We start from the raw sequence: 139,000 nt of genomic DNA, 5'->3' as shown, positions 1-139,000 counted from the left end.
ATTCTCATCATCCTCATGATGTTTTGAAATTTTAAAAACGAACCCAACGGTCTAGTGCTTTCAAATTCCTCAACCTGATCTACTATTTCAGTTTCTTTGTTCTCTCTGGAAAGTGGAATCCTCCCTCCAAAAATCACTAAGCGTTTTAGCAATGGAAGTTCAAAGCTGTTCAGTAAAAACACCCAAATCCCTTCAAACAAAACCCATGGACCCCAGCTGCACCTCTAAGGTTAGAGTAATTGTAAGGGTACGCCCCTTTCTCTCTCACGAAATTCCTGCAAAAAATGGCAACCCAACTTCCTGTATTTCTGTTCTTGATCCAGATCCTGACTCCAGAGATGAAGTCACTGTTCATCTTCAAGATCCTGACACCAGGTCAGTGCCTTTTCTTTTACTTTCTCTATGGGCTGCTGTTAATAATTTTGTGGGTTTTTTTAATTGTGGTTTCTTTTCTTTTCTCATTTTTTATGCGTAGCCGAAAGGAGTGCTATCAGTTGGACGCTTTTTTTGGTCAAGAGGATAACAATCTTAGATCCATTTTTGAGAGAGAAGTGAGCCCTTTAATTCCCGGGATGTTTAGGGGCCGTAATGCTACAGTTTTTGCTTATGGGGCTACTGGCAGTGGAAAGACCTACACTATGCAGGTATGCTCCCAAAAGAGACTCCCAGTTCCTTTTCTTTCCCGGACCAGTTCAACTCCTAAATTAGTACAGCTTGTTTGGCTGCTGACAAACCTAAGGAAAAAGAAAGAACAATTAAAGGGCTAACCTAACCTCATACTATTGGGTCCCCATCCTATCACAAATCCTCAATTACTCCTTCCATCTAAAATCCTTGTAAATTTTTTACTGAAAACGTTAAGTTCTTAAAAATTGCATCATTTTATTACAATAAATAGGTAATTAAATGGAAAACATTAGACGGTTTTGAATGGAGACCTAATTGAGAATTTTCTGGTACATTAGGGGTTATTGGTGTATAGGTTGGAGATTAATCTGAGGTGACTTGGAAGCTTTAAGCTGTTTTGCTGTTGGGAATAAAGTCTTTAGCAAATATAGTAGCATTGACGTTCAGTGTATATGCATTTTGTTACTTAAGATTTAGCAGCTAGTGAATTTTGAGTTTTTTCGCTGTTATAAGTGAGTCTAAGGCCACTGAGACATGGTTGATGCTGCAGGGTACCAACTTGTTGCCAGGGCTAATGCCACTGGCCATGTCCACTATCCTGTCTATGTGTCAGAGAACAGGAAGTAGGGCAGAGATTTCATATTATGAAGTGTATATTGAAAGGTGTTATGATCTATTAGAAGTTGGATCGAAAGAAATTGTTATTCAGGATGATAAAGATGGGATGGTGCACCTCAAGGGACTATCTCGAGTCCCAGTCAATTCAATTTCTGAATTTCAAGAGGTGTTTTCTCGTGGAATTCAGAGGCGTAAAACTGCAGGCACAGGTATCAATGATGTCTCTAGTAGGAGCCATGGAGTTCTTGTGGTAGCTGTCTCCACACCAGGTAGCGGTGATTCTGGGACTGTTGTGTCTGGGAAGCTTAACCTAATCGATTTGGCAGGTCATCTCTACACGATACCTACTCAAAATTGACCACGATTCGGTTAATCTAGACTCTGTTTTTCTTATTTGTATTTGTTATTTAATCAGGTAATGAAGATAACAGGAGGACTTGTAATGAAGGGATACGTCTACTAGAGAGTTCTAAAATCAACCAGTCATTGTTTGCATTATCTAATGTTATCCGTGCACTGAACAACAAAGAAACCCGAGTACCATATCGAGACAGCAAATTAACTCGTATTTTGCAGGACTCTCTTGGAGGAGCCAGTCATGCTTTGATGGTTGCTTGCCTTGTAAGTAGCATTCATTCATCCATCTTGTCATCAGATGCTCTTAACATTCTTGGACACGTGAATTTAATTGTGTTTGTCAATGGTAGAATCCAGGAGAGTACCAAGAATCTGTTCGAACAGTGAGCTTGGCTGCTAGGTCAAGGCACATTTCAAATTTTGTTCCGTCAACCTATAAACAAGATACTCCGAAGGTTAAAGTTGATATGGAGGAAAAACTGCGAACTTGGCTTGAATCTAGAGGGAAGACAAAGAGTGCACAAAGAATAGATGCATATGGTTCTCCATTCCCTCCAAGTTCTATCACGAAACCAAATTACAGCTCCGCAAAAGCTAAGGTCAACACCTACCGGAACACTTGTAATGCTAAAGAGAGGTATGGACTTAATTAAGCTGATGAAAATCTCCAATTAAATTGAAGCCTAGTTATTTGAAAGTATCGAATTAAATTGCGGCCTGATTATTTGAAAGTCTCAAAGCACAACTTGATCTTTTTTCTTTTTTCCTATTGCTGATTTATATGGTTAGATCCTAACCTGATTTATGTTGTTCACGATATGCTTAAATCTTACGCAGGGGATCGTCTGTACCATTCAGAAGTTTATTTAATGATGAAGGTTTAACTGATTCATGCTTGGAAGTGAGTTCTTAGCAACTTGTGTCATTTGCAGACTTGTTTCCTTCCACAGAAACAAATAGATGTTAAATTTTAGTATTTAACATATGAATCTAAATTCAATTTTCAGAGTACGACTTGTGCTGCCGAGGAAAATAGGGAAAAGATCGGTGCTGATTCTACTGAAATTTCCTTGGAATCATCAATACACTTACCCAGTATGTAGCCACTATCCGAAGACTTATTATTTTCTTGTTTCATGCATCTAAGGAATCCAATCAAATTTGAATTAATTTTAATTTGTTTTATGTTAGTCTATAAGAGGTTTCTTAAGGATTTAAAGGTGGAAACTTTGCAATTATGCAGTTGAGCCATTGGACAAGGAATATAAGATAACATCAACAAAGTCAAATAACTCAGTTGGAACATCACCCATTGCCGAAGTGAAGTGTACAGAGAGAAGTCCTTTAAGAAGAGTTCTCTCCCCCATCAATGCAAATGGAAACCAAATTCGCCACGAGGAAGTAGCCTGCAAGTGTCCAGTTCAGTTTGAGCCAAAAACACCTTCTACTGCAACCTGTGCAAAAGAAAAGTTTGTAACAATCAGCACCCCACTTGACAAATTTAATGCAATGAGTTCTAGTTTAAAGGTAAAATAGAAGAATTAACTTTGTAAAGGACACTAAAGTTTCTTCAAGTTGTAGATCTGATTTCTAGAAATTTGATGTGCAGAGCTCCCTTATGCAAGAATATGTTGACATCTTGAATACCGCTAGCAGGTAACTTCTGCTCAAATCTCTACGTTTGTTTTGATTTTAGAAGTTTTGTATTTGTCCTTGTTGTCCAAAGAAACTAAACTTGCAATTGGCTATTTCATTTACAGAGAGGAACTGTTGGAAATAAAGGTAACTTAAGCAGATTGAACAATCATGTGGCTTCTATGACTTTTCTGTTAATTCCTTACGACCATCTTGCTCATTATGCAGGGGATTGGAGTGAGATTAGCAGATTACATAGCTGAACTCCGGGAAACAAGCCCTTTAAAATCGGTAAGCACGACCTGTAAACCTTATCATGAACAGGTTTTTCATGTTCTTATATACTAGTTACTGTTAGTAATATAGTAACGATATATGGTTTTTCATGCTGCAGCTGAGTGATTTAGAGAAGATTGGTCTCTCGTCTAAGCAGGTTTACAACATGTTCAGCAAAGCTGCAAGAGGCATCTTTGATAAACAAGACGGTGCGCAGCTCAGAGAAGAGTTAATGTAACTGGTTCCTATGGATAATTCATCCATGGAAATAGGATCAAATTTGGTTAACTATAACAATGATGTAGAAATAGCAATGTATGTCCTTAATTTGCTTGTGTGAGAGTGAGACTAATTTGATGCAATATGCTTTACTGCTTTCATTTACAGAGAGCAGTCATTGAAGTAGATTATTACCTCAACACTAAAATAACTGTAGCGAACAGTGAAGTATTTTAATATATGTTTTTAATCATGTTTTAACATCATTTTTTTTGTGTAGCTAGTTTAAAGATCGTGGGTTCGAGATTTTTTTTTTTTTTTTTTTAACAAGGAACGAACAAGATGTTGTCCTTGCCTTTAAAAAAATTAAAATAAAGCAGTCAAGTGCGCGGGCTGACTTGCTACTGGTGGACCAAGTATTGGCCCGCCTTTATATTGTGATTGACAACCCTGTTTGGTTTTTTTTATATATAAAAAATAAAAGTAAATGATATGTGATCGACCAGTCATGCAGGCCTGACCTGTTGCTGGCGGCACACCTGTTACTGTCGGGCCTAACACTTACTATCTTTCCTCCTCCTCTTCTTCCCTTTATTTTTATTTTTTTTACATTCTGAAAAATTTTTAATTGTTTATTTACTTTTTATTTTTAACATGTTTTTTAAATATTATTAAAAGATTTTATTAAAATTTTAATAATTTTTTCAATTATTATGTATCTGTCATTGCGCACTAGTTATTACAGATCATCTATCTATCTTAAGTAATTGGCAAAGATTATCTATCTATCTTAAGTAATTGGCGAATTAAGTAATTGGCGAAGATTATCCATCTTAAGTAATTGGCAAAAAAATAATATCGGAGCTATTTACTCAAAATTATTTTTCTTTTAAAATTAATATTTCTAAATTGTTTTGATTTAAATTTTTAATCACAATCTCATAAACAAGCTATTTGTTATTTCATTTTAAAAATATTTTTTAAAAGATTTACAATTTTCTATTTTTTTTAAATTAAATCTTTTTATATTTTTAAAATATTCTAATATACTAATATTAAAAATAGTTTTTTTTTAAATAATTTATTTCAATATAAAGATATTTTCAAATAAAAAAACTTCAAAAATAATATCTAATCCAAATAAACAAGGACAACTGGACGGTCATCAGCAAGGCTAATCCAGAGCAGAAAGTCAATGGCCCAATTTCGCGATATTTCCTTTTCTTTCTCTCCACCATTCTTTTACTATTGACGTGGCATGCTCTAACGGGCTCTATCAATCGGTTTCCATGGCATGAACGAATGGTTCCAAAACTCAGTGGACCAAGACCAGCCTTTCGTTATCTCTGCAACCTCCCAAGATTCACATTCCTCAAGAAATCGCCTCTCCTAATAAACCCTTAAATAACCTATTAAAACCCACCAGTAGTTCATTTTCTTACATAGTAGCGATCGAACAAGTGAAAAATCTTCAGAATGGATGAATGAGTGTGTGAATTCAGCCAGTCAGTTTCATACATGCATGCATGTATGCCTGAAAAGGCAGAAGCAGTACATCCATCCCATCATACATACACACACAATCGATCATAAACAGCATATAATCATAGCAACACTACCATTTTAATTATACATGAAAGATAAACAGGACGACAAGCAGCTAACACGACTTGAGACTTGATACTTGATACTAGAGAGGAAGCCCCAGAGCTGCAAATCCAAGAAGATTTGCAGAAAACAAGCCATGAATATATACTAGCTACTTTATTGAAACTTGTTGAAGACAAGAGACAACCCTTATAAACGCCTAGTAGATGAAATATTATTTCTTGTCAATCCGTCGATGCGATGATCATTTCTTGAATCAACGCAGCCAGCGGATCGCTCTCATTTACAAGTGCAAGGATCGCAGGTACAGTTGGCTCCACACTTGCAGCCATTCTCGGCTCCCACGACCGTCTCAGCAGCTCCCGCAAAGTGACCCTTCTCTGGTGCCACACCAAGAACCAGAGTTTCGTTGGTGATCGTCTCTGAGGAGCTCATGTCAGGGTACATCTTGCATCTGCAAGTTAACAATATCATTTTTTAAAAAAAAAAGCATCAAAACTATCAAGAATTAGGGGAAAATATTGAATCAATCTTACCCTCCACAGCCGCTGCCGCACTTGCAGCCAGAGCCACACCCACAGTTTCCTCCACAGCAAGACATCTTCACGAAGAGAATAGGGGATATAAAAGCTGAATGACACTTATGTTTGAACGAGTCATTGGGGGATGTGCATACCCTCACTTTATAGGCAGGTGAGGAGAGAGACTTCGAGGATATCCACCGTCCATTTGTCATGATCTTACGTTATGCTTATCCCTGCATATCTGTCCAAATCTGTACCCGCTTTCTACACACGTTGCAGTTCTTGAACCCTCAAATCCCTCCTTCGTTGGCTATTCTGGTATTTTCAACACCATTTTGTTGACCTTGAGTTTAAACCCCGTCGGATTTGATTACATGGAGTTCAATCCAACGGTGTTCCGTTTGCAGTATGTCGTTTCGTGGGCCAGGACCGGCATTTGGCATCAAGATGGGTCTCACGTGTCCTTCATTGCATTAAAATTTCATGCAAGGAAACTGCGCGAAGTGCGGCTGCCAAAAGATAAGAGTTTTTTTTTTTATTTTATTCTAGTCCTCGTTAGTAATTTAAGAAATGGTAAGTACACCAATTCCTCCATAATATTGGATTTTTTTTATTTGTATGCAAACATGTAATTATTTGTTAGCATAAAAAAACGATAAATTAATTAATTCTTTTGGGATTTTCTAAAATAGCGTAAGAAATCGGTAAATTGACTTTTTTTCTGGACTTTTCTATAATAACTTGAAGAAACTAAATTTTTAGTAATTTTCATGTAAGTAATTAATATGATTATGTCAGGTATATATATTAGAATTTAAAAAAAAAAACTTGTTTACCGGAGAGCCAACATCTCAAAAACTTTTAAGAACTAAATATATTATTAAATCATATGAAAGGCATTTAAAGTGTAGATTACACATTTGTTTTAAATCAATAGACATTTATAATATTTTTTAAACATAATTATTATAGTATAAAAAACAATAGCAATAAAAGCTTTGTTATTGTTTTAATATTATTACATTTGAGTGAAGCTAAGACTATTTTAGCTTTTATTTCACACTTTAAAACCACTTCATTAGACACTAGACTATGACGAGTGTCTTGAATTAAAACAATATTACATACAGTAATTACTAGATTATTAATCCGATGTGGATCAGATTAATTTTTTTTATTTAAGAAAAATATTCAATATATTGCTAATGTGATTTTTTATAAAAAAAATTTGATTATAAATTCAAAATATGATGTATATTGGATTTTTTTTAAAAATATTGATACGGTGATATATTGGATGACACTTATTTTTAAATATTAAAATGATGATATATTGAATTAACTCGGATTAACCTTTCAAGATTTTGACCGTAATACCACTATACAAAACAAAACAAAACAAAATAATGAAAATAAATGCCTAATCAACTTTCTGCTGAATGACAAAATTGAAAAAAAAATATTAAATTAAAAAAAGAACAAAAAAACTACTTGAATTAATTTACCAAACAAGCAACTCGAGTCATGAAATTAAAATAAACTCCATAAAAAAAAACAAATTAAATTAATTAATTTTCAACCAATCTAATGTTTTTTTAATGATTTTTATTTATGATATCATTATTAGGGTATCACATGAAAGTTTTTTCTCAGTACGATTAGGCGACATTGACAACTTTAATAAAAGATGAATGGTTATATTTTGTTATAAGAGCTAAAGTCCTGTATTAAAATAGTATACAGATCAACTTTATACTATTTTTATTGGGATGACTTATGGTTTTATTAGCGCGATATTGATTGTGAGTCTAAGATATTTTATAGAAATCAAATAAAAAAGATTATAAAACTCAATTTCTAGCTAACGCAGTGTTAAATAGTGAAATTAAAAAAAATCAATTGAAATAATGGCATAAAAACATCTTGAGCCAACTTGGGTTAACCTGTTAAGCACTATTCCTGGATCATGATACTAAAATAACATAATAGAAAGTAAACAAAACTAATCATGAAATCTAATTTTCAATCAATCCAATATAAAATAATGAAATTAAAAAAAAACTTAAGTCAACAAGGTTAACCCACCAAAGTCATAATCTGTGTCATAATAGAATGATAACTCAATAGAAAATAAATTTAATATTAAATAATAAAATTTAAAAAAATATAAAAAAAAGAAAAAAAAAAGAAAAAAAACAAAGGACTATATCATCGCAAATATAATATTAAGTATGTGGTCCATCTTGGAAGAAAAGGGAAGGGTTACTCCAATACAAGCGAACCAAAGGGTGATCGCAACTACTTTAGAAGCGTGATTCACTTAATTTTTACAGTCCTGAAGGCTCAAGGAAGGTCGCAATTAATGATGTTGTTGTAGAGTACAAGTTTAACTAACAATCAATTGATTCCTCTCCATCAACAGATGCAATGAATGAAAGGCAAGTTTTTGGCAGGGAATATAGGAGCTCATTGCCACCGAACAACACTTTTACATTCCATGCAATTTTCTCTTCTTCAAGACGGTGGAAGATATGTCGTTTTCTATGGAGGGGGAAAAAAACAAAATTAACGCCCACCGTGGGGCTCGAACCCACGACCACAAGGTTAAGAGCCTTGCGCTCTACCAACTGAGCTAGACGGGCTACCTGACTCTGACTCTGGCTACTGCACATACATTAATACATACAGTTTAAACCCGACAAATTCTATCCCATCAGGAGCTTATACCGTACCGTCCACAATTTAATACCGATAAACCTTTTCTTTCTGAAGAATAATGTCACTAGTTGATTGTGGTGGTAAAAGTCTATGGTATAGAAGTTTGTGAAAAGAAGGGAGAGATCATTGGAAAATGACAAAGGGAGTATAGAAAAACAAAAAAAAAAAAGTGAATCAGATAAATATTTTTACGAGGGAAAAAAAACAATAAAAAAAAATATATATCAGAAGGTGAAGTGCACGCGCCTGACGAAGTAATTTTTTGTTCATTAAGGGGGTGGGGGGTTGTCTGTCCCTTATTTTTATTTAAAATAAAAAACACAAACGACAGATCGGTTGTGTTTGTTGTCAGGAAAATATCGCGCGCCGTCTTTTTATGCGGCCTCGGATTTGTCCAGCACGCTAATCACTTGAGCTAAAATATGAATTTAATTTAAAGTGACGAAAGAAATATATTAACTCATTTTTTTTTAGTTGTTAGTATAAAAAGTTTAATGATATATGAGATGTTAATAGATCCAGTCAGGATGGTTTTTTTTTTTTTTTAATATATCCATATTCATATATTTATTATTATCCTTTACCTTTTATTCGTATCCAATCAGATAGATGAGGTCAGGTGAAGATATTTTTTTTAATCTTCATTTATTGGATATCCAACCTGATCCAATTCAGAATTTTAATTTAAAAAATCTCTTTTTAATTTTTTTATAATATCCCACAAAAATATATACTAATACAAAGATCTAAGATATCTAATAGTCTTATTTTTCTAAATCATATTAAAATTTTAATATTAGATATTGTGATTTAAAAAACTAAAATTATATCGTTGTTAATTCCATGTTAATTAGTAGTAATTTGTTAATAACCAGTATAATTATTTACATGAATCATTCACGATCTCTTGTAGATTTAGAAGTTCAATTATGTATTTATTATTTGTTAAACAACTTGTTAACAATCAAATCCCTTTAAATAAATCAAATTTATTATTTAAATTAATAAAACTCAATGAAGGAAAAACATTAATTTAAATTGAAAATCTTGGAAAAATTCAAATCCCATTTAAACTCAAAACTAAGAAAATCTTAAAATTATAAGTTAAGAAAATAAAAAATCCAATGAAACTCAAAATTTAAAACTTAAATTTGTTTTTATTTTTTTAGGGTTTCAAATATTTTTACTATTGATTTTGTGTATTTCACTCCTTTTAAATTCTTCATTTAATAAATATTTAAAATTTAGAGTTGCAATATAGACATTAACATATTATATCAAGTACTGATTTGGAGGACGAGTGGACAAGAGGCATAATTGAAAACATTAGATAACGTTAAGGGTAAAATTAAGGGATACAATTACTAAAAAATAATATTGATAATGACCCCATAGATGAAAGTTATTTTTGTAGCTAACCCTATTAATATTTATATCAACAAAGAACAATTTTTATACTTTTTTTAATTAATAATTATTTTTAATATCATATATTTACAATTTTAAAGTAAAGTTATGAAACTTAGATTGATTTTGTAGGGTTTGCAATATTATATTTTAATAATAATTATATATATTAAAAAGAGTAAAAATATTGAATCTAGTGCAAGTTGGATGATGAAGCGGATAAACTCTCTAGTCACTTTCATATCTAATTTAGGTTTGTTTGGGAACGCTAATAAATTATATTTTCTTAAATTTTATTATTTTTTTTTGTAAGAAATTAATTTTTTTATAATTTCATATGGTTTTGATATGTTAATTCTTTAATCTTGCACACAATATGTTTTGGATTTTGAACACCTTCTAAGCCAAGTCGTCATTTTCCCCAGTCAAATATTAGTATTCTGAAAGCAGAATCACTTGTGCACCAACCTGACACAAATAGGATTTAAATCTTTTCAAGTGCCAAAAATTTGTTATCAAGGATTTAAATTATTGGCCTTTTCCACGGAAAAACGACTTGGCAGTGTGCTGTGTGCTTTGTATAATGGAAGAAAGCTGACCAGTTCGCTATGTATCTTTTGTTTTCTTATTCCATATGGTTAAGGGTCAACATCTGAAAAAAAAAAAAAAACACGAAAAACACAATTTGATATTTTTTTTTTTTGTTAATTGACATAAGTGGTTGGGCCAACTTGTATGTACCTCGACTAATCCTACGGGTCTTAAAGTTAACGACCATGTAAGTCTTCAGTGGTTCTAAAATTTGCGAGATTCGAATTGATAATTTCTATCGATCAAATTTAGAGCTTGATCAATTAAGTTATACCTTTTAGAATTAATAAAAAAAAATTGATACTGGATAAGCTCACTAAACGAGGAAGGGCAACAAAGACTTGACAATAATCAGCAGGAGGATGTATAGGTGTGTTTGAGAATATGACTGTGGTTATTTTTCAAAGTGTTTTTTACTTGGAAATGCATCAAAATAGTGGTTTTTTTTAAAAAATTATTTTTGACATCAACACATCAAATGATTTGAAAACACCAAAAAAATATTAATTTGAAGCAAAGAAAAAAATAAAAATTTTCAAATTTTTTTAAAAATACTTTTGAAATATAAAAACAAATAGGACTCTAGTAGTATAAAAAATAAATGTTGAGGAATTTTTTTTTTTTTAAAAAAAACTCATAATGCACTGAAATGCTTGGGTCCTGCCCAACATCCTTGAGATGCACTGTGATATAAATTTTGGACAACCTTCTTCTAAGCTTCCCAATGGTTTTTTTCTCATAATTTTTAATTAAATTTTATTTTGGTCCCTTTTTTTTTCTTCTTGTGTTTCTCCCACCAATCTTCTTTCTTAATTTAATTTTTTTTCTTAATTTTATGTTTTGACTTTTTTTTCTAAAAAGATATCAATTAGAGAAAAATAGTCAAAATTATAAAATAAGCCCGTAAATGAATGAAATGCGGCAAAAACATATTTTTTTAAAATTTCTTTCTGTTTTTTGAATTTTTTAAAGATACTTTGGAAATGGGGTATGACAAAAACAAAATGATTTTCTAGTATAATTCCTACTTTCCTCTTTGTTTTTCCATGAAGAAATACAACTCTTTTTTTCTATGTTCTTCATTCAATAAAAATAAAAAAGCCATTTGAACAAACATAAAAAAAAAATGGATATATGATTTTTTTCCAGGTAAGAAAGACATCTCCCGAGTCATAACTCTTTAATCTCATCATGTTCTCTATCGTTTGCCTGGCCTTTATTTGCTATAATATGCTGTTTTTTCTAGGTGCATGGCCCTACACCCCTGGCCCATAAAGAAGGCTCTGTTAGTTCCTTTTTTTTTTTTTTTAAAGTTAAGGGGTGAATTACATGTCGTTTATAACAGCAGACAATGTATCGTCTATAGCAACAGAAGATGCAATGTCTGCTAGTGTAGATTTCAACGATAAGAGAGGTCATCAGAAAGTCAGGCAGTACTCGTAATAATGTACAGTAAAAAGCCTCAATCATTTAGCTTTTACATATGACATTCACAATTATTCATGCCCTGGTCGATGCGATGAATTTCAAATGGGCCAGTTTTAATATTCAAACAAAGCCCAAACCAAAAGTAAAGTAAGAGAATACAGAATTAGTGGGCCTCTGGGTGGCCTAGGTGAAAAAAAGAAAAGGTACCCTTTCTCCCGAACTTGTTGAGGTTTCTGGGGTAAATAAAAAGAACGAACAAATTAACATATATATATATATAAGTAAAATAATACATTTTTAAAATGTTGTTCAAAATCGCAACATTTAAATTTTTGGGAGGTACCCATATAAATAATTATGTGAAAAGTCTAAAGATTCAAGGGATTTAAGGTTGGCGATTGAGTTAGAGACTACGCCAGAGAACGAGTCGGAATGCAGAGTCAAGGTTTGTAGGTGGATAAGCGAGGAGATGGAGGAGAGGATAAGGCCATAGAAGTTGTTGTCTACAGGGTTGAGGATAGTGAGGCTAGTGAGTTGGGAGATGAGTGGGGTGAGTTGGCCCGAGTGGCCATCTGGATCAAGGTGATGCACAGGGGCCGGTGGGGAAGTCCCATGAGGCTGGGAAAAAGACCATGGCTGGATTGAACTTGGCTTGACCGAGGCTTCGAGAGTAGAGATGTCGATTTTTGGTGTTGAAAGAATAGAGGAGGAGGAGGAGGAGCTGAGAGAGGCTGCAGGTTTTGAGAACACCATGGTTTTTGATTTTCTTCTTTAGTAAAGTTTGATGGGTCTTTAGACAAAAAAATGAGGTGAAGAATCAAACTAAGAGTTTGTTTGGTATTGCGGTAGCTGTTATGGTTGTGATTTGAAAAAAGTTATTTTATAAAATTTACTTTTAGTTGAGGTTGATTTGAAAAAATAGGTGTTTGGTTAAAACTGTGGTTGAAATTAAGGTTGAAGAAAAAATAGTTTAATGTGTTTGGTTAAAAGTGCTTTTGAAATTGAGGTTATAAAATAATTTTACAAAATATATATTAATATTGATGGTTTTTAATTTAAATATTATGGAGTTAACTATTGTTATTACATCGTGAAATAAATTATACTTTATATATATAAAAAAATTATTGTTTCATTAAACTATCTACAATTCCATTACGTATAAAATTCATCCGACAAAAACTACAAAATTAGGTAAAATATTATCAGAAATAAAATTGAGATTATAGTACAAGTAAATGTAATGCACCTTAAACTAATTTAAAAAAAAAACAAAAAAAAAATTGTTGTTCACGTTCAGTGCGAGTGAAATTAATTAACTGCACTGATTAAAAAAAAAAACTATTCAGTGAACAGTGGAGCCATGCATCCACTGTTCACTGAACAATGAAGCATGGTTCTTTTCTTGCAACGTGCAGGAAGCAGCTCCTAGCTGCTTCCTTTGTTCCTGCGTTTCAAACGCTATATTGCATGAGCCCCATGTATAGTAATAAGCAGTTGTTACTTAACCAAATAGCTTGCACAATTTAGCCACAGGAAACGTGAACGCCACCATGTAGCTAAACGGGTTCTAAGATAATAAAGGCAAGGTTTGAAGGAAAGAGAGAGGCGGCTTTTACTTATTATTTATTTACTAATTTAATTTAATTTATCATGCTTCTAAAACGCAAGCAATAATAATATTATTTTTTGAACAGCGGTCTAGTTACGATTAAAAATAATAATAAAGTAAAAATGTGTTATTTTATCAAATGTTTTTTTAAATTATATTATTCTGCCACATGTTTTAGATTATTGTGCTAATTGTTTTTTAAAAAAACTGGTTTTCGGTTGGTCCAAATATCAGACCTTCCAACAATAGAAAGATTTTTGCCCAAATAAAAAAGAAAAAAGACCAGCCTAAACAGGTCTAAGCTAGAAGTCTTGTAAAGCTGACTCGGTATAAAGGCGAATATCTATTAATGACATCATAATATATATTAATGGCATCATAATCATATAGACAAGTTACTAACTCGGTATTTTAGTTGTTGGTCCATTCCTAATTAGTCATTGGACTTGTGTATATATCAAATAATTTCCTCAAAATGACAATAAACAAAAGTAATTAATTAATTAGTCAATATATACGAATCATGAGAGAAACAATTCCCTCGGATGCACTTTGACATTGTTTGTCAATGGTAGTGCCTGAAACTTTTCAAGTTGTGCAAAGATATTATGGATATTGTATATACACTGCAAGTTGCTCTAATTAATATTCTAAAATGCCGAAGTTGACCCCCAATGAAATAAAAAAAATTCCCTCGTAAATTTTAAAGGTGGCTTTTCCTTTCAACGAATGGAGGAAGTAAGTTGAGGAATATTTTAAATATCAAATATTATAATTTGGGCATAGTATAATATACTAGCTATTTAACCTACGCTTCGTTGTGACAGGTTATAACATATTAATTATATTTTAAAAAACTCACAATTTAAAAAATAAATATAAATAAAACTAATTAAATAATCTCATACTATAAAAAATATTATGCAACGCTGAACACATCAACAATATAATTTAAAAGTTTAATTTAAAAAATAAACTTTATTTTTATATAAAAAATTATAAATGAATTAAAATAATACCTTGAAAAATAAAATATATCAAAACAACTAAAAAAAACTTATCTTTTAAAAAAAAGCATGTAAAATCGTGACCTAAATCATGAGACCGAGATAAACCCATATAAAAAAATTGAAGATAATTACAAAACCAATATTAAAAAAAAACTAATGCATAACAATAAGATTGTACAAAGCTGAATTTCCAAAAAATTAAATATCAAACTAGAAAAAAAATTAATTACACAAAATGATCAAAAAATAATTAATTAGAGAGATAAAAAAAATTTAATTGGAGGGTTTCAATGCATTGAAAATTAGCTCTAATAAAAGAAAAAAAAATAAAAGAATGAGAGTCAAACTAAAAAAAATAAAACAACAGAAAATTTGATTGAAAGATGAAATTAAAAGAGAAAAAAAAACTTCAACAAAAGTGTCAAGGACAAAATAAAAAATTTTAAAAAATGAGGACCGAAACGAAAAACCAAATATACAAAAAATTATAATTGAATGACTAAATTGAAAAGAATAAAAATTTCTATAAATGAAAAAGGAACAAAATAAGAAATTAATAGAATGAGGAATGAAATTGAAAGGTAAAAAACAAAGAGGACACTGATGTACATTACTTGTTAGGAGAGAGAAAAGAAGGGGAAAAAAACCAAACTACCACCGGCGACAATCCGACCACCGTAAATTGCCACGCCCCACTCCAAATGAAAGAGGACACGACAACGCATCTGCGAAGATAATGAAAGACTAGTTACGTCCATCAGGTGGCGAGACACGCGTCGCCTAAATGGCACGGACGCTACCCACATGTTGGGGGCGTGCCAAGCACGTTCTAGCAGCTTTAAGCATTAAAAACATCAGAAAAATGTCAAAAGCCCCCCCGACCTTGACAATTACACAAAATAATTATATAAAAGTACACAAATACCCAAAAATGTTAAGCTTATGTTTTGTCTCTTCCAAGGTTCAAGATGCAACTGCATTGTACGTGAAAATTTGAAAACCCCAAACACACTTATCGAGCAACACAATAATTTTTTGACTTTAGAGTTAAATATGTATTTTTAATGTTAATAAACTTATGCAAAGTTAAGAAAACCCTTGATCACTAGTTCTATATTTTGTTAACCTCAAGGATAAAAGAGTATTTTTACTGTACAAAAAGAAAAAGACATCAACACCTCCACCGAAAAAGCTTAATTTTTTTGGACTAAAAAACACAAAGGTAATTTTACTGCAGCCCAAGACACATTTTACTGTGAATTGAGCTACAGTAAAACACCAACGCCATTTAGTTTTTTAGGTAATGAAGGAAAAGCATGATCTCGCCTATTTGAAAGTGTGGTTGCGGTTGCGATTCAAAGTATTTTTTGCTTGGAAATTCATTGTAAAAATATTTTTTTATTTTTAAAATTTATTTTTAACATTAACACATTACATGAATTTAAAAACATAAAAAAATTAATTTACAACATAAAAAAATAAAAATTTCATGAAATGGTGGTTTGGCAGATAATCCTTGGCAGATCATAACTGTATATGAAATTAATATAATCGATCTCATGCTGGCCAACAGAAAAGGAAAGAAAGAAAGAAAAAGACATGGACAACACTTTCCAAAAACATGAAATGCAATCACACGACATGAAGTGTTGTTGTTTATGCATGAATTCCACTCTCAATTCTGAGTTTCATATGAGATCATAACTCACATGGGGTCGGAACGCATCATTTGTACCATTCTCAATAACAAACAATAATAAAGTCTCTATTGCAGACTAATTGATTGGGAACCATTTGCGTGTTATTTCCCAAAAAAAAAAAAAAAAAAGGTTTGACTTTTGATGATTCTTCCCACCTTTTATTCTATTACATAAAATACTAATAGTAGAAGGAGGAGTACCAAGCATCATTTTCTCCACGCGATTCCCATAGTCAAATTCTCCATTAACACTTGAAAAAAATAATTTCAAATAAACAACAACTAATAATTATTGTTAAACAAAACTAACCAGCAAAATGCCCTCAAAAGTCAACTGATCCCCCCCCCCCCCACTATCTATCTCCTTTTACAATTCCTATGGAATAGTAGTGTTCAATCCATTGCTGCTGTTGCTCTTCTCTCCTCTCTTCTTCCTCCTCTCCTGCAAAACCCAGTTTAGCTTGTTAGCTACCTGCTATGAACAATCAAATACAATCAACCATCAACTTCCAAGTTTATTGAGACGCAGTCACTAATTGTTTCGATTAATGGGCAACTGTGTCACAAAAGTGAGTCACTGTTTTGCCAGGGCAGGGGACATCTCAGCCCGGCACCATAATATCTCCATTGATAATTATGGCCGGGAGGGACTAGGTCACTCCTTCTGTTACATCCGACCACACATTCACCCAGCTTCCAGACTCTGCAGCAACAGCAGCAGCAGCAGCAGCAGCAGCAACAAAATCCACTCTGAGCTGGAAAAAACAACGTTTCGGTCCATCTCCGGAGCCTCTCTAAGCGCCAACACATCAACAACATCCTCAACCTCTCTTAATGATACTCTCTGCTCCAACAGCTCTGGTTTGGATCGAGCATCCACTTTTGAAAGCTCTGATTCTTTCGCTTCCCTCCCTCTTCAGCCTGTCCCTCGTGGCTCCGGTGTCCTCTCATCATCAGGTTATTCAGGTCCTATAGAACGTGGCTTTTTATCAGGTCCTATCGAGCGTGGATTTCTATCAGGTCCCATTGATCCTGCTAGTTTCTATTCAGGTCCGTTTGATAAAGAAAAAGACAAGGACATCAGTACTGTTAATTATAGTACCACTAATCAGTTGCAGAGTAGTAGTTTGTCTCATGCTGCCCTTATTACTAGTATTGATGAAGTTGAAGTTAAACCCAAGAAACAACAGGCCGGTTTAATAAAGACTTTAAAAAGAGCAATATCTAATACTATCTCACGAGGCCAAAAGCTTACGGTGGCACCCATAAGAGTTAAAGAATCAACAAGTACTAGATATGTCAAAGTGATTAATCAAGTTGTTGTTGTTGATGATGATACTGGTCATGAGGATTTGGCGAGTGAGTTCTCAATTGGGAGCCAGAATCTACAATGGGCACAAGGGAAAGCTGGTGAGGATAGAGTACATGTAGTGATATCAGAAGAACATGGGTGGATTTTTGTGGGGATATATGATGGTTTTAATGGACCTGATGCCCCTGATTATTTGCTTTCTTATCTTTATACCAACATCCATAAGGAGCTTAAAGAGTTGCTGTGGAATAATAATGACAACGTTGAATCCACAGCAACAAAAGCAGAGGGCGTTTTGCATTTAATTGATCAAGAAAATTCTCCGTTGGGAGGAAATTATTATGATGATCTGAAGAGAAAGCATGGAAAGAATTTGAAGCGTACAACTAAAGGTGGTGACACGAAGAGATGGGAAGAGAAGTTGAATTTGAAATTGAAAGAGAGAATGAACTGCTACTCTAACGGAGTTAACCATTATGATGTTTTGAGAGCGCTTTCGCAGGCATTGAGGAAGACAGAGGAAGCCTATTTTGAGAGTGCTGATAGAATGGCAACCGACAATCCAGAATTGGCTTTGATGGGTTCTTGTGTTCTGGTGATGCTGATGAAGGGAGAAGATGTTTACTTAATGAATGTTGGCGATAGTCGTGCGGTTCTGGCCCAGAAAGGCATAACCGTTCCTGGATTAAGGAAAGGAATCCAGGATTTGGAGATTATCAATGAGGAAAGCAAGCGTGATAGAATTGAAGATTTCGATGGTGACGAGCTTTGTAGGCTGCGTAACTTGAATTCAATTCAGCTGACTATGGATCACACCACATATGTAGATAAGGTGGTATTCGGTTTCATGCCTCTTGTTAAACCCATTTTGAGTTTTCTTTCTCTCTATTGACAAGGCAGACTAAAACGTGCGTTTTCTGAATATCAGGAAGTTGAGAGGATCAAGAAGGAACATCCTGAAGATGTTTCTGCAGTAATGAATGACAGGGTGAAAGGTTATTTGAAGGTTACTCGAGCCTTCGGGGTTGGCTTTCTCAAACAGGTATACAAGATTCTTTATATTCAAAATGCAACAAATTAGGCAAAAATCACTCCATTTTAGTCAGGAATCGGGATCGAGAATGTATAGATTCCATCTGTTTTGCTAATACCTTGTCTTATGTCATTGAATCCTCTGCCTCTGGTGTTATTTTGGCAGCCAAAGTGGAATGATATACTCTTGGAGATGTTCAGGATTGATTACATCGGAACCTCTCCATACGTTACATGTACTCCATCATTATACCACCACAGACTGAGTCCGAAGGACAGATTCTTAATATTGTCCTCCGATGGGCTCTATCAATACTTCACCAATCAAGAAGCTGTATTGGAGGTTGGCTCTTTTATTGCTGCATTTCCCGAGGGAGATCCAGCGCAGCATCTAATCGAAGAAGTTCTGTTTCGCGCAGCCAGGAATGCTGGTAAGTAAGAGTTACGACATTGTCGGCCTGAAATCCTATGAAGCAAATCAAAATCTCGTGTAAATGGCTTGATATTTTGCAGGCATGGACTTCCACGAGTTGCTTGAGATTCCACAAGGAGAGCGTCGCAGGTACCATGACGATGTTTCTGTTATCATTATTTCCTTGGAAGGTAGGATATGGCGTTCGTCTGTGTAAATACTCTAGAAAACAAGAGGGGGGACTGACCATTTTTCTTGAAATTCATCTCATTTTTGCCTGAATTATAGTGATTGTAAAATACCAATTAGGTTTTTGCCATGCTGTAATAAAAGTCAGCTCGCTATCAACTTTCCCATCAGTCTGTGAAGATCACCATTGAATTGGTAATTAACGCAAGTGTTGTTGCTTTTCTTTGCTTTTAATGATGAGGTTATCTTCAAACAGCCATCACATTTAAGATAAGAAGAAGTTGCTTGCATAACTTAATGCGCGTCACAAACACTTGAAGTAATAAGATATACGTGAGTGCGAGCATGGCGCAGGTCATCCTCTATCGAGAAGATACAGTACTCTTTCAACAGCCAATAAATATAAAAATGCATGCAAGGCATTGCAGTTGGGATGATGATGATGACGGTGATGATGGTGATAGTCAACGAGTTCCATGATTGATTTTGTCTTTAATCTGTAACGCGTTTTCCCTTGAATTACAACCCGCTCCATAACCTATTCTCTGTTCGAGAAACAACGGGCTCGGACTTTTTAGTTCTTTAAAAAAAATAAAAAAAAAAACAAAAAACAGTGGGATGATGACTTCAGGGCTGATATTAAAACTTTGCGTTTTTAGAAATATATTTCAGGTTATTTTTTTAAATATTTTTTTTTAATAATATATTAATATGATATTTTTTATTTTTAACATCAATGTATTAAAATAATATAAAAACATTAAAAAATATTAATTTGAAGTAAATAAAAAAATAAAAAAAATTTAATTTTTTTTAAAATATAAAAACAAACCATAACTAAATAAGAGAGAACAGCAAGAAGTAATGTCCATGGAGGCTTTGCTGGATGCAAAGGCTGGGCTTTAGCTCATACAAATAATTGGCTCGAATGCTGCAGTTAGGGTTAAAAATCTTTTAAACATAAAAATAAATATTTAAATATTTTTTTAAATGTTTTTCAAGAAGAAAAAAAATTATTTATCAATTAATAACTTTTAATACTAGATGAATTAATGGTCAACCTCTCTAACTAAATTTTTATTTATTAAGAGTTTCATATTAAACTGTCTGGATTCAATGAACCTTGTTAATTTAATGGATTGATATGTATTTTAAATTAATAGTAAAAATATAATTTAATTTAAAAAATCAAGATGATATTTTTTAAAATATTAAAACAATAACCTATTAAATTAATTCAGATCGACGTGTCAAACTCGTCATCTAATTTATTTTATCGTTTAATAATTTTATTTTTTTATCTCATTACATCATAACAAAAATGAGTGTTAGCAGTAAAACAACTTAATTAAATAGAAAAAAAAACAATTACGATGATTAGACAACAAAAACCTGTATACTTAGTCCAAGCTACAAAGAATATCTTTATTAGGTATTCGTTAACATCTGTCATTTTCACTCTCTATTTTTATTTTTTGTAGTGAAATTCTTTGGCCTTGGCGTGCGAGAGGCAGTCAACTACTCCTATTTAATGAGTCCGTTCTCTCTCTCTCTCTCGCTCTCTCTCCCCCTCCCCCTTCTATTCAAGATTCAAGATGTGAATAAAATTTGATCCTATCGTTTGAGATGACGTGAAGCATAATTAAAAGTTTTTTTAAAAGAATAATTTAAAAAAAAATTAATTTTATTTAATGTTTTTAGAATATTTTAATTTGTTGATGTTAAATATAATTTTTTTAAAATAAAAAAATTATTTTGACGCATTTTTAAGTAAAGGAACACTTTAAAAAGTAACTACAACTACACTCTTAAACACTTCCTAAGACTTCGTTTATAACTCTATTCCAAACGGTATTTCAATTAAATTTATTTATTTTTATATTTTTAAATTGTTTTGATATGCTGATGTCAAAAATAATTTTTAAAATAAAAAACATACTATTTTGATGTATTTTCAAATAAAAAATACCTTAAAAAAACCGCTATCACACTTTTAAATACCCTTAAAGGATAGTTTTAAATGACTTAATGGTCATCTGAGGTTTTTTTACTCTTTTCTTTTTATTTTTTTATGTAGGTCAGCCGAGTAAACTATAAACTAGTTCTAATTTAGTTAAACGAATTAAATAATTTATTAGGTTTTAAGAACTAATTAATAATTTATTTGATCATCGTTAACTGATTTAATATTGTTTTATTTCGAGAAACGTCTTTTTTTCTTAATGATTGTTGTCTGAATCATCTACATTTTCTTCTATTTTTCAAAATAAACAAAATTAAGAGATTATGAAATGCATGAAAAAGATTAAGTTACAAATAGATTTAAGAATTAGTTTTCGAAACTAAAGAAACTATTTACTTTATTTTATAAAACTAGAGGTCTAATTTATAATTCACTCAGATGAGAACGTTTGGGACTTCCCAAAAAATTTATTTGTTTTTATATATTTTGAATCATGTGTTAATTTTAAAAATAATTTTTTAAAAATAAAAAAATATTATTTTAATACAAAAAATTATTTAAAAATCAATCACAATAATACACATGTTCGCGCTGGAGTTTTGAAGCATGATGCACGAAGTTCTAAAAAAAACTTTATATTTTATTTCGGCAGCTGGCAGTGTGGTTTAGGTATCTGGTGACCTACTAATTAATATAAAAATGTGCGGACACAAGCACAATAATGGTATGGTGATGATCCTCTTTTTCTGATAAATAAAATGTTTTTTAATTTAAAATAATATTTTTAATATTAATATATTAAAATCAAAATAAAAAACATTTATTTAATATATTTTTAAATTAAAAAAACATTTTGAAAAACTCCTGAAAGATTTTTAATTTCTAAGACTGATTTGGCTCCAGTTTGATTATCATCCCAAATTCCAACCACCGATGGAAAATTCTTTTAATAAATCATGTAGGGGTAAGATATTTTCTTCAATTTCAATAAAAAAAAATGAACTAAAATATGAAGATAGACTAAAAGCAATTAAACTTGCAAGGAAATGTTGAAAACTAAACCTAAAATGTTGAGATAATTTCCCAAGATATAAATCAAAAGTCAACTGAGGGGGCATCATGACAATCCATTTTACTTGCTTCAAAGGTCAACTCAATATTTTATACCGAGAAATGAAAACTGAGATTTGTTTTTTCTTCAACGTGGGGAGTCGAATAAATAACAAGAAAAGCATCTCAACATATTATAACGAGGGAGAGATTGGATAGAGTGGGGTAACAGTACTTTTATCAATAATATACAAAGCCAATAGAGCAAAGTACACAAGCATGTGTTCTGATACCATTGACCATGGCTTCCTTGAAAACAATAGAGGGTACCTGGTTAGTGTGAACAAGTGCAAACTAAAAACCGTGCTGTCTTCTCCATAAACAATGAGAATCAAGTCATCAACTACATCAGTAGTTTTGCACGCCTTGTTTCCAATATTGCTGGCCGTGCTTAGGAGAAAAAGCACTTGAGAGTTGCCATTGAATTAAGTGGAGATATTGGAGATCAGAAGTTAAGAGTTACCCAAAGAAAAGCTTGATAGTGCACACTGCGGAGCTTCATCAAAATCAACTAAAATCCATGTTATAGCAAGTGGGGTTGCATGGATAAGGGCAGTCAATTTGCTTTACCATGTTACGGTTGAAGTACCAATCACCTACTGACTCTGCAATGGTCTGTTACAAGGGTTGCAAGGGTAATCAGCAGCATATTAAGAAAATGTAAAGATACAAATAAAAAGGGAACTAAAAGTGACTTGGAATGAAACTTCAGTTGCAACAGGCACCAATGGCAGCTCAAAACCACGGTGACACGGAATCATACAGAAGCATTTTGATTGTATGTAAACCAACCTAACATGTGAGATGATAAAATGTTCTCACCTTATCGTTGATTCTAGGAGATGTAGATGAATGCCATGTCTCAGCCATCCATGTTTGACAATGACTAAAGCAAGAATTTATGAACAGCCCCCCTTCCTTTTTTTGCTGGAAATCACTCAGTGCTTTCAGCATAGAACTACGGAAACCTGAACATGATAACAAGCAGGAGCAGGAAAGCGAGAAACAGAAACCACATCATCGACAAGAAAAGGCAAGGCAGTTCAGATGCCTAATAAATGTCACAGGCACAATGAGCAAGGAATTTCATGCTAGCTAGATTCCATTTTACTTGTTTTATCCACCCTGTACCTGAAAGACAGTTCTAATCTGAAGTTCTCAACATGTGTACAATAAACTAACAATCCAAACGTTAACCATTGCTTAAGGGCATACGGAGAAAAATACAAAGAACTGAACCGAACCAAACTCTTGGTATATATCAAGTCTGTGAAGGACTGCATGAAACATGAATTGTATGGGCACCCTATTTCATGATCTCACCGTGTCACCTTCTAAATTGATCCTAACAATACCAATATGGTTACATCTCAAATGACCTTAATCATTTATCACATCATTCCCACTTTTAAACACACCGGACATGTTCAAGATGAAAAAGTGTAGATATATTTTATGATCAGTGATCACAGACAAAAGAAAACTATGTTTGGATGGCCGTGTTCATTTGCTTTGACTAATTTTCAACTCCATAAATGCATGGCTTCAAATGCTCGCTCCCAACTTAGGCTACTTGGACAGCACATATTTTACATAACAACACATCTTTTCTTGTTCTTTTTTTCTTTTGTTTGATCTTTCATAGAATAATGATAGTTTTGAGATTCATGATGACAGGAATTATTTTGGACTTTAAAGCAAGAACTAATTACCTTGCAGTATTTCCATCTGGCTAGGATTACAATAGTGAAGGTTCATTCTGCATCTTTTCCAATAGCCTTGAGGATCTGATGCATCTGGTACCAAGATGTGTTGTATCTAAATTTATTTTATCCTATTAGCAAGGTTCAAGATGGAACATGAAAAAGTTGCAAATTATGACAAATTGAAGATACTTTTTGTGAATGAAATCACCTGCCAAAAATCATAAGCTGGGTTGACAAGGAAAATTGGGGTCCTTGTTTCTTTAATGATTTCTTGAGGAAAGAGACACTGGCATTAAAATTCACGAGCAACAAGCATGATTAAGGAGCAACAAGAACTTCATAACAATTTGACAAACAAAACCACATACCCAGAGAAAAGGGGAAAAGAACCTGCCTTATATGGGTCCATTCTTGTTATACAATTCTTCCGCAAACTTTTCACTACGCCCTGGCAGCAGGACAAGTAAACAAATTATGTGAGCCATGACGGCTTGTGAATTTGCTTCCTCCTCTTTTTTTACTTGTAATTTACAATGACAATTTACTAATTGTAATTGCCAATTTGCAGTAGCACCAAAAATATAAACATGCAACCCCCTAAAAGATCACAATTTGTAGCTACAACACTAGTTCAAGATGATAGAAGGCACTAAAGTACATATTCTAATTGAAGTTTTCAAAGTCAATGAAACCTATGAATTGACTTCAAACTCAAAATGGCAAAAAAATTGTCATTTTGAAGATATTTTTATCAAATTAATAAATGGTCAAATCTTTTTTACCATTGATATGACACTGACTTAGCTTCATCCATCACATAAGTCCAATACATCATGCATGTTAACCACCAACATAGAGAGAAATTGTGAAGAATAAGGCAGCAGTGATCCCATCTAGCTTAAAATTATGGAAGATGATAAGGGCATAACTAAAGAATGAGTAAAACCTGAAGCTGGGTAACATCTTGATAGAAAGATCCCATGGTGTTATTTCCAAGAACATCTTTCCTGCAATAAAGAAATTAAGAGGTTGGGTTTTTTGGTGTATTTAGTCACTTGGAACATATAAAGACTAGTAAAGAAGCATTATAGAAAAGTGGTAATTGCTAAACACAAAAGATGCAGGACTTTGCACATCCTCTGGTGCTGTATAGTTAATAGTTACATATACTAATTCTGGAGAAAATTTATAATTGCTAACCTCGTGTAGCAAAGAGTGGTTAAAGTAAGAGAGAAGAAGATGAGGAAAAAAGAGACGAAATGTTCAACACAACCCACAACGATACAAAAAACTGATCCAGGCATCAAACAAGTCACAGGTCATGCTAGCTAAAAGTATTGGTACAACAAACAGTAGTATGCATGCAAAAACATACTCATCAAGGAAAAAACCTGCATCAGCAAGACATTTGACAGTTGCATCCTTTGGCAGAAGTTCTCGAAAGTCATCACAGTGAATAAGAGTTGCCAATCCACCAGCAGAGCATCCTGAAAGAAGAGCCTGCAAATTTTTCAAAATTCATTAGCAAGAATGGAAAGTAGTCAGAAAAAAATGCTGGGCAGCAAGATTGTCTAATTCAAACATATAAAAACAGCACAAAGCAAGAAAAAAAAGGTGGGTGCAACAGAAATTCCCCCCTCTGGTAGTATTATAACTGGTGAAGAGACCACTGACAAGTGTCCAAAACAGGACATGTTTGCACACAACAATTTAAAGGATGGAGAAGCTACCTGTTTGGCATTGGATAAGCCGATTGATAACAGTTCATCCATAAGGGCTTCCCAGATGAGGTGGCCTCTGAATAGAAGCTTGGTACCATTCTGTAAGATTAAAAAAAAGTCATATGAAAACCAAAAAAAAAAAAAGAAGACAGGCTAGTTTCTTTATAGTAGGATGCGGGTGTTGATAATCTTTTCTTTACCTTAAACTCATATTGTGAATGGCCAGCAAAAGATGCGCCATCACAGTAACGTATCTTGACTTTATTCCAGTTAAAGAAATCTGAAGGGAACATGATGATTAAATAATATTAGTGATGAACTGGAGCTCTCTAGCTAGCTAATTACTAGAAATGGGAAAAGAAGTTGACCAGGATTTTGAGAGGATTGATGGCTTAATATCCCAGAAAAGGGGACTTGGTGGTCCATGTAGCTGGAGGATCCTAATGCCGTTGACTTCCGTTGCAAACATGATGCTATCGTATTGCACCACCCTCCGCCCTTGGGGGTGTTATCACTCAGTTATTGAAGAAGAGGTACAAAATAAACACACACAAAATTAATATTACTAATAATAATACCTCAATGTGAAGAATCCAACTGTTAGAGCCAGATCCAAATCCTTTACGGAAATGGTAGCCAGGCAAACTCCCATCTAAACAAACTGCAATCACAAAAGAATCAAATAAACAAATATCATTTGATTGGATCAGATCAGATCGAATCGAATCGAATCGAATAATAGAGATAGAAGAGAAAAGAAGAGAATACGGGCGCCTCTATCTCTGGCATTGTGTAGCAGGGTCAGGCCTACTAGATTGTCTGTTGTGGATGTGGTGGCCGCGGGATCTAAGGGTAAGGGCCGGGACAAGTAAGTGAGAATAAAGACGATGATGGAGAAACCGACGGCTGCAATTGCCCAGTCCTTCTTGCCCCACTTTCTCCACCATAAGAACAAACCTCGAAGCCTCAGATTAGGATTAACATTTGCCATCTCACTCGCCTTCCTCCTTCCCTTCAATTCAAAGTTCACTCCCTCTTAACTCTCAACTCAACTCACCAAAAGATACATGCTCCAACCATCTAGATAGTGGCGCGGTAATAAGAAATTGAGATTAAGAGGTTTGTTCCGGTCTCAGGTTTAAGCCCTGTGATTGCTTATATGATGGTCACTAGAAACTTACATGGTCGTTAAATTCAAGACCCGTAAGATCAGTTAAGATGCACATAAGCTGGCCGGACACCCACATTAAACTAAAAAACTAAAAAACTAAAAAAAAAAGACACATGCTCCACTATTGCCTAATGTATTAAGGTGGTAACATTTAAAATTTGGATAGTGCTTCCACTGTTTGATTAATGGGTTAGAACTTGTAACTCTGGAATTTTAGTTTATTTTTTTCTCTTTTTACGAAAGGTGAACTATGGAGTAATTATGATTCCCAAGCAACGACAGTTGGGTATAGCAGCAAGGGGTTAGTTTTTCATGTGAGGTGATCATAGTGTGAATCCTCGTCGGTAGTAAAATCCGTTTTAGGGTGATTGACGATGCCACGAAGGGGAAGCGACCGGAGAAATAACCTAGTACAATATATATATATATATATATATATATATATATAAAATTGCTCCCGAATTAATACTTTTAAAGTGTGTTCAGAAAAATATGTTTGGTTTGGTAGCCCAATATCTATATAGCTCATTTGCTAAGACAGAGAGTTTCCTAGGTTGATATCAAGTAGCTTAGATGGGCCTGAAAGGCTAACCTGTGTTTTTTTTAATTTATTTTTTTTATTTCTCTGATTTTTTTTTATATCAGATTATCGTAATCTTAAAAAGATATTTTGCTATTAAATTGATTCTTAATCTTACAAAAATCTGTTTGATTTTATTTTTTGGACAAAATTAAAAGTTAAGAGACCGTAGAGAAAAAAAAAATCAAGCATGTCATAAAAAAATTTGGTCCCCTCGCTTTTTTTCTAAATTTTGTCTTCGGGTTTCGTCAAAGTTCCTTTCTTGATTCTTTTAGTTTAGGTAAGTATTTTGGTCCAAAACTTTTTTTTTGTTTCCATCTTGGTTCCTGGTTTGAGAAAAATAAATGAATCACCAAAACATAATGAAGAGATAAATCTTTTGGTCAGTCAAGATTATAGCTACGAAAAAAATCATTCTTGGTGTTAGTGACTTTCATCAAAAAGAGTTCCATTGAAATATTTATTGACCTTCATCCTGCCTAAAAAATTAGATTGAGTCCACCAAAATATTGTCTAGGTAATATTTATATAAAAAAATTAAAATAATAGCACCTATAATTATTTTTAGTCAAACATGGTTTTGATCAAATTACTTATGTCTTATTACTTGAACTCCTATACAATTTAATTTTAAACTCAAACAAAGTAAGGAGTTAGTCAAACATGGTTTTGATCAAATTACTTATGTCTTATTACTTCAACTCCTATACAATTTAATTTTAAACTCAAGCAAAGTAAGGAACTAGGTCTAGCGACCTCCAAGTTGACTCACAAGATTTAACGAGATAAAAAGATTTTAACTAGTTAAACACATTTTCTTATTCTTATTTTAAAACGTCTACAATGTTTTTTGAAGTGTGTGGTGATTGCATTTGATATTTATTAAATGAAAAAGTATTTTTTTCATAGAGGTAATAAATATTAATGGGAGAAGGAGGGGTTATACTAGTAATTTGTTTTGTTTCAATCAAATTTAAATTAATGCTTTTCTTATATATAACAAATATTGCCATATGAACAAATAAAAAAAAAGTTGATGGATCCTTGCAGAACATGATAAGGTGTCTTGATCTATTAGAAAACGCGTTGACAATAATTATGCATATTTTGTGTGATTTTTTTTCATCTTAACTGTAGTGAAATGCAAGCCAGAAAACTAGCAGAAATAACTAAAATAGATGAGAGAATCACCATAGCACTTATCCACCTCAGGGCAAAACCAACGACATCACAAACCGCCTGGAACTACAACTAAGAGCAGCATTTATACCAAACAGGCAAACTGCCTTTCCATGATAGTTTACGAAACAGTTGGCATGTTTCAACAGCGATTTTGCCAGTCATGCAGTTTCATACATAACCTGGGGGAAACTACTGTATTGACTGCGGCCCGCGGACGACTTGTAAATTCATTGAATAAATTGAAACCATTAAAATCACAGTTGAAGCCATTTCCCTCTAATACCAAAAGTGGTCGCGGCGTCCACAGAATCACAGTCCAGGAACCAGGACAGGGACAGAGATAGAGGTCATTTCTATTCTCTTAACCAGTGAGCAAGTGATAAACATCGTATGTGAATTTATAATTTCTTTTCTCAATAACCTATCTACCAAATAAACCTCTGTTTCCCAGGCTCATGGCTCCAATTAAATGGCCTAAACAAGAACATAAACATTGTGAAAACATTGGTTACCACATATCCAAGTCCGATGAGGACCAAACTTTGAATGTCAACCGTATGGGAGTGAAGCATCAAGAAGTAGAATGGTATGGTATAGTATCTGAATTCAATAAGTGGAGCAGGAACTAGAACTGCAGCTGTAGCCAAGAAATATGCCAATACCCAAATTTTTGGTCTAGCTTTCCTTGCCAATAAATGACATAAAAAAGGAATCAGGGTAGCAAAACCAAATAAAATCTTAGATGACAATGGAAAAGGAAAAAAAAAAGATGAAGACAGCAAGTACTAACCCAATACTCTGAAGATGGAAAACCATGAATAGACATAAAGTGGGACCAGAAGGTACTTCGTTGACTGATGAGATTGGATGACCTTCCGCCAAAGATAAAAGGTATAGTGCCGATTGTCAGCGAGGAGATAGGCATGAGCTATGCTGCAACAGTAATCAACTAAATGATGAAACAGTGACAAAGAGTGGCAAGTAAGCATTGGGGGGTGGGGGGGGCAATGCATCAGAACACATATCTAGTTCAAGTCGCAGTGGAGAAGCCATGGGATCACTATTTTAATTTATTTGCCAAATAAGCTTGCCTAACTGAACTAACCTGTAAGAATGCACAGAGAGAAAGCCGGCAGTAAGAGCCACTATCCATTGACAAAAACCAAGGGGCCTTTTCTTCCAGAATGACCAAAACAGATGCACAGCTTGATCCAAAGAGAAATGCAGGGGAGCCAATGCCAGAGAAGAAACCAGACTAAAATACATTAACTGTGCAAAATGTGGAGAAACTGCATGAGCTTCTTTTGCACCTGTGACATTCAGAAAAAGAGTGAGAAACAAACTCTTGCTAATTACGATGGTAGGAAGATAGCATGAGCAGTACCAAGAACTACACTCCCATTCCAACGGACAAAAGCAACAAAGGCCACCAATACTATAAAGAAGGGGCTAAAGGAGAATAAAAGTTTTGACTTCATATTCCATGATGTCAAACAGATTGCCTTAATCTCATCAAGAAAACCTGCAATATAGTACTAGAATGGTGTAAAAAAAAGCGCATGTGCAGAAGAATTTAGCAAAACTTCATAAATCACTGACTCATTAAACTAAACAATAAGTGAAACAGAACCTGATGAATGGCTTGTTGAATAGGTGAGTGTACTCGTCATAGAACTTTTGCTGTTATCCACAGCACTATTGGGCTTTCGTCTTCTCATGTTTGAGCCAACTATGATGTGATTGTTTGGGACTGAATGGCCAGTTTTGTTGCCCGTGGTATTTAAGTTGTCTACTTTCACACTCTCTCTTTGATGGGTCAGAGTAATATCCATGACCCCAGTGCATGCAACAAAAAGCATCCAGACAATATTCGTCTGTCGGATGAAAACTGCATAGGCTCCAAGCTGCAAAAAACCAGAAAAATAAAATAAAAATGAGCATTTGTAAGAAATCAAAATGACAGCAGTGATCTTTACAATTTCATCACGGTTTCTTATAGTATGATTTTATTGCATCTCCAGAAACACAGTAGCACAAAAGTCTCTTGTCAATAATGAAAATCACCATTGAAATATCCAAGCAGCACACCATATTATTATTGTACCTTAGAAATTGCACTTTCCTACTTTCAACACACTTGGTGCATTGCTCCTCAATCAACTTGTCTACTTCAGGTTCTTGAAGTCTACAGTTCTTGGTCATTGAGGTAAATAAAGGAGAGACTAATTGCATGGAGCAGCTAATTGCATACTCTAATAGTTAAATTTGTGAAAACAAAACAGAAAATCAACCACTATGTTTAGCAACACCACGGCAATAATAAAATGTTTACTGGAAATTGCTTGAACTAGGGACTGCATAAGAATGCCAAGTAATCAACGAGGTTCTGATGCTAGAGAAAATATCAAGTGTATCCAAGAATTCTGGTAGATGAGCTAAACTTTAAGGAGCATCTGAGATTCTAATACTTCAAGTTCAGGTTCTCATTTGTTAAGAGTTTACTATATGAAACTAAACCTCCTGGTCAAATTCCTTCAAAGTTTCCCTCCTCCCTTGGAAAGTCCAAGCTGCCAGGGATGCTCCAGTATCAATCAAAAAATAAGAAAAAGAAGTCCACACTCTATAGGAAACATGTTAATGCTCCATGGATAAATAGTATACTAGATAATCATGCAAAAAGAGAACTGGAGCTAACTCCTTTACCAATGCACTTAAGTGGTATTTCTTCTTCAAGCATGCAAGATACATAGCAAGAACTGTAGTAAGTGATGCAACATCTGTATAATAAAGGAACGTGAAGAACCAGTGGAGCGGGTACAGCGCCAGAACCACCGCAAAAATTGTTGCTTTTCTTTCATCAATATTTGGTCTCAAGAGGGTGATGATCTCGTATACAATAACACTACATAATATTGCCAATACACCATTCACAGAGCGAAGAATTGGTGTGGAGCACAATTCAGAGAACAATGACACCCCACGTATGAAAAACATGCCTGGAAACAAAGAAGCAACATGGGCAAGTGAAAGATAGTACCTGCAAGAGTTTTTACATTGCAAACATATCAACTCCTCCAATAACATAACCATCCTAACACAATTATATAGAGCCCAAATACACACAGAGATTCAAGCAAACTTATCAAATTCAATCTCAAAACAAAAAATCACTATTTTACTAATTTGACAACTGGGGAAGCATAAATCAATCAGATTTTTTTTTCTTTTATCAAGCTAGAAATTAAAAGAAATGAGAGAGAGCGCAAATACAGGCCAGGTGGAGTAGTGATCATGGGATCCCAACTTGCAAAATTGCCTTTGCAATATTGTTGAGCCTGAGGAATATGGAAAATCTCGTCCTGCACAGGGTGTAATTCTTCTTTACAAATGTGTGATCAAACATGAAAATTAACAAAAAAAATCGACATGGGTTTTACCAATAATCTTACCATGTATGGTTCAGGTACAATTCGATTGACGAGGATTGATATGGGAATAACCCAAGAGCTCACTATCAATGCGACTGCTATTCTACCCATTCCAGATTTAAATAATTATGTAATTGATATCTCTTTGGACAAGGCCAGGTTTTCGGAGAGGAAGCGAGAAAAGCAACGAGGGAAAACTGAAAATTAGAAGGGAAAAATACGCCGGCGGCGAGACAGAATGCCACTGTGAAAGTGAAACCAGAAAGGCGAAGGGGCCAAAGTCTTTCAAATCAGCCCAGTTAAGTAATCTAAATTTGTTGGCCCATTTATATTGCACGAATCCAATTTGTTACTAATCATATAGGTTGATCCTCGTCAATCTAAATTCGATTGACGAGGATCAACCTATATGATTAGTAACAAATCAATCCCTAAACTTCAAACTTTTGCTGCCTTTTCCCATACTTTTCTTTCCTCAACGAATTCATCCCCCGTCAGTTTTCTTAGGAAAAAAAAAAGAATTTATTAATTTTTTATGAATAAAATGTAACGATATTATATTTTAAAGCATTTGACTTAGAAAAAAGGTGTAAATTAAACATTTTTACTTTTTAATTGACAAATAAGATGCACCTACTTTGTCTTTTTAAATCTGAACTTTTCTTCATATCTAAATACATTTTCGGACATGTAATCATAAATTTACTTTTAAATAAAATATATATTACATTTTTCGGACATGTAATCATAAATTTAATAAAACAAAATATAAAGTTTGTCACTCTAGCTAGCTCTAAAAAAAATCAATAAAAATTATATAATTATTTACTTGATTGCTGTTATTATTAAAAAGCTTTTATATTAAATATTACGAATTCGCTGCTGAATAAAAAAACACTGGCTCCCGACCTCTAAACCCAAAATCAAATTTTGTTGTAAGCAAAAACTGAGTTTTGATATTGAAGACCATCATCAGTCTTGTCTTCTCCATGTTAGACTCGCTATTCCAACTTGATGGCCTTGCCTGCTGAAGAACATCAACCCTGTCTTTGTCATTAGATTCATCAAACCATGAAAAAAATCCTTAATCCACTAGAAGTACTTTATCCCGCAACAAATCTCAATATGCAATTCGTGGAAAAAGACAGCAGAGACTATTTTTAACTCACTGTTTCAACAAACTTTGAAGGTGTTGATTAATTCAGAACCAGCGTCATCAACAAACGAAGCTGTTTTCTATTGCTTTTCCTTGTGTTTTTCGAATACAAAGGAAAATAAATATTACAATTATAATTTAGAAATAATTCTGCGATTAACAAAACAAAACAGAATTTATGCTTTATTTGTAGTCATATATAATTTTTCAAATATATATAATATTACAATATTATTTGTAGAAGTGGTTTTCTACAAAGTAAATCATATCCCAAGTCTTGCTGCCACTTCTTATGATTTCATGGTAATTTAAATTGATTTATGGATGAATACGTGAAAGAAAAGAAAGCCTGGGAGCTCATGTGATAGTGGGTATGTAATTAGACTAGAGGGGTTTAATGGCGGGTAGGTAATTCTGGAGGTTTACCAAATCTCAACGCCTTGAAGGAATCCGAAGCTTAGAAAAATCTAACGCAGGAGGGACTGTGTGATGCTTACACTACACCTTATACGATTTGGACATCTGCATATATAATGGGAGAGTTAATTATATGTACTGATATTAATTTATAATTAAGCAGGATATAATGAGATCGTGTAATTTTACATAAATAAGTAGGATAGGAGTTTTAAATCTATTTTTTTAAAAAAAAGAACTTGAAAGGTGTGAAAGAATTAACAATAAAATTAAATCATTTTGGAATCTTGGACGTATTTATTATTCAATTAATTATATATAACTATATCTATGTACGCCAGTACGCCTACAAAACCATTTAAATATTTCTAACTGCTAATAATTGATTGTTTCAGCGAGGTTCATTAGTGCACGGCTGGTTTTTGTCAAACATAATTGCTAACTTGACTTGTTAGTTTTGATGTTTAATAATTAGGGAAACAAGTCCGTGAATGTGGAGGGTGAAGCCTCCTTCCTTGGCGAAGGATCCTATGCAATCTGATCCTTCCCTCTTTAAGAGCTCACCTCAGCTATAAACCTGTCCCATCTCTCTCTCTTGAAGAAGAAGAATAGAGAGAAAAAACTGAAAATCTAGCTATCTGAGAGGAATCATGACTAAACAAACACAAAAATAGGGTAGTTTGACGATTATAGTCCAATCCATCTGGGATATTTGTAACAAAATCGCTCCATCCCTCCCTTTTTTTTTCTTTTTTTATACGTCTTATTTCTTCTCCCATGATCTGCATTAATATATGGTAGCTTATCCTCGTGTTCTCGAATTTGTTGTAAAAACCTCCTTCTCGATAAGTATGTCAAGTTCAGAGCTGTTTATTGTCAAAGAAAACAATGAAGAGAAAGAACTCAACTTCTTGAGTAAGAGACCCATGTTAGAATTTCAAAAAGAAAGTCATGCAACGACCTCACGAGATTCTGATCCTCCTCAACAGCTTCAAGAGCAAGAAGCCAAAAGCGAAGTACATCATGAGAGCCAAGAAGAATGCAACAATACTTTAGATCCCAACTCTATTGAAAAGCCGTCTTTAGAAGCAGTTCTGATGGAAACATATGTTGTTGGCGACGATGACGACGGATTCAAAACTCCAACATCTTTGGATCACAAGATTTCAATCACGAAATGCCCACCTGCACCGAGAAAACCCAACTCGTTCCTATCAAGGAAAAGAAAAGCATCGCCACCGAAGGCACGTACAATTCTACAGCTTGATCTATCACAAGAAATTGAGGCAGTATTTCCTAGTACCATTGTTGTTGATTTGCAAAAAAAGATCAAGAAATCTCCAAGTGACAACGACATAACCGGTGAATTTATACCTTCTCCAACTTGATTTTTAAGTTAATTATGTAGAAATTACACTAGTCAGATTATAAATACTGGCTGCAGTGATGAAGTAAACCTTCTTATTTTGTGTAGTAATTTTAGCGACGTTGGTTGAGGAATTTGATTGTGAAAATAACATGTATACCACGTACGTAGATTTTCTGTCTCTATTTTTTTTTTCTTTGAGAAGCATGCCCAGGATCTTGATAGCAAAGCCAAATGATGCATGTGAGGAAGGATGATTTTCATTTACAACAAAGATCGGGTCTTTCCATATATCAAAATGGTGTATGACAAAATCCCTGTTTATAGAATTTTCTTAGATTTGTATAATGTACGAAGTTTGGCTTTCCGAGAGAAGCAAACATCCTCCATGATGAGTGCTGTCAGCTGGAAATAACACTGAATAAACATTATCTATGGGAACGCCATTGAAGGGCCATAATTCGATGCAAGAGGCTATTCATTCCTACTGTATTTAAAATTTATTATTAATTCCAACATGTGAGTGACGGTGTTCAAGGGGACTCCCCGGCTGGTTTCCGCACAATTCACATCAACCTTAGAACATTCATGAACGAGAGTTTAATCCATAAAAAAGAAATTTGTTTATGATGTTTCACAGTGAAATGAGAAATGGCTTATAAAATATGTTTTGTTATGCAGTAATTATCCCTTAATATTGCAATTAAAAAGAAATTTTAAAAAAAATACAAGATTTGGCATGATTCAAGTGATTGATTTTTATTTTTACTATATCAAAATAGAGTTACATGATAAATCTTAAATCATTCAATGAATCTTAGTACGAGCATTAATAATATTTCTGGGATTTTCAAGATTTTCTTTGAGGTTAAGTAATTCATCTATCCTGCCTTGTATAATTATGAGTGCGTTCTTCCACACATTTTTTGCGAGAATCTTTCACCCTATATATGCGCTTACGTATTCATATTTTTCTTCTTTATTATGCCTTTTAGTTTGAATGAAAATGCATCTATAATCACAAAAAGAAAACTAAATCTTCAAAACCCAAAAAAGTGAAAATTTAATTTTGAAATATTTAAAAAGATTGAAAAGTTAAGAGAAAACCTAGAAATTACATAAATAAATTATGAAAACCTAGAAAAATAATAAGAAATCGGAAAAACTTCATTTTTTAAAAAAAAATAAAAAAAGAAAAAGAAAAAGAAAAAGAAAAGAACGATTTTCTTTTGAAGTTTTCTTATTTTTTTTTCTTTTCTTCTCAAGTTATATGCTTGTCAAGATGGCAGTCTTGTTTTTCTCGAGTAAGTGGCTTGATTCAACTGGTCGAGTTTATGAAGTTACAATGTGTGGAATCACACCTTACCATGCAAAGAGGTTAATAAGGAAAATAATGGTGACGTGTTTCCTTTGATGATTTGGACTTTGTCACAGCTGACGTATTCACGCTCCGCGCTAGGAATAAGTAAATAAAAGAAATTAAAAAATAGAAAAAAAATGTTTTAATTTGAAATAAGGAGTGAAAAAGTATCTCTTATCAAAACTCCATTTTCTTATTCATATGTTTTTATTTTTTCTCTTACAAGAAAAAACATGTTTTTTTAAGAATTATTTTTTACAATTAAAACTTATCATAAAAAAATTATAATAAAAAATAATTAAATAGATAGTTTATTTATATTAAATGTGCACCAAGTAAAGTTTTTAAAAATTAAGCATATTATATTCATAAATAATTATTAAAAAATAATCATTAGTTTATTATAAAAGCTATAACATTATTTGAAACCATTTCATAACCAAATAATTATTTAAATATCATTTAATTGTATTTATTTAATATTGAAAGAAAAGCTAAAATGTGTGGGAGTTTCACAGTAGCTCTACACACAGATTACTATGAATTACTACAGTGAAATTATCTTTTTATTCTTGAGTGGAGAAAATTTAAGCTAAAAATTGTGTTTTTTGGGGTTTAGTTGTGATATAAATTTAGTATGTTTCTATGATTAAAAAAAATAGGGTTTGGAAATGTGTTTTGTCTTTTTAAATGGTGGTGTATGAAATAAATCTTTAAAGTTCATTAGGTCTTAGTTATGCTTGAATTCAAATTTTGTATATTTTTTTTATTATAAATAAGAAAAGTTACGTACTACATGTATGTTGTTTCTTGCTTGGATGATGCATGAATGAAGAAAAACTTGAATTTTCCTTGTTTATGAGCTTAATTGGTTTTCGATTTGGAAAGAATTTAGCTTGGCCATAACTATCAGTTTGATTTTTGGTCTAATCTTAGGCTTTATCGAAAGATAATATGTTTTCATAAAATTTTTTTTGTTGAAATACAAAATATTTCATCCAAGTCCTAAATCGACAAAATATTTTATTTTTAGGGATCAATATCAAAATTTTCTATCCCAATCCAAAAACAATCAATGAAATATTTTATTTTTAGGAATTAACATCAATATCTTTTTTTTGTCTAAACCCAAAATCGAGGAAATCTTCTAGTTTTAGAGATTAATGTCAATTTTTTTTTAAAAAATCCAAAATCAATGAAATTTTCAATTTTTAGGGATTGATGCCCAATTTCATCAAAAACTTAAGATTTCCATTAAAATCTCATAATTGACAAAATCTTTTATTTTTAAGGATTAACGTCAAAATTCTTGTTAAAATCCCAAAACCATCAAAATATCCTATATTTAGAGATTAACGTCAAAATCTTTGTTAAAATTTACAAAATCAATGAAATTTTCTATTTTTAGAGATTAAGGTCATTTTTTTGTTAAATTTTCTTAATTGATGAAATCTCCTACTTTTAGAGATTAATATAAAAAAATATTTGTTATAATTCCCACATTGATGAAATCTTCTATTTTTAGATATTAACGTTAAATTTCTTAACAAGTTTTCTACATCTTTTTTTTTAAATATAAATATCATAAGATACATCATAAAAAAAATAGGTTAAAAAATGGAATTAGATGATTAACAACATGCGTAAAATAAACCTAAAAGAAAACATTTAACAAAGATAACTTTTCATTTGAAAAGATACGGTAAGAGTGACGATAATCTTCTTTTAAACATAATTAACTCGGTATCTGAATTTCTAATACTAGTGTTTATTTTAAGATTTATAATTTTATTTAACTACTAGGTGGTAACTTTATTATTTTTATTTCCTCTTTAGTTTTGGAGAGTCTTATATTGGTCACGGTGTGATAACTCTCATAAAAAAGATATTTTCATCAAAACAAAAAAGAATAAGGAAAGATAGTTTTGATTGAAGAGATGTAATTTTTCCCCCTCTTAACTCAAATTATTGAGATTTTTATGAATAATTATTTTAATTGATTTTATTTTTTTATTAAAAAAGATGCATTAATAAAAAAATAAAAATTCATATAATAAAATATATTTCTTTTTAGAATTTTCATCATTGCTTTTCTTGCAAATATCAATTTCCATTATAATAAAATTAAATAAATATTGATTTTAAAAACCGCAATGGAAGGCCAAATTGCACATAACCTAAAAATAAACCAAAATGGGAGGTGGAGATGGCTAATAATAAAATGGGAATACGATTGGGCAGCGGAGAGCTAGTGAAGCCTAAAAATCCAGCCCAATTTCATCGTTCGTGGCTCCAACTAGCCGCCTGTTGGTTCAATAGCAAAAAAATCGAAAGACGTATAGACCACTTGAGCCAGCGTTGACCTTCAGAATAAAGCAAAGCTACGTGCTGAAGAGGAAAAAATAAATAAAAAGGTTAAATCAGTCCCCAAACTATATATTAGTTTATAGAGCAGTCCCCGGTTTTCAAATCCCTGCTAATGTTTCCCTATACTTTGTTTTGGTCTAACAAGGTCGCTTCCATTTCCTTTCTTACCATACAATTGAATTATTAAACTCAATTTTATTAGCTTAAAGTTCTATGATATTGTATTTTTAAATTACATGCTTAAAAATGGTGTAAATAAATCATTTCTTATTTTGTTAATTGACAAATAAGTAACCATCAATTTGCCTTTGTAATTTTAACTTTTTTTTATAGCTGAACACATTTTTTCTCGCATGTGTAATTATAAAATATTAGATTTTTTAAATATATTAATATGTATATATTTATTTACAAATTATTATAACTATTATATAAAGTTGGTATAAAGATACTTTATTGGTACAAGGACATAATGGCATGAAATCTTTTATAATTTCTTTAACTTGATAAGATGAAAAAATGATATAAAAACCAATTTAATTGTCATAATTTTATTTTATTTTATTAAGTTAATCATAGTGTTTCAATATATTACATGAAAAAGGTATTTGCTTGTACAAATCAAATGAGAAAAGATCATATCAATGTAATTTACTTTGGAAATGAACAAGGAAAAAAAATTCAATTTATGTTTTTTCTTAAGCATATAGTCGGAATATAATATCATAAGGATATTATTCCGTATTTTAAAACCAATTTAAACTGACATGTGAGCGGATAGATTAAAGGAATGAAATTAGCAGGATTTGAAAGTTTGAGGACTTAATTGCTAGTAGAAAATAAGTCTGGGACTGATTTGTAGTAATTCCAAAAGACTAGAAAAGGGAACGTGTAAACTAGAGCTTTGCAAATCCCAACAGGAATTCATGAACTGTGAAGGGAACGCACGAGAATAATGATAAACCTACGTGCGACGTGAAGAGATGTAATAATAAGGCAATGACACCCTTAATTTGACCGTTTCCTTTGTCTTAAAAAACCCAAAACGCCAACTGCACCCTCCTTGTTTTCCTCTCTTCCATTCCCACCCCGCCCAGCCCCACTCCACTCCGCCTCCTGTTCGTTCAATCCTCCCTCCCTGCAGCTCCTTCTTTGCTCCCCCCCCTTTTTTTTTTTTTTTCTTGGGAAACCCCACAGAAGTTGGTATCCAATATATTAATGTGCCAAAATGGAGCGAAAGAGAACGCTTACCATGAACTGGGATGCCCTGGGCGATCATGATCATGATGACGAAGACCGTTTCTTTGAAACCTACGACCGCCTCTCCTCCGTTGTTCCTATCGACTTGAATTCTTCTGGTTCCGATGAAGACGATGACTTTGATGACACTCGTATGTCATTTGCCTCCGCCATTTCTTCCCTCTCCACTTCTGAATTCCGGAACTATGCAGCTGCCGCTGCTACCTTGTCCCCCAAGTACTCTGCTTCCGTGTCCCCAGATTATGATATCTGGATGGCAGCCCCTGGATCCATTACAGAACGTCGGAAGCGTCTCCTTCAAGGCATGGGTTTGAATAGCAATAAAGAGCTTCTTAAAATGGCAAGTAAAGGCTTGATGCGTGATGTTACCAATAAAAATATTGTTGTCATCGACGGTGACAATTCTACTATTGATCATGATCACATTGGAGACTCCAAACAGGAGGCTTCCCCCTCACTACCGCTACCGGCCGTTCTACTTGTGCGTTCAAGGTCTGACGGTGATATAGAATCATTTTCTGTTGACAGGAAAAGAAAAGAAGAATTACTTGGGTTGATCTCAAAGCAACGACTTACAAGAACGTCGTCAATGATAATTGTGTCTCATGGTCGAATATTTCCATCTCAGGATTCAAACAGACTCTCACCCAAGGATGCACGAAGAGAACGCCCAGTTGCCCACAGCAGTGCACTAACTTCAATAATATCAAATAGCCGGTTTGGGGCGTTTTTCTTGATAAAGAATTTGGATACTGGAAAAGAATTTATTGTTAACGAGTATGATCAGGATGGGATGTGGAATAGGCTCAGTGATCTACAAACAGGAAAGCAATTGACGATGGAGGAATTCGAAAAGTGCGTTGGCCATTCACCGGTTGTCAAGGAGCTGATGCGGAGAGAAAATGTTTCTAGATTGAACGTTACTGATGAGGGAAATGATCGCAAAATTAGTGCTAATTCATACCTTTCTAAAAGTTTGAGAATGAGCAAGAGAAGGGGGGCGGCTCTTTTGAAAAACATAAAAGGGGTGGCTTATTCTATGTCTATGAGCGGATCGTCAAGAATTCAGGATCCAAAACAGGAGCCAAAATTGAGCAAAAACTCTGCCTCATCTGGATGGATAAAGGTTAGGCAGACAGGGAAATCGTACAAGGAGCTAAGTGCTTTGCATCTGTGTCAAGAGATTCAGGCTCACCAAGGATCAATTTGGACTATTAGGTTCAGTTCAGATGCTCGATTTCTTGCAAGTGGGGGTGAAGATAGGATTATTCATATTTGGGAAGTGCAAGAATGTGAAGTTATGTCATTGCATGATGGAAATCTTACCCCACTTCATCCATCATTATGTAGCTCAACTCCAAGCCTAGGAGAGGTCACACCAATGTCATCGGAGAGGAAGAAAAAGTGGAAGGCTTCCTCTAGCAGGAAAGGCAATCCAATTCCGGAGTACGTCCATGTGCCAGAAACTGTGTTTTCTCTATCCGAGAAACCAGTCTGCTCTTTCACAGGTCATCTTGATGATGTCTTGGACTTGTCCTGGTCCAGATCTCAGGTTAGAATCAAAACATTCTCTGTTAGTAGTTCATAGAAGCACACATTTTTTTCTAGAATCTAGAGAAAACAGAAGAATGAGATGATTGCTTTGGATTTTCAATTTTAGTATAAATTCAAACCTATTTCAAGTCTGATGATGTGAAGATCAACCTACATAAAGGTTATTCCTATTTTCGAAATTCGACTACTTTAAAATAATGAAGTAACCCTTGCCATACTAATTAGGAAATATTGTTTCCTCACATCCCATAAACATGTTATACTTAACCTGTAGGCAATTTTATGGATTTACAGCTGCTGCTGTCATCCTCAATGGACAAAACTGTTAGGTTATGGGACATGGAAACGAAGAGCTGTCTAAAGTTGTTTGCTCATAATGATTATGGTATGATGTCCACACTTGCTCTTTTGGACCTTACTGCATGCGTTTTGTTTTCTACCACAATGATTAAGGTGTGTTGGTTTGGCTTGCTAGTGACTTGCATCCAGTTCAATCCAATGGATGAGAGATATTTCATAAGTGGCTCCCTTGATGCAAAAGTTCGAATCTGGAGCATACCTGATCGACAACTGGTGGACTGGACAGATCTTCATGAAATGGTCACTGCTGTTTGCTACACTCCTGATGGCCAGGTCTAGCTATGCTCCCTTTTGGCTTTTGCATCACTAGATTTTCTATGGAAGCACTTTATCCAGAGTTTGTATATTCCCGTCATTGTTGGCTTCAGAGGCAGAATTGAGCTTGCAAACTAACACTGTAAAGGGAAGCCGGCTCAGTGCTGAAATAAGTTTTCAGTTTTTTCCACACTGAAGTTCTGTTCTTCTATACCAAAATCACAAATCCTCTATTAAGTTCACTCAGCTAATTAGCGACTTCTCATCACATATACTGTGTTGTTTAATTGATAAGTTCATGAGCATACAAGCATAGATAAATGTGACTTGATTTTGTTCTTGACGATTCGGTACTTCCTATGTCCTCTGTAATTCCAGGGTGCCTTGGTCGGTTCACATAAAGGAAGTTGTCGGATGTATAACGCGGAGGGTATGTGTTGCTGTGATAAATTATTTTTTTAAAACAGACATGTATTGTATCTAGGATAATAATTTAATACCTGCAGTTGTTCCTGTACCATGATTGAATTTGAAATCACAACCATGGATTTACCATTTCTACCAATTTTTTCTTCTGTTTATGGTTTCTGAACAATTTAAGTACATTAATTTGGTGAACAGATTGCAAGTTGAGCCAAATGGAATGTGTGGATGTTCAGAACAAGAAGCGGTCTCAAGCAAAGAAAATAACTGGTTTCCAGGTAACCCATCAGTACCTTGTTGTTATATCAAAGAAAATCATATTTCCTTTGTGCAGTTCATTTACATTTCTGTGTACATTACATGCAAAATGATTAAGTTCGTACCTTGGTAGTTTTCCCCAGGGAATCCATCTGAAGTGCTCGTTACTTCTGCTGATTCCCGTGTACGAATTTTGGATGGTTCAGAAGTTGTTCATAAATTCAGAGGTATGGCCCAAGGCATTAAAAGCATGTGCTTTTCTTTCTAATCCAGCGAATAATAACTTGTTTCTGTCTACTAAATCAGACATAATATTCCAATGGAAATGTTTATTTGTTTACAGGTTTTAGAAATATCAACAGCCAAATTTCAGCTTCATTTAGTTCAGATGGAAAATACGTGGTAAGTGCCAGTGAAGATTCTCATGTATACATTTGGAAGCGAGAAGAGCCTCGGCCTCGAGGAGGTACTGGAAAAGGCAAGAGTGTGATCAATACTCGATCTCATGAAAGCTTCCAGTGCAGAGATGTGTCAGTAGCCATCCCATGGAATGGTACAGTAAAGGGTGATCCCCCACCATTGCAGTTGCATTCTAAAAGGCAATCAAAACGATCTTCCGCCCCCTCACAACCACCATCGGCCAGCACTTCTCCCACTAAAGAAGACGCAGCTGTAAACAGTAAGAGACATTTCCCACCTTCAGCTAATGAGTCGCCCACTAGAGAAGAGAACTCTCCAGTTAAGAACAGCAAGAGACAACTGCCACCTCTTCCAAGGAAAAACAGCATAGATACATCTCATACTCCTCCTGAAGAATATCTGTCTCTAATTTCTCATTCGGATTCTGGACTTGGAGAGTTATTTGCTTCAAGCTCTTCTTCAATAAGATACGGTGATTCACCTTCTATTTCTGCTGCTCCTACTCCATCTTCCTCTTGGTCTTCCTCTTGGTTATGGCTCGATGGAGGTAGCCATGGGAACCAAACTGTCCAAGCAACAGCATGGGGCTTGGTGATTGTGACAGCTACATTAGGAGGCGAAATCAGGACTTATCAAAATTTTGGGTTGCCTCGAAAGATTGGCCGCCAAGCGCACCTATTTTGAAGCATGCATGACATATGCTATTTTTGTATTGTTAGTGAAAATAGAATCATAATTTTGGTTTTAAAGCTTATGCTTCAAGCATGATCTGTGCCGGCAGAAATGTTATAGCAGAGCAGAGTTAAGACATTGAAAGACCTCTTATTGTAAATGCCGAACTTGATCATCAATCAAAGTGGTTGGTATCAATTAGTTTTATCTTTTTTATCCAACTGATTCATAATGAACTTGAAATGTTTCAAACATTTCTTTTATCTTTTACCAGCTGTTCTGTTGTGGGTTTCAGCAAAGGAAAAAAAAACACAGGGCATAATTGGTAACAAAACTTGTTGAACAACTTGGAGGTCAAAGATTAAAGCATGAGAGCAAATTAACAAAACTTTTAAAGGCGTGGCTATTTTACGGTAGCAATGCATGGTGAAATTGTACTCGGAACGTAGCGTGATGGTAAAAGGCTTGAGATCTGCATAGCAAGTCTTGAGTTCGAGTCAGGACGTGCATCTCTTGTAAGAGCCTGGGATAGCCGGGGTTTTACTCACTCACCTAGGCTCACAAAGTACGCTTTCTGGAAAATGAGGTTTCCTCGAATTAAAAAAAAAAAAAGCATGGTGAAATTCCTTTCTTTCTTCACAAATAAAATTTTAAAACTAAAAATATTTATGTACATAAAATTAAAAGTAAAAGGCTTGATTTTTTAAAGATCATAATTTTAACTAGTGAATGATGTATTGTCTTTCTAAAAAATCGTTCATCCTTTAAAAAAACAAAAGAAAGCCAGTTAGGCCTTTTAGATCTATGCACTACCTAGACTTATTAGTTTGGTCTAGTCGTGTGAGCCCATCATTACAAACCCAAGTATGCTTAACTTATTTGTTGAGCAATCCTTGATCTTTTTGTAATAAAATTATTTTTAAATCAATTTATTAAAATGATATTTAAAAAATAATCCAATAATATCATAGCTTTCAAGAACCTTTTTTTATAGTAATATTTACAATCACTTTATAAATAATTATATAATAACCTTATATGCAGATTTTTTAAAACCTCTCATTAATATCCAATAAGAATACAATATCTATTTTGTTATTATATATACATATATTCTTAGATTTAGTCATAAAAGTGTGTAAAAGTATCGATTCATGCCTTTTTATTTTTTTTATTAAAACTTATTTTCATTTTCATAATAAGTTTTTATTTGAAAAAAAAACACTTCTAATAAATTTTTTTTTTCAAAATATAAAAAGAAATACATGAATAAGGAAATGATGTTTTTTTATTAAAATTATTATTTTGTTTCTCTCTGATTCAAGTCATTAGAAGTTTAACGAATATGTTTTAAATGCCATTAGTTTTTGTTCAATAAACCATACTGCAACTAAAAAACAAATCATTGTCAGAACAAAAACAATTACATAAATGAAAGAAGAAAATTTGAATAAAAATTTTTCCCCTCTAGAATTTTAATTTTAATGATTGCTATTTTTTTTAATAAATATCTATTTTAATTTTCATATAATAAAATAAAAATAAATTTTGAAAAGTGTTCCGCATCACAAGGTTAAATATTTGCATTTACATCTATCTCTTGTTTATTACAAGAAGATCACATTTTCATTTTAGTCTTTAATCAATGTTTATATCTCTCTTTATGGTTTATCAACTCATATATTTTTTGATTTATTTTATTAAGTGTATACGTTATCTTTTCAAATCTCAATTAAAATTTTTTATGATATTAAAAAAATATTACTAACACCAATTTACACCAGTATCTTTTATGTTACAGGTTAATTTACATACAAGTCACAACATAGCATGGGTAAACAATAAAAACTAGTTGGAGGTGTTAAAAAAAACCCGACTCATCTGTAATATTTATATTATCTAATCCGATCTAATTTGTCAAAGTCAGATAAATTGAATGTTATAAATGCTAATGGGTCAAAAAACCTAAGAAATAGATACCACAAGTTAGGTGGCGAGTCAAGATTTCTGAAACCTGATCAATTTGACCTAACCCGTATACTATATACTCCTTTCATGTTTATATTTGATAGTTTATAGTCAGAATTTTTATTTTTATTTTATTTAAAAATATTTTGACTTTAAAGTTCTTATTAATAAGCTTCATATTTTATTTATTCAATTCAATAAAAAAAATAGTTTGTTTCTTTGCTAAAGAGAAGGAGATATGTAATTAGAATTTACAGGCAACGACGGCATGACATTTGCGGTCCATGTTTTAGGTCTGCTTCTAAATACAAACCCGTAAAAACTAGAATTATAAATTCAACTCATAAATATCTGTAATATTTATAAATTTTTTTTTAACTCAATCTAATATCTTTACTCCATTCAGTTGCAAAAATAAAATAAAATAAAATAAGCTGAGTTTATAATTTTTTAAATATATATAAGTATAGTCACAGACTTTACCTAAAAATAATAATGTAAAAAATAAAAACAAAAACCATCCATTTTGAATTCAATTCAAAAAGGAATCTCCCTCCCTCCCTGCTTCCTTCTTTCTTTCCTTCCCACACCACAGCCTCCAAATCCATAGTCATAGTTACATCGACCCAACTAAAACCCATGATATGAATCCGTTCCTCTTTTAGCCTCCTGAAAAACCCTAAACCAATCCAAATGTCCTCCGCTTCACCTGTTTCTTACTCATTCGACGACAAAGACCTCGACGACGACGCATTGTGGGCCGTAATCGATTCGGCGGAGGCCTCTCACTCTTCCTCCAAGTCTCGCAAATACCCCAAATTTCAATCTCCACCACCACCACCACCACCACCTCCTCCTCGCAGATCCCATTTTAATAATAACTCCCCCTATTCCGATCCCTATCGTCGCGCTCACAAAATCGCCAGATCCTGCGCGTCCTCCTCCGAGGTCAGCGAAGGTACCAGCAGCCATCTCGCTGTGGTTAGGACTCCGATTCTCAAAACTTCGTCGTATTACTCTCCTGAGTCATATTTGTCACCGCACATCGCATCCGAAGTTTCTCCTGTGGCCTTGGAGATGGAGGAGAAGGATTCTATGACGAGGCATTGCCTGGATGGAAGGTTTCCAACCGTTTCTCTTTTTAAAGACTATCAGAACGCAGCTATGGCGGTAATTGTTTTCTTTTTCTTTTGCTTTCAATGTGTTTGTGTTTTTGCTTCATAATTGATATCAAATTTCTTAGGTATACAGATTTTGGAGAAATCTGATATCACCATGATTTCTGGGAATCCGTTCATCAAGAAGTCAGGTAAAGGATTCAATCTTCTGCTCTGTCTCTGCGCTGAATACTTTATGATAGAATGAAAGACTAACACTGGGTCAAACAATATGTTGTGTAGGTTGGAGGAAGATATCATTTTACTTCAATCTCTCTTATGAAATCAAAGACAGGACCATTGAATTTGACGACAACCGAAATGTTCAGCGTGCAGAATTTGTGGTTCGGGCCTATATGCAGTATGTTTTTGTGCTTCCTTGAACAATCGCATATAAATTGAGAGTATAGCCATAACCTTCTTCTTCTTGTGGTTTTTATTTCTCTCATTACTAGGGGTGGTAGGTTCTCTGATGGATGGGGTTCATGTGATCGGCGTGAGAAGAGATTCTTAAAACCAAATCATGATATTCCAAGTACAGCGGAAACCAGAGCAAAAAATAAAGCCTGTCAGGTATGGCTCACTCCCTACTGCTTCTTTCATGAAGTACTTGCTCCCCTTGCTAAATTCTACTTGTGAAATGTAGTTAATAAGCTTTGATGAAGTTAATCTTTTCCCAAATTCCAAAATCAAGTGCTGAATCAAGCTTGGATAAAAGCTTGAACCAGCTCTTCTCATTTACAGCCTTATCACATAGGTTTGCATGATGTCTTTAATTTTTATTCTCCTTTTATTTGATTTTGGGAGTTTGGTTAAATATTAAATTATTAACAACAAACCAGTAGGCTACAGAAAGTCTTAAACTCTGTTGAGGTCAAATTTCATTTAGCTGAACTCATAATCAGAGCACAGAAGTTTTGTGAACATCATAAACTTCCAAGTAAAGAGTGGAAATCCTTTTCCATGCTAAAACCATATTAACTTTAGCCCAAATGAAGAATGGTTCTGTAAATTTTTAAGCAACGGTTTCAAGTTTGTCGAAAATTAATTTCATGCATCATAAACTTTCCAGTTTCTAACCTTGAGTTCTGAATCCATCTAAGTAAATATAACATTGTTTCATGTTCTCTGTTATAATTCTTTTCCCACTCCCAATTTGCTGTTCTGTCCAGTAAAAACATGATTTTGTAAACTAGCAAAAACCTGCATGCAAACATGAATTTGTCAGAGTGACAACCTTATTGATTAAATGATGGGATGACAGTAAATTACATAACAAAACATAGCCTGGCTTAGAAGTGCTAATATGTGTTGTATCCTTTCTGGCTTTGTAATGCTTTTTAATTATTCGGTGCTTTTTTGAATTCATCATAGTTTACATAAGAGTGCTAGTATTTTTTGTGCTTGTATCTGCCTTTCAGTTTGGTCTAGTCTTGTCCCATTACTTAAAGCTCTATGTTGTTCCATCCCTTGCACTAATTGACAATCAGAAGCACGGTGCTTCAATGACCCTAACATGTCTTACTTTCTTTACCCATTTAAGTTTCACAGCATCCATATTCAACAGGGATGATTTTTTTGGAGTGTTATAAGAGCTGATAGACCTGCTTTTCAACAGGGATGAGTGAGCATGAAAAAAATTAACATTACAGAAACTCACAAGACTGCAAAACTGTTTCATTGTTTGGCAATAACCTGCCGACATCCATGTCCTTTGCTGTTTCTTAACTATGAGAAAAGACGAAAAACACATTACAACAAAAGTTCACTCCGATTTAGTCCCAAACCGAAGCTCTTATCCCTTGTAAATCCTCTCACACCCATGAAGAAAAATCACGCTCACTGTCTCTTAAAGGATACCATTTATATTAACCTTATGAAAGGGGAATAACAGCAGAAACAATGAGAAAGAAGACGTGCCTTTCAATGATGCGATGAATACAGCACAAGTCAACAGCCCTTGCACTTGTTCATTTGGATCCATGTTTGTGTCTTTCAAAGCCGGTCTATATGAAATCGATTTTTCATGCATAGTTTCCTTAAGGAATGGCCACATATAACATCCAAACATTGCCAGTAAATTGTTTGTTTCTATAACATGTATTGCCTATCTTTTATTTTGAAAGTGCAAACATATGTTTACAAATTTGCAGGACCTTCTTGGAATCGGAGAATATCGTCCTAGTGCGAACAAGTTTCACCAGAAAGTATAGTCATGCATTGTACCCCTTGGTATAATCATAGAATTGGCCAACAATTGTAAACCTTGTCAGATTTTGAACAGATTTAGGGAGCCGGAGAATCAAGAGGAATTTCACGCTTAAAATTGCTTCAATGTACCAAGGAGCCCTTGTAATATTTGAAGTCATTTCACATGATCTTTTTTCAAGGACTGAGAAGTTTATGGTTTAGTTATATATAGGTGAATAAGAACTTATCTGTTACATCCCTGCTCCCTTGCATCACTCTAAATTTCTCTGTGACATGTAGAGCGAACAATCCTATTACTCCTCTAAACATAGTTGTAACGGTGGATTTAGGAAATTTTATGCTTGAGCAGCAGCCTTTTTCTGCAACAATTTATTATTCATCATCGAGGAGCGGACATAACTAGATGCTGGTGGAGCTTGCACTGAGTTACAACAGGATCAACGAGCCTGGGCACCAGAAAAAGGAAAAGGTGTTTCCTAAAAAGGATGGAAATGTAACGTTACTTTTTTTATTTTCTAGTCCTTTAAAATGGCATCTCCCTCCTATGTATTGGAATATTAGGTTATGTGTTAGGACCAAGGAGAACGTGCCTTCTGTAAGAAATGGCTTCCTTGGACCATCACGAATCGGAAAAAAAAATATATCCTCAGCGAACAAAAGTTGCACACTTGATGGTGAACTGGCACAACATTACCGAGGCAATAAAATAATATGGTAAAAAGCAAAAAGAAAAAGGAATACAGATAAGGAAAATAAGGAATGCCGAAGGATAGTTTGGTCACACAGTGCTTGCCAAGTGGTGCCAAGGAGCAAGGAGAGGTACGGGTAGTTTGGCATCCCCCCTCTGCCGCTCCTCTTGCATGTACCCTTTCCCCTCGTTATCTTCCGTACAAAATTATTTCAATTCGTCCCTTTTTCCACTATCTTTTCTGTCGGCAGTGTCTACTCAATCAGAGATCTAGATGCAGCTAAGAAACGGTAACAAATCACTTTCCCTCTCCCTCCCTCCCTCCCTCCAATGCTTGCTTGTGTAAGTGTGTGTGTTTTTTAATTTTCATTAAACGAGGTGGGCGATGCTTTAGTTAGAGTTATGCAGGCAGCATGTGGGAGAGGCACATTTCTTTTCTTTGGTTTTTCATTAAAGAATTCTTAGCTACACATGACATGACCTGACATATTTCTTTCGAGTTATTTAAGGAAAAACAGAGTAAGTGTAGTAGTATCTAGCACGTCAATCGGCAGAGTACACTACTCCCAGTTGCAGGCATTAACAACAGCAGAACAAACTCATGGTCATGGAGGCTCAACAACAGGTAAACTGAATGCCCTTTTGTGTGCCTGTCTGTCAGCCTGTGTGCGCGATATCCATTTCCAAACCAAATCTGTAAACAAACTCAAAACATTTTGCAGGAAGATGGGTGGCCACTCGGCCTAAGACCGCTGAATGCAAGAGTTGGGTTGGTGAGAAATCGAGATTTCAATGGTTCAATTTCTTTTAGCACTTTGCTCACTGCTTCTAACAGCTCCTTCACTGACTCCTCTTCAGATCTTGATACTGAGGTGAGATCATGTTAGCTACCATTCCTGCTATTATTTTCCATGGATGAAGTCCATTCTATTAAATCTCCTAAATGTTGTAACTTTACACACAACATTACTTTCTTTTACCTGCTTGCGCTGCATTTCTAACTTCTCTTATTTTCTGGGTTCATATCATACTTGATAGTTAAGATACAATAGAAAGAAAAGGTTGAGACCACTTTTTACTGTTTCCACCTCGTCCATTATGATGGCGTTTGACTGTTTTTGGCCAATTTCTCCTGTAAAGCGTTAGATTTGAACACCCACACCCACACCCACACCCACGCCCACATATTTCCCTATACATTTATGCTACCTCTTAAACTCATTTTGTGCAATTCAATCATCAATCAAGCGACACTGTATTGAACGCTAGGTAGGGAGGATGATCATTGGTGTCCATTGTTAAGTAATTTGTCATGTACAAAGTAATTTATTTAGTTGCTTGCAATGGGGTCGCAAAGCAAAAGCCTAACAGTAAGAATTGATAATAACTGTCACCAGAAAGGTTTTTGAGACATGTTTACCTTACACATTATATTTCTTGTCTTTCCATAACTATATATTCGTATCTCTCAGTTTAGCTCCAACGTTAATCTAGTTTTATTCTGTAAGGAAAAATGTTGTTGAGTGAAGGTCTTCTTAAGTTTTTATATTTGTATTAGTGCCTTGTGAAAGATAATCAATACGCAGCAGCTGATTTTAGATGCATAACAAGCTATGATATTTAAACTTACTTTCGTGAACAAAATTACAGACAATAACTGACCTAGGAGAATTTTGTTCTTTTCCAGTCCACTGGATCTTTCTTCCATGACAAGAGCTTAACACTAGGGAGTCTCATTGGAGTTTCTAGCATTCTAGAGCTCTCTAGAAGATCAACTAGGGGAAGGACCACTGAAACCTTACGAGAGCAGAAGAATTACAAATCAAAACCATGGATGTTCTCAATATGCTCGAGGCTAAGCCCTGATGTCGTCAACACAAACAACAATGCTCCTTCTCTTGGCCACTTTCTTGAAGTAGAGAGGAGAGCTGCTGCCAACATTCACAGAAGGAATATGATATATGGACCTAGAAATTTCTCCCCAATTCTGCCTAACTCCGGTGTAAATTCTCAATTTTTGGGTGATCAGATTGCCCCGCAATCAAGTGCTTCATTGGGAGTAGATGGAGGGAGAAGATCCAACACAGAATTGTTACAACATGGTACTGGGTATGGAGCTTCATTAGTACTGTCATGTTTGTGTGGACAACTCATTGAATGATGATGACTTGTAAAACATTTTACATGTTCTTATGTCCCTGGGTTCTGAATAATCCAACTGCAAGTGTGGGAAGTGAAACACTAAGGTCTTTGTATAACAAAATCCAACCAAACAACTGTTTGATTCATGGTGTTTAGTTCTGATGCTGATTTAAGCACTGCCATTTACATTCACACCTCAGTTTTAATACTGGATGAACAACAACAGAGAGCCGTTATCAATTACCTGGATTGCTAATACATTCACATAGGAGTCAACTGAAACAAACTTTGCATCAAAGCTCTCATCCAAAGTTCTGCTCATCAAGGATTGGAACAAGGAGAGGTTCAATTTTAGCTATTTTGCTTCCCACAGTACTGCCCCCCTTAACGTCTGAGCTGGTCTTGTAGAAATTTAGTCTGGAGCAACAGGCATGAGGCCATCACCATACGTCCCGTTACAGTCACGAATGCCATTGTCAACTCACTCCATTATAATCTATTTATGGCGCATCCGAGTAAACTCTCGAAGGACCAAAACACTCCTCTGGCTGAGGTGAAATTCTTGCTTTAAGGTTGTCATAATTTGCGTACTCATTGTCTTAAAAACCATGGCATTCACGATCATTTTAGTCGACGCAATTTTCAGCTACTCCAAATTTTCACATCCCCAATCATCCCCACGCTCTTTATCCAATTGCAGAAGTCAAGGCTTTCGTCGCCAGAATATGCAACTCAAACTGCCATATTCTCAAAGCCCAACCACAATCTCAGAGAGCAGCAGTGCTATGGTTTCTTGCTTTCTAATACAGATTCTACAGGCTTATCGAAAAACACACATATTTTACACATTTTGTTGGGACTAGTGGAACGCCTCTTCTAAATGGCATCCGCTGAAAATAAAACTGAAAATGATAATAGAGTTCCATGTTTCACTTGATGTGTAAAGGATTAGAAGACAAGAATCAAAACGAACAACAACCAATTCAGATGAAATGCAAGCACATATAACATTAACATAATCTCATCTATGGCAATTTTGAATTAAAATGAAGGCAAAAAGCAAAAAAGAAACCTAACAACTTCCACATCTTGAAAAGTTACTGCAGTTGTGATCATTAAATGAAGCGTGTCCAATTAACGAGAGGAGATGGTTAGAGAAGTTCTATCACAGTATAGCATAAAAGCTCTCATTACATTGTTATTATACAGGGAATCGGGACCACAGCTTGATTCAAATAATAGCTGTTGAAAAAAAAATCACATCAACAATATGTTCAATGAGAATCTTAGAACAATGATGATTTCTAGGTCTTGTCGAAAAGTTACACGGAATGGCTTCTAGGTATTACTGTTTCACCATGAAAGAACTTTTACAACTGCACCCGCCCACTGCACTTGGATTGGTGGCCACCTACATATGAAAACAGAATTTAGTTCCTGCTACGCAAGAGTATTAAAGATGAATTGGAATGAAAAATCCAGCATGAGGATCCAAGTTAGGCACCGCGAGTCTTCTTCAGTAGTTTAGCTATTACTTGTGTATAATCAACACACACACATTCTGACAAAGCCAGTCAAAGATATGGACCTCGTATTAGGTAAATTATAATTCACAGATCATCTTATAATCTGTACAAACTGGCTCTATTTTGCTCAAGCTCATCTCCTCAGTAAATTATATATCTTTCAAGGGAAGGAATTGTGCTCGATGCAGCTATGCTAGAAGGCCAGAACAGTTTAATTCATATAATTTTTTAAATGACACATAATCAGCTAAATCTAGAAACACAAGTACATTATTCATACAATTCACATATCACTCAATAGGTGACACAGACTTCAATTTTTCTGCCAGACCACCCTCTTGACAAAGCTAAACCATATCACATGGTGTGCCTCGCTACTTGCGCAAAACAAAATAATGAGCCACAACAACTTGAGCACTTAATAGTATCATCTGAAATTTGGAGCTCGACCACATCACACAACCAACCATGTTATTGCTCCAATTTGATAACATCCCTCCTTTAGATCCTTGTTCTTTTATTATCAATCATGTTAACTAACAAATCCAAGTGACTGTACAGATGCAGGCACAAATCTCCCTTACAGCACAGCCACTATGGATGCATTGCTTGGCTGTCATTTGGCAAGTATTACCTACCTTAGGCCTAGAAAAGGATGCGGACAGTTAAATTAAGTTTAAGGAACACCCTAACAGCAAGATTGCATGAATAATGTTATCATTATATAAGGTCGTGTAGTATTTAAATTGTTTATATGAAGCTCATAAGTATCTTCCACACTAAGAATTTCAGCAAACAGATGTCCTTGGAGATTTTGTATCAATGGTAGAAGACAATTATCAATTTTCCAGTGTGCGTGGTGATCTCAACACCTTCCCCCACCACTTGTCTACAACCTTGATGAAAAAAGAGAGTATAATCTAGCCCAAATCATATAGAAAAGGCATGGAAAAGTATTTCATAGCTTGCTGAATGACATCTTAAAAATTTACTGATCCATTTTCCATCAAGATCAAAAGCCCCTGGTTTCTTAACTTCGATAGAATTTACAAATACACACCCCCCACATATATAAAAATTTATCAGCAACATACAAGATGAATTACTTACTATAAAAGCAGCACGGATTAGCTCCTCAACATAGTCAACAGTGGCCCCTTTCAGAAAATCATATGAAATGTTATCAACCACCAATCTGACTCCTTCTGTCTCAAAAACTCTGCAACAATACAGTTAAATGATAAACACATAAGAAAACTAAAAATAGTGAATGCATTAGTCATTTGATGGTTCTCCAAATTAGAAAGCAAAATCTGGAAAGCAACAGTGGTTGCAAAATTAATTAAAATAAAAAATAGAAAGACATCAAAACCTGTCATCTGGATTGGTTTTATCATCCAAGTCAAAAACATACTGGAAACCAGAACATCCACCAGTTTCCACACCCAAACGAAGCATTTTGTCTTTAGCCGATCCTTCACTGGTTTGCAGTTCTTTCAGTCTCTGTAAACCAGACCTTAATTTTATGGAAAAGCTAGAATAAATTGCAAAAGAAACAGGCTGATATGTGTTTGCATAAAATAAGTTATATGTGTGACATAAATAAAAACAGCTTTATTGAAGAGATTTAAAAATCCAACTGATACCAAACAAGGATATGGGCATGACAGTTTTATATTTTTTTTTAGAAGGCTGAATAAGATTAAAAAACCAAGCTGTAGGACACACCACTAGGATTGATCAAAGATACAGAAGAGGTTCAGGGGAGGAAAAAAATTGATACAGCACAGAACTAGAATTAGTAAAACTAATAGGAGGCCCTAAGAGGTCAGCATGGAATTAATCACATTAGTAGTATCACCCTTGCTCTGAATTACAGCATACAAAAGAAGAAAAAAGGGAAATGACAGCAGCAAAAACATTCAACAAAACAGCAAGAAAAGGAGTAAACCTCTGCAGGCAGATACAGATCCAACAAAGCATTGATATAGGAAAGAAGATGCCATAATATTGAGAAATGCAGGAGCAGCAGAATAAGCTAAGAAGCAGAACCTAGCATCAAAGACTAATAATAAAGTGGCAGCGCGATCATGAGGATGAACACTTAGATTCACTCTAGTAGATCAAGCATGCTACAGCGACCCCAAAAAAAGGAGGGGGTGGGGGGGCAACCCAGACGAAATTCTTGTATAATAGACTTTCAATGGGATTATATTATGTGAAAATAGCATTTGACGTTCCAAAAATTTCAATCTTTTGCTAGCCGCCAATTCTTGGGTGTCTGTCATATGGGCATACTAATCTATATCTATCTATCTATCTAACTCTTAAAAAAAATAAATTGAAGCAAAGCCCATTAACAATTAACAAGCCAAAAAGAAAAACAAACATATAAATCTACAAAAACACAATCAAATGAGCGTAGTACCCGGATGCAATTGTCGGTCAAGTGAATGGAATCATCAACAAGAGTAGAAGCTTCGCGAAGAGCAGAAGAGCTAAGAAGCCTGTGGTTCTGTCGAATCCAAGAAGTGAACAAGGGTGTTACCCGTTTAATCAACGATGATGATTTGGAAGACATCATGCCTTTTTTTTTCTTTAATTAATTTAATTAATGTTTTTTTTTGGAGTGGGGTTGGATTTTAATCGAATTGGGAATATTGATGAACCGATTGTTCAGTTTCTGGTTATTATTTGGAAGAGGACAGGGGACGATGGAATTTGGATTTAATCAGGAGATTATGAAGGTGGAGGCCTGCGTGTGTGGTAATTGCGTTGAGAGTGATTTTTTAAAGTGTTTATATTTTTAAATATATTAAAATAACTTTTTAATATTAGTAGCATGAAACAACCCTCAAAATCGGCATTTAAATATATTTAAATAGTTTTTAATATTAGTAGCATGGAACAACCTCAAATTCGGCATTTTAGTAGCATGAATTAAGCAAGTAAACCATTATAAAAAAGGATTTTCTCAAACTTTATAGTGGTTTGCATATTTAGTGAACTCGACTCAATCCAGTTAAACTCTTATACAATATTAATAAAGAATATATATTCATTAAATAATATTAACGTGGATGAAAATATGATACGTCCTTATAAGATTTTTATATATCTAGATGTGTAGAGAGATGATTATTCTTGACTTTTAACATTTCATGTTTAAGAGCCGTATGAATAAACAAACAAAACCTTGTGACCCAACATGAGGCCTATACTGATCAGCAATCCCATATCCACTTGGATTTGGAACAATGCCAAGTCCAAAAGTGATGGGTCTGACAGTTTATCAAACCTATATATACCTGGGCTGCATAGATGATCTTAATGATGTTGGTTCTGGTAAATTATCAGACCCACAAGTACTTGGGCTCAATACATAGCTGAACCCAATAATATTGGGTCCGAGAACTCACATAACCCATATACACATAGGCTCAGCACATAGTTAAACCCAATGATGCTGGGTCTGACAACTTGTCAAACACACATGTACTTGGGCTCAACGCATAACAGAACCCAATGATGTTAGGTTTAGCAACTCATCAAAACCATATGTATTTAGGCTCAACATAATTATCAGATCCACATGTACTTGAGCTCGATACATAGCTGAATCTAAGGATGTTGGGTCTAACAGCTTGTCAAACCCACATATACTTAAGCGAAGCGCGTAGTTAAAACCAAGGATGTTGGGTTCAACAACTTGCCAGACCCATGTGTACTTGGACTCAGCACACAGCTGAACCAAAGAACATTGGGTTTGCCAACTCCTTACATCCATATACATTTGGGCTCAGTATGTATTTTAACCCAAGGATGTTGGGTCTGACAACTTGCTACACCTATATGTATTTCGGCTCAACATGTAGCTAAACCCAATAATACTAGGTCTGACAACTCCCTAGACCTATATATACTTGAACTCAACACGTAGCAGAACCCAAGGTTGTTGGGTCTTACACCTTGCTAGACCTATATGTAATTGGGCTTAGCATGTAGTTGAACCCAATAATATTGGGTCTGATAATTTGTCAGATCTACATGCACTTGAGCTCAACACGTAACTGAATCTAAGGATATTGCGTCTAACATCTCACTAGAACTATATACAATTGAGCTTAGCACGTAGCCGAACTCGCTAGACTCATATGCATTTGGGCTCAACGCGTAGCTAAACCCAAGGATAGTGGGTCTGACAACTCGCCACACTTTATGTACTTTGACTTAGTGCACAACCGAACCTAAAGATGTTGGATCTTGCAACTTGCGAAACCCATATATATTTAGGCTTAACACATAGTTAATCCCAAGGATGTTGGGTCTGACAGCTTGTCAAACCCATATGTACTTAGGCTTAACGCATAATTGAACCCAATGATATTAGGTCTGAGAACTCGTTAGACCCACGTGTACTTGAGCTCAACGCGTAGCTGAACCCTAAGATGTTGGGTCTGGAAAGCCAGACTTATATATTCTTGGGCTCAACATATAAATGAAACCAAGGATATTGAGTTTAGCAACTCACGAGACCTATATGTACTTGAGCTCAACACGTTGTTGAACTTAAGAATATTAAGTAAGGAAACTCACCAAACCTATATACACCTAGGCTCAATGCGTAGCTGAACCCAAGGATATTAGGTCCGGTAACTCACCAGACCCATATGTATTTGAGCTCAGTGGGTAGCCAAACTCAAGGATGTTGAGTTCAGCAACTCGCCAGACCCACATATACTTGGACTCAACATGTAGCTGGTCTTAAGAATATTGAGTTTGGCAACTTGTTAGATACACTTGTATTTGGGCTTAATGCATAGTTGAACCCAAAGATGTTGGGTTAGGAAGCAAGCCAGACCTAAGTCATCTGAACTTAGTATTTCACCAAGTTTAGATATAATTGGGTTAACACCCTGTCATTAGCCTTTCTAAACATGAACTTTAGTATAAAAAAAAATAAGTTGATGCATCATAATTTAAAAAAAAACATATCTTGTCAGTCAAATAATAATTATAACGATTAAAACTAGTATGGATATGTTGTTAGTACGATGAAATAATAAAATAAAATAAAAAATCCATCAACATTTCTAACGTGTCAAATTACCAATGAAATTTTCATTGGTGATTTTAAAAGAAATTAAAACCCGAAAGTCCCCCCCCCATTTTCTTTTCTTCTTCAATTAAAATCATACCAGCATTCTCTCTCCCATTCATCGATTTTGAAACCTCCCCGAACAAATCCAACCACCTAAATTGACAACACTGACCAACCTCTGTCCAACAACATCAACTTCCTTGTATTGGTTCCATTTCTTGTCAAGCTTCATTCCACTAAGTAAGCAAATTCACCCATATTTATTGTAACTCATTTATGTTTTAAGTTAATTTATTGAAACTTGTTTGTAGTATTTGTAGTTTGCTTTTATATTTAAGCGTTTTACTTGTTTTATAATGATAATTTATTTTGTGTTATTGTATCATTTGTATTTTAGGATTTATTTGGGATTTGAGAGAAATGAATTTAATTTGTCACTTGATGAAACTGAATGTGATTTTGTAACTTAGGTGTGTTACAATTGAAGAAATGATGGGTGATTTAATAGGTACCGATCATTTAAAAAAAATATTTATGGTTAAGTTGGAAATTTAAGGAAAATTGATTTTGTGTGACACTGATAATAATTAAAAAAATATATTAATTTAGGTTGAATAAGTTTGAATTAAAAAAATAATAGATAATTAGCTGGGTCCCAATTAATTTTAGTCAATTATGGGTTTTCTTGAAAATTTAAGGAAAATTAAATTAATGTGTAAATGATAACAAGTGTGACTTTTACATAGAAAAGATTTTATTTCTTGGATATGTTGTTAGAGCAAAATGTATTGCGATGAATGAAAAAAAAAGTTAGGACTATCCAATAATGGCGTCCAACTAGCTCAATCATTAAGGTAAAAAATTTTCATGGTTTGAGAAGTTTTCATGAAAGATTTGTTAAGGATTTTAGTACTATAGCCACACATCTAATTGAGATAGTTCAGCTCCATGAGGTACCTAAGAGCATTATGTCTAACCATGATGTTAAAGTTCTTAGCTGCTTTTGGAAGGTTTTGTGAGGGAAACAAGGAACAAAATTTTTATTTTTCACTACTTGTCATCCATAACAAATGATCAAACTGAAGTAGTTAATAGAACTTTAACTACATTGTTAAGAAATATCATTCAAAAGAATTTTTTAAATTAGAAAGATTGTTTGCCATTTATTGAATTTGTTTATAATAAAAGTGTGCACTTTACTACTGATTATTCTCTTTTTTAAACTGTTTATGGTTTTAATCATTTGACTCCTTTAGATTTTTTTCCTTTACCTATTGATGTAAGAGTTAGTCTTAATGAAAATAGAAAAATATAGATAGTAAAGGCTCCATGAGAATGTGAGGCATCAAATATATATATATATATATATATATATAGTAATATGCATTCAAAGCTAATAAAAGGTGAAAAATAGTTATTTCTTAACCAGATAATTGAGTTTGGATTTATATAATAAAAAAGAGATTTTCTCAACAAATAAGATTTAAGTTGATGCTAAAAAGAGAAGGGTCATTTCAATTTGAGAAGCAGAGTTCAACTTAGGTGTTTTTTTTACCTTGAAAGTTCTTAAAAAAGATATGAGCTGAGGAAGATTTTTTTTGTTTTGAATTGATTTAAGGTTTTGAGATGGTTTTTTGGGTTTTTTAAGGTCATTTATGAGTTTATCAAGGTTTTTAGGGTGTTTTCTAAATGTTTAAGGTCAACAATGAGGTTTTTTGGGTAAAACAACCTTCAACCCTCATTTTCCAGCCATTGTAGTGTCACATTTCTCAGCAGACGACATGTTGTCTAACTTATTTTTTAAAAAAAATTGGAGTGAGTGACATGTTGTTTGCCTTTTCAGTCATAAAAAAGATTTAAAGGCCCAAGCGTGGGGGGGCCTTACTAAATAGACGTGGCGTGTTAGCCTAACATTTTCTCTATTTTTTTAATCAATTTTTTTTTTCATTTATGCCCTTTTATATTTTTTTTTCAAAATAATTTTTTAATTTAAATTTAAGTTGATACACATTCTTTTCTTTTTTTATTTAGCTTCTTTGAAACAAAGATTATTTTTTACTTATTTTGTACACATTTAGTTTTTGAAGAGATTATTCTAATTCATCTATAATTTCTTCTCTTTTTTGTTTCATATAAATAGAAAATATTTATTTTTGGATAATATTTCTAATATGAATAACCTTACATAATATTTTCTTTCCTTTAATTTTATTCAATTAATTTCAAGTGTGTCAATTTTTCTTATCATTTGATTAAATAAAAATTTAATTCTGGTAAACAAAAATTTATGTACGAAAACATGTTGAAAATGATGTATATACAACCTTTAATATATATATATATATATATGACTTGCAATGAAAAAAATACGAGTCAAAATAGCTAATATTAACAAATTGTGTGGTTGCCAAATAAAGGAATGAGACCTCCCCGTTTTACAAGATAAGCGATCAGCCTGGTCACCTAAGGCCAGCAACGTAAAACCCTTGGCAACATCAAATTCAACATGATGATGGTATTGGTAACTCATCCTATTTAGTTTTACATGCATTTGGATGAGATTGGAATTTGATTTAGATTTTGTTATGAGAAACGCAACAAATTAATTGATCCTATGCGTGGCGGCAATTTTGTATAGTTGTAAAGGTAATCAAAGGCATCGATCTTAGGATATCCCGACCCACGGAAAAAGTGAGAGATTTGTAGAGAACATAATAAGTTGTCAACGACAAAGAGACAGAGAGCATCCGTGTTCGTAGATGGGGACAAGTTTCAAAAGCAAAGTTATTTCACGTACGTGGTTAAGGAAATTAAGTCATGAAATTTGTCATATGTTTGCGGTGTTGGTGTTACAACAATTATTCTTTTGAATTAGAATTTTTAGGTGGTATAAAAAAATAATAAATTCTTGTTTTTTATCGGTCAAAAAAATTTAGAATTGTCATCTAGCATTTTGATCACTAGAAATCTTAACTGATCTTCAGAGTCTAGGCAAGAGAAGGACAATATAACTCCTAGTACAATCCATCTAAGGTAAGTAACATTGTTTATTTGTCTAATTATTATTAAGACACTATTATGTTTTTCTAACCATTGGTCTATCTATTGGTTAAAGTCGATCCACCCTAGTAGAATGAACCATAACTTTATAGATAAACCTAGCTATTCTAAAACTAAATTTTTTATTTTATTTTAATATTGAAAGTACATCTTATGAATAAATTTATAATTCTCGGTATTAGAAATAAAGAAATTATTTTTTTTGGTATTTTTTAAATTTAAACCAAGTCATTTGTATTTTTTTTGTTTTTTTAGATACTTGACCATATGCAATTAAATCAAAAATGTATTTTTTATAGAAAGATTTTTTTTGTTTTAATATTTTTTATAAAAAAAATTGGTTTATGTAATACGGAGAAAATATCTTACATAGTTCACAATCTCAAATATTAATTATGAAAGAGTAAAAATAATGATATGAAAAACCCAAAATTAATTATAAAAATGGTACTTCAAAATTTGAAAAATAATTAAAATTAAACTAAGGTGTGTTTGGCAAAACATAAAAATAAAGAAAATAAAGGTTGTGAAATAGGTTAGGGTGTGTTTGCCGAACAAGCTTTAAGGACTCAAAATTGTATTTTTCCTTTTAGAAACTTTTTGGTAAAACAAACATGCCCTTAAGCTTTGACAGGCTCAGCCCAGCCACATAGATTTGGCTTCCCAACTTAAAAACAACCAACCATAGAAAAGAAATAACAAAGATCAAAATGGGTTTTCATTTAAATCTTTACAAATAACACTCTATGAACCCAGAAATCAAATTGAAATCTCAGGCCAAATTGCATCAAATTAAAGGCAGAGATAGATAGAACATCAAAAGTCAAAGTATAATGAGGCACAAAATAAGAAAAAATAAACTACAAAATGAACAAATCAATCTTGACAATTTTAACCTAAACCCAGTGATTCAAAACTTACTTGGATCAATTGATCCAAACCAAGCCTTTAATTTACCAATAAGTAGCCTAGAAAGATAGTATATAGGTTTATGTTTTGATTGGAGCTCATAATAAAAACGAGGAAACCAATTTATGAGAAATAAACAAAATTACTTAAAAACATTCAAAGAAAAAAAACCTAGAAATTCAATAGATACCTAAAAAACTAATTAAACCCAGAAATTACTAATGATCCAAAATGATGACCTAAACCTTGCAACCACAATTCAAACATGTCTACCACAACATGTCTGAAACATAAAAACTTCAAGAAAAGAAACAATACAGCCAATTAAATCAACTTCAACACATAACTTCAAATAGATATTTTCCAACTCTAACACTATTACATTGGACTAAATTATTTCTAATTAAGCCAAACATAAACATTGCTTGCTAAAGAACCAACAATATACCTAGAAAATCAGCTAATAGTCATAATTTTAATAGCCCTCATGCATTCAAAATCAAATCCAAATGACCAAACTGAACTTCTAAACACCATTGTTGACCATATAACAATTAACCAACATGACAAAATAACAATTATAACAACATCAAACATGCATTCAAAACATTTTGAACTTATTTTTTTAGAATCATACAAATCATTTTCTTTAACAACTAAATCTAACTTATCAGCAACAAATAAAATATACATTGCATTTGAAACTCATAAATAATCCAAACAAATAAAACACAAAACAATCACAATGCAATAGAAATTAAAGGAGAGACGTTCTAATTGAGCTACACCATCTCATCAAAGTTCAAGGTATAATACTTCGAATGATGATGCCTTTTAGTTTGGAACTTCTTACTTCTTCTTCAAGCTCTAAATCCTTGGTGTTTTTAGCTTTTAATCCTTGATTCACAAATTCTTCCTTTTTCTCTTTTTTTTTTTCTACCTTTGAACACTTCTTTTAAGTTATTTTTAGTATCAAAACCTCTAGTATTTCACGTGATTCTCTCTTATCTCCCCTTCTTTTTATTTCATAGACACTCTCATTTTATAAGCCAAGTTAAATCAGGAAGTTACAAAACCATGGTGGTTTTTCTTTGAATCTAGGTTGCTATTCCTTTTCTCTCTCTTTTATAACATATTCCCAAAGGTTATGGTGTTTCTTTCCCTTTGAACAGAATCTTTATAAAAAAAAACAACTTCTAAGCTAATTCTTTTGTGTTTTTTTTTTCTTCAGTCAAAGCTGACTAGGTAAGGTACTTCGAAGGAACTATTGTGAAGCTTTGGATGTTAATATGTCATTCATGGACCTGAATCATGTAGAGAGGATGTAAATCTATCATTGAAATCAAACCACACTTGATTCGGAGCTCTATAGCTCTACATTTATGAATTGGAAGTTTGGTCCTCAATCAACTTAAACCTGTCAACGCAATGGAGGTTGACTAGAAATAAGATGTCATTGATTTTATCAAGCTAAGTAGGGTATAAATGTTTAATATAGATTATTGAAATTTGTAGGTGAAATTTTTTTCAGTCGTTTGGTGATAATTATATCCCTAGAGGTAGTTAGAGACAACGTATTCACTCGTATGAAGACAGCTTCTTAATCAATCTTTCAGGTGAAGAAGAAGAATAATGATTGAATGGCACGTCACCTAGTTTCTTTATTTACGTTTGAATGACGTATTGCACGTTACTAAACCTTAAAAATTAGGGTTGTTAATTGAGGTTTTTTAATTTTTCATTTTGCCCATGTTTTTATAATTTTAGTGTTTATATCCCCAATTAAACTGAAAACTTTTAACTGCTACAATTGCATCCTTGTAAACATTGGTTAGAATCCTTTAACTCGTGTGTTTTTTTCAATTTAGTTCTTATTTTTTCTATTATGCAATTTGATTCTTATTAATCTTCAAACTTTTAATTTGTCTTAAATTGATCCCTAATTTGATAAATGTTAGTCCTTAAATGCACACGCCTATTGCACTTTGATCCTTGGTTTTGAAATTCATTCATTTTATCATTAATCAACTTTTAAACTTTTAAATTTGTTTTGAAAAATGCTAGTAAACCTTTCCACATCTCTCTTAAGGCTCTCTATTTCCTTTTAATGTTCAGCTTCTAAATGTGCACGCTTTTCATTCTCCATTACTTTCCTTTTGGATCCTGTGTTATAGATTCTCTTTAAAGAGGGACCTATATTTCACTCTTACATATGTGTATATGACATTTAAAACTCAAAATATATTTGTATATGAATGCTCATATATGTTTATATTGGATATGGATTAAGTTTTTTGAATTGATCCATGACTTCTATTTTCTTTATGTGGGTAAGATTTCTGAGTTCGATCGATCACTATAAAAAGTGTTTTGCCATTCTTATAAACATATTAGATAAAAAAAAAAAAAAATGAGTCGCAACCCTTCATTACATATAATAAAAAAGTCCATATATTTTTTTATAATTCAAACTTTAAAACCCTAAACACCACTACTTATAGAAAGCATTGTCTCTATTAGCTATATTTCTAATAAAAATAATGGTTGTATCTAATTGCTTTTAGTACTTCATAGCATCATTTCTAACTTAGGTGGCCTATTGTTGTAATCTCTCAGCTTGATGGACAACTTGTTTAATTTGCCTTGTCATTTGTCTTATCTTGTCATGAAATAAGGTATTATCGATAACTAGGACACCATTACTGGAATCTAAAGCCTTATTATCTCTTTCAAGCATTTGTATTGTATTTTCCAACTCTGTTACTTTAGCCATTGCTATTTGCAGTTCTTCTCTCTCGATGTCAAGCTCAACTATCTTGGAGTTAATCTAAACCTCAAAAATATCTATGTAGTCTTGACATCTTTGATACTCTTGCTTGGATTTGATTAGCTCTTCTTCCATTTCGAGGTATTGGCCTCTTAGCTCTCTCAGCTCTTTCTATTGAATTTCTAGCTTGGATTGTAACACCATAAGTTTTTCTCTTAAAGACTCAGCCTTTTTCTTATTGTCTTTTATATCAGATTCAGTGGCTTTCCTAGCACTCTTTTTTTTTTAGATTGTGCTACATATTGGGATTGAATTATTCTTTCTTCTTTAACATCAATCTTAGCTAACTAATTTTTTCTTTCACAGTATCTAGTTGTAAGGTTGTGCCTTTTCTTCTTTAAGGAATATATTATTTCCTTATCAATGCCCATCCTGCCTTTAGCTGACCTCTTGAAATTGACCAACTCTTTTTTCTATTAGCACATATTTGTTGACCAGATCATCATGCTTGGCTATTTGAATTCATAACTCAACTCTAATACATTTGGCTATTTCTTTGGCTATCTAAGCTTTTTTTTGCCATTCCTTTACTATCTCAAGATCTTTTGTCAAGGCTTTTAATTGTTCATCTTTTCCTTTTAACTAGTGGTTCATGTAATTTCTCATTTTGTCTTCTCTATCTAGTTGTTTTTCAAAGAGTTATTATTGCCCCTTGCTATTATAAAGGTCTATTATGCATTTCTCTAACTACTTTCATAACTCTTCCTCATTGTCATTCTTTTTTTCTTTTTGATCCCTCTTTAATTTCTTATGAATTCCCTATTTTAGATTCTGAATTTCTTGGATTTATAGATTCAATCATTCCAAAAAGTCTTTTATTTCTCAAAATAATGTAATTTTGATTGAATGAGGATTCAACCCAACTTCCTTCTTTTTTCTTTACCATAATAAGCTTTTCTCAATCTTGTCTAATAAGTTCTAGCTCTTTAAAAGATGACTAATTTCTAAATAATCCAGTGAAATCTGTTAAACATAGAGTTCTTGGCATATATTGTATCCCGCCAAATTGTCTTGTTACTAATACAGGTGCATAACTAATGTATCCAATTATTCTAAGCAAAGGGACCCATGTTTTACTATAACAACTCATTATATAGAATGTTTCATTTATCCACCCATGCTTTTTCATCTAGATTCTTCCAAGTTTCATCTATAACAATCTTTAATGGTCAAAGATCAAATCACCAAAAGTTATTGAAAGTATCTCTCAGTGTTTTGATGTGATTGATAATCTATAGATACAATATTGGAACACAACTTCTCATGGCTCTTCTATCATGCATCCTACAATGGTTGAGTTATAGCATGGTTTCAACTAAAATTACAGTATAAAGGTTAATTTTAGTATGTTCATACTCCACGAATACATTTGTAGCTTCTAGATTGATGACTCTAATTTCGGATGGGAACAAGACTAACCCAAATATGACAAAGGTCACTATCTTAAATCGTTCATTTCCTAATTATCCTTTCTCCATGTTTTTCTTCATTCTAGCTTTAATGTTTTTCCATCTGAATCCCCCATCAGTTATCCTACATTGGCCGACCTTTCCCAAGCATAATAATTTGGTTACCTCGAAAGCAGTATCTTTAAACCTTTGTCTGAAATAGATCTTATGGTTGTTATTTGAAAAATCTAGGATCTTATTATACTTTTCTAATATGGGTTTCATATCAATGTTTCTTAAGTTATTCGCCTATAATTAGGATCCAAAAAATTCAATAGTCCTTTTATAGCTATTCCATATACCGGGAGCCTCATTAACTATGCAATCCTTTTTTATTATCTTTCCAAGAGGATCTCATCTACGTGTCCCATGATGGACAGTAGTTTCTCCATGTCATTCATAGTATGGTTTATCTTTGTAATGTGTGGTAATCATCTAACATCGATTTTTGGATGGTTTACCTTGGTTAATTGTCTCAGTTTAGATTCTTGTCTAAATTCTTAAAAAGATGAGTATTTTATGGAAGTTGTGATTTCAGTTGCAATACAAGATTTATATATTCAGGCTTGCTTTGATGCAAATTATAGATAACACATACATTCTAAGGATAAGTTATATTTATTACGTAAGTATGGGTATGTTTTTTACTTGGTCTCAAAAAGGTCTTAGATCTGTCTAATGATGGTCCTTGTAAGGACAATATAGGGGTGTTGCAAGGAACAGTTAAGGCATAAATGCCCACCATTACCAAGCAAGCACTCAGATTTGAGTTGGGTGTTTCACAAACTTGAACCATGTTCAATAGTAATAGGGCATATTGTTAATCTCTCACCAAGCCTAGAATCTTGTGTGTACTCTAAAAAATTAAAGCATGTGATGTATAAGGCATAATTCCATATTCAATATACTGATGCATGAGCACTATGTATAAAAATATATGTTGATAATAAATGTACAGACCAAACAAAATAAAATACATCAATCAGACAAACAACAAATATAAGCCCACGAGAAATTCCTTAGTAGAGATGTTATTTTTTCGCACGTGTGCAACATCGCGACGATCATCCTCTTAGATCATGATTTTTAGGTGGTGTGGAAAGATTAAAGAATTTTTATCCTTTATCAGTTAAAAAGATTTGGAGTTGCCACCTAATATTTTGACCACTAGGAACTGTAACTGGTCTTCAGAGTATGGATAAAGGGACTGGTTGTGTATAGGGAAGACAATATCACCCCTAGTACACCCTACCTAAGATAAGGTGAATTGTTTATTTGTCTGATTATTACTAGGACACTGTTATGTTTTTCTAATTATTGGTCTGTCTATTGGTTAAAGTCGGTTCATCCCAGCAGAGTGAACTATGACTCTATGGGTAAAGTCTAGTCATTCTAAAGACAAATTTTTTTGTTTATTTTAATATCAGAAATACATCTTACGTATAAGTTTGTAATTCTCTGTATTAGAAATAAAAAAATTAATTTTTTTGGTTTTTTTAAAATTTAGGCCAAGTCCTCAAGGCTTTAATAAACTTGTTATTAAACTCATGATACATGCAAAATATAAAGACCCTTTTTTTGTATTTTAAAAATATTAAATCATGCAATGTATTTTTTTTTTTGTATGAAAATGCAAACATGAATTTTTTTAGATATATACTTGGCATGGGTGTGGCCTAGTTGCGCTTGACTTCTTTTCTTATGATTATTTTTCTAGTTTATGTTTTTCGTTAATATCTTATCTTTATTTTTTTAAATTGTTTAGTTTAAATTTTTTATATAGTAATTAATTAATCTTTTGGATTATTTCTATAATTTCATAATGACTCAAAAAGATCATTTTAATTTATCTTTGAATTGCTTTTATTAAATTTAAGACAAAGGATTCATTTAGAAAAACAAAAATCATTTGTATTTAGTAACTAGAATTAACCTCCAAAATATATAAAACAAAAGGAAAACTGAAGTGAAATATTTGCATGTGCATCTTCTTCTTCTTCTTTTTTGTGAAGATCATTATTAATTAGAGTTCACAACTGTTTTTTTATTTATCTATTCATTAAATTAAAAGCGAGCATTATATTTTTATTTTTCAATAAAGAAATTTGTCATTGAAAAACATTCATAACATCGTCACCTTATTTTTTATGTTAAAAATTAACTCACACAGAATAATTATAAGAATAATACACACGGAGACATATGCTGTGTGATGGAGCTAGAGTCATAGAAGAGCTAGAGTCTCTCACTTTTTTCCCCCACCTCATCTGTGCCACTAGCTAGCTAGCACTCTCATCATAGATCATGTTACCAGAAGGACGTTGCAAAAGTGGCCAAAGCTGCTATACTATATATTCTGTTGTTGTGTACCAGTACGCATAGAGTAAAGTAATGAGAAATTGAGAGAGATAGAGAATTGCAGAGAATCCATATGCATGTGGATGTGGGCATCAACATTAAAATCACGTTTTTGAACATCACAGAAATAGATGGCTTTGGACATGGACATGATAGATATGGATTGGTTCTAGCTTGGATTTCCGAGCCAGCCTTCGAAAGATGGCGCTTCTTCGTACTAAATTCTCTCGTACAGAGGGGCGTACCAGCTAGCTAGCTGCTTTCTTTATGGATACTAAATGGACATGGAGACAAGGCAATATAGAAGATCGATGCTCACATTTCGACACGGAAATTTCTGGGGATCCTGGCCTGCAACAACTTGCCTTCCCTTGATTGCTGAACGCGACCGACCGACATATCATATGAGTATTCGCGTTCCAGAGAGATTAAACGGCTTTTTCTTGGAAGTGCTTTATTCCTTGTTGCCAAGCAGCCTTGGTTGTTGCAAAAGCAAGGTCCGAAACACCCAGATTCCTTTCTTTGAAGATGACCAATGACCGATCCCCGTTGGAAATTGGAATATAATAAGATTAATATAAGGAGGCATGCAGTTGAAAGAAGTTTCTTAGAGACCGAGAGGGATTATTCATTTCTTTACCTTTTCTATTGTTTTGAGGATCTTTAGGTCAAGAATTCTCTTTTGCTTATTTTACCCGGTTGCGCTATACCGCCCATATTCTGTCCGGCTTTCCCCGAACATCTTCACAGATTTGTCGGCAACTTAAATTGTCAAATTCCGAGCTGCTTCGACAAATAGCAGCTCAATCGGGTTAATGTGCAGGGCCGGAGAATAATTTGATATTCCTTTAATTATATGCCTTGCAAGTAGTGTTTTTTATTATTCTTTTTCATAGGAAAATCCAGGAATAATATTTTTTAAATTTGATTTTAATATCAACACATTAAAATAATCTAAAAATATAATCTAAAATAACAAAAAAAAATTAAAACATATTTTAACTGAAAAATCAAAGACACGACTAATAATAGCAGTGTAAAACTCAAATGATTTCAGTTAGAACTTAGAAGTACACAGAGTCAATAGAGAGCAAATCAAGGCGGATCGTATATGTAACAACGTACGAAGAGATCGGTATATCAGACTTTTATGCACGCAGCAATGAAGCGCGTGCCATCTAGTACTGAATCACTAGGACCGAGCGCCACTTTCAGGTCCACATACTGACAAAACAGTACTTTGTCACCTAGTTAGTCGTGAAACTAACACGCGCTTTCTCTGGGCGTTAAATTGAGAATCTGTCAAGACATTTCCATTCCAATTCCAAGCACTAAATTCTTGACCTCCAACCCAATAAGGTTTTTAATTACACTAAAAGCAATTTTGTTTTCATGTTTTAAAAGAATTTTTTGAGAAATTTTATTTTTTTATTTTAAATTAATTTTTTTTATATGATTTTAATATGTTGATGTTAAAAATAAAAAAATATTATTTTAATATATTTATAACCAAAAAAATATTTTAAAAAACAATCATTATCATAATATCAAACATACTTTAACTAACATTTTCCCTGTTTTAGACAATACTACTTATTCATGTTGTTTTCTCTTAATTTTATGGAATTGAGTATTATATATATATATATATATATATATATATATATATATATATATTTTTTTTTGAGTGTAACAAACAATTTACATTTTGACTTATCATATATTACAACAAATAATTTTTTTTTAATATCTAAATTGCCCTTCAGGAGTGATATATTGTGGCATAATTAATACCTACAAATCCCTGGACTTGGTCGATTCTTTGAGTTATGCCATCTTCAATTCCTTCCCTTTGTGCAACCAACGACCACCAAAACACTCAACTCTTTATCGTCTTTAAAACACTAAAATTTTCTAACGAGGGGCCCAATTCAAACCAAAACTCAAGTTAAAGGTTCTCTGCCCTTTTTAATTTTCTGTCAAACTTATTTCAATTTAAATCTTTATCTCATGTTTCGAGCTCAAATCTGACACGAAAAAACTTGGAAATCTCTATTTACTTGCGAAATAAAAGATTATTGGATCGAAATCGAGGACGATTTTCACTCAAAATTGGCATGACAATATTAGAATTTAGGGTTTAATTTCTAGGGATTTAAGAAACAAAAAGAAAGGAAAAACACACAGACATATACGAAAAGAGAGAACTTTTATTAAAGTTAGGGTTTCTCTTACCATTGCTTCTCTTCTTTTTCTACTTTCAATCCGAGTTCAGCGTCTTAAAGAGATAAAGAGAACGGATCGAGAGAATTGTGGTAAAATGCATAGTTGTCGATCACATGTGGTGCTATATATATATCTTCATTTTTTTTTTAATTTTCACTAATAGAACTACAAACTCTGTTTAATGAGAATTAATGTAAAATGTAATATTAATATGTAAAAATACTTTAATAAGTAGGGAAAATGATAAAAATCTCTCTCTGGGTATGAACACTCCTAGGTCAAGTGAATAAAAATGCATGGAAACAGGAAAAGAGAGAGTTGGAAGTCACAAAACTCTAGGCGGATCTCATGTAGTTAGTTATATTTATTCATAGCACAAAAAGGGAAAGAGCTTGACATGTTAATAATCAATATCCATCGACAAATATAGTAATGAAAGAAATTGGTGATCTAAATAATTAAAAACACTTATAAATTGCATGGGGGGTCGTTAAAGCAGTCTAAAATATTCCTTCAAAGCTGAAGACACAGCTCAAATGAAGCTACCTGTGGCTGTGCTTTGTACGTAAGAAGGGATATTTGACCATGTGATTGCCCAATCATGTTTTCAACCATCTCAATAACATGAAAAAACGCGCCTTTGTTACTTAATTCAAAGCGCAAATATTCTTTGTAACTTGAGCCCTAAGAAAAAAATAAAGTGTTACCCGCAACCAATTCATTCCTTATTTTTTTTAGTTTTAATTTTGGACTTGCTGTTTGTTTTCTGGATATATATAGATGTGTTTTTAAAATCATGTTTTATTTTATTTAACGTGTAAATATCTTTTATCGTTAAATTAAAAAAAAAAAAAACTAAGTTTCCACTTTACTAAATGCACTTCTACCCTATTTTAACATGCCCGATCATGAAATGTTTTTATACAAGTTTCCACTTTCTACACGCGCGCATGCATATCATTTGGTCCGCTATACGGTAAGTTGAATAAATTTTTCAAATGTAAATAAATATTTAGGCATTGCTAAAAGAATTTATAGTAAAAAAAAATTAAAACTGTGTAGGGATTAATATAATATGATTTGGTTGACTTGACAGGTTCAAAAAAACCCAGATTACATATAGAAACTTAGTTTGGCTCAAAATAAATATGTAAGATAATATTTTATATATATATATATATATATATATATATATATATATATATATATATATATATATTAAAACAGCAACATATTGGATCAATTCAGGTCAACTTGGATTAACTTGTCAATCTGCATGTTGGGTTATGAGACGTCCATGATAACCCTATACAAATCAAATCAAAATATATTATGAAGTTTAATTTCCAATTAATTCAATGTTGAATGACAAAATTGAAAAAAAAATAGGCATAAAAAAATGACTCAAATCAATCTGGTTTAACCACCAAACCTGCAACTCAGGTTATGATACCGGGATAACCCTAAATTATCAATCAACCCAGTGTTGAAATATAAAATTGAAAAAATCAATTGAAAAAAAAACAAAAAAATAACTCAAGTCAACCCGAGTTTACCCACAAAACTCATGACCCGAGTTATGAGACAGGGGATAGCCTTATAGAAAACAAACCAAATAAATCATAAAGTCTAATTCTCAATCAATCTAATGTTGAAGGATGAAATTAAGAGGAAAAAGTCAATTAGAAAAAGGAAAAAAAAACTTAAGTTAACCCACCAAACACATGATCCAAGTCATGAGATTATGATAACTCTATAAAAAATAATTTAAAAAAAATTATAAAGTTCAATCCTCAATAAACCTAATGTTGAAGGATATAATTGAAATTAAAAAAAATAGATTAAAAAAAACATTATTCTATGAATAGTGTTTTGTGAGGAGGGGTAAAATGAAATCTTCTTCTCTTTTAATTTTGTATTAATATATATTAAATGAATTTGAGTTTGTTCGAGAAGAACTAGGTTGTAATAATTAGACGTGAGCAGTATTGTTTAATTGGTTTAGCATAACAAAAACATTATAAATAGATATTCAAAGAAATTCCAGTGTTTATACATGTTGAAACTATAAGTATGCATTTTTTTTATGTCATGGCAAACTTACAAATAATATAGAATATATAAAGATTCTAGCATGTATAATAATTATATATCCAAAGAAACATAAAAGATTAAAAACAATCCTAGCATGCATTTTCATGTATTAGATTAAACAAAACCAAATAAGAATGAATAATTTATCCTTAAAACTTTATTGCTCCCATTTTGTGTGAATGTTTGCAATAAATCTCTAAAAATTTGATAAACATCACCTTGTTTAGATACACTTCTAAACAAGGTCTACGAACAAAAAATAATGTAGATTAAGTATCTCTTAACAAAGAACCTAAACTCTAGATTAGAGAGGAAAACCAAAGCATAAAACAACATTAAAAAGAGAAGAAAACATTGAATATATGAGGCGAGGAAAAATATATAAAATTGGACTCGTGCTTGTGCTCGAGCCGAGCACACGTATTTGGGCTAAACCCTTACCACTTTGCTAAGGTTTATTTATTATAAGACAATATTTTATTTTTATTTTTTAAATTTGAGATAGAAGGTTTTAAATTTCACAGCAAATATGTCAATCAAGGATTTTTAAGATTGGTTTCTCATTTATAATTTGTTTTGTGTTTCACGTTAAAGAACTCATGTAGAAGAATTATTTTCAATAAAGTTTTTAACTCTAAAAGTAATTACTAAGACCTAATTTAAATTTTGCCTCAAATATGCTGATTAAGTATATATGTTTAATTTATTGAAACAAATTCTATCTAATAGTTACTGCAAGTCCATATTTCAACCTTTAAAATGAACGCATCGAAAGAAACCGTAAGTAAATTTAAAAATAACACTCTATTAGTATATCTAATTAATGCGACCCATTTTCAAAAAAAGACGAAAGCAGATCAGGTTTGAGAATAATCAAAGTTGGCTTTTTTCAAGATCTTTTAAAGCACATCTTTTAATTTGATATATACGTACCATGACAGTTAAAATTGCTTGAAAATATACACAGTTAAGAGCCATCGCGTCAATATTGGCTTTGTGGAAAATCGGACAAGCTAGTGTTTTTCTTTTTAAGTGAGCCAGCTTGATTTCTACTGCTCTCTCCACTTGATTTACCATATAGACTGAATACAAAATCTGTGAATGGTTCAAAAATAAGTCTGCCACACTTCGAGAGAAACATAATTCTTGAAGATCAACATATAAGAGCATCTCATGAGCTAGCATACAGCTGAATTTCTATATTATGCACCACATTTTTTAGACTAGCCAGCAAGAGAATGGCTAATAACCAGAAGAAAGTTCAAAAGATGCAAGACAAATACACCAAAAAGAAAGAAAAGAAAGAGGCCATGAACTCAGAATCTCTATTTAGACCTAATTAAATCATGTCTGAACTCGAACACGAACTGAATTGGACCATCTTTGAGTTCCTTCTGAGCTCCACAAGAGATCGTTCCCAACATACAATCTTCATTCACAACATATAATTAATGAAGTTTTTTTTTTTTTACTAGAATTGCTAAAAAGATAATCTGGTACGATCTCCATCGATTCATACACTCTGCTGGGTTTAAACATGCTAATACATTAATGTCTTCATAGTACATTAAGGTGGGGAAAAGTAATTAAATTAGACCAAAACCAAAGAGAATTATAAGTCCTACCATTCTAGGGTTTCTCTACTTAAACTCTAATTGCAAAGTCCTTGAATCATATTCCAGCTAATCATGATTATAGATCGTACCAAGAGGAGGCAGGTACCATATCCCACTTGCTTTAGTTTTCTTTGGCTGAAGAGCGCTACCTCCACAAACCCCAATGACAAAAAAAAACAAAACAAAAAAAAAACCCTGGAGCTTCACCACACAAAACCATAGACAAAATCTATAAAGGATTGCTAGTGGAAGAAGAACTAAAACTAGAAAGATCTGTCCATGAAGTACCACTCCGGGTACTGATCATTCCCTGGAATTCCCAAGAACTGCCTTGACATATTCAACTCCTGATTGTCTTCCATTTTCACAGAAGCTAACGGAGTAGCTGTAGAACTTGATATCTTTGGCCTTATATGATCAGCTCCACCACCATAACCAGATGGTTCAGCACCACCTTCAAATGGGTATAACCCAGAAGCAGAAGAATCCAATCCTCCCAAAAAGGGTAATTGTTGTCCTTGCTGCATCCTCCACTGGTCAAAACCGCCCATTGACAAAAGAGAACCTCCAGCACCACCATTACCACCAAGACCAGCACTAGCTAAAGCACTACCCATTTGAAAATTCAGGTCACTTGCTCCTCCAACAAGAGTTTTTGAAAGCGCACCATAATTTAACCCAATATTACCAGAAGCAAATTCAGTATGATGGTGAAGTGGAGCCATGAACCGCATGGGCGGAACCTGTGGTCCAAGACCAAATGTATCACTGGTCCCGCTGTTAGAAGAGACGGTGCTCGAGGAACAGGAACCGGTTTGACGGTAACCACTTATTGGAGATTTTGAGCTGCTTTCCTTGCTTCTCTTGTTCCTCCTGCAGCCTCCTCCAACAGGGACACTCCTTAAGGCACCTCCTCTAGTCCAGTACCTTCTACAGGTTTTGCAAAAGTGGCGAGGCTGGGTGAGACTGTAGTTATTGAAGTAGCAAAACTTGGTGTTGGTTGATTCACATCTTGGACATTTTAATGCTGGCTCCGGCAGAGGTATGTTTGCCATCCGTGCTCGATCTGCCATAGAACCGGGACGGATGGATCCTGCACCTCCACTTCCATGAGGTTGTGGGGGTGGGGGTGGTGGAGGTGGAAGATGCTGGGTAGCCGTACTGCTACTTACTCCAGTTTGGTGATTCGGTTGCTGCAAAATAGAGAAAAAGCAAATATCTAGTATATTCAGAACAAGATATAAGGGGAGAAAAAAAAAGAGGGAGGGGGAGGAAAGTAGCCGGAATGTTTTTTATCTTTTGAATTTTGGCTTTCTAGGATAAGAAACCTTAAGAACCAAAAATTGAATAAACACTTACTTGTTGCCAGTTGGCTGGATCAAGATATGCTGGGATGGAAGAAAAATCCATGGTTCCTATATGAGCTTTCTCCTTTTGTAAAGGTTGATGGGGTGATTTTTGTTGGATAATACTAGTGGAGAATCACATCAATAAGAGGAAGTTCTTTGCAGAGAGAAGCTACAGGGAAAGAAATGAGAGAGAGAGAGAAAGAGAGAGAGAGATGGTGAAGAAGGAATGAAGACCAAGAATAAAGGAGAGGACTTTATATAGCTATTTATATCATAACTTAGTGCTTGTTTGTTCTAGCTTGATACCTTTTTGTTTTTTATTGCGTTTTAGGGTTCATAGAAGAGAAGGCGACGTTTCTTAATCTATAAGATTCTTTGTGGCTCTGTGCCAGTAAAAAAGAGATTAGTGGCCTCTCCTCTTGCATGGAAAAAGGTTATCTGTATGATTAATTGTTTTGTACAAGACCATTGCTTAGAGTGTGTTTGTGCTTGTGACAGTGTGTTTGTAAACCAGCTTGTGGCAGTTTGGTCTACATGGATTAGTGTTTACTTAGCTAGCTTCATTAACATGATTAAGTAAAAGATAAAAGAAATGTCAATTAAAGAAAGAAAAGGAACTTCTCGGTGCCGTGGTGATCACATCGTCACTAATCAGTATTATGTGACCCGACTGTATGAACCTTTTCACCGGTCTGGTCTGTTTTCTCCCCCACTCTTGCTTTATTTTGCATGGGAATTTTAACATCATCGCTACTTCCACTGTCTCTTTGACCGCGTGGGTTGTACTCTCTAATGGGGCTTTAAGGACGTTGGTCAAACTAATCTGCTGTGTTCTCACATCAACATATATACCACGATATTACACAGATGATAAAGATTGGAGATGGCAAACTCGCATAAATAACTAACCATGACTTCAACATTCGAATCTCTTTGTTCCTGTGATTAGAGGAAGGGAGAGAATTAGCTTTAAAAAAAGGAAGAAATTGTTGTTAGCTATACTCTTGTTGTTGCTGTTGGCATGTATTCTTTTCAATAATAAATATGTACATGTGTACTATACATGGATGTAGATAATTAATCCTATCTAAACCTAATGAGCTTTGTATAATGGATTCTAATATAATAAATACAATACTAATACTACAACAGATAATTAGGTTTAGAATTATATTTGATCATATTGTTTTAATACTCCTCCAAAAGTTGAATACAACAATCATATCCAGCTTGAATCATATAAATGTAAACCAAGATGATGAGAGAGGTTTAATAAGCACATTAACAATCCTGCTTGGATCGTAGAAATGTAAATCGAGACAATGGGAGAGGTTTAATAAGCACATCAGCAACCCAATCATCAAAATAAATAAATTGAACTTGGAGTTTCTTTTGAGCAACCATGTCATGGACAAAGTGAAAATCAATCTCAATATATATCATGGAAGCATGAGTAATCAAACAACGAAAAAATGAGAAGTTATTTCAAAAATACTAAGTTCATGAATTAGAGATCTAGCCAATTTAAGTCCAACAATAGCATTATCAATAGTTTTATATTCGACCTCTATAAAAGTGCGAGCAACAATATGTTGTTTGTCATATTTCTAAGGCATCAAGTTGTGACCAAGAAAGATAGCATAATCACTAGTAGACTTTCGATCAACAATATTAGTCCAACCATAATCATTAAACCCATTAAGTGAGAGATCACTTTGACAAGTAAAATGCAGCCCAAAGAATAAAGTACCACATAGATAATACAAGATGCACTTAAAAGCCAACCAACAAGCATTAACAGGAGAATGCATGAACTAACATACCTTGTTAACCACAAAATAATTTGTAAAATGATTAAATATAGTACTACCCAGGCTCGAATGGTGCTTCGAGTTATTTCTTAAGAGCTTGTTTAGTATTATGGTAACGGTTGCTTTTCAAAATGTTTTTTTGCTTAAAAATGCATCAAAATAATATTTTTTTTTATTTTTTTATTTTTATTTTTGAAATCATCACATCAAAACAATATATAAACACCTAAGAAAATTAATTTCAAGTAAAAAAAATAATTTTGCAAAAATATTTTCCAATCGCAAAAATAAATGGGGTCTAAATCCTAGATGTATTTCCACTACCCGAACTGAGAGAATCAAAAAGTCCATGGGATTTCCATAAAACCACGATGTGGTTTGAGAGTGGTAGTAAAGGGTTAAGGTTTTTTGGTGTACTTTTTCTCAAGTCTTGATGAATTAATCCATGAATAAATTGATTTAGAGTGATAAGAATAGTCATATTAAAAGGGTAATATAAGAAATTAGGTGAGTTGGTGAGTTCTACAACTAGAAGTTAGGTTTCTAAAAGGGGTTGTAGAGAGTTTGAAGTTCTTTTTGTTCTTCATCTAAAATTGTCATCTAATCAAGGTAAGGAAGCCTTGAAATATCAGGTACATGCATTATAGGATATGTTAGTGTGTGTGAAGAACTTGGATGTGAATTTAATTGCTTAATATATTGTTTTCTTGTGCTGAAATGTTATTCATATATATGGAATTAGGTTTGGCTAAGTGAGAATTATGTGATTTGAGGAAGCGAAAGTAATTGTATTTGGCTCTTATGGGTTTTAGCCATAAAGAAAAAAAAAAGGGTTAATTTTGAATTTTATAAGTATAGAAAACTATTGTTGACGATATGTGTTGAAAATGTAATGTATGAAGGATGTGTTAGTTAGTTAATTTTATTAAGTGTGTTGGTAAGGGAAGAAGGGACTTAACTTTAAAAGAAAAAAGATTATAATTGATTGATAATGTGTTTGTTGAAGTTTAAAATATATTAGATAGGAATAGTTGGTCTAAATATTGAAAGAATACATGGAAGATATTTTATTATTTGCTGTGTCTACGAATTTAAGTCTGGACAGTTTTGATATCTAGATTCCAACTGATATTAGAAAAGGAAAATGACTAAATTTATACTATGACTCTTCATAAAAATTGTAGGTAAAGGTGTTGCCTTTTAATTGAAACAATTTTTTTTATTTAGAGTTATAGAACTCCATATATAAACAAAATACTAAGGGAAGATCAGGCTGGAAGCTATTGGACAAATTTGATGTCTGACTTCTAGTTGAGTTTGGGATCTGATATTGATAAATTTGAAACATGTTCCTTCATGAAGATTGTAAATAAATGTGTTAACTTTTAATTTAAACAAGTTTTCCTTTATTTGGAGTTATAGAACTCCATATTTGAATTAAATACTAGAGAGGGATATGGTTGTATGTCATAGGGAAGATTTTGTTGATTAACTTCTAGCTAGATTTAAGACTAGTAAATGACAGAAGCTTGGGCATATTTCTTCATAAAAGTTGTGCTTGAAGATGTTGATTTTCATTAGAAACTAGCCTTACTTTGAAGCTATAAAACTCTAGTTAGGGATCGACAACCGCAAATAAATCATGTTGTAACTTGATAGATAAATTGTATGTGCGTGTGAAGTGAGTAATATTTAGTAGGTTAATAAGTGAATTTGATTTTGTTTCCTTCTTAACAACTGAATATGTGTTTCTTAAATTTCAAAAGGATTAAACCACACTTGAATCTAAATTTCAATTGCTGATTTATGAAAGAAACACTAAACAGTGTTCAGCATATGTGAGTTATATTAATTTGAATTATTTTGCTTACGAAGTTATCTTTGGTATAGAACTTTAAATAAAATATTATGATGATGAAATTGAAAAACACGTAAATGAATATACGTAAGTTTGTGCATGTGGAATCTTGAGATAAATGAACACTTTAGATGGCATTTTGATATGAACTAAAGTTATTGACTGTGAATTGAATCTTGTTATAGTCCAAGAGAGGGAGCTGAAACGGCCCAGCATATGAGTGTAGGCACACGACAACATGCCTCAAGTAGATGGTGAACACCCCCATCAAGTGTGATCTTTTTACAATTTAAGTTGTTACATTATCGAATTTAAACTTGAGGTGCATGTACTAATAATTAATGTTTTGGGAAGAATAATTGGATTGATTGGCACTAGAATGAAAGTGCTAGAGTGTTAGATATCTATATGAGATATCAAATAGATGATGACTTGCAAATGAGAATGTTAGAAAGATGTGGTTTTCAATAGGAAAAGCCGAAACCATTAGCAATTGTTTTGAATTGTTGGATTAGATGATATTTTAAGGATTTACTGAATATAATAGAGCTCAAGAAGATTTTTTATTGAAAGGTTGGAAGATAAGTTAGCTAGAGTTATGGGCGTCCAGTTGGGACAACTAGATTAGGGGTTATCCAAAAAGGAATGATAACCGGAACTTAAAAAGAAAAATTGCATCATCTTTTAACGGAAAAAAGACATGAGGTTAAACCAAAATAAGAATTGAGTAAGAATTGCAATTGGATAGAACTTTTAAAGAAAAACTCTTCTGAAATGTTCATTCTTTGGGTTGATTCTTATTAATTTGCATAACCAATTAAGGTATTTCACGGTTTCAACATGAGGTAGTCTTTCATAGCTTTGTTTCTTTCTGCATATCTAAGCGGGTCTTGTACATGCATTAAATTATAGTCTTATGTAACTAGAAAAGTGAATTACCTTTTTTGTTTTGATGGGTGATTCACATTTTTATATGTAAACTGAATGTTAACAACTTTTAATTAATGTACGAAAGTAGTATTGTAAGATTGATACATGTATAATTTGTATAGTAAGTATTAATCTTTTGTTTAATATAAACTTTTAATTGCTTTCATATTTAAGTTACATTGGTTATCAAAATAAAATAATCTGAATAGTGGATTGACTAAAATTCAGGATGATTGGACTATTGATGATGATTTAGTTATGAACTTAAAAAGTATTGTCGATAACTTGGAAAGGCAAGGATACAAGGGAGACTCGGTTGAAAATTTAAAAAATATATGAAATCATAATTAATGAGCCATTAAATAGTGATTTATCATGGATAATGGACTTGAATAACTTAGATTTCTCCCTAAAAAATGGGGTATGTTACAAAAAAAAATTGACCAAATTAAAATAATAAAAAAAATTATTTATTTATATACTAACCTTGAACTTTCTAAACCATGCCTCAATCGTAGGGTTCGGTTCAGGATTTTTTGAAACCTGACTTCACTAAAACAAAGGCACTTTTATCGATGATTTCATTATCGATGTTATTGTACGAGCAACCTCAATATTTGTAAATCTAAAATTCCTAAAATTCATTGAAATTAATTATTCAAAAATTATCCATTGTTGTTTATTTTTTTAATCGTGCATGCAATGAAAACAAACTTACATTAAGTGATCGGGCTTCCATTGAGGAGATTAGTCTTTCAATAAGAAAACTCCTAAAAAATATTTCGCTTAACTCGATTATGGGTCACACCAAAACCAGAAAACTTTTGCTTACCAAATTAAAAATCAAACACAATGTCCTCGTACAACAAGACAACATCATACAATTCTTCTTCCGGCGATACCGGTGGTGCAATATCTCTTTCAATTATACCTATAAAATAAGTCATTTCTATTCTTTCTGTACTTATGATCGGTTGGCAAGAACCTTCAGTGACAATACAAAAATGATGTTTTACCATCATTTGTTAAGGTGAAAACCTTGTTATTTCCATATAGTACATATATGTTAATTTTCCATGTGTGCTCCAACCATAAACCATTTCATACATAGGAAAATCATTGATGATCTATATCAAAGCTTCCTTCATTTGAAAATTTTATTTCCTTAAGACATCATACATTAAAAACCTGGATGACCACAATTTCTTCAAATCATCAATCAACAGTTAAAGACAAACATCTATATTTTTATTCGGAATATTAGGACCGATTATGATCATAGGTAAGAAAATGAACTCCAATCTTTTTACACTTTCCCGGTGGCAAGTTGTAAACCATAAGTATTACTAGCCAATAAGAATATATGGTGCAATAAATGAACTGGATGAATTGAATATGTCTATACATAACCAAACATGTATATTCTATGGTTCTATTGAAAGCTGAGGATGCATTTTATTAAACTGTTTACAGGCTTCACCATCGAAAAAGTGCACCATAACTCCATCAACTGCATCATATAAATGATGTCATGTTATGTGCTCAGTATTATTTAGAGACATGAATAATCTTTGCAATCTATGAGTGATCGAGAAGTATCTCAATTTTTATGTGCGACAAGAGTCATTTCCTTTCTAGTTCTTGGTTTATACCGAGCATGCCAATAGGTTTTGACACATGTTAATTTTCAGGTATCCTAACTCAGGAGGTTTCATCATGGATTTAGCAGCATAAAAGTTCTCTTTCAGCCTATTCTCTTCAAGTAAAATGCTTCTCGCATATTCGATGATTCTATCATAATCAGCCTCGCTCAACCCATGAACTGACTTGATGGTGAACACATATGTCATGGCTGATAATTTACTGTGATTTGTGCACTCATCCCATAATGGTTTGTTAGAATCTTTCAAAAAATCAAAAAACCTTGTTGCGTCTGCATTTAGTTCTTCATTTATGATTGAATATTCATTTTCATCACCCTAATTTATTCTCTTGCATTCATAACCATACTCTTATAATGATTATTATTATCATATACAACTCCATTATTTATTATTTATAAAACACCTAAGTTACAAAATCAAACTCAAATTCATCAAATGACAAACAAATATAATTTTTTGAAATCTCAAATAAACCCTAACATTTACAAATCATGCATTCGTACAACAAATTTTTTTGGGAAAAAACTATAAAACAAGTAAACACACAAACAAACTATATATATTACATCAAAATGTCAAAAAACTGTTAACATTTTAAAAATGGGTTACAATAAAAAATGAGTAGTTCTGGTTACTTGTTGTAGCGAATCTTAAAAAAAAAAGAACCAGATGCTGACAGATTAAGTGTTGGTATTGTAGGATTTATAATGATAGGATCTTGATTTGTGATAAAATATGAGGATGTTGTGTGTTGTTTTCTGTAAAATAAAAGGGCAGAAAAAGTGATATAATATTCCGTACAAGAATCATTATTATTCATACTTCGCACAAATCATAGGGATATGCTTAATAATCTGAAGAAAGAAACTAGAGAGATAGAGAAAAAATTAAATATGTGAGGGAATTCTACAATCCACCACGTCATTTTTTTTATAAAAGATCACAATGATTGATTATTAGTGTTTACCCATCATTCTAGTATAAATGTATTCAATTCAAATACTATATTTTTAGTTTGGTTAATTAAATTTTATATTCTCTAATTCATTCAATTAATCATTATGGTATTTTTGAATTTATTCGATTAACCCCTATGTTCCTTAAATCTCTTCAATTAACTCAATAACATTATTAAATATTTATGTATAATTTATATCACAATAAATTATCTTAGAAGATATAACGAGACTTGAAAAAAGTTATTTATTAAATTAATTGGACAAGCTCATAGAACAAAGGTAAATTGAATAAATTTAGAGAAGATAAGAGTTAATTAACTAAATTAAAATTATATTGATATAAATAAATGAATAGTTGATACAAACATAGGAGCAAATTTAAGGGTTTTATTGTTAAATATATATACACACACGTACAATTAATAATCACTATTGTATTTATGATTAATGTATTACACTATTAATAGAAAAAAGACTTTGCTAGTTATTTACTTACAAATAATATTTATTAAATACATTATTGTTTAATAAAATACACTTTTTTTAAATTCTTGCTTTATTATTTACAAGTTATACTATTGTTCCATATGCATTATGCTAGTAATATTAGCCGCTGTGCCCTTGTGATGCAAGGATCCACTTATCCATAAAGCCAAGTCCATTACAAAAACTTCTAAAGCCCAATTCAGCACAGGAGAATTATAAATAAGCCCAAGAAATAGTTCAAAAAAGCTTAGGCCCATACCAAACCGAAACCCATAGCACTTCCTTCTTTCCTTTCTACGTTAGATAGTTAAAAAGATTGTTTCAGAGAGAGTACATTCACTTCCAGAATTTCAGTGATTAAAGCCTATTCCATTGTGATGGATCAGTATTTCTTGCACTTTATTAATTATAAATTTTATTCATAATTAAAGTTGTTTAATTAGCATATTTTTTGCACATAATTAAGGAAACATGATAAAACATAAAATGCAAATTTGTAGGTATGTGTGTGTAGTAAAATAATTTCTAATTAAGATCTGAACTTACCGTTGAGTTTTTTTTTTAATTTGAGAGATTAATATTCGAGCTATTTTAGAAAATATAATTTTTTTTTAGTTTCGTTTCTATTTTTATTTCTATATTTTATATTATTATGTTTTTTTAGTTTTTTTCTATTTGAAATGAATAGTTTTTCTAGTTTATTTCTACTATTTAATATTATTAGAATAATTTTTCTAGTTTTTTCTATATAAATAGTTGTAATAATATTTTAACAAGTGAGATATAAATAAATACTATATGGATTAATTAGTTAAAGTTAATAAACTATAGGGACTAGTTTATAATTAAGTCGTCCAATAAGGAAACCGATTGTTTCATTCCATAATAATAACAAAATAATAATAATTGCTTAATTGCACCACCACCAGCAACCTTTTTGCGGTGTCGGTGAGATCCCCCAGTTTTGCATGCGACGAAACAAACAGACTCCTCTCAGTTGTTCTCTGACACGCTTTCTCCCTCTCCCTCTCCCTCTCCCTCTCTTTAATATTCTTAGTCTCTTTGGATCCCTTTGATTTTTTCGCTCTCTTCAGAGAAATAATAATAATCCAATTTCCCATTCATATTTATCGGATCTGATCTGATCTTAATGGCGGCTTCCAGGCGTCTTCGGGAGCTCCAATCGCAACCAGCCAATAAGATCTGCGTCGACTGTTCCCAAAAGAACCCACAGTGGGCTTCTGTTTCTTACGGTGTCTTCATGTGCTTAGAGTGCTCCGGCAAACACCGTGGCCTCGGTGTCCACATCTCCTTCGTCCGATCCGTCACCATGGATTCCTGGTCCGAGATCCAGATCAAGAAGATGGAATCCGGCGGAAATGACAAGCTGAATGCCTTCTTAGCTCAATACGGTATCCCTAAAGAAACAGATATCGTAGCCAAATACAACACTAACGCCGCTAGCGTTTATCGTGATCGGATCCAAACACTAGCGGATGGAAGATCTTGGAGGGACCCACCGGTCGTTAAAGAAACTATTGGTAGCAAGAAAAAGCCCCCGCTGTCTCAATCTGGTTCTGCCGGCGGTGGCAGAGATAGTTATTCTAGTAATAATGGAGGGTGGGATAATTGGGATAACGATGATTCGCTTGGATCTTCTTCTAGTGATGTAAGGAGGAATCAATCTGTTAGCGATTTTAGGGGGGGTAATACTGGTGGTGGTGGTGGTGGTGGTGGCCATGCAATGGGAGGGCCTGTGAGGTCGAGATCCACGGAGGATATCTATACGAGGTCGCAATTGGAGGCTTCTGCGGCGAATAAGGAAAGCTTTTTTGCTAGGAGAATGGCAGATAATGAGTCGAGATCTGACGCTGTCCCCCCTTCACAAGGTGGGAAGTATGTGGGATTTGGATCTAGTCCTGCACCTACGCAAAGGAATAATAATTCGCAACAGGATGTTCTCTCTGCTGTGTCACAGGTATTTTGCTGGAGTTTTTTTTTTTTTTGTGTGGATAAAAATGATTGAATGATTGGTGATCTACTTGTTTGTGTGGACTTGTTATGCAGGGATTTGGTAAGTTATCTATGGTGGCTGCATCTGCGGCCCAGTCAGCTGCAAATGTTGTCCATGCCGGCACAAAAGAGTTAACTTCCAAGGTATTTGGATTTGTTTCTCTAGCTAGTATTAAGGCATGTTTGTTATTTCTTCTTTTGTGATCTGCCATTCTAAGTTTTGGATATCCTAGGATTGCTATGAAGCATTGCAGCATTGAATTTCGAATTAGTTACCGGGTCAATGAACCTAGAGAATAATATGATTCTCATAAGCATGGAGATCTATTTGTCATCCTGTAATATCAATGCCTGGTTGTTTGTTCTATTATAAATAGATAATAGATCCCCTCTCCTTTAGCTTACATCAAGTTTAGTGATAGAACAATACTGATATTGCTTAGCAGGTCAACCTTGTGTTGTCTGTGTGTAGAGGGAGGTGGTCGTCATTGCAAGTGCTAAGAAGTCTTGGTTAAAGCACTTGTCTTGGTTACATTGGAGAGAATTGTGCATGATTTCAAGGAGTAGTTGCTAATGACAGTGTGGGAAATAGCACCAAATTTCTGCCATACTAACTTAGATGATAGAGTTTGTTGTGGTATATAGGGACTGTAAGGTGATTAACTGAGGGTAGTAAGTGGTCATCACAACTGATCATAAGAGTGCTTAAGACTGCTGTGATGGAGGTGAATGGTTGAGATTTTTGGTAATTAAGAAACTATTAGTTTTCAAAATGAATTTTTTTTTTTTGCAACTGATTGGCATACAATGACCATTTTGAGAAGTTAGTATGCTGTTATGATATGGCTAATATCTTGCCAGTGATTTCTTAGCTGAATGGGGTAGATTTTGCAGTTATTGGTAGCATGCATGTTTTTCTAGTTATACAAGGGGATCAAAGTTGGGATTTTTCTCACCATCTCCTTGATTTCTGGCCACCTATCCATTTCCTGTGCACATAAATTCCCTTTTATATATTATAAATTTTGTTATGGTGGTTGAGGGGGTTCAGTCAAGTTTAAAACTTTTTACTTGCATAAAGAAGCTCATTTATTAAGGCATCCAAAAGTTTGAAGTGGCGGCATTGTTCGAGTATATGTAGAACAAGAGACGTCCTACCTAGAGGTTCAACTCCATTTATAAACCCATCATTTAAGGGCCTGTTTGTTAGTTTATTGAAAACTGTTTATTTCTAGTATATTTAGAAGAAGAGAACCATTAACTAGAGTTTTGACTCCATTTATAGACTTGTACGTATGGCTTGTTTGGTAGTTTGCTTAGAACTGTTTATTGTTTTTTAAGAAGGTATGTGAAGTAGAAATTGTTGTCTAAGATTTATTTTAAGAAATATAAACATATTATTACCTTAAGAAATATAAAAGCTAGGAGTAACAACACACTGTAGTTATGGTGATGAGATAGTGGTAATGAGGTGGTGGTAGCTGTGGTGGTGATGGCTATTAGTGGTGATGATGAATGTAGCAATAGCAAATTGATGGTGGTGTTATTTTATTTTCAATGAGTGGTGGTGGCAGTGTAGTAGGATAGTAAGTGTAGTGGCAGCCACAACTTGGCAAGAACAATGATAGTTAGAGCATGGGTGGTGGTTGTAGTGGGTGATAATGATGGTGGTGGTTATGCTAGTATGCTAGTGGTATACATTGTATACACGCAAGGTTATAATGGTCCTGGTGTTGGTAGTGCTGGTGGATTTGATGATCATGGTGGTAGTGGTAGGAGGTGGTGATGATGATGATGATGGGTTAATAGCATAGTATACGCTTGTACTCTTAAATGTATACAAGTTTTGTTCTTTTATAAATATTTCGACGGATTGAATCCCTCTATCCTTTGTTTTGTTAAGGATTTAGTCTTGCCTCACTCATGTCAATTGGAGTGGGTAGATGTCGAGCACAGAAGATGTTATATTGCTAAGAAATGACACATCTTAAATAAAAATGATGTAAATATAATAAACCGAAGAGAGAATTTAAAGAACTAAAAATTGAATTCTCTCTCCACAACGAAACCTAGATAATCTTGTAAGTGAGCGTTATGGAGGAGCTAGTGTGGTTTCTTGGTGAGCATGAAGGAGAGTGAGTTGTGTTTTGTGTTTTGTGTAGGTTAGTTTTATTTCCTTTACGTGGTGGAGAGTTTAGATTTGTCTTAAGTTTTTCTTTTTCCTTTTCTTTTTACAAATTTCTAATTCTTTCATTCAGGTCTAAGTGATTGGTGTCAATACTTTTTACTCTCTGCTTGCAAAAGTTCATTTAACTTTTTAACAGCTTGTCTATTCAATTTTGATTTTTCAATGGGATATGTTTTCTTTTCCTTCTTTTTCTTTATTTTTCATTATTCTCACCTTTCATGGGTTGATGGGAAAAATAGATATCAGTGCCATTGTTATTTTCTATTTCTCCAATTTCTCCTTTTATTTATTTTTTGCATCATTTTAATTGATAAAGTTTCCAGTTACAGCATGTGTCAATTGACAGAAGTGGATGAAGTAATAACATTGTAACACAACTAAGAGTGTAGGGGCTCATCTATAAGAAAAATTGGATTATGAAAAGCTTAAAATTTATAGAGCACAAGGACAAACTATGCCATTAACTGGGTGATGAGTGGTGGCCATGGTAATGGTGGTGGGTGTATTATGACAACGGTTTGGTTGCTATAGTGATATGGCGGTAGTTGGAATGGTTGTGGTTGTGGTGGTGTTTCTGTTGGTCATATTGGTAGTGTGATATCCTGCCAATAGAAAACATAGAAATATTTTGTGTTGTCTAAAAAATATCTTACAGTTTTTAAAATTGTTTAGTAAAATATAAACGGTAACCAAACATGATTTCTATTTCTATTTTTCTCCTAGAAAAATATATGAAACTAGAAATTGATGATTCCCAACAACAGCTTAGGTTTTGTTTTCTTTTCTTTTTTTTGTTCATTGTTATGATTTCAATGATTTTACAAATTCATCAGAGTTTTTCTATTGTGAAAACATACCACTTTCTTTGTATCATTTCCAAAAAAGTTAAAAAATTGGGTGGACAGATAAAGGCTATTCTTTGTTTGCCATCACTGTGACATGTAGAAAAAAAATATTATGGTATTTCCTTTCTTACATCATTCTTAAATTAATGACTTTTTATATATCAAAGTGGGCAATTTTGTTTTGATATGGTTGGACTGTTTAATTTTGATGGTTGACATGAGGGTGCATTAATGAGAAGAAGCAATGGAATTGGTTTATTGGGAGTTGTGCGGGGAAAAGCAAGGCAAGGAATGTCGTGGGCTGAAGTGGTAAAAAAATGTATTCAGTATTGATTTACATCTCATGCAGAGTTTAACCTGGAGAAGAATGCGCATCTGATTTTGAGTTTGATTTGGCACCATTCTCTTCTTTGACAAATTTATCATATTAAGCAATTGATTTGGCACAATTCTTAATGTTGTTTTATGATGCAACTGGGGTGGTGTTCAACCGGCAACAAATCGATATGTGCTATTGCTTAGATGAAAAACAAACACAGAACAGTCGCGATTCATTATTGTTTGCCTTGAATGGGTAAAAAATGGTGTTGGATGAAGTGATAAAGAGTGAGATAGTGTCACAGCAGCTTGCACATGTTTAGCCACAGAAAAAGTGAAGAGAGGAGTGGATCCATGTAGATCACCAACTGCGTGGGTTTGAAGCGTAGTTGAGTTGTTTGTTCTCTTAGCTTTGTCCTATCACTTTGTTTTTGTCTCAACATGTTAAATCATTTCTGTGCTGCATACATCTGTCCCCATTTGCTGCAAAAACTTATTTTTGATGATTAAATTGTTCTGCTAAGTTTGTGGTTATATATGACACAAGAACTATCAAAAACTTGAATTAGATTAAGGTGGTCTATGAATAAACCTTTATTACAGGTAAAGGAAGGTGGCTATGATTACAAGGTGAATGAAACTGTCAATGTCGTTACTGCAAAAACAACGGAAATTGGACAGAGGACATGGGGGATTATGAAAGGGGTAATGGCAATAGCTTCGCAGAAGGTTGAGGAGTACACTAAAGAAGGCCGGAACACTGACAACTGGCAACAGAGTGATAATCAGAGTAATGGATATTATCAAGAGTTTAATAAGCAGGAAAATAAAGGATGGAATTCTTCTTCTGGTGGACAGTCCTCAAGTGGTCATCATAATTCCTATGGCTCAAGTTCTTGGGATGACTGGGACCAGAAAGACAACAGGAAGGAAGATAGCATAAAGTCTACTGCCTCGCATAGCAATGATGATTGGGCAGGTTGGGATGATGCCAAAGATGATGGATATGATGATAATATCTACCATAGTGCTCCCAGTACAAAATCCGCTAGTCACAACGGAAAGTCAGATGCCTCATGGACAGGGGGAGGCTTTCTTTAGGGTATGTTTTTAACTCAGTATTTTTCTTTTGTTCTTAGATCTGTGTAAAATTTGCTGGGAAATGGAAAAAGCTTCATTGTTTGGAATGATCTCCGCTAACTTGTATATTGCTTGCTATTCCTGTTATCAGGTAGATTCATATTACATTCTCGCCAAAACCCTGGTCTTTTCTGAAACATTGGTTAGTTCATGAACGGATGCTTGGCAGGCTGCGATGATGACACAAGTGTTGATATGAATTTACACTGTGGCGCAGCTGATTAGAAAACTGTCGGCCGGATGTCGTGTATCATGTGGGTGGGAAATGGTTTGTTTAGATTGCTATATCTTCTGCAACTCTTTTTTCCCTTTTAATTCTTTTTTTTATTTCAAAAATCTCTATGAACGTCTCAGTTTCTGGTGTGTTTGAAATTAGTTTATATAAACAAGGAGGGGCTGGTTGCCCAAACCAAAAGAGGACTGCTCTTTCTATGCGAGGACATCATCATGTGACTTGAAAAGTCAGCATTTGTTTGTAATTGGGATGCCTAATCAATTATTGTTTTCTTTTTCTTTTTCTTTTTCTTTTTCCTTTTCTTGGGGATCATCACTCAGATTCCATGTTTTCCCCAATTGAAATCATTAAATTCAGTCTGTCTCCGAGGCCCGGGGAGTTTATTCACTCTTTCTGCAAAATTCTTTTGCTTGAGAACATGATGGAATAAGAAAAAAGCCTTTCGTTCCAGCCCAATGGTCTGTTCAGCTGAAAAGCCTGTTAGCTTTTTGTTCTGAAATAGGTAGTGCGGTATTGTGGTAGTTATTTGTTTGGAAATAAATTGAAATAATACTTATATTTTTTATTTTATTTTTAGCAAAATGATTTAGAAATATTAAAAAATATATAGTTTTTACAAAAATGCTTTCCAACCAAGCCAAAGAGTTGCAATTTCTTATAATATGTGTCTAGTTTAGTTATATAACTTAATTTTAAGTCGGACCTATAATAATGATTTTTATAAGATGATTTCTTAACTGCTTGCGTAATTTAATTTGGAATAAATAGAATTCAATGTATTTTATTTTTTTTATTACCTTTGTCATCTTCATTTTATTTCTTCAAATATCTATAAAAAAAAGAGATGAGTATTTTTAAAAAGTTAATTTTAACATTAAACTTTTTTTTTTAGAATTGTAAATCAAAGGGATTAACATCTGATTTATTTTTATATAATTTTTAGAGATTAAATTCTATTTGAAATTCAATTATTAACACTAAAATTATCTTAAATATAAGATATTATTAAATTAAGTGATTTCCAAACATCCCATGAGTTTTTGAAATTGGTGCTTTTCTTCATCTACTCTCCTATATGTTTTTTTCTAAATTGAGCTTCAAAAAGGCTATTTATAGTTTGCAACCAAACTAAAGAGTTAGAAATCAACCAAACTTGTAGACTCCATATTTAAAGTGTTATTTGCCTTTATAATAAATATAAAGTAATTGTTATTGAATTCAAACAAATACACTTTCAACAATACATAAAGACAATGATGTTTTTCGTAGAAATACAACAGACTCTTTATAAGAAAATCTCCGAAAACATTAATGAGCTTCCTGGAAAAAACGGTAAGAAAATTATTGTATTTATAGTTTGCAAGCAACCTTCAACTACATTAATGGTTACTTACAGCCCATTAAAATCTAACTACTTCACTTATTTGTCCCAAAAACTCAATATAAGCAAGAGCAGTCGTGCTTTGCTTTGGTCATGTTTGAGAGTAGTTGAAGTTTTTTTTTTAAATTACATTAAAATAATATATTATTTTATTTTTTAAAATTGATTTTTGATATTAACACATGAAAACGATTAAAAAATATAAAATGAAAATTAATTTAAATAAAAAAATTTAAAATTTCATGAAAAGCTCTAAAAAAAAACCAATTTTAGGTCATTAGAAAAGCTCTATATCCTTATTAAAAAAAAAAAAAAACATTAAAATAATCAAATCTATACACGCCTCTAATTCCCTAGATTGTCTCAAAAAAGAAAGAATGGAAATAAAATATATGAGAGGTTTTTCTTTTTCAATTTTTTATTGACGTTGTTTATCATATCACTAATGTTCCCTTTTCTTAGGTGATTAGCTTTCTTTAACACTCGTGTATATAACTCAACTATACATTAATACTTTCACTAAAATCTAATATAAAAAAAAGTTATTTTCTACATAAGAGCATATTTGGATATTTATTAAATTAATTTTTTTGAAATTAATATTTGAATATTTTATCTAAAATTTAATAGTTTATAATTAAATATTTACCATCGCACCCTCAATCACACCTAGCAAGGAGGATGGGAGGGCTAATTAACGCACATGACCCATACAATGAATGGTGGCCGACGTTGCACCGAGGCTTATAGCCCAGCGGTAAAGGCAAGGTTTCCTTGCCTCTGTCACCTGGATTCGAGTCTCAGCATGCACGTTTGTCATCCTCGCGGTGTCTTACCTGTCTACTGGACTTGCACGGTGTTCAGTGGATCCGGAGATTAGTTGTGATGTACATAAACTGGACCGAACACCTCAAATTACCCAAAAAAAAAATATATATATAGTGGCCGAAGTTGGGTCCGAGTCAAGAAGGGGCCTTCCTGGCCAATTGAGGATGTTTGCGAATACCATCTGTGGTCAGACCAGCCTGGTTCGTGTGATGTGACCTTCTCTAGCACCCCTCTAAAGTCTAAACACGGGCTACTGCTGATACTTGAACGCTTGGCTGGCGGTGCATTTAAGATTTGCACATGCCCTGTCATCAACACATAGTCATCGGCGGATAAAATCCTTTGTGGCTGCTTTTCTTCTCTTTTCTTTTTCCTTTTTATTTGAAAATTTATTAAAATAATAATTTTTTATTTTTTAAAATTTATATTTTTATAATTTTATTAATGGAAAAGAGACAAATAAACTTGTTTTGAAAGGAGCCCCAAACCAGATGCATCATTGAATTATTCTTCGTGCCACTACTTGTTTTGAAACAGAAAACTAATTGTCGCTGTAGTGTACTCTATGATGTCATAACAGTACTTCTGTTTGTTTTAAAGTTTTAAAAATATTTTATAAAAAATTTTATTTTTTTTATTTTTTTCTTCATTTTAAATTAATATATTTTTGATATTTTTAAATTATTTTAATATATAAATATTAAAAGTAATTTTTAAAAAATAAAAAAAATATTTTATATAAAAAATAATTTAAAAAATATTCGTACAATATCGTAGAAATATTTCAAGGACACTTTATATTAAAGACACGAAAGGTAGAGGACTTGGTCATGTTAAATTTAATAGTGTTGTACTTCATAAGGATAATATGTCAAGGGACGTTGATGTTGACAAATGAATAATATGGAGGATTTTTTATTTTATGATCGTGGTAAATAAAAAAATTATAACGTTAAAGTTGTGACTGCTAGATATTTATGGTATAAGAGAGATATATACACAAAAAAAAGAAAAGAGAAAATAATATTTAAGCCAATCAAAAAGTGAAGAGTTTTCTTCCCTTCTCCAATATTAACTTTATAATTCTCTCATGTTTTTTTCCTTTTTCTTTTTTTGTGTTTATATCTATCATATGTTGTAAATATTTACAAATTGAGCATCATAAATTTTTCGTAATAATATGATTTTTTTCAAAATGTTTTTTTTTTTTGAAAATATATTTAAATGATAATTTTTTTTATTTTTAAAATTTTATTTTTATTATTAGTACATCAAAATGATCTGAAAACACCAAAAAAAATTTAATTTGAAACAAGAAAAAAAAAAATTTGAAACAAATAGGCTCTTTGGTTATTATATTCTTGAAAATTTCTTAATATGACCCTTTTATTTTTAAAACGTTAATTTCCTTTTACTCTCACGTGAGTTTTATCGATTTCTTACTAAAATTTTATTCAATATCAATTGCCCATGATTAATTTTCATTTTATCCTTTGTGAAAAAAGCACATGAAATTGATAGTTATCTTATTATAATTTAAGGGGGTAAGATGAAATTAACCCTTGTTTACTTATTTAGGTGGTCCCTCCTCTATCATTTTTTCTTCTAGTTTACCTTTAATTATTGACAGCACGGTAAAAAAAAGTGGGCACTTATCTACCCCATCATAGGTCACATGTCAATAATTGATGATGGATGTATGGGATAAACTTTACCCTAAATAAATAAAAAGGTGGAAAAGTCAAGAAGAGAGAATGTCAAGAATCCAAGGATTTTGGCACTTGAGGATCTAGCTCAGTGATGAATAGGTGAGGCTGTCTTGCTCCCGTTTTGAGTTCGATCCTCCATGTGAACGTCTGTCATCCCCGCGGTGCCTTACTTGTCTACTGGGCTTACAGGATGTTCAGTAGACCCAGGGAATAGTCGTGGTACGCGCAAGTTGGCCCTGACACCCCGAGTTATAAAAAAAAAAAAAAAAAGAATGCAAGGAGTTTGTGTCCAGCTAATAAAATTAATTGGTAGCTTTTCCTGGCGGAAGCTTTGGTATGCGTGCTTCCAACGTTTCCTGGAAAAAACAATAGATATATCAAGGTATTTTTTTATACGCCAAGAAAATCTCGAATTGTTAGGAATCTCAGATGTTTTTAGATATTATATTCTCAATCAAATATAATGCTCAAAATCTGAGAACGTTATCTGGGATTCATGAGAGGGATGCAATTACCATACAATACAGCCACCGCCAGCCCCACCGCACAGCCTCCACTCACACACACTATCTTGTCTGTCACGAGTTTAGTCTTCAAAGGACAATAGTGCTCACCGAGTTGACGTAATTCTTTTATATAGAAATTTACTCTCGTCATGATAATTTATTGGAGTATTAGAAATTTAGAATAACCCTGGAAATACTAAAAAACTGTGAATTGCGGTAAGCTTGAGAAATTGAGCAAAGGCCATTACCTGTACATCTAAGGTAAAATCATATTCTGATTAATGGCTCTTACTGGTTGTTGAGGCATTCCTGAATCCAACCACCCTCTTTACTCTTCTCTTAACCAAACTATATACAGACTCATTGTTAATTCGCGCAGTACAATGAGTTTTATTCACTTCTCTTCTTTAGGTGACTTGGAAGCATGCTTGCAATCCGGACTAGGACTAGGACTCGGAGGATTGATTGAGATGCGCGTAAACTGGTTTAGGTATCCACATTAATAAATGAATAAAATCATATTCGGTTCAAGTAGGATTGTACCAAATTATAAATAAAGTTTTTTAAAATATTTTTTATTTTTTAAGTATATTTAACAAGTGGTGCCTTGAGTAATTTTTATTTTGTACTTTGAGTATTTTGTCAAGTTTGGATGGTTTTTATTTTATAAAATATAATTAATAAATATTAATTATCTATTCTTGAGATTTTTTGTCAAGGGGAGATCTTGGGTCATTGACTAAGTTGCTCTTAGCTTGAGCCAGCACTAGGTAAAATTCAACAGCCAATGAGCTGGTAGTTCAATGAAACCAACACTCAACCATCAAGAGCAAATAATAAATCAATGACAAGAGCACAAAAACAAAAACACTAAATTTACATTAAGAAAACCTTCTCTATCGTAAAGGAAAAAACCACAACACTAAGATCCTGTTTATGACTGTGTTTGTAATGGAGTTTTAGTAAAATTTGATTTTTTATGTTTTTTAATTATTTTAATACGCTTGTGTCAAAAATAAATTTAAAAAAATAAAAAATATATATTATTTTGATATAATTTTTTTTTGTAGTTAATATATACCTTTCTCATGATAATTTTTAATTTGAATGAAATAAAACTAATATTTTATAACTAAATCATCATGAATAAAAAATATTATAAATTATGTATTTGATTTTTTATAAAAAAGTATTTTTAATCTTGATGTATTCTTTTATGAAAAAAAATTGTGCTCATTCTCAATAAATAAACATGTTTTCTAATTTTATGTCGGAAAAAAATCTAGAAAAAGAAAAGAAAATGGAAATGGAAAAGAAAAACAATTTTGTGGTGGTGAACAAACCCTTTCTTTTTTTTTTTCTTTCTTTTCCGCAGCCACACGTGCCACACTCATAGTTTCATCCTTAGTTTTTCTTCTTATCTTCATTCTAATCCTTTTTCTTATTTAATCAATCATATGGGTTATCATAGACTGGGCCCATTGCTCAATATTTGGCCTTCAAACATAGATTAATAAAATTTGTTTGGGAGCTTTCATGAAATAAAAAGGATACGTTGCGACCAGATTGCGAAGAAGCTATAAGATTTCTCAAAAAAAAAAAACAAAAACAAAAAGACGGCCATATTTCTCAAAACACATCACGCCCGGTGGGACTCGAACCCACAGTCGCCTGATTAGAAGTCAGACGCCTTATCCATTAGGCCACGGGCGCCTCTGTTTGAAACGGTAGAATATATAATATATTGTAATAGTAATATTTTTCAGTTGAAGAGTTGGAGATTTATAAACAGTAAGCTTATTTAAGAGTGTGGTTGTGGTTGTTTTTTAAAGTGTTTTTTATTTAAAAATACATCAAAAACATGTTTTTTTATTTTTTTAAAATTATTTTTCAAATCAGCGCATCAAAATGATCTAATAACACAAAAAATATATTTTTTTAAAAAAAAGTAAAATAAAGAGAGCCTTTAAAAAAAAAAGGAAAAAAAATTGGAAGATATGACATTTTGCAAAAGGATTTTAAAAAATAAATCACGATCACTGTAGATCTTCTAAAAAATCCAAAATCTAAATATTACATGGATATATTTATAAATCATATCCTTATATAGAAAAGTAATAAATATAACTTTTCTATTTTTATTTTCTAATATACTCTCCATAAATTAATTTTATTAAATTTAATGGTCATGTGCACTGCACATGATAGTTTCAATATAAACCGGAAAAAAAATCCCCTTTTAAGTAAATGAAAATAAAATATTTATTAGTGCCGGGGTTCGAACATAAGTCAATTTAACTACCCAAAGGCATAAATGTCATTTTAAATTATAAAGTTTCGAAATAAATATAGAACTTAACTAAATTATTGTCTTGAATTTTTTAAAATAAAATTATGTATTTTAACGATGATTTAACCTGTTTTTAAACTCATCAAATTAACTATACGATGTTAAAAAAAATCTCATATAATATAATAATATAATTTTAAATCTAGTTTAGATAAAAAGTGTGGTCAGAAATTTAAAAACTGAACTACTAGCAAAAGTATAATAATATTATTATTAAATATTATTTTTATTATCTAAATATATTTTTTCTATATAAATAAAAATTTAATCTAACCCACGAGCGTTTCTGTAAACTAGAAAGCGCTAGATGATGGTAAAAAATTGGTAATTCACACCTTACCGGTCGCTGATTATTTCAAAAAATAATGGATTTTTTGAAATAATACAATTATTTCCACTCGATAGACGTGCATTTCATGCGAAAATGACTTTACCTAGAGATTGATAAGGAGAGAGAGGACGATTTAAACGAGTCAGTGGTATGTATTGTCGTTGTCAATTTATTTAAATATTAATTGAATTCCTATGCTAAATCAATTTATTTAATGTGAACTCTCCGTTAATTATTTTTATTATATTTTCATAAACTTTTAGGTTGATTTTTGTTTAGGTTAATTAATTTATAAAAGATATATATTTGGAAACATAATTAAATAACCGCTATTAAGAATAAAGGTTAGGTATGAAAATGATATTGAAAAACAGGGTTTTGTCTATTTTTAAAAGACCTTTTCAACATATATTATTTTTCCAGAATTTTTACTATATCAAAAAGAATAAAAAATGGTAAATTACTGGCCCAGAAGACAGGTCACTCATGGCGTGGAGGAAGGTATCAAATAGTTGAGGGGTTGGTGGGGGCATTAACAGCTCTATAGTCTATACCGACAGCTATTTAATGTGCCATCGTCTGCTACATAAAAATCCCTCTACTCATCACCTAAAAAACTACAGCCTCTATTTCTCATGCATTTTATTCCCTCTCTCTTAAAAAAGGCAAAACCCTGCTCCCTTTCACTCCTTTCTCTCCCCCGTACAGCTCTTCTCCTTCTTCATCCAAATATAGAAGTCTTATACTGGGTCTTGTCAACTTCAGATTGATTTGTAAGCAAAAAAATGAGTTTCTTTTCGTTAGTGACAGGAAGGCCTGGTACTAGTGGGTTTGGATCAGCTTCTACTGCTGAGCAGGTTACACAGGGGATCGATGCTTCCAATCTTACTGTCCTTATCACTGGTATTTGTATGCTTTTTGCACGTTCCATTTCATTTGTATGATTCAATTCCCAATTACGTGTTTCTTACTGCGACAAAGAGTGTTTTTTTTTTAAGAATGAATATATTTTTTATTCTTGACATGCGTATCAAAATTATAAGAAAATATTAATCTGAAACGCTCCATTTTTTGCTGTTGTCTCAATTGCTTGTTTGGCTGGCTTATCTGATTTCTGATCCATTGCCAGCTTTTAATTTTTTTCTTACAGGTATGAATTCTCATGTGCAAATTAACTTCAAAGGATTTTGAAGTATATATTCTCTAAGAATTTGTACAGAACTGTGACCTCATCGTGTTTTCGTCGGCTGTGAATGATCACTTATGAATTTGGATGCAGGTGGAGCAAGTGGAATTGGTTTGGAGACGACAAGAGTGCTGGCTTTACATAAAGCCCATGTCATTATTGCTGCCAGGAACATGGTTGCTGCAAACGAAGCTAAACAACTTATTCTTAAAGAGGATGAAGATGCCCGTGTTGATGTCCTAAAACTTGATCTGTCCTCTATCAAATCCATTAGAGAATTCGCTGATAACTTAAATTCTCTCGATCTGCCTCTCAACATCTTAATGTGATCTCTCGCTCTCTTGTTATAAAATCTAGATATATCCAGGTACTCCCGTGCCAGCTTGATACATGCAAGATTTCTTTTTTATGTTTCAGTAACAATGCTGGCATCATGTTTTGCCCCTACCAGCTCTCAGAAGATGGAATAGAGATGCAATTTGCCACAAATCACCTGGGTATGTATCTGTACTATTATGTATAGATTAAGACTTGATTAACGCTGGCTAGCTGGTATTGATATTGTTTTTTTCCCTACCACAAAATATATAACGCTGGCTGGTATTGATGTTTTTTTCCCTACCACAAAATATATAACGCTGTTAATTACAATCAATTAATTTGCACCATTAATTATCAGGTCATTTTCTCTTGACAAATCTGCTCCTTGACAAAATGAAAGAGACCGCAAGAACCACCGGTGTCGAGGGGAGGATTGTGAATTTGTCATCAGTTGCCCACATTCACACTTACAAAGATGGGATCCGGTTCAATAATATTAATGACAAGAAGAGGTGCGTGGCTTTTTCTTTCTACAAGTGATGTTGATCTTTTTTTTTCCATGAATATTTATGATTAGCACATTTTTATCTAAACCATGCTTTCAATGGTGTCTGAGCTTTTGTTTCTGCTACAGATATTCTGACAAAAGGGCTTATGGCCAATCCAAGTTGGCAAACATACTGCATGCCAAAGAGCTTTCCCGTCGCTTTCAGGTAAACACTGAAGTTGCGGTCTGCTTCCAACTTGCTCATAAACGAGAAGAATAAATTCTAAATTAAGAATATCCCTGAACTTTGCTCTCAGTTTGCTCCGCATGGAGCATGTCTGTAATATGTTCTGGGGTCATGAATCCGGAAAAGGTAATCTGTCGCTGGGCCGTAGCTATGCGTCATCCTGGCGTAGGTGTTAAATAAGAAACAACCGAAGGTTCAGAGCAGTTTGTTTTAGCAGCGTGGGCTAAAAAAGAAATAAATTTTAAAAAACATTTTCAAACCAACTAAGAAACCACCTTGGACTCTCCGCCCAGAGAAGACAAAGAACAACTATGGGCTTAGAGATCCAACATGATAGAAGCAAAATTTCATAAAATGGACGGCTATGAAAGGCGATCTCCTCGACAAGTTGAGTATCATCTGATTCATTCAGTTGGGCTAGATTTTTAGATAAATCATGAGTCGATTTGACAGGAAGACAGTTTAGTTTTTAAATTTAAATTTAAATTTTATTTTTATAAAATTCATTTAAAAAGCTGGATCAAACCCAATCTCGTCCTAGTCCACCCACCTCCCAACCACAAAAAAGTATAAATAAATTAATGAACAAGTAAAAATAGTTTATATATATAACACAAAGTCTTAACCTAATATGCAAAATAGAATAAAGTAACTACTATGAAAAATAATATATCTAGCTTTGATTTTATTATGAAGACAGATTTTTTTATCTCAAATTATAAAAATAGATTTTATTATGAAAAACCATATAGGTTCTTATAGAATTCCATGTATTAATATATATATTGACATGAGCTTTAATCATAATTAATATACACTAGCATGTATTATATATTGTTTTTAAATAAAATATATACGTGTTTTAAATATTATTGTAAAGAAAGAAAACTCTAAAGGAGGCAGATTTGGTCACTCCATATATACATGGTTCTAGCTATAGAGTGGGAATTATCAATTAGTAAATTATGACTTTGAATTCTATTGCAAATTCTTAGAGAATTTAATTTGACGCCTTTTTCTTCGATGCTGTAATACGCAGGAAGAGGGTGTGAACATTACTGCAAATGCAGTCCATCCAGGGTTGATTATGACAAATCTCTTCAAACACTCTGCAATTTTAATGAGTAAATATGTCTTAATTATACGCTCTATGTTCCAGTACTCCAAAAGCTTTTTTCTTGTGTTAGAGTGACCTGATTCTTCTTCTTTTTTCTTCATTATTATTATTATTATTACTATTATTATGGGCAGGAACTTTGAAGTTCTTTTCGTTTTTCTTATGGAAGAACGTGCCTCAGGTAGCCTCGATCTTTCTTTTTCATTTTTTAGTAAACAGTGTCATCCCTTTTTCTTTTATTTATATTTTCCTGTTTCTGATGATCTCAGGGGGCAGCCACAACATGCTACGTCGCGTTGCACCCGAGCTTGAAAGGTGTTACCGGTAAATACTATGTGGACTGCAATAGCTTGGGGCCCAGTGCATTTGCTAGAGATGAAGCATTGGCAAGGAAACTGTGGGACTTCAGCAACAAGCTGATTACTTCTGTTTCAAAAGCTTGAAGAAAAATAAATGCGTAGGTTTACCAAGCCTTAAGGCTTCTCAGTATTATTGGCCTCTCTCTCCCTCTATAAATACATAGAGGGAAGAAGGGAGAGAGATCAGAAGCCCCATATATATATAATGTGTGGCCTCTTCCTTTACAGTGTGCTTTTGTGTGGTGTGATAATTGAAGGAGTTAAACTCGTTCGGTGGTTTCAGAGGTCAAGTTGATATCTGATTAATTTAGTTCTGTACTTTTGATTATTCTCTATTAAAGCCATTTTCTACGATGCCTTTGGAATGATTTCAAAATACTTGAATTTCCTCTCTTTTTTAATCAAATTCATGCAGTACTGTTTTGCAAAACAGCTTATCACTAAATCTATCTATATATATATATATATATATATATATATATATATATATGTGGATTTTTTTTGCTAATTATTTAGTGATAAAATAAATTATCAATTCCCATACGTATTCAATCTAATTATTTAAAAACATGTGTTTTTGTTCACATTATTTAGTGATAGAAAATTTATTGTAGTACAATTATGTTGTAAGACAATTACGGTAATAAAGATTATGTTGTGTTGGTAAAACAGTTTTTATATGTTTTTTTAATTGAGTTTCACCAAACATTTTATACATGTTTTTTGCTACACATAAATCTCAATCATAATTTTTACCAATTAAGCATGTATCTAAATCCAACTAACCATATTTTTTTTAAACTACAACCATAAAAATTACCTAACAAAACAAACACACTTTAATCATAGATGTGCTAGAAATAAGATACACACACAAAGTATAATTTTCAAAAACTTCTTTATGAAGTTAAAAAATAATCAAATTATAGAATTCTTAGAGTAATTAAAAAGAAAGAAGTATAAGAAAATTCAATCCACATGAATAACAAGCTAGTAATAAAAGAAATTGAGCTATAGTTATTTTATTTTTTTATTTTATAATCAAGTTTTTAAAAATTATACTTGGCAACCTTAATTTTGAAAGATGTAACACTTTGCATCCTAAGAGTTAGTGCAAAACAAAAAAAAAATATATTTATTTATAAGATTATCATTATATTTGAAATAATTAAAGAGCTCATAAAACTTAAAAATAATAAAAATACCAATAAAGAGTCAGTTGGGTTTTTGTTTGGAAAACAATAATTTCTTTTTTATTAAGAATAGTAGTTGGTCAAAGATGATGTAATTACAAAAATACCATAAATTACAGCAAGCACATTCATGCATGCTTTACCAAGCAAAAATTCCAGCAACCTCCACATCAACTTAACCCAAATATCCTCATTTCTTTTTCTTTTTCACCATAATTCCATTAAATAAACCTGTCGAAATTAATTCCACAAGCAACCCGATAAATTTCACCATAACTCATCAACAACCCATTAAAAAAACCTGGCAAAATCCCACTTTCATCACCTTCATTCATTCATTCATCAAGCATTTCATTTCCCATTTTCACTATAACTCCATCAAACAAACCTCTCAAAATCTCACAATGCACACAACCACAATACAAACTTAGCGTCGAAATGGCATCATCTACGTCAAATGCTAATAACATACAAAGCTACTACAACTTGGATAGACTAAAATTCAAGAATAGAAAGTACATAAAATGTGGGAAAATAGTTGCAGTTAGAATAGCAGAAACAAAAGCTAGTAAAAACAAGCTATTTTAACGATGAAAAGTCATGCAAAAATACTTGCATTGATTGGTGTAAACCTATACTAGAACATCCAGTATCACCACCACCACCACCACCACCACCAACACCCATTTCAAAACTCATTTCATCACCAATTTCATACTTATTAGGACTCAAATCATTAAAAAAAAACCGTAGCACATTTTCAACTTCATCATAATGAGCAGTAAAATATTTGGTTCCAGATGGTTTGTCATCTTTAGATTTACCTAAATAATGTATCGATAATTTTTATCATTAGAGGATCAGTAGCTGGATCAACATCAACATATAAATACACCTCCTTTTCACCTTAATTCATACTCAATACCTTTAAGGTCAAAGTATCATCAAATATTTTGTTGTTTTTGTCATTCCTTATGTGAAATCCAAGCAAGTCCACATTAAAGACTTATTTGCGTATGAATCGTGTGTTTATGTAAGATATATATTAAGAACTCTAATTTTTCTCGACTAATGATGAACTCTCATTATATACAAATATAACTGGCATTTTTTTTCTTGCATGGTTGATAAAAGTTATATATATAAAGGTTATTGAATAATTATTATAAAAGAATACCTTATTTGAGCAGCGATTAAAAATTAGGATTGTGTGAACAGTAACCTTATTTTTTTTAATTTGGGGTTTTTCATAAAAATTCAAATAACAATTTTTCCAATATTCAAAACATGTTTAGGAGTCTGAAATTTATTGATTGAAAATATAAATATAGTACTAAAATCTAATTGTTTAGGGCTGGTGTACCTTCAGGATTCCCATTTTCAATTTTAAAGCACTGATTTTTTAGTTTTTTGTTAGATTGAGGAGGAAAAACGTATATTCTAATAATTTAACAAGAATAAAACGCACTAACAGAGTTTAAAATCTCGATTGAAGAAAAGAATTTACCTTGTATTGTTGAGTTTCAAACGAGAAATACCCTGCCAACACCAAAACAAGAGAAGAGAAGGTGAATTTCTGTTTGATTTTGTCTTAATCAGTGGATTTATGGATTTGTGTTTGGGTTGATTTCTATTTGAGAGAGAGAGAGAAGAGAACGTTAGTAGAAGAGAAAAGGAGTTGTAATGCCTTCCATGCTTTAATATATATGAGAGCATTATTGTTTTTTTGTTAATTTTTAAAATTTACTTTGATTAAGATTACAAAGAGTAATTTTCAAAAACTTAACTACAAAATCAAAAAATAATTAAACCATATGTTTAGAGCAATTTTTTTTTTAAAAAAAACAAGTGAATAAGTAGGATTTTTGATAAAAAAAAAAACTTATGCATATATATAATTAAATAAATTGAAAATTATTAGTGTCAATAAATACTAAAAAAATTGTTATTGTTTACTAAAGACTAAACAGAAAAATCGCTACATATTAAAATTGTCTCCTTTTTGCCCTTTTCATTTACAAAACTCCTTTTATTGTTTGAATGAAAACAATCCGAGTTTTTGCTAAATAACTAATGATATTTACTGATAGAGCATGCCTGTCTTCCATGTATTATAATGGAGGAATTTAAGTAGGAGAAATTTCATATTAATTCATACGTTATTTAAAAGTTTATTTTGGATCAATACATTTGTATATCGCCCTCCTCCAAAACTAAATTACAAAAGTGTTCTTGTGTTCTGTAATTTAACCTAGAAAAAATTACAGTGAAAACGCATGCATTTCACGATGCAAGAGTCCTGGAATTATTTGATCGAAGAACTCGCATCCTTGACCGGATCAACAGCTTTCCAGACATCTCAAATCTCATGTGAATTTTTAAACAGAAATTGTCCAAGCAATATTGAACCTTGACATCAATAATAATAATAGTAATAAAAAACAGCTTTAAAACCTAATGAATGCTCGAGCCATCATCCTATTTTCAGCTATCTGATTTATATATGATGAATGGGGGAATGCTTTTAGTCTGCTCATCCAAGAGGAAAACATGCTTAGAGGGTGGCCTCATCGTCCTCCCACAAGCCCATGGCTCGAACCACCCAGGCTGAGACAGCAACCACTAGCGCTGCAAAGAGGAGAGAAACAATGGAATCAGTCACAGGAGACCTTTTGAAGAGGTGAGCGGGCAAGCACATGACCTCTCCTGGCACGTCTAGTGGAACTCTAACAGTCCCCTCCTGTTCACACCCTTGCGAAAACGAAGATATTGTCAATACAAATGCAAACTCGGGGGAGAACGAGGCCACTGCCACTGTCAGCGTTAGGAGAGACGTCCATGTAGCAGAATAGAGTATCAGAGGCCATGAAAGCCGATGGCGGAGAGATGTGAAGGGGAGAGACATCATCAATAAAGGGTTTGAAAATACTGCAGCTGAGAGATACTGTTAATATATAATTGGTGGGGGGAGAATTAGATTGACCTAACCTCAACCACTTCTATCATCTGGAGGCGATATTGTCGTTTAAGCAAGTGACCTAATGCAGGTGACATTAATAAATTAAGAAGATGAGACGTGAGTCAGCTATATTGACTTCCGAGATGGAGCTGATGAGCTCGGATTTGACAGGAGAACCACTCTATCTATGGCAGAGAGTGTCACCTGTCCATACGTGAAGAGCTGGTGTCAAATTCGTCTGTAAAGGCGTCATCAAGTGGATACATTAACCGTGTTCTAATTGCCCAGGAAAGTGCAATAAACACTTCCCTTCTCATTATCTGGGATCGTAGGATCAAATTTTTGTTTTCCACAGAAATGTGCAACAGAGAGCCTGATGGACTTGTTCCCTATTCTCAGATACGATTAATGCCATTGCAATAACCAGCCTATTGATTCAAGATGGGAGCTGAATCAGCTATTGAAATGCTATTGTTTTTCATGACCCTCGTCGTTATATTGCAGTTTGAAGCAAACTATCATTTTACCAAGTGGTAAAATGTATGTTTTACAGAAAAATGCCACGGCTAAAGAAATCACCAAAGCATGACATGAAAAATTCAAAAGAGAAGAAAAGCATAATGGCCGCCATCAACTCGGGGAGGAGAAAGCTTTCTCTATCCGGAGACTCAATACCAAGAATCCACCTGCTGCTACAAACAGTGCTGCAAGCATAATTTCCACCATCACCTGCAGCGAGATGTATGGGTTGATAAAGAACACAACTGCAATGGAAGCACTTTGCCAGACCTTGAGTTGTGCAAATGCTCCTTCCTGTCACAGAAAAAATCAATACCAAAAGTTGGATTGCAAAACTGCTTAGAACATTGAATGAATTACAGTATTTACAGGGGATTGCACTTCATAGAAGCTCTATTTATTTCATGGAAGATAAAGTTAGGTTTACAGGTGTGACTGACATTGTATAACCATCAAAGTAACAAGGGTAGAATTGTATGAGCATATGAAAGGATAATCAAAGTGTAAAGAAACCAAGTTCTGGGCAGAATACACAACAGAAACAAAAGTTATTTAACAAATTGATATCTTCTCCCCTGGAATTTGTGTAGAACACCAAATCTTTTACTAATCCAGAGACATTAAGAAGAGGCTATGACTCTTGCAGAGCAAAACTCACAACAAAAGGAAGAGATGATCTATTAAATAAATAGAGTTAACGGATACCGTATCATGCTTGAAAAGTATTCCAAGCAAAGCACTAAGTTGTGTATTGATTGCTCCATCACCAATGCCCAACATGGCTGCCATGAGAAGTGGGTATACAATGCCAAGTACCCCACTAGTTAAACTGCAATATGGCAAGGTTGAATTGTAAATTGGAAAGATGATCTTCAAATTAAATAGTAGAGAACTTCATGTTCCCCAAACCTTTAGTACAGCAATACTACAAAAGCAGATATCAAAATACCTGTATTTAAGCAGAATCCAGAGAAATACAACAGCCTGAAGAAAAAGTCCAGCAGAGACAATCCACGTGATTGAAAAAATACCAGAGGTGAGTCTTCCAGCAGTGAAGGAACACTGAGACAAGTTCCAATAACAAGTTGAGACTAAATATCTACATCACTCAGTCAAATAATTAAAAGCAGCATCAGTTTGCACGGGATTCTGCCTTTTTTTAGCAAGCATAGAATATTATAATTTGATCCCTATAACAGACCCAATTCAATTATCAGCACATCATAGTAGTTATTAAGAGAAGTTCCAATTCAATCTCAAAAGAATATGATTATTGATTATTCAATTAGTACAGAGAAGCTAAGGAAGAAATTCTTTTCGCATCTATGATGCGCATTATGGTCCAAGGGAGAGCACATATTTGGTTATTCTACAATTTTTGCAGGAACAAGGACAGGTGGAAAGACTTGCGGATCTGATGCATAGGAATCAACCAAGGCACTACAGCAAGCTGTTGCAACTGAAATAAGAGAAACAATAAAATAAAACATTCCTATGGAACTTACTATTGTATCAAAAGCACCGTATACTGCCATCGAACCCCCAACACCAGACACACCTAGTGCTGGAGTTGCAATTTTCTCGGTGAATTCAGCCCTAAAATGAAAACATGCTCCAGGATTAACAAAAGAATACAAAGTTAAAGGGAAAAGGAAGGAAGAATACTAGTTCGGCCATCCCAATCTAGTAGTTGCTTCTCTTTCAGATTGTCACCAGGATAGCCATAAGAAAATCTCTAGTTCAATGTATATTTACCATACAAATGCTTGTTGTAATCCTGAATATGCAATCAAGGGGATGATCAATAGCATGCGTACATCAAGCAAAGGAGTGATAACTGACTTCGACAGTGATGTTAGAGAAGAATATAAACTGACAGAAGAATCTTTAGGGCCCTCCTCTCCTCCATCAACCCTTTTACTTAAGAAGCACACTAATATGGTACCTAAGGTCATACTACAAAGAAACACAGTGAACAATAAAGTTGTACCGCTGGTACTTCCCTCCTGCAATATGTGCAAGAAAATGAGATCAGAAGAAATGTATTAAGTCCACATCTGCATGACATGAAATGACAACAGAATTACAGACTAATGTAACTTATTATCACTACTTACCAGAGCCTGCTTAAGCTAAGCGTCACTTGGACAATGACCCAAGATCTCCACTTAACAAAAGATCTCAAGAATAAATAAAGTATATTTATCACTTATATTTTATGAAATGAAGATTACCATTACTTAACAAAAGACCCCAAGTACAAAATGAAGATTGTCCAAGATTCTACTTGTCATATATACATAAAAAATAAAAAATAAATATATTTTTTGAATATTTTGAAAAATCTAATTTATAGTTTTGTCCAAAACCACTATTCATCTTCAACCTGCTCTGGTACTTACCAGCACAGAGCAATTTTCCATGTGCACCTTATTAACTTATTTTATTCTATAAAAAGTAAAGATTCTCTTAGATATGCAAAATTAACTTTTTTGTAAACCAAATGAAAGAAAACAATCAATCGTCAAAGCTTCGCAATGGTAAAAAGTCCAGTCTTATGTTCTTTTAACTGCCATTAATGAGGAAAAAACAAAAAATAAACAAATAAGGTTCTGACTTATACTATCTCCCTTTAAAAGTGTTGTTTTGGGAATTTTTTTTTTTTTTTACCAAACATACCTCTAACTTGATTTATTTTTGTCGAAAGTTGTTAATGAAAAACAAGTCTTGAATCATGACTCAAAGGAAAAGTTACTTTTCATAAGCCATGCCAAAGGCACTCTAAATAAATAGTGAACCCAGAAGAACAGCACTTGCAGTTCCATTTCCCAGAGAAGAGCAAAACCAAACAAGTAAATAAACAGTGAACCAGAAGAACAGCACATACGGTTCCATTTCTCAGAATAGCAAGAGAGATTAGATTTCCAACAAACTGCAAAATCAAAAGAAAAAGGGCGAATATCAGATCTTTACAAGCTTAGCAAATTAGAATTCACCATTAAACTCAATCATTCTGGCTAAAAAGCAAGCAACCAAATTTGTCAAAAAGTTGTTGAAAAGAGGGAAGAGGCACCTGGTGGCTGGCAAACATTCCCCAAAATTCTCCATTGAAGTTGCCAATTACAGTTCCTTCATGTAAGTGGTAATCTCTCGCTTGACTGCGTGCCGTGGAAGTGAGATATGTACCCTGGTGGACCATAATATTACGGTGAGGAAACATACACAAGCATAATGATAAGAGAATAATGATCCTGAAAAATCAACTAGCACCTGTCCAACCCATATTATTGAAGCAGCAAAGCCAAGGTACAAAGAAGCCGGTACCATCGTATACCTGTAACGGAAACAATTAGACAATATGTAAGCAAATTCAATCAAAATTCAGTCATTAGGCCATGCCCATCACACACACACACACATACACACACACACACACACACACACACACACACACACACACACATATATATATAAAGTTGATCAAAATTAAAAGAAAAGCGGTGATTACCAAGTGGGCTTCAAATTAGCAGCAATGAACAGCCAATAACCAGAAGTACCGAGAAGCACAGCATTCTTTGACCCCATAAATCGAACCACCGAAGAAGCAATTAAAGAGAAGAATGTGAAAGACACATACAGTATCCCTAGGGAAATGGTGCCCATATCATCCTTCTGAAAAAAGAAAAAAAAATTAAAAAAATGATGAAATTCAAGCCAAAGGAAATCTATATATAATATATAAGGTCCTCACAGTATTGAGAGTGGTCTCTAAGTTCTGAGCAGCACCATAGGCAAGGAAGATCAACAAAAAAGCAGAGCTCAAGATATGAACATCTTTCGTGTGGTTCCTAAGAGTCTCCGAATTATCAACAGAAGCAGCAGCAGCAACAAAGGGTTCCTCTTCGTCTCTATTATTATCCATAGAGGCCATTTTTCTTTCTTTCTTTTGACTTGTGTGATTAAATGAGTCTCTTCTTCTCCTCCTCCTCCTCCTCCTCCTCCTCCTCCTCCTCCTACAAATATATATATAAATAAATATAAAGAGAGAGAAGAAAGGAGTGATAAGAGTACAAGAGAGTGAAGTCAAATACTGGAAGGAGGAGCGCCGGCTGGAATCTTGTGAGCTAGAAGAAGACGACAAGTGAAAGAGTTGGGAGATTTGGATTTAATTTTATTTATGGCTATGTATATATTTATATTTACATATGATTTGATTTGATCGCCGATGAGATGTCGGAGGAGGAGGAGGAGGAGGAGAAAAAAGAAGAAGAAAGAATCAGACAGAAAGTGTGTACATTTGTTTTTGTAAAAAATATATATTTTTGTTTTTAATATTAATTTTTAAATAAAAATAATAAATTAAAAATACTTTTAAAAAACAATAAAAAAACAAACAAATCATGACCTCATTCATCCAATTTTTTCCACAAAGATAATCTCAGTTTTATATTCAATTTTTTTTTAATCAATTTTACCATTAAATTTTAATAAATCTTAATTAAAAATTATTATTTATTTATATTTAAAATTTTCCATTTAAATTATTTTTTTTCTATGAAAAAAGCTTCATTTTATAGAAAATTCATGAGTTGTTCAAGAAAATAATACTCTCATTTTCAAAAAACAAATTACCAAACACATTATTTATCTTATTTGGTAAGTACACCTTCAAAAAAAAATTCTTTTGATAAAAATAAAACATGTCAAATATGGTTTTATGAAGAAAATGGGTCCAGCCCAACCATATGGGTTGGGCTTCCCAACCCTAGCATAAATTAAAATCTAACAATTAAAAACCATTAATTTGCTACATTTTTAGGTTTCAAAAACATAACTCAGCTAAAAGAACAAAAATACAGACTTAAAACTAAACTCTCTAAATGATTCAACAATCAAAGCAAGTAACCAAATTAGTTAAAAAAAATAATAAAAGATCGCTTAAGCTAAAAAAATATCATTGAATTAACATTTATAACACATCAAACTATGTATAAATTATCATAAACTTATATATACATATTAATTGATGAAATAATGATATCTTAAACATGAAACCCTTTATTACATCTAATGATGACAACAACAACAACAATAACAGCATGCGCACGCGTGCGCGCGCGCGTGTGTAATGATCTAAACATTGACTTATAAGCTAAATGAGCACGCACAAAAAAGATGCTTATTGAGCTACACCCCCTGTCAAAGCTTGAGGGTATACCTTGTGAATAAGATATACCATTTGGATCCTTGGTTTATTTCATTTTGATCTTCAACTCTTATTCACCTTTAACTAGTCTAGATTTTGTTTTTCTCTCGGTTTGGTAAACATTTTCTCTGGTTTATCTCTTAAATTAGTTATAAGATTTCTTTTTCGATTCTTTTGGTATTTCATTTGTTTTTTCCCTACATTTTCTTTTCAAAAACCTTTTTTTTTTCTTAAAGAACAGTTGCTCTCTTATAACAAAAATCCAAAAAAGTCACTGTTAATACTAGGATGGTTTAGAAGAAAAAAAATGGCTCAGGGAAAATTCTTACCCATCCTTTTTTAACATCTATAGAAAAAAGGATTCTGGTTCATTTTATCATCTTGTGGGTTCAATTTGATCAAAAGAAGACAACCACAAAGTTAGTCAATCAAGGGAGTTTTTCTTCTTCAGTCATGGCTGATTGAGTGTGCTACTTTGACGAAGTCATCGTGAAAGTTAGGATATAATTATATCACTGGTCTACCTAAACCATGTAGAATGGATGTATCTCTACCTATAGAAACAAGGTACACTTGATTTGGAGGTCCATAACTCTACATTCATTGCTTAGAAGATTGACCCTTGATCAGTTTCAATCTGTCAGTGCAGAGTAACTGATTATGGATAAGATGTTGTTTGATTCGTTGAAACAAATAGATTGTAAATGTTTGATGGAAGTGTCTCATCCTTGTAAATAAGATGTTTCTTAGTTTATTGGTGGTGATTAAAACCCCTGATATGGTCAGAGATGTCACATTCATTCGCCTGAAGGTTAAATCCTGGTCAGTCTTCTTAGTTAGAGAATACAACAAAACAGGGATACACGACGTGCCATTAAATCTTTTTATTAAAAATGAATGACAAGTCATTTGCTTAAACCCTAAAAAATAGGTTTTTCTAATTAGGACATGAAAAATTCTAATTGGATCTCTACTGTTTCAATTTAAGTTCAAACATCCTTGATTAGAACAAAACTGATTAGTTTTGTGCAATGAGACCTATGTTGGAAATTAATTGAGATCCTTCTAGTCTAGTGCCTTTTACAAAGTAGTCATTGGTTTCCAATTTGTTCAATTTAGTCGCCAGTTAAGCCTTAAACTTTGATTTTCTTTAATACAATCTTTGGAAAAGGTTTAGTATAGCCTCCAATATTGAGCACTCATTGCAAAAAGGTCCCTAGCCTTGAATTTTTAAAATTTGACCATCGATTAGCCTTTAAACTTTGAATTTCTTGCAATTAAACCCCTGGTTGCACCAATTTGGTTTTTTAAAGTATCAATTGTGTCTCTAATCTTTAAATCTATGCAAAGTGATCCAAATTATGCATTTAAATTTAATTTTTCTTCAATTGAGTCCTTGATTGGTCCTTAAAACCCATTGAGGAATTAATTAAGTCATTGAAATTAATTAATTCTTTCGATTTTGGGCTTGAACTGACTTTTAGACTTAATTTTGCTTCAATTAAGTTCTTAATCAAATAATTAAGCCTATTAGAACTTTGATTAAGTCCTTAAACTTAATTAATTCTTATGTTTTTTGTTAAATTAGTTTTTAACCTTAAACTTTGTTTTAAATTAAGTCCTTCATCTTATCTTATAGAAATACCATAATCTGACTATTCTTCTAGTATCATTGTTATATTGTGGTTTAGAGCCTTATTCTCTCTTATCTCGAAAATATTTTTGGATTTTAGATTTCTAGTTTTTTATTTTCTTGAAATTAAAAAATATATTGTTATTTTTTTTATAAAATATTTTTGGGGATCCATAATTGGGTTTTGACAAGTGGAATGACAAGTCTTATTAAAAATAATAAATAAAACTAACTCCTATTTAAAAATTAAACACTTGTTTATAAAAACAAAATCATTAAATGTTGTTTAAAAAATTTATTGCAATTAAACCCTTGGTTGCACCAATTTGGTTTTCTAAAGTATCAGTTGTGTCTCTAATATTTAAATCTTTGCAAAGTGATCCAAATTATGCATTTAAACTTAATTTTTCTTCAATTGAGTCCTTGATTGGTCCTTAAAACCCATTGGGGAATTAATTAAGTCATTGAAATTAATTAATTATTTCGATTATGGGCTTGAACTGACTTTTAGACTTAATTTTGCTTCAATTAAGTTTTTAATTAAACAGTTAAACCTATTAGAATTTTGATTAAGTTCTTAAACTTAATTAATTCTTCTATTTTTTGTTAAATTAGTTTTTAACCTTAAACTTTGTTTTAAATTAAGTCCTTCATCTTATCTTATAAAAATACCATAATCCGACTATTCTTCTAGCATCATTGTTATATTGTGGTTTAGAGGCTTGTTCTCTCTTATTTCGAAAATATTTTTGGATTTTAGATTTCTAGTTTTTTATTTTCTTGAGATAAAAAAAAATATTGTTATTTTTTTTATAAAATATTTTTGAGGATCCATAATTGGGTTTTGACAAGTTAAATGACAAGTCTTATTAAAAATAATAAATAAAACTAACTCCTATTTAAAAATTAAACACTTGTTTATAAAAACAAAATCATTAAATGTTGTTTAAAAAAACATGTGTTTTGGTTGAAGAAATATTTTTTTACGAAGAAAGTTGTATAACATTTTGTTAAATAAATTAAAAATGTTAATGGAATGATATGTCTTATTAAAAATATATAAATGAAAATAATAATTATTTATTAAAAACTAAACATATATTTATTGAGAAAATACTAAAATAAAATTTATATTTTAGTTAAATATATGATCTAAAATTTTATGTGACCGATAAAACTTACTTATTTATCATTTTTGGAAAAACCAAGAGTTAAACCACAATAAATATATGTATAATTTATATTTTCGATTGATGTGACGCTTAACATTCAATATTTTAGATTATGATCATAAGAAATTCAACATTCAGTTTACTAGTTGTAAAATTACACCATAGGAGTAAATTTATTTTTTTCTTCAAAACAATCATAATACAGAAACTGCAGCTACAACAATAAAAAAATATTTTTGGTTAAGATAGTTGTCGAAATAAAGTTCGTAATTTGAAAGAACAAAATAATTATATGTTATATAGATACATTACAATTTTTATTATATAAAAATTATAAATGTAAGTATAATATCAAATATAAAAACATTTAGATGATTTCCATCCAAACCATTAATAGTATTTTTGTATTTATAAAATTCTAAAATAAAGTTTTTATATGAAGAAATGAGTTAGATATTGAGATTTTTGGTATGGAAATTCTATTTTAAATTCTACAGGTATAAAAATATTTTGATGAATTTTTTTAATAGAAAAATAGTTTATAAAAGAAATTATCCCAAATTATAACACATCATAGACACGTGTCAATGCCACAGTCTACGACAGCTATACAAGATCCACCAACCAACTCCATGTTTGTGCCCTCCCACTCGATGTCCGTAAGATCAAGCCACGTGGTAAAATGCGCGCGGAATAGTTGTTAACGAAATTGGTTTTAGTTAAATAAAAGGTCCCACTTGTTTATCCAGTGGGCTTCCGTCTCGTGTCTTCCAAATATAAATATTGGAATGATAATTTAATTCCATCCTGATGTAATTAAACTAACCTAAAGGGGTGATTTTTTTTTTAAATAATTAACTTATTTATAGGTAATTGTTGAACTCGATCGAGATGTATATTTATATTATAAAAAAACTAAGAGCTTTTGGTATTTCATTATATACCCTGATCTATTTTATTATAAAGTGATACAACGAAATTATTATTTTTTTCATAAAAAAATATGATTAAGAATTAAATTTTATAATTTTTCTAGATATAATGTATTAGATCTAATAACATGGGTTATGAATTTAAAAAATTAAAACAAATTTATTATTATTATTTAAAAAATGAGTTTTGTGATTTTTTTTTAGCTATCACAATCTAATGATTTGGATCTTATATTTGGTACGATAATTTAGGTTGGCTCAACCTTGATTACTATGGTTGTATATTTGTCAAGTTAAATTGAGTTGATCAAATCTAATTTTTTTTGGTATTTTTACCTTATTTTATTTTTTTATATTTAATAAATTGAGAATTGAGCAACATTATTTATCTAATTTTGAAATTTTTTTTGATTAATGTGATAATTTCTTTCTTAAAAATTTATTTATCTATTGTCATTGTTTTATTATTATTTAATTTAATTTAAATAAAATCAATTTATTTAACCAATAAGTTTATAACTCGAATAACACATTTATTTTTTTTTAAATATATTTTCCGCACTTAAACATTATTTTTTACACAATAAAAAAATAATCTTACGGTACACACCTAGTTATTTTCTAAATAATAATATATAATGTTATTTCTATATTAGTTTGGATTAAAAAAGAAAGAAAGAAAGAAAGAAAGAAAGAAAGGAAAGACATATTAAAAATAATAATTTAGAAATCAAAATATAAGGATAAATTAAAGGATTCCCTTTTACGTTGTCACCCATTACATCATATCATCAACAACAGCTTTTCCTTTAAATTTATTGCAGTGTTTTATTTTATTCTTTAATGAAATTTGATATCAAGAAATAGAGAAGTAAAAGGTCTCTCTCTCTCTCTCTCTCTCTCTTTATATATATATATATATATATATATATATATATATCCCTGTGTGTTAGAAAACTTAAAAACAAAAGGAAACCAGATAAATCTAGACCGCGAACCGAAAAAGGAAGTTGTCTCTCTCCTCTCCTCTCCTCTCCTCTCCTCTGTATTTCTTCTTCTTCTTCTTTTTCTTTTGCCGCTCTCCACGTTCCCGCTGTATTTTCGATCAAATTAAAAGTAAACTAAACCCTACGTAAAGTAAACCAATCATCTTCAATTAAAATTCCTGTCTGTTTGATTGATTGATTCATACCCCTAGCTTCCTTCCATTTTAGATCTGAAATCCAGCAGCAAGCAACGCGTGTGTGTTTTCTTGAATCTTGAATCCAATTTCAAGATTCGAATTGGAGGGCTTATTCTTACAATAGAGGCGAGGTGGGCTGTCTTGCTACTGGAGCTTACGGGGTTTTTATTTGGATTTAATATTATTAATATGAATATCACTCCTATTATGGCAGTGGCAATGCCTTTCTTTTTCGTTTTGGTTGTTTGGGCATTCATTGTATTATTATTTTTTTTGAAATTTAATTATGGTAATTGTTTTGTTTTGTTTAGGTGGTGGCTAATTCGATTCAAATAAATTGAATTAGTTTTTTTCATGCTATGGTTTATGTGGATATATCAGCAGCAGCAGCAGCAGCAGCAGATGTGAGTATGGTAGCTGCAAAAGGTGATTTGAAGAGAGAGCGTAATCCATTTCCGGTGAATGAGAATGAGACCGGGGAATTATTTCCTAACAAGAAACAAGCAAAACAAGAAGAAGCTTCAAACGACGACACAAAATCTGAAGTTTCGAATCCTGTAATAACACTAGTTTCTCCTAAAGGCAACGGATCATCATCCCATGATATCTCTGAAGAATCGCCTACGAATGCGTGCCCCTCTTCAGAGGAGACTCTGACTGTGAGCCAGGAAGGAGGTGGTAGCAGCAGTGAAGATAACACCTCCAATCAAAGTCCTCGAAATGATACTTGTGATTCTGTCTCTATGTCTCCTGTTGTGTTGGAGATTCCTGAGCATGCTAGTACCACGGGAGTTAGGAAGATTACTTTTAAGTTCAGCAAAAGAAAAGAGGATTATGATACCAAAATTTCGCCTCACCCTCTACATGGTGGAATTGATCAAGGACTGCTGTATCATCGTAATGGGGATTATTATCCAAGGAACCACTCTGTTTGGGTTAATTCCTGCACAGAAATGCCTCAGACCAGAGAAAGATATATGGAGTTGAACATGTCTAAGAAGGTCGTTCCCAACAACTACCCTACGAATGTCAAAAAGTTGTTAGCAACTGGTATTCTCGATAGGGCTCGAGTCAAGTATATTTGTTTTTCTTCAGAGGTAATCTCGGCTGATATTTATTGTTCCCAGTTTGCTTCTAATTCCCGTCCAAGTAACTGTCTTGAATAGCTTTAGGAGTCTCATGTTTTTTAAATTAAATGGTTTGCCAGCGAGAGCTTGATGGAATTATAGACGGCGGTGGATATTTGTGTGGCTGTTCGTCATGTAATTTCTCCAAAGTAAGTTGTTCTCTTGTAGTTAACATTCCTGATGTGTGGGGCTCCCCCTTCATATGTAATTTTGCTAACAGGGTGACTGAATAAATGCAAGCAGGTCCTTAGTGCATATGAATTTGAGCAGCATGCTGGTGCTAAAACTAGACATCCAAACAATCACATATACTTGGAGAATGGGAAACCAATTTATAGCATTATTCAAGAACTAAAAACGGCTCCACTCAGCATGATAGATGGAGTCATAAAAGACGTGGCTGGTTCATCTATCAATGAGGAGTTCTTCCGGGTTTGGAAAGGTGATATATGCTTTATTTGCTATTCATTTTATTGCCCTTTTGAGACATTTTGGTTTGACTTGGTACCAAAATGAATACATGCGATGAAAAAGATAAGTGATTTTTGATGCGATGCATCTTTATAATGCAACCAAGCTAACGTAGTAAAAAAAAACAACAGGAAAAAAAACACCGTAGTTGCATTATATTTACCTAACTACCCATGTATGGATTTTAACTGAAGAGAGCCATGTATACATTATGCCAATTTGACTTATGTTTAATGTGGCATGCAGCTAGTCTTAATCAAAGCAATGCACTTGTTGGAGCAGATAAAAAATGTCACAGCGAACTGCCTTGTTTGCCTCATTCTCATGTAAGGTAATAATAATAATAATAATAATAATAATAATAATAATAATAATAATAATAAAAAGAACAACCTCTGTAACTTCCATGTTTGTTTTGACCTTGTTAGAACAATTATCTCTGTTCCTTGTTATTTTTTTCCACTCCTTTTGCCAATTCATTTGGGCACGTGTCCGTGTTTCTTAATGCCTGCACTGATTCCTTAAGTGCATGTATGAATTTTTGGGCATTGTTGGTGTGTTTGACCTGGATAAGAGTTGGTAAAGCTGTTCTTCAATATAGAAGATTGTTCCGTTTGTTTCCTAAAACTTGGAAACGTGATGCCTCTGGGTAATTCTCTATGACATAGATGTAAAAGACAAGCCATATCTTTCACTCGTTGTGTGTTATTGTTGGTAACTGTGGTGTAAAAAGCAATACATATCCTGTGCTCTTCTCTGTAAACCTCTCTATATAAGTATTCTACTCTTTTGAGTATCTCTAGACAGATCTAAACTTTGCTTACTGTGGCAAAGTCACAGAGGTAAAACATTATACAACATCATTCTTAACTCTTCTCCCTCTGATTCTCACAATTCTAGCATACTATTTACTCCCCATTTATTCTTATTTATTACGTACTTTGTGAGTTCAGATTAAGGTTTTCAGCTTTTTTGGCGCATTTTCCTCACTGTCCTTGTGTACAAATTGTTGATTGTTTGTTCCTTTTTTGATCCATCTTTTGGGTAAAACTATTCCTGCTTATTATGGCTTAGAGAATCATCTTCATCTGTGTATTTTTCCTTTTTTTGCTCGCTTTCATGCTTTCTGTGAATCTTCAGTTATTTGCATATTCTTAATTTGCTGGATTTGTGTTTTCTTTATTGTTTTTTCGTATACTTGTTATTGAGTTATGGATCTTCAATAGAAACATGAATATGTGCAACCCATACCCTTATCACACACCCCTCCCCCTGCTCTTTTCCTCCGTGACAGAATTTTGACTCAGTTTTGAACTTAAATGGCTAAACTGGAGAGTTTCATTGAAAATGCAGATAGGCAGCTAAACTGCTCATCCTCAATTGTCATTGTTCAATGCCTAACTAACTATTAGAGGACATTTCAAGACAAATTTTCATGATCTTTGATCTTATAATACTGTTTCAGTTCTGTATAAATTAAGCATGTACACTGAGCATTTAGCCTAAAGCTTCCATTCTTATTCCTGAAAGCGTGTTGACTACTCACACTCTTATGGTTAATCACAATTACAATTCAATTTATCAGTTTCTGGCCAAAGATAATGCTGTGTTAAAACTTGCAGCTACGCTAGTCAAGCTTTGAAAGAAAGCTTTTGCCCAATTTCAAGCTCCTTTTTGTATAATAACAACTTTGTCAGCCAGCAAATGTATATGGAGACTTCAGGCGTGAATAAGCAAACATCGAAGAGGTTTCCTATCTCTCAGTCTCACTAATCATTTGCTTTGCTTGTTGCTTTATTCTGTTGAGGATCTAGTAAAAATTGATGGATCCACCTTAATTTCTCTTCACTATATCCATAAACAAAAATGGTGTTGGGTTCTTCTGTCTTGGTCACTGGCATTACATTTTTTTTTTTTGCAGGCCTAGCCTTTACTTCCCTGGCTCTGCTACGAAGCAAAAGAAAACAGCTGAGAGTGGTGTCAGGAAGAGGTGTGCTTTTGGTCTATTCTCATGTCTGTTTATTGAAACCTACTCATGTTGTTGGGATTTTATCTTTTCTTAAATTTTTTAACATGGTATTCTTTCTATATTTTGGCAGGGATAATGATCTTCACAGGTTACTCTTTATGCCGAATGGTCTTCCAGATGGGACCGAATTGGCTTACTATGTCAAAGGGCAGGTGAGCAGTTTGGTAAAAAGGCATGCATGCGCGCGTGCGCACACACACGCAAACACAACACCAGTGAATGTTGATATTGACACATGGTTTTGGTAATAATTAAGTGGTTTTTTTTTTCAGAAAATACTAGGGGGTTACAAGCAGGGTAATGGTATTGTCTGTAGTTGTTGTGAAGTAGAGGTAAGATTACTATGCTGTATAATAACATCATATCTGGAGCTGCATGTGATGGTCGCAGCCCTCTCATTATCCCACTCATTATTGCTCCCTTAATTTATTGGTGACAGATTAGCCCTTCACAGTTTGAGTCTCATGCTGGAATGTCTGCCAGGCGTCAACCGTGAGTAGCCTTTAAAAGTAGTTGGACCTTTCCCTGGTTAATTGATTTCTTTCTTATTCTTAATCAAGTGTTATCTTTTGCAGCTACCGTCACATTTATACTTCTAATGGACTGACCCTCCATGATATAGCTATTTCGTTGGCAAATGGACAAAACATTACCACAGGTATTGGTGATGATATGTGTGCAGAATGTGGAGATGGAGGGGATCTAATGTTTTGTCAGAGTTGCCCTCGTGCTTTTCATGCAGGTGGTTCTCTTCACTACTCAGAGCTTTGTTTTCTACTTGCTTTCAGTTGTATAGTTTATAAACATTTCATTTGCTTCTACTCACGAGACTTGTTTCTTGTTATTTCTTTCCCCTGCATTTTCCATCTTCTGAAATACTGCCTTCAAATTCATTCTGCATGCTTAAATTGTCATAATATAAGAATCTCTTCTCCATGCTAGGTGGGTTGGGCTGCTTTTACTTGTCATACTGTCTAAGCCCATATCTCTTTCTGCTGGTGCATTTTTTCTCAAGTTCCATGACAGACAAACTGTTTTTTCTGCTCTTGAATATTCGCCGGTGGAAAAAAAAAGATTACTCTCTTGGTCCTATATCAGTGGTTTCCCAATTTAAATAGAGTGCATTGTGATTTATAATTATTGAAGTTTACCTTTTTTTTATGAATACTTCTCCATTTCATCTTGTATTTGTTTGTGCTGCAGCATGTTTGGATTTACATGATACTCCTGAAGGTGCTTGGCATTGTCCAAATTGCAATAAACTTGGCCACGGAGGCAATTTTGCAAGACCTATTGTCATCCGGCTGACTCGAGTTGTTAAAACTCCAGAATATGATGTTGGTGGTTGTGCTGTTTGCAGGTTAAATCTCTTGAAATTTCTAATAGATTTTACCCTAGCAAATAGAAGGAAGTCATTTTTTTAGGAAAAGAACTTGATAGTATAAAATTGGCCAGTGACCTTTGTCACTCCTGTGATTATATCACCAAGGGTGTAATTTTTTAACTTTTAAAATGCATCATGGTCTTTGTAAGGTCTGTATTTTACGAGCTCAGAATGTCCTTGCTTAAATTTTCATACACTAAGTCAAGATTACTGAGCAATAAGTTATATGGTTGATTATACCTTTCGTGTTACTGATGAAATAAGAAATTCACAATAGCAGCTGATTAGCGGAGATGGAATTAATTAGTTATTAAGGATTACAGAACTTTTGTAGAGTAATAGATTAGTTAATACTTCCATTAATATAGAATTCCTAGCAACCAAGAGCTTCAAGCCTCAAGTGCTTTTTGTAAAATGGTTTCCTACCGGTCAATGAACACAGATTTGTTTTTGAGTTTTCCTTAGTCTTTGCTTGTTTAGTTCAATTTAGTCATTCATCAAATTTTGCTTTTGGTTCCTATAATCTTTATATGTGCTTTTCTTATGTTTATCAGGGCCCATGATTTTAGTGGCGATACATTTGATGACCGAACAGTTATCCTTTGTGACCAAGTATGCTTAATTTTTTTTCTTATCCTAGCACTTGGGCTAGGATTCACTTCATATATTTAATTTTCCTATTTCTTACTATAGATGTCTTACTGTTATGCTCTCTTTCAGTGCGAAAAGGAATTTCATGTTGGTTGCTTGCGGGAAAGTGGACTATGTGATCTAAAAGTAAGTCCACTATCTCAAAACAGTTTGTGTTTATGATCTTCCAGGAGTATTTACTATTTTTTCTTGAATATTTCACCATAGGAAATCCCCAAAGATAATTGGTTCTGCTGTCAAGACTGCAATAATATCTATGTAGCTCTCCGGAATTCTGTTTCTACTGGAGTGCAGACAATTCCCGCTTCGCTGTTAAATATCATAAATAGAAAGCATGTCGAGAAAGGGCTACTTGTTGATGAAGCTGCATATGATGTGCAGTGGCAAATTCTGATGGGAAAGAGTCGCAACCGAGAAGATCTTTCATTGCTTTCAGGGGCTGCTGCAATTTTTCGAGTAAGTTCTTGTGTGCCTTCTTGGATTTCTGCTTCCTTTTCCCACTAACACAAGCAGCTATTATGCAGAGAACTGGGTGAATTTGCCTTTAATTTATTCTTTTTTCATTTTCAATATCATTTTTTGGATGTCTTTTTTCCTGGGTACATTTATTGAAATGATAAAAACTGGAGGTTGAGGTAGATATTAATGCGAGAAATTTTAGTTTGGGATGTGAAAAAATAAGTTGTGTTTTACTATTTATTTCCTTTTCTCATCTCTGCAAAAGAGAAAAAGTAATCTGCATATTTTTTCACTTTTACAGAGGAAGAAAAATGCATTGTGTGCACTTAATTCATGGGGAGAGTCCGCTTCATTTTATTAAGTGTTTAGCTCATAACAGAACAAAATGGACGAAAGGGGGAGTGGATCCTTGAAGTCTGCCCCAGCTAGTTTGGAATTGAGTCTTGGTCTAGATGAGTTGAATTGAGCACTGAGTCGATTACAAAATGGACAAGGAACCTTCTAAATATAAATATCAAACAAAAGAGCATTTAGAAAATGCTGAATGTTACCTAATGAAAATCCTTTCAAAGCTCATGTGAATCATTAGCTCTCCACTATCAATAGAAAAAGGGAAAAGAAGAGGAACTAATGCTGTCCACCTTGAGAAAAACTAATAATTTAAATCTTGCAATGTGAAGGATGATGAAGATGATAGGACAATTAGATAGGTCCTTACCTGTAAAAGGATAGGAATTGTGTTTGTTAGGAATTAGCTGAGGTCAAAGGGGGGTAAGGGCCTGGCATGGTTTTGATGTTCATGTTGTTACTTCAAATGCTCGAGGGTAAACAAATATTTTTAAGCCATTGAGTTGGGTTTGTCACCTGATGCCTTATGCAAGTTAAAGCTTTTCTTCTTTGGGTGCTATGTGTAAGAATGAACATGCATGAGTAGTCTTCGTAGATGTGTGTAGTGTTACTGATTATGCTCACTTTTCCTTTCAACAGGAGTGTTTTGATCCTATTGTTGCAAAAACTGGCCGTGATCTGATTCCTGTTATGGTCTATGGGTACGTTGTACCTTTTTTCTGCTTGTACATTTTAGTCTTAACAATTCTGTATTTGCTCCTGCATTCAGATTGTATGCGGTAAAAGTAGCCATGCTTTTGTTTCACACCTCAATTTGATTTGCATGTTTCATATGAAACCAAAACATGTGGCTGTATGGATTTGGATCCGCATTCCCTTTAGTCCTTTTGCTTTAGCATATTGGATGTGGATTAACTTATTTGCACTCTCTGACCTTGAGCCTTGTCCTATGGGAAAAAGCCTAATAGGTGATTTCTACCAATTGGATGGAAATTAATAAACTTATTTTTGCGTATTAACATTAACTCTTACTGTGTTTTTCACTATCCTTATGTTGTGTGGTATGAATTACCATCTTAAATGTGAAATTAATCAGTCATGGTTTTCAAATCATGATAATTCTATCTCATCAAAATTTAAGGCTAATTATTAATATTCTTCTTTGCTAAGAGTTTAATTTATCTTCTATATCACTTTTGGAAATGTTTATGGTTTTGAATTATGAAGGTGCAATTGTTTTATCCTTCTGTTGGTCTGTCTCCTTTAAAGCACACATATGCCAATCGCCAAAAAGTAGGCGCTCTAGAGAGTGAAAGTTATTCTCACTTGACATGTGCTATCGCATTCTGGGTTACAAAGGATAATTTGGTTGGATGAAAGTTTGGCGAACAAGAGAGATGATAAAATCTCTCCCTTCTTTTTGGGCCCTAAATTTTAATTCATGATAATGAAGGGATTGGAACAAAGGATTCTCATTTTCAATTGTTCCCATGTTACACCGGTAGAAGACTGATGTTCTATCCTTCTGTCTTTACTTCTCAATCTCTTTTCTTTCAACCAACTAGAGTATTAAGAGATGAGCACATTCTGAAGAGAATTTACATGCTTAGTTTAGCAGCATCAATTGCTGGTTCTGTTGTCTGTCTCTGATTTCTGTAATTTCTCAGGACTTTCAGAACTTTAAAATTCTCTCTTTAACTTTATGCAGGAGAAATATATCTGGCCAGGAATTTGGGGGCATGTATTGTGTGCTTTTGACTGTAAGGTACATTGCATTTCATGAAATGTTGGTTTTTTTCAGCTTTTAACTTCCTTTTCAATCCATTGGTGATTTTTTTATGTAATTGTTGCGGTTTGATGCATCCACAGGCATGTTGTTGTGTCTGCTGGTCTTCTTAGGATTTTCGGTAGGGAGGTTGCCGAGCTTCCTTTAGTGGCCACAAACAGAGAGCATCAAGGGAAAGTGAGTGTCTAATGTTGGAATTTGGATGGGATGCTGGAGTTCAGCTTTTAATTTTTACTCCCCCGTGCATTTTTTTTATAAGGTTCAGCCTTCTGATGAATAACCTTCGAACTTAATTTTGTAAATCTCTTTTAGGGTTATTTCCAAGCATTATTCTCGTGCATTGAGAGGTTATTGTGCTCCCTGAATGTGGAACAACTGGTGCTCCCAGCTGCTGAGGAAGCAGAATCAATCTGGACAAGAAGATTTGGCTTCAGAAAGATGAGTGAGGGACAAGTAAGTTTTGTCTTTTGTTCTTTAATGAATGGTCAAATTTATAGTTCTTTTTATGAATCAATAAAGCGATGAAATGCTCATAAAAATTGAGAAAATAGCGAGCTTCCTTGTTTTGGTCATAACAGAAAAAATTGTTTGTGCATGAAATGCATTGGATAACTTTATAAAGAAGAGGAAGAAGGAAGAGGATGGGGAGGGGAGGTGATATCTGCACTCCTTTCATGTTATAAAGGCCCTCTCACTATCCATTATTTTTCAAATTGATGATTTTTTCCTTGTTGAAATTCTAGCTGATCTTTCTACTTACCGTCTTAATTTCCCTGTTTTAAAACAAGTCATTCTTCCAAAAACTGCATGACACCAAAAACATTATTCTTCCAAAATACATGCTGCGAAACATTCTTTTCCCTTTACACTTGAACACCACTCTTGCAAAACCATCTAGAAAACCCAAAACCAAGGAGTCTAAAACTCTAGTCCTCTCCTCACTCACAAGTCATAGCCTGACAGCTAGACTCCAAAAAGCCCAACCTCTGTGAAGCCGGTCGCAACTACTGTGGCAAAATAAACAATTTTCCCCACCATGAATCTGACTATTAGTGCGATAGGTAAAAGTTCTTTTTTTAGGTTGCAGTTCTTTGAGCTATGATCTCCAGCAAGATCAAGCAGCAAACGGCTTTGGATGGGGGGAAAAATAGTGAGGGAGAAGAGAGCGTTTGAGAGAAAGCGGGTCTTTGGGGATTTTGAGATGAGCTGTGATTAATTGGGAAATTTTAATCAAATTCACTTGTATACCCACTATTATAGATTCTTTTCCTGCTAAAATTTTCTTCTACATTATCCAGTTCTTCCATTAATATAGTTATTTTAGAATATTTGGAAGTTGAAACTCAGTCACAAAATGCTCAGAAATGAAAAGATGAAAGTGATATGGAGATGGTTCTTAACGTTCTCTCTCAAAAAGAGCAATATATATATTTAAAAGAAATAACAACCAGTACTTTTTTGTGTAAATTTGGAGAAAAATGGATAGCGGGTGTGCTGTTATAACGTAGGGCAAGTGCAGGCATCATCTCCCCAGAGGATGGTGTGTGTCTGCCTTGCAAAACATTGTTCAAACTATTTTTGTCCCCTCTGCACCAAGTCCTTGGGTATTTTATTTTAAAAAGATCGATAGTCTTAACATTACCGTAGATCAACAGAAGTTCTGCCACAAACTCTAACTTGCAGTATAGATTTTGTCAAATAAATAGAAGCAATGGAACTTTGGTTGGACTTTTTGGCGTTGGATGTTCTTTGTTTAGATGAGAACTATTGTTGCAGGAAATAGTAACATCTATAAAACGTCTCTCTGTTCAGTTGTTGAAGTATACAAGGGAGTTTCAGCTGACGATTTTCAAGGGAACATCCATGCTCGAGAAGGAAGTCCCACGGATAATTGATTAGCAGCTTTGGTGCCCCAAGAAACTTAATCAAATTTATAGAACTCTAGGCTTATTCTTCCACAAGAATTTCTCTTTACATGTAATATTGCTGCTATTTTTGTTTTTTTGCCAGCAGCCTGCAATTGTTTTCTCGTAGAAACTAGAATTGAAGGTGAAGGAGGTGAAGAGATGAGTGCGTGCTGACCTTTTATCATGCATGCATGCTGCAAGAAATCCATAAAAATTGTAGGGTTTTTTTTTTTTATTATTATTCTCTGTAATATTCATCATACTCGTTGTTTAAGACTTTGGATTTATTGGTCGTGGCTGCGTTCAGAAATCGCTTTTGAACCTCAACGGTACATACAGAAGCAGGATGCCGCGGTGTGTCCCCAGCCTAAGCAACACGGAGGCCTTCGGTTTCCTAGGGAGAGCAGCATTGCATGTTTGGAGGAACACAGGCGTTGCCCAAGTGCTAACTTGCTAATATCGAATGGAACACCTTCACTACGCTTCAGCACTTAAGGCATAATAAATCAGAGAACTTAGCAAGCACAAAAAAGAAATGGAATAACAAAGAATAATGAGCCCGCAGACAAGATTAAGCACTCATTAATTGTAGGCTGGCCTCCATATTCTTTTCGACGCCTTGCGTGCAGAGGAACCTTCGACTAGCACGAGACAGATCGTTTTCATGGTGCTATTGAGACTGTCGCAAATAAGTTGAACGAACAAGGCCAGAGTTTAAAGAAACCAAGAATGAATTAGAAATAACCTAGTACAAGATTTTCCCAAGACTAAGACAAAATCATGGAGATTTTCCCAAAATCATTCATGATTATTGGCGACCCAGGCCATCAAGACAATCACAACTGGTCCAAAGAATGGATCGAAAATGTAGAAATAACATCAAAACACAAGTGCATCCAAATCAATTCCAAAGCAGCCTTCTGTTAATTTCAAAGCAATGAACCAATATGTTGGTCCTCCCCAAAAACAGATTTGTTGGAGAGAATTTTCATTCTTTAGGGTAATTTCAAAATTCAAGTAGTAGGCTGAGAAGCTAAACATAATATGTATCGTATTGAAGTTTATTTTAATTGAGGCGTCACACATCTATCCAACCACTTAAGGAAAATGAAGGAGCATGAATTTGGAGGGAAGCAGAACCCTGGGCATGATTCAACCTAAAACATACTTCCATACATGCAAGTTTAGGTTCAATCATTTTACTAAATCCAATCATATATCTTTTACAGAATTCAGCTCAAAGCTTTTTATACAGGCCCGCTGACACAATTAATTGTAGGAGCAATAGCATTTACGGTTCCCAAACTTGGAATCATGAAACCACTTCAATTGTCTTCCTACAATTCCCACAGATAAAAAAGAAGAGCTTTTGATTCTTTGTTAACTAATGTAATGCAACAAAAAACGATAATGGAAAGAAACCTGGTTAGCATTAGCTGCGCAAGCACCTCCATACCACAAACTCTACACTGAGTGTTATCGGATGCAATACAACTTCCACTTCCACAATAACTTGGAATCAGTTGTCTGAGTCGTTAATCTGGGTAATTTTATATTTTCTTGGTCTTGTGGTGTCGCTATTCATGTCCGTCTGTGAAAGGATTCCATGTGCATTGTTTGAATAAAGGCAGGGATGATTTTGGTGATTGTCATCCATCTTTCCCATAACTAGACCTGCAAAAAGAGAATCGGTTAGACATAAATAGCAATAATATGATACTGCTGCAAAACAAACAATGAACTCTGCATGTCATGGGTAAAAAGAAAGGCAGATCCATATCTTTGTATTGTGGCTCTGATATATCATATGATCCGATTTTGCCTTCATCACGAAAAATACATGAGTTTTCATTTATGATTTTACTTGAATGCCCTTAGCCACCTTAACCCTGTTTTGTTTCATATGTACATTAAAAGTCCAAAAATATTAATTCATTTCAAAAACCATAAAACCGACACAATCTCTCCCCTCCATCCTCTCCTACTTCCTTTTCAACTGTTGATAATCAGAAAACCCCCTTTGAACCCATGAACTCCATGAGAAAATCATTCTTCTCTAAATCCACTGAATTTGCTACCAAAAACCATGTCTATTAATAACTACAAATCTCTCTTAATCTCCATCAAAAATTCAGAATAACAGGAGAAAAAAAAATTCAACTCAATTTGTCACTAACAAATAATTATTGGGACTTTGGTTAGTGGTTAGCCCTCCAATCAACATCTTCCAAGGTGTTCTTGTTGCAATCATGGCAATTTAAAAACACAAATCACCATTATACGTGGACAAAAGAGAAGAAAGAGGAAGAGAGCAGCGACAGTAAAAAGAGAAGGAAGTACTGTTCATGGGAGATACACATCACAGGACACGGGATTTGTGGATTAGGTTTTAGAGAGGGGTCGAATTTTACCAATCACTACTTTTGTGTGCGCTTGAATTTCTTTCATTTTTCACAATTGGTTGTTCTCAGCAAAGATAATATATGCAGTCAGGTTCTTATTTGTACTTACTTTTTTATTTGTATCTAACTACTACTAGTAACTTTATTTAACACTTACCATTTAAAATTACTATTTTCAGCTTATGTTTTGATTTTCTTGTATTTTCTATTTTCTAATTATTTATTTGAGAATAAGAAAGTTAAATGACAATTTAAAATTGAAAAAATTATGATACATAGAGAGTAACTAGTAGCATCCTATTAATTACTACATTTTATTCACTTTGAAGAAAGTGAGACATGTAGGAGAAAGAATAAAATCCAAAATTCACTAAAAGTGATAAAAGTATCTCAAACCAGGATTTATATCTCCTTGTATCTATCTCTTTATTCAAAGTAGATCCTAGAAAGTAAATAATAGAATGTTACCAATTACTCCCAAACACCATAAAATTTATTATTTAAAATCTAATAAATTCATTTAATTAAAACGTTAATTATATTTATTGCCCAAAAACCCTAAAAAATCTTTGGTGACCAGTCAAAGTTGACCCACAATTCTTCCAATCAATGCTCGCTACATAAGGGTTAGAGAGCTTGCACATGTTTAGAGTCGACATCAATTGGATGGAAACCTAGGTTTAGTTAATAACAGACCTGATTAAATTCCCAATTTTGTTCAAGGACTACTGGGATGAGTAATTGGCTTGGCACATTTTAGCCCCCAAAGAGAAACTTTTATATAAAAATTTTATATTATCATTATTTGCTAAAGATAAGCTTACAACCTGTCATCTTCTCAAATCACAGAACCACTGTGCATATGTCCCACTATCACCACCATGAAAAAAAAAACAATAAGAACAAGTTTACCCATATCCAACAATGATCTATTCAAAGTTTTTTTTTTTAAATAAAATGTATGATGAAAGAACTAAAGAAGATGATGACTAATTGTAAAAGATGGAGACAGAAATAAAAGCATGCTATATTTCATTAGCATAATCAGCAAGGGTAGGGTGGTTGCAGTCCAAGAGTGTTAGGGTTTTTGGGTGTCATATACATGTATATAGATGAAACTAGTTTATAGTTCCCTGCTTCGTTGTGGGCAAGATCAATTTTTTTATTTTTATGTAATAAAAAATATTAAACTTTTTGACATTTTTATTAAACCCGACCTAGCGGATCAACCTTAAAACCTCCTAATCCAACTCCTTGTCTAGTATAGGTTTAAAATTAAACCAATAGGGAGTTCCCCAATGTGACTCAATGACTTGGTCGATTCAAAAACATCCTGGCCAACCGGTAAAAAAAGCTCGATGATGAAATTGACATGAAAACAACTTTATGCCTAGCCCGAGTTTAAAATTAAACTGTGTATAAGTTGCCTTAACGTAACCCAGTTGACTTGGTCGATCCAAAAACAACCTAGACGATCGGTATAAAAAGTGTGAGGATGAAATTGAAAAAAAAATAATGAAATTGATAGAAAAAAAACCTTTCGGCCCAGCTCTTAACTTAGCCCAAGTTTAAAACTAAATTGCTTAGGAGTTGCCTTAAAGTGATCTAGTCAACTTAGACGATTCAAAAACCACCCAGACAACTGTTAAAAAGAGTCTTAAGAATGAATTTGATAAAAAAAAGGACAAAATTGAAATAAAAAGGGGGCAATTGAAAAAAGAAAGAGGAGTTTTAGCGAACAGATCTCCATATTAATTCCTTGGAAGTAGTGATTCTTAAAATTAAATGGTCAAGCTAGCCTAAGGCCCGCCCAACATCACCCAAGCTGAAAGAACTTGCCCATGCCTACCAAATATCACCCGGGCTCAGGCCAACCCATGGGGCAGCCTAGCATTGAACATTCCTCGCCCAACAAGGCACTCTATACATATCATGTGTTATGCTACCAAAACTTCACCTAGATTTATTGATATCAAACCAAATGACAAGTTTGGCTTGAAGCAATAAACCATGCCAAAACAATCTATAACAATGGTATAATAAGATAAAGAGTATAAACTTGAAACAGAGACGCAAAGCAACATGAGAGAAGAAAGTTAAGCATTGATCTATCTCAAAGCAATGTAAGATAGAAAGCATTCAACTTATTTCTACATGGATCCAACAGAAAGTTATGACTAAACTTCATGACTTTTCAAGTCACCTAGGTTAGCAAAAATACTCATAATAATGTCTTATCCACCACTGGGACTCCAAGCAATGCAACCATTGATATGTGACATGATTTATAAAACAAGCAAGTCTTACTACAAGCAATCCCAAACGTTCATCAAGCATGTTCAACTGAATGCATGATCCAAGCGGAGAAGATATATGTATTGTTAAGTTTAAAACTATTGGCCTTACCTTTAGCAAAAAAGCTGCCAAAGCTAGTACAATAAACACCTCATGTAACTTTCAGGTTAGGGGAGACAATGGGATTTGACAAGGTCTTTGTCGTGCTACTCTTTGCATTTCCAGCAGCTTGTCCCACAGAGTTCTTAGCGTTTGCCATCTCAGATGTCAATATTGACTTCTTTATCTGGCATAACCAAGAACAGAAAATATGTATGTTTGTGTGTGTGTATATATAAGGAAGACAGAAGGGGAAAAAGTTATCATGAAATGATTTCTGTTTCAAAACTGCTACATTATAGGATCCTCTTTATCTAACTCGCAATCAAAGATAACATTATTAATTTATATCGGAAACAACAAAATACATAATTGAAAACCTACACACATGTAGACATGTATGCTGTCATAAGTATATGTCAAGACATGCATGCCTATTGGATGGGAAGATTTTGGGGCAAAACTCACCGCCGCAAGGCGCTCCTTGTGGATATCGTTTGTTACCTGCAAATTCACAATGCAAAATCAACAAAGAGAAAAGGATGGAAAGAAAAGTTTGCACCAAATAGTGACTCGTGCCAGACCACAACTCCACAAGTCAGTGAACTCAAGTGAAAATGCTTACTTGTTTTCTGTAGCTCTTAATCTCATCACCACAGAACCCTGGTAGTGTCATATTCCAGTTTCTGTCTGCACAAAAAACATAGAAAAAACTTAGGATTTAGCATCGGATACGAAACAAATGACAACGCAAGCCTTGGATGGCTAATCCAGCAGAACTAACCAAGATGTAGAAGTATGTCTTTCGCTTCCAATGTATCTGATTTTCGATGCTTGGCCAATGAGCAACCAAATGTTGTGACCTGCACCAAGAAAAAAAATACAAATAAATTTGGAATGGCTTTGCAAAAAGAACAAGAAAACAGCTTGACAAAATGAAGATCACAAAAAGAGTGTAGAGTATAATACTCTCAGACAAAAAAGTTCAGACCATTGAAACCCAAGCTCCGAGTAACAAAACTAATCTGAATATATTACCATCAAAATTGTAGTTGAATTTTTTTTATGAATTTTGTTCAACAATTCAAGGAGAAGAGAACCTTGAGCACCTGTGCAATGTACATGGCTTTAATAAATTCAGGCAACACCTTGAAGTTCACTAATCAATTGCAATTCTTTCAATCTCCAAATGGACTATTTTAGTATTTTCTTGCAAACACAATTATTTTCCTAATATTCAGATGATGAATTTGTTTACTGCCCTTCAAAAGAAATGAATTTTCGAGATTTGTATGGTGAATCTGAATCCCATTCATTTGATCAATCAACCTACTGTTTTGGTGAATGAGCACAGCTTAGCTCCTATAAAGTAATATTTAGTGAAGAAAATTCCGCTTATGCATTCCCATGCAGTCTTAAAAAAATTGGAACAAATCAAGATTACGATCAAACAAAATCATCTATTTATAAAGCAGAATAGTCCTTGGGGGGGGGGGGGTAAGTTCAACTACTCACAGACACAAGAAATTCATCTGCTATATCTGCTAGAATCTCTACAACTTCAGGATTGAACTTCTCTGATGGATCAATCTGTACAGGAAGCAGGAAAACTCACAATAAGGAAAGAAATTACAAAAAAAAAATTGCAGATAAACTCTACGTGATAACAAAACAACAGCAGAAACAAAGCGTAAGTCTCAAACTAGCTGGGGTCTTCTCTACATAATAACACGACATTGGAGTCAAATTGTCAGGAGAGACCAAAGTCATTTTGATGCCTCTTTAGACAAGATATGAACAAGACAATCTCTAGGTGAAAGATATCATGCTTTAAAACAACCAACCCATAAATTAATCCGCTGACACAAAACTCAAGTCACAGACTGTCTTACACCATTTAAAGAATTCAAGCATAATGTCCAAAATAGTTGTATTGAACCACATGAAATTGCATGCTAAAAATTAAATTTCAACAAGGCACTGTGGTTATAATTTTTAAACACTGGCACAATCCACTACATAATAAGAAACACCAGGCTATATCCATCATTAGCTAACAACAAGACAGCCAGTGACAACATGGCTGTAGTGGAGTCCACGATACCACAACCATGATTCAAAACATCATTTCACAAGCTAATTTCAACATAAAATAAATAATTGGATGCTTTTGCTTCATCAAATACTTGTCCAGGACTTGCATATCTGTAACTCTGTGATTCTGTTCACAACCACTACAATAAACAATTAAAAAAAATATATTTCCCTCACCTCACTTGGTGAATTATTCTGGAGTAGCATGGATGTAATAAATGACTGAAGGTCTTTTATTAAGAATGACTAAATGAAAAGGGTCATGCTAAAAACAAAATATGAATACTTGAGTCAAAGCATTTAAAATGGAACCAAATTCTTCCTTTGTCTTGGTATATATATTCATAAATTAAAATAATGATGGTTAAATACAGATTTTTAAATGGAGGCCTAATACTAAAAGGAGAAAGGTATGGCACCTGACTAACTAGCTCATGAATGCTTCTTTTGCTAAGAATCCGGTTACCAGATTCATCACTTTCTGCATTAGCTATACTATTCTGCGGCAATGGTTGTACTGTGTTAGGATGTGACATTGCTAGGGAAGATGGCTTATGATTTACTGAACCTTGAACCCTTGAAACTTGTTGCAGAGGGGATAAGGATTGTTGGACTCTTGATGGTGGAAATTGCTGGCCATAATGCTCTGGTTGTTGATGGGATTGTAAAGGTTGTTGTGGCTGTGCAGGTGACATGTGCTGTTGCTGTGAAGTTGTCGGTGGGGAATGATGCTGTGGTGGAATGTGTGACCTTTGTTGCAGTGACGGAGAGTTCATCTGAGGTCTATATGAAGGGGAAGGCAATGGAGGCTTCCCTTGAGATGCAGATGACAACCACAGCTGATTGGGGGACTGCAAACTTTGCGATGTGTTTGGCACAGGAGAACCTGCTGTACCTACTGGTGTGGATCTTATAAATACATGCCCTGGGAAATTCTGCAAAAAACTAAACAAATTAGCAAAAATAACTAAGATGAGAGGAAAACCTAACTTCACCAAAACCATCCAGCAAAGCACAATTAAGAACTAGTTAAATTGTCACAGGAACATGGAATCAAAAAAATAGAAACCATGTATCACCATCATGAGTCAATTAAACCAATAGAGGAAATGCTGACGGTTTTAAAATGATCCAAAAAAAATCTCAAAAACTTTACATGGCACATAACTTCTAAATGGTAAATACAATTTCCACAGCTTTGCAATCTCTGTTTCGAATTAGAGCCAACATGAGTGTGTATGAGAAATAGCTACATAAGATAAAAATAATTCACAGTAGTAATTCCAAAACTTAGGGCTACCCATAGCTATCCAGACATGGTGCTGCAATGTATCATAGACACAATTCCTTCACAAAATGCCTGGGTTAAATTATTTAAATATGGTTCAAAACAGCTACGATGGGACTTGTTGTATGTACGCATAACAGAGGAATTAACTAATGCATGAATTCATATGGCAAACTTATATGAAAAAGTCGCAGCAATTCATTAACATAATAACACAATATCTCCCTCAATTTTCGGAGACTTTTTTCAAGATCAAAGGCAACCATACTTAATCAACACTATTCTTTCACTTGCTAATATTTGCTATCAAAATCCCATCCACCAAACCAACAACAAAAGGGAGAAAACAAGTGTAAAGAGACAGGATGAAATATTTGGAAAGCCAGTACTGACTTGGGTATTTGGGGAAGAAGTGGGTGGTCGAAGAGATGATTGAACAGGTCTCTGTTGATGTGGTCGCATTTGAGAATTCGACGCCATTGAAGCCATCACCCCTTGCCTCACCTGCACATCTCTCAAACAACAACAAGAGTATGAATAGAATAACCACATCAATTCTTTTCCTTTTGTAAAAGCAAAAATTGCAATAAAAAAATTCTCACCTGCGAGTTGCTGGTGTTGGCTACGGACTCAGGCACGTTGACAGGAGCGCGGTTCAATCCAACAAACTGGTGACCAAATGAAGAAGAAAAGGACGCGGGAGAAGGCGCGGGAACACCTAGGGCAACACCGCGTGGCGAAGAAATAGAAGGGGTCGTGCTGGAGGAGGATGGTATAGGAGGGCCCGAAGAAACAGACGGGAATTGGGAGTGGGGGTGGGGGTGCTGCCATGGCCTGTGCACTGTCTGAGGCCTTGTGCTGCTGGGGGTGGTGGTGATTGTTGTTGCTGCTGATATTGAAGGTTTTGTGGGTGGGTTGGGGTTAAGATTAGGGTTTGGAGAGGCCGTGGAGGAGGATGGTTGTGGTTGTGGTTGTGGTTGCGGTTGCGGTTGCGGTAGTGGTTGAGATGGTGGTGGTTCCGTAGGTTGCTTAGTGATGGGGGGAGTAGAGGTGGAGGTGGTGGGGGCTGGTCGGTCCATGAAGAAAAATTATGTTATCGGTGGAAACACCGGACAGGATGGTGACGTATTTATGAGACTGCTGGATTAGGCTTCGGAGGCATTCTCAATAGCTTTCGAATCTAGGCAGCAGGCCCTCGAGACCGCACCTTAATCTAAGCAGATCCCCCACAGCTTTTTTTCTTCTCTTTTTGTTTCGAGAGCAGTGTTTAGATTTTAAATTTATTTTTTATAATTATAAATTTAAATTTTTTAAGAATTACATAAAATTTATATAATTGTTAATTTTAAAACTTGTACATTTAAACTAATCCAAACATCTATATTAATAAAATAAAAAACATCCCCACAACATTTTTTGTTTCATAAGGTATTATTAAGGAATATAAGATGATTGATAAATTAGATTAGGAAGAGCGTTTAGAATTGTGATAAAAAATATTTTAAAAGATATTTTTATTTATAAATATATTAAAATAATATTTTTTTATTTTTAATATTAATATATTAAAAAATTCAAAAATTTTCAAAAAATTTAAAAAGTATAGTCTGACTACACAACAAACATCACCTTAACTTTTATTTGGGAGTGCAGTCTAAATAAAGATTTGTTAAAATTAATTTTTTTTTACTTTAATTTTTTTAACCTTTTTAATATATTAATATCAAAAATAAATTTTGATCAACAAGCAACGTTATAAATACTATTATAGAATAAAACGTCATTGTAGAAGATATATTTTGATCTCTGAGTGATGTTATACACACCGGGCGAAGATTGCAAAAGCATTCATGCGCTCCTCCGGTGAACATCATGTTTAACCCATTTCTTAGAATTATTTGATATGTCTAAATATTTAACTGCTCATGTTTATAATAACAAAAAAAAATGAAAAAGACGTTAAAACTCATTGATATAAGGCAAAGACAAATTTAATTCAATGGCATTTTGGTAAAATTACTATGCATTTGAAATGAAAAAACCGATAATACCCCTTTCTGCCAACTAACTTTTTTTTTTCCTCCTCGGAGAGTATATAAGACATTTTATTGTGCACAAAACAATAAAAAGATCTATTTACCTTGCTGCTAAAGCCAATTATGTTATATTTACAAGGAAAAAAATTGTAATTTTATTATTCTAATCTATAGTGACAGTAAATATAGGTATACAATAAATACACAGTAAAATCAAGATATATTTTAGTTTCTTGTAATGTTTAATGCCATGAAGTTATGATGTATGTTCTTTTCTTTAAGTAAAAAAAGTGTAGATTCATTTTCATATAAAAAAAACTCATTGTAACATAATTTAGTATCAAAACTAGCATTTTGGTTCATGTTACGCTATAGGTAGGTTTATTTTTTTTAACGTGAAAAAAGCATTAAGACATTAGAAAGTTAAAAAAACTATGTGCTGAAACACTTTTAAAATATTTAAATTGTGACATATTAAACTATATATTAAAAATATATATTACAACAGTAATATATTAGATTGACTTGAGTTAGTAATGGTTAATTTATGAAACCTGTGATATGGGGTGTGGGATCGTAATAAAACTATGAAACTCACATTGAAACAAATTAAAAAACTCAATTATAATTAACCAAATATTGAAGGCCAAAAATAAGAAAAAAAAATAAAAATGACTAAAAAAGTGACTTGAGTAAACTTAATTGGTGAACGGCGCAAGGCCATGGCTATCCAAATTTTTCTGGATGTAAGAAGAACAAAGTTGAGGCGATATTAGGATTTATAAAGAAGTAAGAGAAATTTAAGACTTGGGTATTAAGTTGATTGTGTTTAATAAGTTCGGTTAATTTAATAGCATAAAAAGGGAAACCCTAATTTAATAATATTAAAAATCAAGTAAATCCAAGTGAATCTCATAAACCCGAGTTAATATTCCAAAATCATAATATGTGAAATCTTAGACTCGGGTTGAATATAAAAGCTCAATTCATAACTAATTTAATATCGAAGGACAAAATTAAAAAATAAAATCAATCTAAAAAAGCTGTCAAAGCAGAAAATAACAATAAAAATAATGACGATCAAACCCGACAGGAAAAAAATGAAGGACGTTGGAATCGCAAAAAAAAAAAAAATTATAAATCATCTTAAATGAGTAAAAAATAACAATAAAAAATGATAACCGAATATGAAAAATGAGAAAATTGAAGAAAGATGATATTGAAAATAATTTCCAATTTGAACTGGATTATTTTAATCCTTTTTTAATATGCTAAGGCGATGAAGTTTTGGATCCACCCGACAAATCCGCGACCCAAGTCATGAAAACATGTTGGTTTAATAGATTATTTTTTGGTAATCTATTTTTTAATCTAACTATACAATAATAAAAATCAACATGAAGAAGAAATCCACCGAGTAAACTTAAGAAAGAGAATTCATCATGAGAGGATACAAAGAAAAAACGTTTGCTAGTTTAAGAAAAAAAATGCTATAACCTTTTTCAAAAACAAATGAAAAAAATGAGCAGTATCTAATCAAACAATATAAAAAAAATAACATTAGAATAAAAGAAAAAATAGAAAATAAAAACATCTTAAAAGGTTATAAAAAAGAGCACTTGCCAATATAATAATAATAAAAAAGGTCATGATCTTAGTAAACATAAATTGAAAATTCAATGATATTTAATTAAAAAAATAAAAATAATTTTTAACTAATCTATTTTAATGAATTAAAATTTAAAATTTATGAAAAAAACAAATAAAAAATAAAGAACAAAAAAGGCCAAGTGCATGGGCCTAAACACCTAGCCTGTGAATGAGGCCTAGCCTACATGTCAAGCTTCTTTGTTTTTTTTTTATATATATATGTTA

The 139,000-nt window shown here is 33.2% G+C and overlaps 17 protein-coding genes and 2 non-coding genes across 30 annotated transcripts in view; 9 read left to right on the top strand and 10 right to left on the bottom strand.

Annotated features, from left to right (window-relative positions):
- The window catches only part of LOC7487255 (kinesin-like protein KIN-10B), a 4,049-nt gene extending 53 nt beyond the window's left edge, over positions 1-3,996 (top strand). Inside the window, exons 1-12 of the mRNA XM_024603319.2 lie at positions 1-375; positions 476-644; positions 1,178-1,571; positions 1,661-1,866; positions 1,953-2,239; positions 2,440-2,503; positions 2,610-2,697; positions 2,846-3,129; positions 3,212-3,258; positions 3,363-3,384; positions 3,466-3,528; positions 3,632-3,996. The exon at positions 1-375 is cut by the window's left edge and continues 53 nt beyond it. Of these exons, the coding sequence (XP_024459087.2) occupies positions 152-375; positions 476-644; positions 1,178-1,571; positions 1,661-1,866; positions 1,953-2,239; positions 2,440-2,503; positions 2,610-2,697; positions 2,846-3,129; positions 3,212-3,258; positions 3,363-3,384; positions 3,466-3,528; positions 3,632-3,751 (1,968 nt within the window). The 5' untranslated portion in view covers positions 1-151 and the 3' untranslated portion in view covers positions 3,752-3,996. The remainder of the gene's footprint in view (positions 376-475; positions 645-1,177; positions 1,572-1,660; positions 1,867-1,952; positions 2,240-2,439; positions 2,504-2,609; positions 2,698-2,845; positions 3,130-3,211; positions 3,259-3,362; positions 3,385-3,465; positions 3,529-3,631) is intronic.
- A 1,337-nt stretch (positions 3,997-5,333) lies between these two features.
- On the bottom strand, positions 5,334-6,043 carry LOC7454924 (metallothionein-like protein type 2). Its single transcript, XM_002308120.4, has 2 exons — positions 5,877-6,043; positions 5,334-5,794 (listed from the first exon to the last, which is right to left on the bottom strand). Exons 1-2 carry the CDS (start codon positions 5,939-5,941, stop codon positions 5,620-5,622), a joined length of 240 nt encoding a protein of 79 aa, XP_002308156.3. The 5' UTR covers positions 5,942-6,043; the 3' UTR covers positions 5,334-5,619.
- Positions 6,044-8,433: 2,390 nt separating this feature from the next.
- TRNAK-CUU (transfer RNA lysine (anticodon CUU)) lies at positions 8,434-8,506 on the bottom strand. Its single transcript has one exon. It is a non-coding gene; the product is annotated as a tRNA-Lys (tRNA).
- An 8,182-nt stretch (positions 8,507-16,688) lies between these two features.
- LOC7487254 (probable protein phosphatase 2C 4) lies at positions 16,689-19,529 on the top strand. Its single transcript, XM_024603168.2, has 4 exons — positions 16,689-18,473; positions 18,570-18,683; positions 18,840-19,104; positions 19,187-19,529. Exons 1-4 carry the CDS (start codon positions 16,878-16,880, stop codon positions 19,300-19,302), a joined length of 2,091 nt encoding a protein of 696 aa, XP_024458936.2. The 5' UTR covers positions 16,689-16,877; the 3' UTR covers positions 19,303-19,529.
- A 2,928-nt stretch (positions 19,530-22,457) lies between these two features.
- On the bottom strand, positions 22,458-26,876 carry LOC18099976 (pectin acetylesterase 5). Its single transcript, XM_052454242.1, has 12 exons — positions 26,543-26,876; positions 26,353-26,435; positions 26,143-26,272; positions 25,975-26,054; positions 25,784-25,873; positions 25,429-25,553; positions 25,000-25,060; positions 24,448-24,501; positions 24,262-24,339; positions 24,060-24,165; positions 23,170-23,315; positions 22,458-22,962 (listed from the first exon to the last, which is right to left on the bottom strand). Exons 1-12 carry the CDS (start codon positions 26,763-26,765, stop codon positions 22,855-22,857), a joined length of 1,284 nt encoding a protein of 427 aa, XP_052310202.1. The 5' UTR covers positions 26,766-26,876; the 3' UTR covers positions 22,458-22,854.
- A 1,877-nt stretch (positions 26,877-28,753) lies between these two features.
- LOC18099975 (dol-P-Glc:Glc(2)Man(9)GlcNAc(2)-PP-Dol alpha-1,2-glucosyltransferase) lies at positions 28,754-32,448 on the bottom strand. Of its 3 annotated transcripts, none has more exons than XM_006381129.3 (8): positions 32,157-32,447; positions 31,978-32,066; positions 31,411-31,744; positions 30,338-30,611; positions 30,092-30,229; positions 29,813-30,017; positions 29,498-29,640; positions 28,754-29,386 (listed from the first exon to the last, which is right to left on the bottom strand). In XM_006381129.3, the coding sequence occupies exons 1-8, from the start codon at positions 32,244-32,246 to the stop codon at positions 29,133-29,135; spliced, it is 1,527 nt and encodes a 508-aa protein (XP_006381191.2). In that variant the 5' UTR covers positions 32,247-32,447; the 3' UTR covers positions 28,754-29,132. The 3 variants fall into 3 exon arrangements, with proteins under 3 accessions (XP_006381191.2, XP_024458539.2, XP_024458540.1); XM_024602772.2 differs by having other exon boundaries at positions 29,077-29,391; positions 32,157-32,448; XM_024602771.2 differs by lacking the exon at positions 30,092-30,229 and having other exon boundaries at positions 32,157-32,448.
- Positions 32,449-34,559: 2,111 nt separating this feature from the next.
- LOC7454922 (cyclin-dependent protein kinase inhibitor SMR14) lies at positions 34,560-35,096 on the top strand. Its single transcript, XM_024602945.2, has one exon. It carries the CDS (start codon positions 34,560-34,562, stop codon positions 35,094-35,096), a length of 537 nt encoding a protein of 178 aa, XP_024458713.2.
- Positions 35,097-39,950: 4,854 nt separating this feature from the next.
- On the top strand, positions 39,951-44,276 carry LOC7454921 (uncharacterized). Its single transcript, XM_002309017.3, has 7 exons — positions 39,951-41,613; positions 41,910-42,000; positions 42,091-42,248; positions 42,609-42,660; positions 42,852-42,931; positions 43,045-43,138; positions 43,255-44,276. Exons 1-7 carry the CDS (start codon positions 40,030-40,032, stop codon positions 44,013-44,015), a joined length of 2,820 nt encoding a protein of 939 aa, XP_002309053.2. The 5' UTR covers positions 39,951-40,029; the 3' UTR covers positions 44,016-44,276.
- A 2,210-nt stretch (positions 44,277-46,486) lies between these two features.
- LOC18099974 (uncharacterized) lies at positions 46,487-49,578 on the top strand. Its single transcript, XM_006381128.3, has 5 exons — positions 46,487-47,141; positions 47,223-47,280; positions 47,372-47,489; positions 47,584-47,701; positions 49,282-49,578. The coding sequence occupies exons 1-5, from the start codon at positions 46,665-46,667 to the stop codon at positions 49,339-49,341; spliced, it is 831 nt and encodes a 276-aa protein (XP_006381190.3). The 5' UTR covers positions 46,487-46,664; the 3' UTR covers positions 49,342-49,578.
- A 569-nt stretch (positions 49,579-50,147) lies between these two features.
- LOC7487253 (uncharacterized) lies at positions 50,148-52,315 on the top strand. Its single transcript, XM_024604469.2, has 4 exons — positions 50,148-50,317; positions 50,537-50,652; positions 50,750-50,899; positions 51,715-52,315. Exons 2-4 carry the CDS (start codon positions 50,629-50,631, stop codon positions 52,186-52,188), a joined length of 648 nt encoding a protein of 215 aa, XP_024460237.1. The 5' UTR covers positions 50,148-50,317; positions 50,537-50,628; the 3' UTR covers positions 52,189-52,315.
- Positions 52,316-53,320: 1,005 nt separating this feature from the next.
- On the bottom strand, positions 53,321-56,476 carry LOC7487252 (iron-sulfur assembly protein IscA-like 2, mitochondrial). Its single transcript, XM_002308118.4, has 4 exons — positions 56,124-56,476; positions 55,068-55,198; positions 54,806-54,914; positions 53,321-53,580 (listed from the first exon to the last, which is right to left on the bottom strand). Exons 1-4 carry the CDS (start codon positions 56,277-56,279, stop codon positions 53,515-53,517), a joined length of 462 nt encoding a protein of 153 aa, XP_002308154.1. The 5' UTR covers positions 56,280-56,476; the 3' UTR covers positions 53,321-53,514.
- An 18,768-nt stretch (positions 56,477-75,244) lies between these two features.
- Positions 75,245-76,932, bottom strand: LOC7454919 (dof zinc finger protein DOF5.1). Its single transcript, XM_002308117.4, has 2 exons — positions 76,694-76,932; positions 75,245-76,527 (listed from the first exon to the last, which is right to left on the bottom strand). The coding sequence occupies exons 1-2, from the start codon at positions 76,742-76,744 to the stop codon at positions 75,598-75,600; spliced, it is 981 nt and encodes a 326-aa protein (XP_002308153.1). The 5' UTR covers positions 76,745-76,932; the 3' UTR covers positions 75,245-75,597.
- An 8,360-nt stretch (positions 76,933-85,292) lies between these two features.
- On the top strand, positions 85,293-91,412 carry LOC7454918 (probable ADP-ribosylation factor GTPase-activating protein AGD6). Its single transcript, XM_002309014.4, has 4 exons — positions 85,293-86,369; positions 86,459-86,548; positions 90,359-90,857; positions 90,987-91,412. The coding sequence occupies exons 1-3, from the start codon at positions 85,542-85,544 to the stop codon at positions 90,854-90,856; spliced, it is 1,416 nt and encodes a 471-aa protein (XP_002309050.2). The 5' UTR covers positions 85,293-85,541; the 3' UTR covers position 90,857; positions 90,987-91,412.
- A 5,782-nt stretch (positions 91,413-97,194) lies between these two features.
- On the bottom strand, positions 97,195-97,267 carry TRNAR-UCU (transfer RNA arginine (anticodon UCU)). The gene has a single exon. It is a non-coding gene; the product is annotated as a tRNA-Arg (tRNA).
- Positions 97,268-98,817: 1,550 nt separating this feature from the next.
- Positions 98,818-102,306, top strand: LOC7487251 (short-chain dehydrogenase TIC 32 B, chloroplastic). Its single transcript, XM_002309013.4, has 8 exons — positions 98,818-99,138; positions 99,515-99,746; positions 99,839-99,918; positions 100,101-100,254; positions 100,377-100,455; positions 101,516-101,600; positions 101,728-101,774; positions 101,863-102,306. The coding sequence occupies exons 1-8, from the start codon at positions 99,021-99,023 to the stop codon at positions 102,034-102,036; spliced, it is 969 nt and encodes a 322-aa protein (XP_002309049.4). The 5' UTR covers positions 98,818-99,020; the 3' UTR covers positions 102,037-102,306.
- A 2,979-nt stretch (positions 102,307-105,285) lies between these two features.
- On the bottom strand, positions 105,286-106,305 carry LOC18099973 (uncharacterized). Its single transcript, XM_006381125.3, has one exon. It carries the CDS (start codon positions 106,051-106,053, stop codon positions 105,700-105,702), a length of 354 nt encoding a protein of 117 aa, XP_006381187.2. The 5' UTR covers positions 106,054-106,305; the 3' UTR covers positions 105,286-105,699.
- A 270-nt stretch (positions 106,306-106,575) lies between these two features.
- LOC7454917 (UNC93-like protein 3) lies at positions 106,576-110,913 on the bottom strand. Of its 7 annotated transcripts, none has more exons than XM_052454153.1 (11): positions 110,715-110,913; positions 110,375-110,636; positions 110,132-110,295; positions 109,894-109,957; positions 109,697-109,810; positions 109,511-109,555; positions 108,379-108,629; positions 108,129-108,219; positions 107,573-107,685; positions 107,329-107,452; positions 106,576-106,917 (listed from the first exon to the last, which is right to left on the bottom strand). In XM_052454153.1, exons 2-11 carry the CDS (start codon positions 110,552-110,554, stop codon positions 106,735-106,737), a joined length of 1,329 nt encoding a protein of 442 aa, XP_052310113.1. In that variant the 5' UTR covers positions 110,555-110,636; positions 110,715-110,913; the 3' UTR covers positions 106,576-106,734. The 7 variants fall into 7 exon arrangements, with proteins under 7 accessions (XP_052310113.1, XP_052310116.1, XP_002308151.1 ...); XM_052454156.1 differs by having other exon boundaries at positions 110,375-110,633; XM_002308115.4 differs by having other exon boundaries at positions 110,375-110,630.
- A 5,597-nt stretch (positions 110,914-116,510) lies between these two features.
- Positions 116,511-127,204, top strand: LOC7487249 (uncharacterized). 2 transcript variants are annotated; one of them, XM_024604449.2, is made up of 20 exons: positions 116,511-116,880; positions 117,061-117,846; positions 117,957-118,025; positions 118,120-118,318; positions 118,594-118,678; positions 119,970-120,095; positions 120,269-120,337; positions 120,447-120,528; positions 120,649-120,708; positions 120,816-120,868; positions 120,952-121,118; positions 121,580-121,736; positions 122,315-122,372; positions 122,481-122,537; positions 122,619-122,867; positions 123,858-123,919; positions 124,927-124,983; positions 125,088-125,181; positions 125,317-125,457; positions 126,817-127,204. In XM_024604449.2, exons 2-20 carry the CDS (start codon positions 117,109-117,111, stop codon positions 126,901-126,903), a joined length of 2,610 nt encoding a protein of 869 aa, XP_024460217.1. In that variant the 5' UTR covers positions 116,511-116,880; positions 117,061-117,108; the 3' UTR covers positions 126,904-127,204. The 2 variants fall into 2 exon arrangements, with proteins under 2 accessions (XP_024460217.1, XP_052309461.1); XM_052453501.1 differs by lacking the exon at positions 119,970-120,095.
- An 880-nt stretch (positions 127,205-128,084) lies between these two features.
- Positions 128,085-136,316, bottom strand: LOC7454916 (transcription initiation factor TFIID subunit 12). Of its 3 annotated transcripts, none has more exons than XR_008059390.1 (8): positions 135,692-136,316; positions 135,483-135,593; positions 134,221-134,736; positions 133,223-133,297; positions 132,492-132,570; positions 132,333-132,393; positions 132,176-132,211; positions 128,085-128,585 (listed from the first exon to the last, which is right to left on the bottom strand). XR_008059390.1 is itself a non-coding variant. In XM_024604451.2 (8 exons), exons 1-8 carry the CDS (start codon positions 136,166-136,168, stop codon positions 128,580-128,582), a joined length of 1,365 nt encoding a protein of 454 aa, XP_024460219.1. In that variant the 5' UTR covers positions 136,169-136,316; the 3' UTR covers positions 128,085-128,579. The 3 variants fall into 3 exon arrangements, 2 of the variants coding, with proteins under 2 accessions (XP_024460219.1, XP_052309462.1); XM_024604451.2 differs by having other exon boundaries at positions 132,333-132,397; XM_052453502.1 differs by lacking the exon at positions 128,085-128,585 and adding an exon at positions 131,720-131,894 and having other exon boundaries at positions 132,333-132,397; positions 135,692-136,315.
- Positions 136,317-139,000: the final 2,684 nt, after the last annotated feature.

This window comes from Populus trichocarpa, chromosome 6, assembly GCF_000002775.5.
Source record: "Populus trichocarpa isolate Nisqually-1 chromosome 6, P.trichocarpa_v4.1, whole genome shotgun sequence".
NCBI classification, from domain to species: Eukaryota; Viridiplantae; Streptophyta; class Magnoliopsida; order Malpighiales; family Salicaceae; genus Populus; species Populus trichocarpa.
This window is presented reverse-complemented; position numbering and strand designations above follow the sequence as displayed.

What these genes read in the sequence shown, in the direction of transcription:
- LOC7454924 (XM_002308120.4), bottom strand. Translation starts at nt 5,941, where the DNA reads ATGTCTTGCTGTGGAGGAAACTGTGGGTGTGGCTCTGGCTGCAAGTGC. An exon ending in TGCGGCAGCGGCTGTGGAGG is followed by an intron (nt 5,795 to 5,876) that starts GTAAGATTGATT and finishes GTTAACTTGCAG; the next exon opens with ATGCAAGATGTACCCTGACA.
- LOC7487254 (XM_024603168.2), top strand. Translation starts at nt 16,878, where the DNA reads ATGGGCAACTGTGTCACAAAAGTGAGTCACTGTTTTGCCAGGGCAGGG. An exon ending in ACACCACATATGTAGATAAG is followed by an intron (nt 18,474 to 18,569) that starts GTGGTATTCGGT and finishes TCTGAATATCAG; the next exon opens with GAAGTTGAGAGGATCAAGAA. An exon ending in TCGCGCAGCCAGGAATGCTG is followed by an intron (nt 19,105 to 19,186) that starts GTAAGTAAGAGT and finishes GATATTTTGCAG; the next exon opens with GCATGGACTTCCACGAGTTG.
- LOC18099976 (XM_052454242.1), bottom strand. Translation starts at nt 26,765, where the DNA reads ATGGCAAATGTTAATCCTAATCTGAGGCTTCGAGGTTTGTTCTTATGG. An exon ending in ATTCACAATATGAGTTTAAG is followed by an intron (nt 25,874 to 25,974) that starts GTAAAGAAAAGA and finishes TTAATCTTACAG; the next exon opens with AATGGTACCAAGCTTCTATT. An exon ending in GCTTATCCAATGCCAAACAG is followed by an intron (nt 25,554 to 25,783) that starts GTAGCTTCTCCA and finishes AAAAATTTGCAG; the next exon opens with GCTCTTCTTTCAGGATGCTC.
- LOC18099975 (XM_006381129.3), bottom strand. Translation starts at nt 32,246, where the DNA reads ATGGGTAGAATAGCAGTCGCATTGATAGTGAGCTCTTGGGTTATTCCC. An exon ending in ATCACTACTCCACCTGGCCT is followed by an intron (nt 31,745 to 31,977) that starts GTATTTGCGCTC and finishes AAACTCTTGCAG; the next exon opens with GTACTATCTTTCACTTGCCC. An exon ending in GAATGGGAGTGTAGTTCTTG is followed by an intron (nt 30,018 to 30,091) that starts GTACTGCTCATG and finishes TGAATGTCACAG; the next exon opens with GTGCAAAAGAAGCTCATGCA.
- LOC7454922 (XM_024602945.2), top strand. Translation starts at nt 34,560, where the DNA reads ATGTCAAGTTCAGAGCTGTTTATTGTCAAAGAAAACAATGAAGAGAAA.
- LOC7454921 (XM_002309017.3), top strand. Translation starts at nt 40,030, where the DNA reads ATGGAGCGAAAGAGAACGCTTACCATGAACTGGGATGCCCTGGGCGAT. An exon ending in TGTCCTGGTCCAGATCTCAG is followed by an intron (nt 41,614 to 41,909) that starts GTTAGAATCAAA and finishes ATGGATTTACAG; the next exon opens with CTGCTGCTGTCATCCTCAAT. An exon ending in AGAAAATAACTGGTTTCCAG is followed by an intron (nt 42,932 to 43,044) that starts GTAACCCATCAG and finishes GTACCTTGGTAG; the next exon opens with TTTTCCCCAGGGAATCCATC.
- LOC18099974 (XM_006381128.3), top strand. Translation starts at nt 46,665, where the DNA reads ATGTCCTCCGCTTCACCTGTTTCTTACTCATTCGACGACAAAGACCTC. An exon ending in ATCAGAACGCAGCTATGGCG is followed by an intron (nt 47,142 to 47,222) that starts GTAATTGTTTTC and finishes TTAGGTATACAG; the next exon opens with ATTTTGGAGAAATCTGATAT. An exon ending in CAAAAAATAAAGCCTGTCAG is followed by an intron (nt 47,702 to 49,281) that starts GTATGGCTCACT and finishes ACAAATTTGCAG; the next exon opens with GACCTTCTTGGAATCGGAGA.
- LOC7487253 (XM_024604469.2), top strand. Translation starts at nt 50,629, where the DNA reads ATGGTCATGGAGGCTCAACAACAG. An exon ending in TCATGGAGGCTCAACAACAG is followed by an intron (nt 50,653 to 50,749) that starts GTAAACTGAATG and finishes AACATTTTGCAG; the next exon opens with GAAGATGGGTGGCCACTCGG. An exon ending in CTTCAGATCTTGATACTGAG is followed by an intron (nt 50,900 to 51,714) that starts GTGAGATCATGT and finishes GTTCTTTTCCAG; the next exon opens with TCCACTGGATCTTTCTTCCA.
- LOC7487252 (XM_002308118.4), bottom strand. Translation starts at nt 56,279, where the DNA reads ATGATGTCTTCCAAATCATCATCGTTGATTAAACGGGTAACACCCTTG. An exon ending in TGACCGACAATTGCATCCGG is followed by an intron (nt 55,199 to 56,123) that starts GTACTACGCTCA and finishes TCTGGTTTACAG; the next exon opens with AGACTGAAAGAACTGCAAAC. An exon ending in TAATCCGTGCTGCTTTTATA is followed by an intron (nt 53,581 to 54,805) that starts GTAAGTAATTCA and finishes TTTCATATGTAG; the next exon opens with GTGGCCACCAATCCAAGTGC.
- LOC7454919 (XM_002308117.4), bottom strand. Translation starts at nt 76,744, where the DNA reads ATGGATTTTTCTTCCATCCCAGCATATCTTGATCCAGCCAACTGGCAA. An exon ending in ATCCAGCCAACTGGCAACAA is followed by an intron (nt 76,528 to 76,693) that starts GTAAGTGTTTAT and finishes TCTATTTTGCAG; the next exon opens with CAACCGAATCACCAAACTGG.
- LOC7454918 (XM_002309014.4), top strand. Translation starts at nt 85,542, where the DNA reads ATGGCGGCTTCCAGGCGTCTTCGGGAGCTCCAATCGCAACCAGCCAAT. An exon ending in TTCTCTCTGCTGTGTCACAG is followed by an intron (nt 86,370 to 86,458) that starts GTATTTTGCTGG and finishes CTTGTTATGCAG; the next exon opens with GGATTTGGTAAGTTATCTAT. An exon ending in CAAAAGAGTTAACTTCCAAG is followed by an intron (nt 86,549 to 90,358) that starts GTATTTGGATTT and finishes CCTTTATTACAG; the next exon opens with GTAAAGGAAGGTGGCTATGA.
- LOC7487251 (XM_002309013.4), top strand. Translation starts at nt 99,021, where the DNA reads ATGAGTTTCTTTTCGTTAGTGACAGGAAGGCCTGGTACTAGTGGGTTT. An exon ending in TCTTACTGTCCTTATCACTG is followed by an intron (nt 99,139 to 99,514) that starts GTATTTGTATGC and finishes ATTTGGATGCAG; the next exon opens with GTGGAGCAAGTGGAATTGGT. An exon ending in AATATTAATGACAAGAAGAG is followed by an intron (nt 100,255 to 100,376) that starts GTGCGTGGCTTT and finishes TTTCTGCTACAG; the next exon opens with ATATTCTGACAAAAGGGCTT.
- LOC18099973 (XM_006381125.3), bottom strand. Translation starts at nt 106,053, where the DNA reads ATGATGTCTCTCCCCTTCACATCTCTCCGCCATCGGCTTTCATGGCCT.
- LOC7454917 (XM_052454153.1), bottom strand. Translation starts at nt 110,554, where the DNA reads ATGGCCTCTATGGATAATAATAGAGACGAAGAGGAACCCTTTGTTGCT. An exon ending in TTACAACAAGCATTTGTATG is followed by an intron (nt 108,220 to 108,378) that starts GTAAATATACAT and finishes TTTTCATTTTAG; the next exon opens with GGCTGAATTCACCGAGAAAA. An exon ending in TGGATTCTGCTTAAATACAG is followed by an intron (nt 107,453 to 107,572) that starts GTATTTTGATAT and finishes GCCATATTGCAG; the next exon opens with TTTAACTAGTGGGGTACTTG.
- LOC7487249 (XM_024604449.2), top strand. Translation starts at nt 117,109, where the DNA reads ATGGTTTATGTGGATATATCAGCAGCAGCAGCAGCAGCAGCAGATGTG. An exon ending in TGTGTGCTTTTGACTGTAAG is followed by an intron (nt 124,984 to 125,087) that starts GTACATTGCATT and finishes ATGCATCCACAG; the next exon opens with GCATGTTGTTGTGTCTGCTG. An exon ending in ACAGAGAGCATCAAGGGAAA is followed by an intron (nt 125,182 to 125,316) that starts GTGAGTGTCTAA and finishes AATCTCTTTTAG; the next exon opens with GGTTATTTCCAAGCATTATT.
- LOC7454916 (XM_052453502.1), bottom strand. Translation starts at nt 136,168, where the DNA reads ATGGACCGACCAGCCCCCACCACCTCCACCTCTACTCCCCCCATCACT. An exon ending in CTTCTTCCCCAAATACCCAA is followed by an intron (nt 134,737 to 135,482) that starts GTCAGTACTGGC and finishes AGTTTTTTGCAG; the next exon opens with AATTTCCCAGGGCATGTATT. An exon ending in ACAAGGAGCGCCTTGCGGCG is followed by an intron (nt 131,895 to 132,175) that starts GTGAGTTTTGCC and finishes TGGTTATGCCAG; the next exon opens with ATAAAGAAGTCAATATTGAC.